The sequence below is a fragment of the Emydura macquarii genome, unplaced genomic scaffold (genome assembly GCF_026122565.2).
Source record: "Emydura macquarii macquarii isolate MOO-44397 ecotype Brisbane River unplaced genomic scaffold, CSIRO-AGI_Emac_v2 contig_1790, whole genome shotgun sequence".
Lineage (NCBI taxonomy): Eukaryota > Metazoa > Chordata > Testudines > Chelidae > Emydura > Emydura macquarii.
Genome location: NW_027131927.1, coordinates 1 through 120,131, shown reverse-complemented (window position 1 = coordinate 120,131; position 120,131 = coordinate 1). Strand labels below are relative to the sequence as shown.

Below are 120,131 nucleotides of genomic sequence, written 5' to 3'. Positions count from 1 at the left end.
GGGACTGGGAGCCAGGACACCTGGGTTCCATCCTGGCTCGTGGGGGAGGGGAGTGGAGTCTAGTGGTTAGAACAGGGGGGCGGCTGGAAACCAGGATTCCTGGGTTCTGTCCCCAGCTCTGGGAGGGACGCGCTGTGATGAGTTGCCATCTACTGACCAAAGCTGGGACTCCCCATGCCTGCAGCAGCTCACTCAGGAGCAGCAGCTTCTTTCTTTTCGCACTTTGCTGTTCCTGGCCCGTCCACACCCTCCATCCCAGTGCAGAGGGGCCTCTTCCCCCAGCACTCGGGAACTGGGCTGCTCCCTAGGGTGACCTGATGGCAAGTGTGAAAAATCAGGACAGGGTGGGGGGGTAACAGGCACCTGTATAAGAGACAAAGCCCGAATATCAGGACGGTCCCTACAGAATCGGGACATTTTGTCACCCTACTGCATCAAGGCCAGTGAGGCCCCGGGCTGGGCGATTCCTGGGCCCACAGGTGCAGGGCTGAGCACTGGGCAAACGCAGGCAGACACAGGGGAGTCGGTCGTCCAGCGGATTCAGCTCTTTATTCACATCTGGGATGTTGTGTGGCATGCAGGGCTTCCCCCCCCGCCAGGGGATTCTGCCTGTCCATGTAGCACCGACACCTCTGGGGGCGCCAGCCATGTATCCCAGCCCCCTCTGGAGGTGGCGCGGCCCCACCCCAGCGATGGCAGTGTTCATTAGGGTCAGCTCCCTTCGCTGGGGTGGGAGTGTCAGCCCTAGAGACACCTGCTCAGAGCGGGGCCTGCCAGGGCAAGCTGCCCCACGGCTAGCGAGACGCCAGCCCCAGTCTGTGCCGGCTTTGGGCTGCAGCCACTGGGAATGGGGCTCAGAGCCCCCAGAGGGTGTCTCACAGCGGGAGGGGAATGCCCTATGTGCCCATGTTCATCCCTGAAATGGGAATCCCCCCCCGGGCGCCCACCAAGCCATGCCCCTGGCACAGCCGACAGCCACCCCCCATCCCGGGGCTGGGCAGGCAGGGCTGGGGAGCCTGGCAGCAGAGAGGAAGGGGTCCAGCCGTAGGGTGCATGCTCAGAAGCAGGGGGGGATGATCAATGGGAGGCTGCAGAGAAGCTGTGGAGGGCTTAGCTGGCCTGCGGGATGAAGAAAGCATGGCAGGTTAGGGAACACTGCCCCCAGGCTGGGGGATGGGCTGCGGGGAGCTCTGGGCACCTCACCCAGCTGGGCGCTTCCCCCCAGCGCCTGCCAGCCCCAGCCGCCCCCCCTTCATTGACACAGTTAGTGTCTAGAGCCACTCCCTCCTTGGACAGAACCCAGGAGTCCTGGCTCCCAGCCCCCACTCTAACCCATCGGACCGCACGCCCCTCCCGCAGCTGGGATAGAACCCAGGAGTCCTGGCTCCCAGCCCCCCCACTCTAACCCACTGGACCCCACGCCCCTCCCGCAGCTGGGATAGAACCCAGGAGTCCTGGCTCCCAGCCCCCCCACTCTAACCCACTGGACCCCACGCCCCTCCCGCAGCTGGGATAGAACCCAGGAGTCCTGGCTCCCAGCCCCCCCACTCTAACCCACTGGACCCCACGCCCCTCCCGCAGCTGGGACAGAACCCAGAAGTTGCGGGGCTCCCTGCAGCTCTCTCCCCAGCCGTGCGCACGCACCTGGCAGACCACGCTGACGTCCTCGCGGTGGGTGCAGTCGTGGTAGCCCCAGACGCGGTGGGCACAGTTCTGCAGGGTCTTCTCGGTGCCTTTGCAGTGGACGTCGTCCAGCCAGATTTGCCCCGTGCCCTGGCCAAAGCGGGGCCGGTCCCGCAGCCGCGGGGGCAGTGGCGCGGCTGGGCCGCAGCCCAGCTCCCGGCACACCACCTGGGCGTTGGATGCCGTCCAGTCGTCGTCGCACACCGTGCCCCACTGCCCATCATACTGCACCTCCAGCCGCCCAGAGCACTTCGTCGGGCCGTCCGCCAGCCGCAGTGCGAAGGGCTCTGCGGGGAGCGGGGCGTGTCAGCCGGGTCAGTGCCCCCCCGGCACTGACCCCCACATCGCAGGGCACCAGCTGGGGCCACGGCGCGTGCTGCCCCGGCGGGCAAGGAGGCCATGTGGGGCTAGGGATGTGTCTGCTCCAAGGGCACCAGCTTGGCACTCAGGGGGCAAAGCCCTGCCTGTCCTGAACCCTCTGGGCTGGGAGTGGGAGAGAGGCTATGGGGGGAAGGCAAGGAGTTAGGGCCTGGCGCCGTTGCTGCTTTCTCACCTTGGCACTTGACTCCGGTATCCCAGTGGTGGGGGCAGCGCCGCCCCTCCCAGGACTGGAATGGGCAGTCGCTCAGCGAGGCCTCTTGCCCGGAGCACTCCAGCAGGCCCCGCAGGACAGGTGCCGAGCTCCGACTGAACTTGCTGCAGCGGTGGGTGACGTGCCGCGGGCTCCCGCAGCCCAGCTCCCGGCAGAGCACTTTGGCGTCGGTCAGGTCCCAGCCCAACCCGCACACGGCACCCCAACGGCCTTCGTGGTAAATCTCCACCTGCCCGCTGCAGGAGGTGGCGTTGCCCACCAGCCGGACAGGCCGCATGGGCTCTAGCTCGAGACAAAAGGAGAGACATGAATGAGGATCAGAGAGAGCTTCGGAGACCAACTTACAGAGCTGGGACAGAACCCAGGAGTCCTGGCTCTCAGCCCCCTGCCCCCTAACCACTAGACACCACTCCCTTCCCAGAGCCAGCAATAGAACCCGGGAGTCCTGGCTCCCAGCCCCCAACCCACTAGAGCCCACTTCTGTCCCAGAGTAGGGGATAGACCCCAGGTGTCCTGGCTTCCAGCCCTGCTGGGGGTGTATCAGTAGTGGATGGCGTGTAGACACTGATCCTGCTTTCCCTTCATAACCCTGCCACATTGCACGTGACAGGGAGCGGAGCCCAGGACCTGTTTGTCCCACCCTCTGGGCCTGTCAGGTCCCCTTCCCGCTGCCCGGGCAGATTGCAGCACTCACCCAGCAAAGCGGCTCAGTCAGAACCGAGCACCCTATCCTGGGACCCCGGGCATCCTCCCGTCCCTCCCCTGGGGCTGGGGCTCTTCAGGCCAGCTCACCGTGGCAGTGGGCCCCTGCATTGTCATCGGGCAGGCATAAATCCTCAGCATCCGTATACGAGCAGTTCCCCAGGGACGCCTCTGTCCCCTGGCACTGCACATCCACCATCAGGACAGGGTATGACTTGGGGCCCGGGCCGTACAGCTTGCTAGTCAGTGCCTTCACAGCCTTCCCGCAGCCCAGCTGCCTGCACAGCACGGTCACGTCATCCAGGTCCCAGCCGTCATGACACACGATGCCCCAGCGCCCGTCCAGACGCACCTCCACCCGCCCGGAGCAGCGGTCGGGGCCATCCACCAGCCTCACCTCTGGCAAAGCAAACACAGCTGCTGGGACGCCTGATCCGGGGCTGACTGGGGGAGCTCAGGTTGATGACCCAGCTGCGGTGTAGCAATGGTGGGGATAGGGGGTCAGGCCCCCAAGCGCCAGCCTGTGGGTGGGGGGTGCTGGGCCAGCCCATCACTACACGCAGGAAGCGGGGGATGCAGGAGGCCCCCCCCACGCATTATGAAGGGCCAGTTGGGTATCCCGCCCTCAGGCGCCAGGCTGCAGAGCTGGACAGCTGCCAGTGGGTAAGTGGGGGGGATGCCGAGCCAGCCCTTCACAACAGGTGAGAGGTGCAGGAGGCTCTGAGGGGTGCACCTCAGCACCTCCCCCCCATGCGTCATGAAGGGCCGGCCCAGCCCCCTCCCCAGGCCAGGGACTGAGGCCACCCTGTCTGAGCTGGCCCTGGGCTGCGGAGCTGGAGTGGGAGAGGCGGGCGCTGCATGTGGGTAAGTGCGGGGAGGGGGGTGGCAGTGGAGCCAAGCCTGTATTTGTGTCCCTCCCTCAAGCCTCACGCCCCTCCCCGCACAGGTACAGACCCATTCTCCCTGGGGCAGCTGGGGGTGGCGCCGGGACCTCTCCTGCCCTGTGTGGAGGGTGTGTGAGGCCTGGGGGCCACAAATGCAGGAGGCCCCCCCCACGCATTGTGAAGGGCCAGCCGGGCATCCCACCCAGGTCACACAGTGAGTCCCGTGCAGAGCAGGGAGTAGAGCATCCTCCTCCTCCTCTTCCTCCAAACCCCCCCCCCACTCTAACCACTAGACCCTACTCCCCTCTTGAGCCAGAGACAGAAGTGAAGTAACTGGCTCACAGGACACTGGGGCCAAACCAAGGGTGGATCCGGACTCCTGGCTCTCCGTTTCCATTCAGCAACACGTGCATTCAATGCCCAGAGCTTCCCGCCGGCTGCGCCGTCACTAGAGCAGCAGAGCACACGGGAGACAGGGCAGTGCCCCCGCTGAGGGGTCAGGGCTGGCAGCTGGAGGGGAGAGACCCTGGCTCCCTCCAGAGGTGGCGCGGGAGCAAGGCAGGCATGTCCCTACCTGTCCCAGCTCATTTGCATAGGCTGCGCTCTGCCCCCCCCCAGGGGATCTGGTTCGACAGCCTGGCTCCCTTCCTACCTCATTTGCAAATGTGCTGGGAGGGCCCCCATGTGACCAGTGCTGGACAGTCCTCATGTGCCGTGCTCACCACACTTGGGCTGTGTGCTGTGTGAGGGCAGGAGTGCAATTGGGGGTCGGGGAGCTGAGCCAGTGTGACAATGTAGAGAGAGGGGGCCACCCTGACCTGGAAGACTGTGGGCTAGATTGGGGGTGTTAACACACATGGGGCTGGGAGGGAGCTTTTTGCTGACATTGGTGGGGGGCTGGCTCCCTTGGATCCAGCAGGGTGTGGCTGGCAGATCCCAGTGAGACTGGTAGCATGAGGGGAAACCAGAACTGCTGGGGCTGGGAGAAAAGGCGATGCCGTCTGCTCAAGGGAACATGCCCCATTGCAATGACTTGCAGTGCCTGGTGCCACTCTCCAATTTGCTCCTGTTGAACTGGGCAGCCTCCCTCCCCTGGCTCCCGTTGCATGCTGAGACCTAACCTGACTCTAAAGGGTGGCTGTGATCAGCTCTGCTTAGGCTCCAGCCGTGGTGGCAGGGGGGATTCTGGCAAAGGGCAGCCGCCTGGGGGCCAGACATACGTACCTGTGGAGGATGAGACTCCCAAGCCAGCAGCTGGAGAAAGACAAGGGGGAAACCATCAGGAACAGAGCAGGGCCCGCGCACCCCAAAACTTTCCAGCCCCAGGAAGACGCCTGTAGGAAGGTGGCGCCGGGCAGGGCAGAGCCCAGAGCAGTTGGAGCCAGACACAGCAGTGCCCACGTCGGCTGGTCTGTCCTGCTTCTCACCCCGTGCACAGACCAGCCCCATCAGGGCATGGCCTGGCCCCGCCAGCACACAGACTGAGACCCTCTCCCCATGGGGGGACTCAGCAGGGCTCAGACATATGCACTGGGGGGGACAGAGGAGTTTGTTGGGCCCCCGCCAGGGATACACCCGGGAGCCAGAGGCAGCCGATCCGGCACCTCCCGCCGATGGGGCGGGCGCCTTACACACCCAGAGGGACCCTCACCGAAGCAGAGCCAGAAGTGCAGCCGCAGGTCCATGGCTCCCCCAGGGCGAGCGGCTCTGTCCTGCCGCAATTCAATGCCAAGGGCGCGTCTCACCCCAGCCCGCCCGGGAAGCCCCTTTTAAGGCCTGGCACAGCTCTCTGCCAGATCAGCAAGGGAGGGACCGGCTTGAGGGGCTGGCCCACGGGCTGGTCACAGGATGGTTTCCTGGCACCAGGGTGACGCTGGGCTCAGCATGTGTCCTGGAGGGAGGGCCGGGGAGAGATGCTGGGCTCAGTGATGTGCAGGGAGCAGGCTAGGGACCTCAGGAGGGGACGCTGTCCCTGTGCAGTCAGTGCTTGCCCCACTGCTGTCCCTGGCTCTGGGAGGGGAGTGGGATCTAGTGGTTAGAGCAGGGGGGCCTGGGAGCCAGGATGACCCCAGAGGCAGCTCCCCATCTTGTGACTCTGCCCCGGGTCCCATGGCGCTGGTCCAGCTTCCTGGATGCTTCCCCTTCTGGCTCTGGCCGGAATCTCTGCAGCTGGCTCCGCTTCCTCCTCTGGCTGAGCTGAGCTGGCATTTTGGGTCTAACGGGGGCTCCCTCTACACACAGCCGGGGATGGGGGAGCGCTGACCCCATAGGGCAGCAGTCCCCAAGCTTTTTGGGTCAGCCTCCTCCCTTACCTGGTCCATTTCCCCCCCAGGAGGTGCAACTGGGAGCCGGGGCTGGGAGCAGGGACAAAGCCGTGGTTGAAGCCTGGGAACCAGGGCTTGAGCTGCGGCTGGGGCTGGGGTGGGGCCTGGAGCTGCAGTCACGGGGCCTTGGGCAGGGGCCATGAATGGGGCCATGAGCCAGGGCCAGGGCCCAGGAATAGAGCCACAGGGCCCAGGCCGCGAATGGGGATAGGGGTCAGGAGTCGGGTCCATGGCCAAGAGCGAGGCCGGCCAGGTATGGGGCCCGGGTGTGGGATGTGGTCAGGAGCAGAGTGTGGGGGCAGCAGCCAGGGGGGTAGCAGTCAGGAGTCATGGCTGCAACCGGGGGGCTGAGGGGCTGGAGTGGAAATGGGGCCAGAGCAGGGCTGGGTGGCACTTCCTCTCCGCCCCCTCTGCCATAGGGGCCCCTGTGCCCGACCACCTCCCACCTCCAGCAGGGAGATCCCGGGGGCAGCACAAGACTCCCTCCTGCTAACAGAGGCGGTGCTGGTCCATTGGCGGCCCTGAGCAGGAATATTTGGGGACCCCACACAACACAAAAGAAGAAGCGAATAGGGGGCCCCTTTGAGCTGCTCAATTGCTTAGTCTGCTTATGCCTAGGGCCAGCTCTGCCCCCAACGAGCAGAGGAACAGGGGCTGGCCGTCTGACTTGTGCTGAATGTCTCAGACGAGCCAGCCGCTCCCCTTTCTGCGCTGCATCCTCAGGAATGAGTTATAACGACTGTCAAGGGTGTGTTTGCCATGGGGCTACCCGGGCCGAGGGCTGGGCTTGGACCCAGAACCTTGTTTAATGAGCTTGAGTGACTGGGGTCCCGTTCACCCCTTGGGCTCTCCCGGCGCCTGATCTGTGCAATGTTCTTGGATTGTCACTTGTGGTGACCAGGCTGCCACAGTCTCCCCGGCACGTGGCTCTCTCCTCACGCAGCTCCCAGCTTTCCTGCCAGGCTCACCAGCCCCCTCCTGCCCACGGTGCCCAGCCTAACTCGCCAGCCCCGCTCTTCCCGTGGTGCCCAGGGGAGCTGGTGTTAACGCCCAGGAGTAACGAGCTTTCGAGCACTCGTGGGGGGCACGGCCCTGCTCCTGGGAACGGTGTGGGGTCCTCTGGGTCCGGCACATTAAAGGGGTCGCTCCCAGGAGACTGGTGACCTAAACCAAACCCTGTGGATCCGTGATGGGAGGACGGGCAAATTCTGGGCACCAGCCAGGCTGGGGGACGGGGGCCGGTTACACAGAGCATGGACCGCAGCGAGGGTGTACCCCGTGCTGCGGCTACCAGAGACTACAGGCCCCTGCCCAGAGCCATCAGGTCTGCTCTCCCAGAACAGACGGCCGAACAGAGACAAAGAGACACCACAGCTCCAGCTCCTTCCTCTTTACTGGGGGCTAGGCTCAGACTGACGCCTGCGGCCCGGAGCTTGGTGCCACCATGGGGGGCAGACGGGTGTGCGGTTCCCAGAGAACTCTGCTCTGGAGGCGGGAGGGCAGGGCAGACTGGGAGGGGGAGGGGGGAGTTTGCCTCTCAGTGGGGGGGGCAGTTGAGGCGGGGGGGGGGGATCTGTCTCAGTGGGGGGTAGTGCAGGCCAGGGGGGCTTTCTCTCAGTGGGGGGGCAGTGCAGGCCAGGGGGGGGGGGGGCCTGTCTCAGTGGGGGGGCAGTGCAGGCCGGGTGGGGGGGGTCTGTCAGTGGCGGTGTGTGCAGCTCTTTGGTGGGCATCAGGCGAGGCTTTCAGTGGGGGGTGCTGGGTCCTGCCCATGCAGCGCTGGAGGGGGGAGCTGGCTCTGCCCCCGAAGCACCGGGTTGGGCATCTCCCTCACCATCTGCTGTACGGCCCCCACCAGCTGAGCCAGGCTGCCAGCGATGGCGCCCAGCTGGAGCCTCTCCTGCCGCTGGATGTGGACAAGGGCGCGCAGGTCCCCGCGCAGCCCCCGCACCACCTGGATCAGCTCCCGCAGCTGGGAGGATTCATGGCCCGGCTCCTGGCAGCCCCCGGCTCCCCTGACTGTCCCCTGCCCTGCGCCCGGCACAGAGGAGGTACCCCAGGACTTCGTGGTACTGGGGCGGCTGGGCTCCCACACCACGGCCAGCGCCTCCTGGACCAGGGGTGGGGTGGGAGGGGTGCTGGCCTGCAGGATGGAGGCGGGGGGAGCAGTGGCCAAGGTTGAGGGGACGGTGGCTGCGGGTGGGAGGGTCCGGGCCGAGGGGGTCGCTGAGGGGAAGCCAGTGGCTGGGAGGGCACGGGTGGCAGGGCGCAGCTTCTCCAGGACATGTCTGTGAGGCTGGTCTGTCATGGGGGCAGCATCTGTGGGAGGGGACACAAGGAAGCCACCTGTAAAGCTCAGTGCAGGAGAGACACCTCTCCCCCCCCCCCAAGCAAACGGGGCCCAAAGGATCTGGGACTGGCCACCAGCCCCTCACCCACTGACAACAGCCTTGTCTGCTACTGCACACACCTGGGCAGCGGGTCTACCCCAGCTCTGGGAAGGGAGTGGGGTCTAGTGGACTAGAGATGTAGGGCTTGGAGCAGGACTCCTGGGTTCTATCCCAGTTTTGGGGGTATAGTGGATTAGGGTGGGAGGGGGGCATGTTGGCCAGGACTCCTGGGTTTTCTCCCCAGCTTAGCCACTGACTCATTCATGAGTCCGTGCCTCAGTTTCCCCACCCATAAAGGTAGATAATGGTATTTTCCCCCGTGTAAAGGCCGGGGGATCCCAGAAGTGGGACGGTATCGGGTGGGTGTCACCACGGAGACGGATGGGTTGTTGTAGAGGCATGGCCAGTCTAGGGAGGATGCTATCACCCTCCTGGTGGAATCCCCCCCCCACACATACACAATGGCATTTCCAGTCAGCCTTGGCATCTAGATGCCATCCACATACCCTCTGGCCAAGGCCTTTGAACCCCACCCCCTTCCCGGGGCCACTGCCCCTGCGCCCCTACCTGTCTGTCCTGCTGGAGTGCCTGGGGGGGCAGGTGTCTCGGCACAACCTGTCCCATTAACCGCTGAGCTGGCACTCTGCATCCTTGTACCAGGGGGCTCGCCATGGGGCTGGGAGAGGGAGGTCGGGCCCGTCCGGGTGCTGTGGGTCTCGTCCTGAGGCTGGGTGGTTGTGAGGTTGGAGGGAGCCAGGCCCATCCGGGTGCTGTGGGTCTGGCTAGGCGTCTGGGTGGCTGTGTAGGAGGAGGAGGTGGGGGCCGGGCCTGGCCAGGTGCTGTGGGTCTTGTCCAGAGGCTGGGTAGTTGTGGGGGTGAGAAAGTTTGGGTCCGTCTGGGCTCTATGGGGCTGGCTGGATGGGTGTGTTGTTAGGAGGATGGGGGTGGGAGTAGGGGAAGCCAGGCCCACGTGGGTGCTGTGGGGCTGCCTGAGAAGGTGGGTGGTTGTGGAGATGGCAGTGGGGATAGGGAAGACCAGGCTAGGCCAGGCGCTGTGGGGCTGGCCAGGAGGGTGGGTGGTTGTGGGGATGGAGGTGGGAGTAGGAGAGGCCGGGCTGCTCCAGGTGCTGTGGGGCTGGCTGGGAGGATGGGTAGTTGTGGGGATGGAGGTGGGGGTAGGGGAGGCCGGGCTGGTCCAGGTGCTGTGGGGCTGGCTGGGAGGGTGGGTGGTTGTGGGGATGGAGGTGGGGGTAGGGGAGGTCGAGTCGGTCCAGGTGCTGTGGGGCTGGCTGGGAGGGTGGGTGTTGTTGGGATGGAGGTGGGGGTAGGAGAGGCCGAGGGTCCAGGTGCTGTGGGGCTGGCTGGGAGGGTGGATGGTTGTGGGGATGGAGGTGGGGGTAGGGGAGGTCGAGTTGGTCCAGGTGCTGTGGGGCTGGCTGGAAGGGTGGGTTGTTGTGCGTGTGGAGATGGGGTAGGGGAAGCCAAGCTGGTCCAGATGCTGTGGGGCTGGCTGGGAGGCTGGGTGGTTGTGGGGATGGGATTAGGGGTGGGGGTAGGGGAGGCCAGGCTGGTCCAGGTATTATGGGGCTGGCCAGGAGGGTGGGTGGTTATAGGGGTGGGGATAAGGGTAGTGTAGGTCAGGTCCATCTGGGCACTGGGGTGGGTGGTTGTGGGGATGGGAGTGGGGGGTGTGGAGGCTGGGCTGGTCCAGGCGCTGTGGGGCTGGCTAGGAGGGTGGGTTGGGGAGGCCACAGTCGTCAGGGTGCTGTCCCGGGACGGATGGGGGGGACGAGGCACGTGGGGGTCAGTCCAGGCCCAAGCACGTATCCCGAGGGCGAGGGTGGCAGGAGGATCTTGGTGTGGGACGGCATCTGTGTGAGGAAGGGAACAGACAGCTGGACGGGGGGCAGAACACGCCGACCCTCCCTGGCATTTTACCAGGACCCCAGGGTTCACGCCCTGCACCGCTGCCTTGTAACCACCAACAGGCCCCCTTCCGCATGGCCCCCGACGACAACTGTCCTGCAACGCCCCCCAGGGCATCGTGGTCAGCCTGACACCCTCTCTCCCAGACCCCAAGGGTGGGCCCTGGCCACAGCACACGGCGCGGTGACACCGGTACCTGTGTGTGTCTCCAGTGGTTCGGGACGGGGCTGCTGGCTCTTCGGGATGGGGCGCAGCGTCCCCGGGGCTCCATGCTGTTCAGGATGGAAGGCATCCCTGGGGCTGCTCACCCCCACAACGGCATGAGTCACGGCCTGCGCTGTGGGGACAAAGCAGCAGAGGTGGAAGGAGGGTGACACTCCCCACGCCAGGCCCCCCCCCCCCCCATCCCGCTACCACTGGCAGCCCCAGGCATGGTGGGTTTCCCCCAGGGATGGCCATAGACACCAGGCCAGCACCGGCACAGTGAGCTGCTCCCTGGACCCTGCCAGCTCCGGGGGGGTGGGAGACAGACCGCAAGGCCCTGCTGTTGCAGCCCACAGAGACTCCCCTCCTCTGTCTGCAGTGCAGGGCCTCTGACACAGAGCCGTGGTGCCAATTCCCTCCTGCTCCCCACACCGCCCAGCCTGGCCCTGTGCTACATCTGTCTGCTTGGCCCCGCCCCACACCACCCATCCCGGCCCTGCCCCAGCGCTGTGTCCAGCTCCGCCCCACACCACCCAGCCTGGCCCTGCCCCAGCTCAGTGTGTCCAGCTCTGCCCCACACCGCCCACCCCGGCCCTGCCCCACACCATGCAGCGCAGCACTCCCCCAGGGCTCCACTGACTGTTCAGAATGGATAGGGTTGACATATTTAGAAGCCATATTAGGTGGTCTGGGGCTGCTCACCCCCACAACAGCATGAGTCCACGGCCTGCGCTGTGGGGACAAAATCCTGCAGCAGAGGTGGAAGGAAATGCTAGCGAGAATAAAAGCAACTATAGCCAACTTATAAAAAATGGGGCACCCCACACACAGGCCCCCTAGTGAAATTCTGTGAAATTCTGTGAAATTACTGTGACCACTTGGCCAGACAGCCATCAGACCCTAGGACCTGGTCTACACTTACTGTGAAATTCGTGGCAGCCGACGGGAGTTACGCGGAGCAGCTTGTGTAACTCCCATCGACTTCGTAACTCCTCTTTTATGTGGCGTCTTCACTGCGCTGTGCCGCTGGGAAATGTGTTCCCGTCCACGCAGCGCCACGCCACTTGAGGGGGTGGTTTTAACGCGTCGACGTCCGGATCAGTTGAGCAGGTCTATACTGACGGCTCAATCGATCCGGATAGATCGATTTGACGGTGGTGAATTTGCCACCATCAGTGAAGACGTACCCCAGGAACATCGCTGAGGGTGTGAGTGTGACTATATCTGTAACTTGCGCATTGGTCTTTATAGGATTTCCACGTGCCTGGGTAACCGGAACCTTAACTGTCACTTCAACAGAACTTGTAAAACCGATTAGACCTTGTGCTTGAATGTCCGTGCGGTCACTGTCCTTGGTCTTTACGTGTTCCTAGAGGCCCTAACGCTGAAGCGAGCAGCAGAGGTGACTTTCACTCTGTCGAACCTGTGGCCACTGGAGCCAAACTCCGGGTGGTGTAGTGCAGGGGTTCTCAAGCCTTTTTTGCTGGGAACCCCTTTGAAAATGTTTCAGGCTGTGACGACCCCCCCCCACCAAAAGTGATGACCCCCCCCCCCATGCCATGCCATCCTTACCGGCATGCGCGGGGGCTGACATCTCACGACCCCCCTCATACTAACCTCGCGACCCCCTGAGGAGTCCCGAACCCCAGTCTGAGAACCCCTGTTGTAACGCAACCTTACTAAAATCCCTTTACATAAAAGAAAAGGCTGCAGGGTGTCCATAGGGCTGGGCGGGTAGAGCGAGGGAGACTGGGAGGCCAGGTTCCCAGACTGACCTGTGGGCCCAGCTGCTGGCAGCTTTGGCTCTCCTGAGGGTGGGGGGCGCCACGTGGTCCCCTCTGGCTGGGCAGCCCCCCGGGAACTCGTGGGCTCCAGCAATGACAGCGGCTTCCACTTCCCTGGAACACAGAGCAGCCGACTCAGCAAGTGGCACCTGCCATCCCCCTGCCAGCCGGACCCTCCCCCAGCAAGACCCCCCTCATCCCCGCCAGCTGGACCCTCCCCCAGCCAGTTGGGCCACCCTCACTCCCGCCTTCTTCCTGCACTGACTGTCTGCAGTGCAGCTTCCCCAAGCTGCCCTAAGCACCCTCCAGGGCTGGCTCCGGGAGACTAACGAATGTGGCTTGTTCCGGAGAGGCCGTGCTGCGTCTCTGCTGGGTGCGGCGCTCCCTGAAAGCTCTCCCAAGGGTCTGAGCAAATCTGGACTCACCGGGGAGCTGCCATGAGGGCCAGGGGGGGCTGCAGTGCAGCCTGGAGGCCCCATCTAGGAGCTGTGGGGCCGCAGGGCTCGGGCTTGTAGAGGCAGATGGGGCACTCCCAACGGGAGCGGGCACGTCCGGAGATCTGTGACCAATGGGGGCCCAGCCGGCAGCCAATGGACATTTCAGACTGCAAAGGGTCCCCACACCCCAGTTCCGCCAGAGCCCCTCCATCCTGACCTGCAGCCGCTGCCATCGCTGGTCTGGCAGGGGTGTGCAGGACTGGCTGGGGAGGGTAGCCTATCCCATCCCCGCTGCTCCTTCCCGTGCTCGCTCACCAGTTAGCCCTGCCCGTGAGGATCCCTGGGCAGGTGCCTGTGTTTCCTCCCGTGCCGCCGAAGGAGGCCGGATCCGTGGCTTCTGCATCCGTGACTTCTGCGTCCGTGGCTTCTGCGTCCGTGGCTTCTGCGTCCGTGGCTTCTGAGTCTGTGGCTGTGGGGCCATGGGCCTGGCAGGATGCTGCCCTATGTGGGCCAATTCGTCTGTGGAGGAGACAGGGGAGATTCTGGTAACCTCAGGGAGGTGGCACAAAAACTCCCAGAGACATACACACCCGGTGCGCACACAAACACACAACGCTGTGCAGATACACACCGCACACACACACACACTGCACGCACACTCGCGCTGCACACACATACACCACTGTGCAAAGGCACGCACACGCACTGTGGGGACACAGTGTACACGCCCACAAACGCTGCTCCCACACACCACTGCACACACACACAGTAGGCACACACCATGCACACCTGCACACTGCAGACACACATAGGCACGTGCGCTCACGTTAGACACAGGCACACACCGTGCACACTGCAAGATGTACAGAGGTCAAGCATGCTAAGGTTAGATGGGTAAGAGCCATAAGCTCTCCTGCCCCTTTAATCAGGCGCTCTCCCTCTGTTCTCCTAGCAAGGGGACAGAAGAAGGTTGCAAGAGGGCCCTGGCTCACCCCATCTCTTGCCCAGAACGGACGCCCAACAATCCGTGGGTAAGCAGGGTCTGAATGAGCTCTGCCCTGCCCTCTAGTGATGAACTAGGCAGGGGAGAAGCTCTCAGGAGCAGACTGTATTTGCATAGAGACACCTTCTCAGCCTAGGGGATCAGCTGCCAGGCCAAAGTGATCTGGTTTTTGGCTGATAAGGGTTAAAAACCACTTAAGTCTTAGCCTGCCCTGACTGAAGGGGTCCCCCTAACCTCATCACTAAGCAGGCCTGCAGTGAAAGCAACGCAGAGGCTGCTGCAATAAGTCCAGAGACATCCCTAGAGGCTGTGACGGAGGCGAGCAGCAGTAGCAAAGGTATTGCCCAACCCCCCGGAGCTGAACCCCGGTGAATGCACCCCAAATTCTGAGCGTTTGCTGATCTCAGACAACCAACCGCGAGCAGGGTGCAGTGGAGGGAAGGGGGGGTGGCATGTTAAAGGGACCCTTGTCCGTCGGACTTTCACACTGCCCGGCGGGAAACTGAGGAAAAGAACATGCCCCGGTGGGTGTGTTACTTATTGTTGGCTGACTTTTGAGACACTGTTGTGGTGTTTTCCTAAATCAATGCTGGTTTCCTTTTGCCTTTTTATTAGACATATTCTCTGCTAAGCACAGACTCACAACCTGTGAGAGGGAAGTGTCGCCTCTGAGAGGCACCTGGGGAGGTGTTAAATTTTCCCAGATTTCTAGGTGCAGGCTCGAGCCAGCTCTGTTTTGTGTTGTTAAGGTGCTAGATATTGCACCTGGCCCCTTTTTACTGCCAGCACTAGCTGGCAGAAGGGTTACACGCCTGGAATTTCCATGACGCCAGGAACAGGAATGGTTAAACCAAATCTACACCCTGCTCATTGACTCAGCAAGTCTCATAGCTATCCACGGGCACAGCTTCTGTCCCTCTGTCCAGCTAGAGAGACTCTACACGGGCTGACACCCAGGGAGAAGCATCTGCCTCGACACACGGTGCACCGGCTGCCAGCGGTAAGTCAAGCTTTAGAGAGGAATGTAAAAAAAAAAAAAGAAGGTTGAAACCCGCTAGGAAGAGCTCACCGTGTGCCCAGGCAGCTGAACGGCCTGGCGAGCAGACGTGCTGAACTCCAACGTACGGACCAATGAGCCCACCCAATGAGCCACGGTGCCTTTGTCTGCCTTAAGAAACCCGTCTTCAGGTCTCCTGGGGCAAATCCTTGGTCGCGTTCCTTCACACGTTCCAAGGCTACCCGGTGCTCTAGTCTGGCCTCCTGCGTATCACTGGCCAGAGACCTGCCTGGGATGGATTCCTCTTTGCACTCCCGGACAGTGTCTCTTCTCCTCTATTCAGTACTGGGATGCCCAGACGGGGCCCTGCACTCAGAGTTTTGTTTCTATCGGGGTGAGCGGCCTAGCCCAGGGAGGGAATGGAATGAGAACTCTCAGCACCTAGCCCGGGGACAACTTTGGAATAGTAAAAGAAATTGTTTAACGGGGGGACCCCAATTAACTGCCAGGGCTAATGCTGAATTCCATGGAGCCCTCCGGCTCAGCCCAGCATCGAAGAATTGGGCCAAATCACCAGCGCCATCTGCTGAGGGAAGCAGCAGAGAAACAGAGAGAGCTGAAATCTGGGTGCCGGCTGGCGAGAGCCCAGTACAAGAGAGGAGAGAGAGGTTTCCTCTCCACACACGTTACCTGTGCACACCACGCCGGCGTCTTCCGCGTGCTGGCAGTCGTGCACGCCCCACGGCGCCGCCAGACACTGGCTCAGCGCCGACTCGTTGCCCCAGCACCGCACGTTGTCCAGCCAGATGGGACCGCTGCCCTCACCAAAAAAGGCGCCCCCGGGAGCGGAGAGTGGGTCCCCGCAGCCGAGCTCCCGGCACACCACCGCTGCGCCGGGCAGCGCCCACCTGTCATCGCACACCGTGCCCCACCGGCCCTGGTGGAAAACCTCCAGCCGCCCGGAGCAGGGACCAGCGCCGCCCACCAGCCGCAAGACAGCACCCCCTAAAGAGAAAGCAGAGAAAGTAGTTGGTCCTAGGCGGGTAGGTAGCTCTGGGGGGTAGTTTGTCTGGGGGTAGGTAGCTCTGGGGAGGGTAGTTGGTTGGGGGGGTAGGTAGCTCGGGGCTGGGGGAAGGTAGCTCCAAAGGGTACCTGTGCAAATGACGCTGGCGTCCTCCTCGTGCTGGCAGTTGCTGCGCCCCCAGGGCCGTGCCCGGCACAGCTGCAGCGACATCTCCTTCCCGCTGCAGCCCACGTCGTCCAGCCAGATGGGGCCGGTGCCAGTCCCAAAATGCGCTCCACCGGGGGCGGCCTGCACCGCGCCGCAGCCCAGCTCCCGGCACACCACGGCGCCCTCCGGCAGCCCCCAGCCGTCGTCGCACACCGAGCCCCACTGGCCCCCGTGCAGCACCTCTAGGCGTCCTGCGCAGCGGTGGGGACCCCCCACGAGCCGCAAGGGGGCGCCCCCTGCAGGACAAATAATAGGTCACCGGGAGTGGGGATCACAGAGGCGCTTCATAGGCCAGACCTAGAGATTGGAGGTTCTCTTCAGGGGAAGGGGCACCAGAGCCCAGGCTGGGGTGTTGGGCAGTCTTTGCAAGAGAAGGAAGTTCCACTGCCCAGGCTGATGGGTGGGGGGAGTGCTGGGGGGAGCATCAGGCGGGACACAAGAGGAAGCGCGTAGATTCCTAGATCCCAAGGCCCTGTGATCATCTGGTCTGACCTCCTGCCTAGCACAGGCCCCCAAAATAATTCCCAGAACAGATCTTTTACACAAACATCCAATCTTGATTGAAAAATGGTCTGTGATGGAGAATCCATCTCAACCCTTGGTGCATTGCTCCAACGGTTCATTGCTCTCGCTGTTAAAAATGCACAGCTTATTTCCAGTCTGAACTTGTCCAGCTTCAACTTCCAGCCATTGGATCCTGTTCGACTTCTGCTAGACCGAAGAGCCCATTATTAAATATTTGTTCCCCATGTAGCTATCTATAGCCTGTGATCAGTTCACCCCTCCACCTTCCTTCTGTTAAGCTAAATAGATTGAGCTCCGTGAATCTATCACTCAGGCAGATTGTCCAACCCTTTAATCATTCTCCTGGCTCTTCTCCGGCCCCTCTCCAATTTATCAACATCCTTCTTGAATTGTGGATACCAGAACTAGACACCGGATCACAGCAGTGGTTGCATCAGTGCCAAATACAGAGGTAAAATCACCTCTCTGCTCCTACTTGAGATTCCCCTCTATCCCAGCACCGCATTAGCTCTTTTGGCCACAGCTTCACACTGGAAGCTCATGTTCAGCTGATTATCCAGCACGATCCATGAATCTTTTTCAGTCACTGCTTCCCAGAATAGAGTTCACCATGTAAGTCTGGCCCGCGTTCTTTGTTCCTAGATTAATATATTTACATACAGCCATATTAAAATGCATACCATTGCTTGTACCCACTTTATCAAGTGATCCAGATCGCTCTGAATCAGTGACCTTTCCCCTTCAGTATTTACCACTGCCCCCCGTTTGTGTGTCATTTGCAAATTTTATCAGCGATGATTTTGTTTTCTTCCAGATCATTGATAAAAATGTTAAAGAACATAGGGCCAAGATATGAACCCTGTGGAATCCCACTAGAAACACACCTGCTCCATGATGATTCTCTGTTTACAGTTATATTTTGAGATCTATCAGCTAGCCAGTTTTTAATCCATTTAATGTGTGCCATGTTAATGTTATATTTTTTTTGTATCATTCTAGTTTGTCGTGCAGTGCCACGTCAAATGCCTCAGAGAAGACAAAGGATATTACATCAATACTATTACCTTTATCAACCAAACTTGTAATACCATAAAAAAGATATCAAGTTAATTAGACAGGAGCTATTTTCCATAAGCCCATGTTGATTTGCATTAATTACTTACCCTCCTTTAATTCCTTATTAATCAAGTCCCATATCAATTGCTACATGATCTGGGCCAGGATCGATGTGAGGCTGACAGGCCTATAATTACCTGGGTCATCCCGTTTACGCTTTTTAAATATTAGCACAATATTAGCTTTCTTCCAGCCTTGTGAAACTACTTCAGTGCTCCAAGACTTAATGAAAATCAACATTAATGATCCAGCAAGCTCCTCAGCCAGGTCTTTTACGACTCTTTGATACAAGTCCTCTGGACCTGCTGATTTTAAAATTTCTAACTTTACTAGCTTCTATTTAATATCCTTGAGATATATTAGGGAAATGGAAAGAATGTTATCATCACCGTATGATGAGACTGCATCATGTTTTCTTCCCAAATACAGAACAGAAATAATTATTGAGCACATCTGCCTTTTCTGCATTATTATTGATAATTCTACCATTTCCATCCAGTAATGGACTAATACCACTGTCAGGTTTTTTTTTGTTCCTACTATACTTTAAAAAAGTCTTCACTTCTCAATTTTCTACAATTCCTAGCATATGATTTATATTCATTATTGTCAACTTTCCCTTTCTTCCATTTGTTATATATCATTGTTTTTATTTTTATAGCTGCTTTCACTTCTCCTTTAAGTCAGGTCGGTTTTTTAACCTTCTTCCTCAGTTATGCGATTGTGGCTTTTGGGGGCATCTAGTAAAGTGCTCTCAAACAATTCCCATTTGCACATGTGCACATTTTTCTGATTAAATTCTTCCTCCCAGATGATTTGGCTCATAATAGTTTTCAGCTTTGTGAAATTATCCCTTCTAAAACACCAAGGATTGGACTGGAGTTTATCCTGTGTGCACATTATAAATGTGATCAAGTCACAATCACTTGTGAAGAAGTGGGAATTTTGGGTAATATTTTTAAGAATTCTACGCATGCCTCAGTTTACCTCTGTAGTTTGCATTGTGACCTAGTGGGTGCCAAAGGGTCAAGACTACTGCTGGAATAGTGCAGGACACACAGGTGTGTGTGTGTGATCTTGCTGTCTGGGTGGAACAAATGGTTCCTTAGGGAGCTGATTGAAACAAACCCAGATCAACAAGGGGTCCAGAGGAACAACGGAAACTAGAATGAAACAAGGACTGAAAAATGGCCACTCCATCAGGGAAAGCCCTAGCAGGTGGGGGTGTGAACTCAGCATGGCCCTGCCTGGAGACAGAGGACTGGGAGGTGACCAGCAGGGGATAAATGGGGCTCTGGCAGAAGCTTGGGGGTTCTCACCTGGGAACTGACTAAGGAAGGCACCAGAGAGAGAGAGAGTCTGAAAATGGGGTTTGCTACAGCTTGGCTGGGCTTGGGGCTATGCTTGAACCACAATGGGCTATGTTTGAACCTTCCTCTCTTGGTGCTACTCTAAGGACTCCTTATGCTGTATGCCACTGACTAATAAACCCGACCGCTTTGCACGCATGGTTTGAGCATCACTGCAAATACTGATAAGGCGTGTGAATCCTTGCAGAGCAGACAAAACTCTCCCAGGAGCCTCTCTCAGTTCACTCACCCGGCCGAGCTCCCAGGGTGAAGCAGGAGGCTGGAGCCCAGAGGCTCGGCCTCAGAGGCAGTGAGGACCTGTGGTCTGCCCTGGAGGGAGAGTGAGTCCCCTTGTCGGGTCTGGCAGATAGCCAGGGTTCCTCCAAGAGACTGTTTACACACTGGGGTGTATCATCAATTCTAGGACTCCATGCCGCTGGTACCTAAGCTCCCATCCATTGTTAGGTCTGTGATCAGGTCCTTTTTATCTGTCAAGACCAGCTCTCATATAAAATTCTCCCGAGTTGGCTGCAGCGCTCGTTGCGTTAGGAAATTGTCGTCTATATTCTGAGATTCTGAGGCCATTTTGATCCTGGCAGCGTGAGACCTGCAGGGTATGTCACTCAGAGTGGAGGCTTTTCTCAAAGCTCTGCTCTAGGAATTACTTCAGAGACGTTCTCTGGCCGGTGTCATACCGGGGAGTCAGACTAGATGACCACAGTTGTCCCTTCTGGGACCTTGGAATCTATGAATCTATGAAAAATAATTGAAGTCCCCCCCAGGATGCAGCTTTTCTTCCCACACGTTGTAGACCAGTGACTTGGAAACAAGCAGTGCCACTTTTGAGGTAGCGTGCCCCTCTCTCTCCCCGTCTGCCCTCTCGATCCTTCCGGCATGGGCGCTAACTACGGATTTTAACATTCCAGTCGTGCGGCTCATCCCACCAGGGTCCAGTAATACCGGCTAGTTCCAATCGCTGCTCATACACGAGCAAGTCCAATTCCTCTGGGATCAAGCCCCAGGCAGTTGGGGGGATGGAGGGAAAGGAGGCATTTGCCAGGGCATGGAAGGGTTCTTGTGGGTGGGGGTCCCCTATAGGGGGATCGGTTCGACTCATACTCACTGTGCTCTGGCGTGCTGGGAGCCGGCATGGCCGTGCTCTGGGCCGGAGGATGGTGGTCCCCAGTGGTCGGCTGCATCGAGGGCTCGGTGGTGATGAGGGGCAGGAAGCGGTGAGCTGTGGGGCACAGCAGGGTCAGACAGGGACACAGAGACATGGCCACATGGAGAGCGTGACCCTTGGGCCCTGGAAGGATCAGTGCCAGCCACAATGGGCACTGTCACGGGACAAGCCATATCACCTGCACATACCCAGAGCTCCAGCGCTGTAGTGGGACAGGGACCCTTTAGGGGCTGCTGACTCTGATCTGGTCCCAGGGCGATGCACTGGCTGACTCAGGGTGGGCAGTGGGACACAGAGCCTGTCCCTCTAGGGGGCACTGGGTCCCATCCAGCCCCAGGGCAGAGAACTGGCTGGCTCAGTGGATGGGAAATGGGGCACGGCTCCAATCCAGCCCCAGGGCCAGGGACTGGCTGGCTCCAGGGGTGTGGAACGGGACACAGGACCTTTCCCCTATAGAGGTGATGGCGCCCACTGGCCCAGGGCAGGGTGCCATCTGGCACAGCGGTGGGGTTTTCCCAGCTGCCACACCGCGCCCTCCGGCTGGCCCCACCTGAGCACACGGCGCTGGCGTCCTCCTCATGGGAGCAGACGTGCAGGCGCCAGCCCCGGTGGCGGCAGTGGCGCAGGTGTGGCTCTGAGCCCTGGCACCGCACCTCGCTGAGCCAGATGGGGCCGGCGCCCTCCCCGAACCAGGCACCAACCGGGGCAGAGAGCACGGAGCCGCAGTCCAGCTGCCGGCACACCACGGCCGCGTCAGCAAGGTCCCACTCGTCGTCGCACACCGAGCCCCAGCGGCCCTTGTAGCTGATCTCCACGCGCCCCGCGCACCCGCTGGGGCCCCCAGCCAGACGCACCTGGAACGGGCCTGCAGGGACGGCACAGCCTGTCAGACCCACAACTCCTCTCTCATGGCCCCTCTGCCCCACGGGGCCCTGCCTCTACCCCCAGGGTCTCACTGCACCACCCCAGCCCCCCACAGACCATTCCCCTCCAGGGCCCCACTACCCCATAGGCCCCTCCCCACAGGAATCCCCTGCCCCATATAGTCCCCCCCTCCCAGGCAACCACCCTCCATGGAGCTGCTCCTCCCTGGGCCCTATCACCCCATGGGCCATGCCGCCCCACTGAGCCCCACCCCCATGATCCTTCACCCCATTGCGACACCTCACACCCCTGCAACTCTTCACCCCACTGCGACACATCACACTCACTGTGACACCGAACACCCCCTGCAACCCTCCACCCCACTACGACACTTCACAACCCCTGTAATCCTTCACCCCACTGTGACCCTTCACACCCCTGCCCCACACGGGGAGGAGCTGTGGTTGCCTGGATCCATCCCCATCACATCAGAAACCCTAAAGCCAGCGAGAGCCGGAGGCAGAGAGGGGTCCCCTAGAGACAGTGCCAGGAACAGAGAGGGAGAGACCCAGACAGGTAGTGCTAGGGTGAGACAGGCAGGGGTGGACAGCTGTGCGGCCAGGGACACACAGGCCAGGCCTACACGGCAGACTTTGCTGGCACAACTGTTGGTCGGGGCGAGAAGAGGTGTCATCCCTGCCCAACACGGCTGTGCCAGCAGAGTCCCAAGCCGTACCCACAAGACAGAGCTTGTGCCCCCAAGGTGGCTCGGATGGGCTGGGCCAAGCACTGCTCCATATGCTGCGTCCACACCAGGAGGGCTGGGCCGGTGAGCTATAGCACATGGCTTCTAGGTAGTCCTGCCCCCTGCCCCACACAGAGATAGGGACACCCACACAAAGGCATACAGAGGGGCACACACACACAGCCAGACAGGGACCCACACACGGGTGTGCGTGCACACACACCTCCAGGGGGGATACACAGGGGCTCTCTCACACTCAGGGATACACACCGGGACTCACATGCGGGGTGCACACACACATGGGAGGGACACACAGGGGCACACACCCGCTGCCAGTGCAGCACGGTTACCTGTGTAGTGAAATCCCAGGAAACCAACTGAAAAACAAGAGCGCAGCAGGTGAGCAGAGCTAAGCTGACAGCCAATCCCCCTGCCCAGTGGGTTGGGGAGTCAGGACGGTCCAGTGTGGGGGACCAGCTGGGTTTGGGGGAGTGGCCAGCCTGGGCCCCCCCCCCGGGAACCACCAGCGTGAGCAGCACTTAGATAAACTTTGCAAATGCCTGTGAATGGAGCGAGCCCTGGAGTGCCAGGCACCCTGATCTCCCTGCCCGAGTTTTTGGAGTTGAGTGTCCTCCGCCCCGCACCCCCTGCTCGGCTCCCCCAGTCCCACGCTTGGCACCCCCTGCCCCCTGTTGCCCTCAGCACCTGGGAATCCTGACTGTGCCTGAGCTGGGATCCTGATGCTGGGAAGGGGCTGGGCTTCCCTGGCGCCAGAGCCCCGCCCCCGAAAGCAGCTGGTACTCACCAAGGAGGAGCAGGGGCAGCCGCATGGTGGCCTGATGGGGCGCAGGCCCTGGGGCCAGGGCTGTACAGTGAGTGCCGGGAAAGGGTGTTTTATGGAGCAGGACTGGCCAGGCCAAGGGATGACTCAGCCCGGCCCGTTTATAATGAGAGAACCATGCAACGCCCACAGCTCAGGGTGGTGACCCTGGAGCCAGGGAAACTGGGGTTGCAGGGGACCCGGTACGCAGGGAGAAGCAAGTGTGGCAGCAGGGGTGCTGGACTGGGACAGCCCGGCCAGCGACGTGTCCCAGCACAGAAAGCAGCATCCTCCAGCCGGGCCCCCAGCAGCCAGAGGGTTAATGAGCAGCGACAGAAACAGCTGCAACAGCTGGAGCTCACGCCTGTGTGCGCGGCGCAAACCAACATCCGGGGCTACGCACATACGTGCCTTAACAAACCCCCAGCCATCCCCACATGCCTGCTCATACATGTGCAAGGACACATGCAAAGGGATGCATGGACACACGCACTGACACACACAAGTGCTTACATGCACGTGCACACACATGCACTGACATGCACTGTCAGTTCGTACAGGTGCCCGATGCACGGACATTCGCACGCTCGTTCTTACACACCCAAGCGCACATTGTCATTCCCACACACACACTGACACACACACACCCGTACTGACATACGTGCCCCTGGGATTCTAGCCGCCAGGCTGGCCTCTCACCCTGGGTGCTGTGCCGTCTTGTCCGGACCAAGGGGTGTGATGGGACAGGGCGAGGGATCCTGTCTTGCTATGGGAATAGTGTGGGGCTATGGCCTGGACGGGGCGGCTGCATCCCCCGCAGCCCTGGGGATGGTCTAGCTGCATGATCCCAGCCGGGGGCGAGTCATAGAAAGACTGAGTCAGTGTGGTGTGAGCCAGGCCGGCCTGGAGCCAGCCGCGTGGCAGGCAGAGAGATGGGCCAGCCCAGGTCTCTGGGATTCTGCCCATAGACACTGGGCAGTCCTGGGGACCCTGCCCAGCTTGCCCTCCGTGCCAGGCACTGCCCCAGTCCAGCTGGCTGCACCGCAGGGCAGAGGGAGCTGGGCAGCCTGGCTGGTCCTCAGCCTCCCAGTTGCCGCTGAGGGGTATGTTGCCGGGATACTGGCAACCATAGCAACCTTTGTTGTGATACAACCAAACATCCACGCTAAACAGCAGCTGCCTGGGATGGGATGCTGCCTGGATGGGAGACTGCCAAGGAACAAGCAGGCAGTTGCAAGGAGCAGGCGGGGGCGCTCTTCCCTCGCAGTCCATGCTGGCCGCCTCAATTCCCAGTGGGGCACATGGGGGCCTGTGCTGCAGAGAGTGGGGGCGCTCAGTAGGGGGCGCTCTGCCCGGGCCCCCTGCATATTAGGAGAGAGATTTGCTGTTGCAGGTTGGCAACAACTGGAGATTGAGACACAGCTCCCACACAGATCCGGCCCGTCAGCCTTTCCCGGCCTTGGCTCTCCTGACAATCCCCCTGGCTGTGGGTTCCCGCTGGCTGGCGCACGCTCTGGGGAGCTGCCCCAGGTGAGATAAACAGAACCGGAGGAGCCGCACAGGCAAGCTTTATTCACACACAAGCTCAAACATACATGTACCCAGCACTGGCTGGCAACCCTAGTGAGTGCAGCAAACCCCCCCGGCCCATGCGCCTGCAGCAAGGTCTGAGTTCTGGGCTCTTGGGAAGGAGCTGCCGGACTGTGGGGGCAATTGACGGATCCAGGGCCCCCATTCTCATGGGAGCTGCACCATGATCCTCACCCAGGACCAGGACCAGTAGTTTGCCTAAGGCAAACCATGGTCAAATGACTCCATCACACAGCCAAGCTGGTGCTGGGGAGAGCCCACTCCAGGGCAGGGAAGAAACGCTCCCCTGCAGCCTGCAGCCCCGCTCTAGTGCTGAGGTACCTCCCCCCCTGCACCTTTTGGGCAGACGCCTGCACCTCCACCCCAGCAGCAGGAGTTCCCCAGTCTCCAAACCCAAGTTTCTTTTTGCTTCGTTCCATGCCTCAAGGTCACCCACCCTATATCCCCTTGCCCAGAGCATACACGATAGGGTCTGTGATTCCCCTCCACCTCCCGCAGTCACAAGCGGGTCCGGCTGGTCTCGTCTAGATCCAGCAAGGGACTCATGCAAAACAGGCCGCTTCCAGTCACTTAAGAAGCAGCACCGCTGTCCTGGGAGCGAAGGCCGGAGCTGCCGCATCCAAAATCCGGCACACACTGAGGTCCATAGCCTGGCCATCGCTGCCCCGTGTCTCTCGGTGGCTTCCATGAAGCAGAGGGAATCCAGGGCATGAGGGAGGATGCGGACCGCCAGCCCCCAGCCAGAATTGCTCCCAACAAGCCATTCCCCCTGGCCCCAGCAGGGCGGCGGTGCTAGAGTTCCTTGCTGAACTCCTGCAGGATGATGTAGCCCAGCCAGCTGCGCCCGCCGGTGGGCCGGTAGCCGCTGCTCTCAAAGAGGCTGACGGCCGCCTTGGCGACCACAGCGGTGTAGAGCACCACGCGCTCGTAGCCCTGCGCCCGGGCCTGGGCCTCCAGGAAGGCCAGCAGGCGCCGCCCCACGCCCGAGCGCCGGTACCAGCGGCTGACGGCCAAGCGCCTCAGCTCAGCGGTGCGGGGCACCCCTTGCAGGCGGGGCTCCAGCGCCACGCAGCCGCACACGTCGTCGCCGTCATACACCGCCACCCAGAGCCCGCGCCGCCCTGAGCGGTAGTACGCCCACAGGCCACCGAGATCCGGGGAGCGCCGCAGCAGCAGCTTGAGGGCCAGGAGACACAGCAGCACCGGCCCCAGCAGCGCCGCCACGAAGGAGTTGAGCAGGAAGCGGAGGCCGCTGCTCACCACGGCCAGGAGCAGCAGCGCCAGGGGCCGTGTCAGGACATAGAGGATCAGCCGGTTCTCCGTGTCCTTGAACCCGTCCTGTGGGGGGAGAGGGTATGTCAGCGGGGCCTAGCACAAGGACTGCACAGCCAGTGTGTGCCCAGGCCGGAAGGAGGAGCACATCATAGGATCAGGCTGCGATGATGGGTTTGCCACGAACTGCAGCTTTCCCTGAGGGATGTGACCCTGCCTGAAAGGGCACCGCAGCCACAGGGGCTGGTATCGAGGGCAGCGCGGGGTGGGACACAGGGTCTCGCTCCCACGCATTTCTCACAGGTACTGCACACAGAGCACAAAGGTCTGGGAGGAGGGGGAAAAGGAGTAGCTAGCAGGACTCCTGGGTTCTAGCCCTGTCCCTTGGAGCAGGGTTGAGTGCTCAGAGCAAGAACATGAAGGGAACCAGCACAGTGCTAATCCCAGCTCTTGCCTGACCCTGCGTGACTTCAGGAGTGGGTTGCGTCAGCTGGCTGTGCCTCAGTTTCCCCCGTGGACAACGGCATTCATACTGACCCGTTATGTCAAGCTAGGGGCAGGGTGAGGGGGGCACACGGGGTCATGAACTAGCTTTGAGATCCCACGGGGGTAGGTGCTAAAGGCAGGCAGGGAGTTAAGAGCTCGGACGGACAGACAGCTCCAGGGCTGTCCCCTCCCCCAACCTTCAGCAGCTCCAGGATCATCTGCTCCTCATCCTCCTGCATCTCACGGATGGCGAGCTGGCCAGGGTCCAGGGTGGGCATGACGGCAGGCGGGAGTGGGAGCACCTGCAAGGCAGGAGATGAGGCGGGTGAGGCTCCGACGGGCTCACTCCCCCAGCACTGAGAGCCGCCCCCCACCCAGTGCCAGCTCAGCCCCCAGATTGGCACTGCCCATCCCTGCCTAGTCATTCAGCCACTGCTGCACAGGGGATGGCTGGGCAGGCCCAGAGGCTGAATCCACAGGGTGGCCCCAGGCAGGAACAGAGACCCCCCCCCACCTCCAGAGGGGACAGGGCCCATCTCCTGAGTCAGCCAGTCCCTGCCCTGGAGCCAGCTGGGAGCCAGCCTCCCCCCCCCCCAAGAACAGACTGGTACAATCCTCCCTTCCTCCCCAGCACAGGCGATGGAACGCCCCGGCCGGCGGCCGGCAGCCCGCAGCGAAGAATGGAACCTCCCACGATGACCCTTCCCCCCCCCGCCATGAGCCATGGACCCACCCGCTACAGGCTCGCGTCTCAGAGCTTCTTACCCCAGCCGGCGTCGGCCTCCTTTAGTTGTTCCTTGCCCAGTACGCATGCGCCGCAGCTCGCGCCTCCGACTTTTCCGTCGTCGTCGTCCATTCCCCCTCCCCCCCCCCCGCACTACTACCTAGCAACCGTTGCTAAGGGAGCGAGTGCGGACTAGCAGGCCGCATGGGGCCTACCTCGCAATGAGGGGCCACGACGAGGCCGAGTCCTGGAGGAGGGCAGTGGGGCATGTGCAGGGAGGGGGGGGCTTCTCCTGGGGCGCTTGCCAAGCCAGCACCAATCCCCAGGAGGGCTGAGCCCCTCCCCCGGCGCTGCTATGAAGGCTCCTGCCATGTTCACCTGCACGTCGGGGAGAGATGCCGGGACCTGCCCTGACCCCTCGCTGGATCCCCTGCTGCCCCCAGCCACTCCCCTGCTCGCCTGGGCGGGGAAGGCCCTGCCCAGCCTGCTCCAGTGGCCTCTGTGTAAACTGCCGCCAGCCAGCCAGGGCTGGATGCACCTCGAGGCAGGCTGGGCCAGACCCAGTAGCTACAGGGGCGAGCTGAGCCGCACACGGACCCAGCCCAGCCCCGCGCCAGCGGGCGGGTTGAGCTGGACCTGGTAACCCATGAGTGAAAGGACCCAGGGATCCAGTGGGCAGCCCAAGTTGGACATGGTGACCGATGAGGGGATGAGGTGAGCTGGATCCAGGGGGCAGGCCAAGCCAGATCTGGTGAGCAATGGGCAAGTGGGTGAGCCAAGCCAGCCCAGGTGATTAAGGAGCAAGGTGGTGAGCTGATCTAGAACTAGGGACCCGGCCAGCAGGGCGGGCCAGACCCAGCAACCAATGAGCAAGGCGAACTGGACCCAGTGGGTGAGCTGAACTGGATCTGGTGACCAGCGAGTGAGGGGATGAGCTGTGCTGGACCCAGTGACCAATGAGCGAGCCGAACTGGGCCCAGTGACCTGAAGGGCAGGCCCCACCCAACACATACTCAGGGGTCAAATGTACAGTGCAGGGTATAAGAGGTGGGCAAAGGGCCCCTGCTGAGCCCCACCCTGCTTTCTGCAGCACAGACCCACTAGTGCCACCCTGGGGCATCTAGCCCCAACTGTTGCTCCCCCAGCCCCCAGCACAAGGATTATCTGATGAACACTCCTCAGGCCTGGCGGGGCCCTAGGCCCCATCCCAGCTGCTCCAGCACAGGGACCCATCTCCACCTCTGAACACATGCTGGTCTGTCTCATGCACACACAGCTGCTGGGCTGAGCCCGCAGGCACTCACTAGCCACAGCCAGGCTCAGCGGGGGGGCTGCTGCTGTGGTGGGAGGAGGGCACCTTTCACCAGCTGGGCCCAGTTTCCATGCAGCCCTGTATGGTGCCTGCTGGCTCAGCCCCCACGAGATGGGAGTGGGTGTGATGCTGCGGTTGCCCCACACACTCAACAAACCAGACAGAGACGCTTTCCAAGCAGTCATTTATTTGCCTTCTAGGTTGAAGGAGCTGCAGCCCCTAGGGCAGTGCCAGGTACCATCATACAGTGAGCTTTGGAAGAGACTGGGGCTGCTCTGCCAAAACAGGAGGCCATCTGGGCATTAGGGGAATAGGCCGGGGCTTTGGGGAGCAGGTGTTGCCTGGTTGCCAGGATAGGGATACAGGAGCTGGCAGTTACTCCCTCATGCCGGTCTTCTGCCTGCCAGAGCCATGGGAACCCCCCACTCCTGTGGAGTGGCAGGTGCCAGCTGCTCCCCCCACCTGGGGATTGCAGAGCTCCCAACTTTCATTCATGCACTCAGCCTCCCAACCCCAAGTGCTGGCCCCAGGCCACAGCAGGGAAACCACCACCAGGGAGGGACTTGCTCAGGATCACTCAGCCCCAACAGAACCCAGGAATCCTAGCTCCCAAACCATCTTCCCCTGACACTTTAACCATTAGACCCCACTCCCCTCTAGACAACACTCCCCTCCTAGAGACGGGGATGGAACTCAGGAGTCCTGACTCCCAGCCCACCCCCCATTGTCCCCTCTAATCACTAGATCCCACTCTTCTCCCAGAGCGGGGATAGAACCCAGGAGTCCTGGCTCCCAGGCCTGTGCTTTAACTGCTAGACAGCAGTATCTGTCACTGTCCTCACACCTGACGTGGAAGTGTTTCAGGAAATGGCAGTGGATGAGGGTCCTGCTCAGCTCCCCATGCTGTCCAGGGGTGAGCAAAAAGCTCCTTTGTGCCAGCCCTGCCCTTGCTGGATCACAGTACTGTTAGGCAATCCGCACAGCTGAGGCCAGCATGGCTGACTGCAGCACAGACACCAGCCCTGCACCCAGGAGGCTGCAGCCAGGATAGCAAGGGTGAAGCAGAGTTAGGCTACCTGCATGAGTCCCACAGCTTGCTGCCCACGCTGCCCATGTGGTGGGTGCCCGTCTCCATGCTGCGCGGACAGGACAATGGAGGCAGGGGGTGCCCACTGGGAGTGAGCGCTCTGGCAGATCCTGTGGTGCCAGGCCAAGCTGCACACCCTCCGGCTGGTGTCTGTGGCCAGCTGCTCAGAAGGTGTGAACCAACTGCACGCTGGGCACTGTCTGCACGATCTGGATGGAGGGCAGTTCCTGCGGGGGTGGCACTGAGCTCGGCAGCAGCTGCACCATCTGGGTGTTGGTGGCAGAGGGCTGCCCACCAGCTGCCCCACCCCGTGCCGCACCACCGCCTGAGCCCACATTCTCCAGCACCTGCAGGGTCTGCTCACCGGGCGCGCTGCGGATGATGAAGAGCTTCTGCCCTGACGGTGCCAGGGGCCCCACCCCACTGTCCGGGGGCAGTTCCTGCAGGTTCTCCACCTCCTGCACGCAGAGTCGGGTCTGCTCGCCGTCGGCGCCACGCAGCACCAGCACGCTCTGCACCCCCTCCTCTGTCTGCAGCGTCTCCAGGTGCACGCCTACCTCGCCACCTGACCCCAGCAGTTCCTCCCCTGGCCCGCTGTGCACCACCAGCAGGTCCTGGCTCTCCTGCAGGCCTGGCACCTCTGGGCCAGGACCAATGCTGCCCGAAAGTGCCGAGGAGCAGGGCAGGGGCTGCTCCTCACCCCCCATTGGGAGAGGCTGTGCCAGGGTTTGCAGCTGCACGCTGCCCACTTCTGGGGGCTGGGACAGAGCCTGCATGCTAGACGCCTCTGCAGGGGGTGGCGGCAGGGCCTGCAGCTGGATGCTGGCCACCTCCTGAGGCTGGGCCTGGATCCGGACACCGGACACCTCTGCAGTGGGCTGCTCAGCCATGTTCTGCAGCACAATGATGTTCTGTCCAGCTGGGAAGACTGGTGCCCGCTGTGTGCCTGGCAGCCCCTGGATCTGCACGCTGGGCAGCGCTGGCCCACCTCCCGGCACCAGGAAGATGTTCTGGGGGTTTCCAGGTGCTGCCAGCTTCCTGGCCTTGCTCTGCTGGGATGGAGCAGGCTTGCTTGGGACCACAGGGCCACTGGGCACCAGCGTGAAATTAGGGGTATTCTGGAGGACAGGCACTTTCTGCTGTGTGGGCACCAGCTGCGGGCTGGGCAGGAGCAGCAGCTTCTGGGGGCTCTGCTGGACACTGGGGATGAGCTGCAGCCCCTGGGCCGTCTGCACCAGCAGGAAGGTCTGTGAGTTCGGGGTGCTGGGGGCGCTGCCCACCTCCAGGTTAAGGGTGGCCTGCAGGTTGGGCACAATGTGCACCTCCTGAGTGGCAGGGGGGGCGGGAAGGCCTGGGGCCGAGCTCTCCCCCTTGGCCTCGGCGGCATGGGTGCGCAGGTGGCGCTGCAGGTAGGAGGCCATGACAAAGCCCTTGGCGCAGACAGGGCACTTGAAAGGGCGCTCGCTGGAGTGGGTGCGCTGGTGGAGCTGCAGGTTGGAGGAGTGGGTGAAGCTCTTGCCACACTCCTGGCAGCTGTAGGGGCGCTCGCCCGTGTGCGTGCGCTGGTGCTGCCGCAGGTTGGAGGTCTGGGTGAAGCTCTTGCCGCACACCAGGCAGGCGAAGGGGCGCTCGCCCGTGTGCAGCTGGCGGTGGCGCCGCAAACACGAGGTGTTCTTGAAGGCCTTGCCACAGTCGGCGCAGCCGTAGGGGCGCTCGCCCGTGTGCAGGCGCAGGTGGTACTGGTAGTGGGACGACCACTTGAAGGTGAGGCCGCACTCGGCGCACTTGAAGGCGCGCAGGCCCGTGTGCACACGTTGGTGGATGGACAGCAGCGACGAGCGCTTGAAGGCCTTGCCGCACTCAGAGCACTTGTAGGGGCGCTCGCCCGTGTGGTCGCGCAGGTGGTAGCGCAGTCCCGATGAGCCTTTGAAGGCTTTGCCGCACTCGGTGCACTTGTAAGGACGCTCCGCCACTTCGGGAGGCACAGGAGGCGGGGCTGGCTCGGCTGCGGTCTGGGGACAGGTGACCTCGGCTTCGGCCTGGATGAGCTGCTGCTCGGCTGGGTGGCTGCGCTGGTGCCCCAGCAGGCTGGAGAGCTGCACAAAGGTCTTCTCGCAGATGGAGCACTTGTAGGGGCGCTCGCCCACATGGCTGTGCTGGTGGCGTGCCAGCCCCGAGCCATTCTTGAAGGTCTTGCCACAGGTGGCACAGGCATAGAGCGGCGGGACAGGCGGCTCAGTGGGGGGCAGGTGGCTCTGTTGGTGGCCGAGCATCAGCTCCTCGCTGGGAAAGGTCAGCTCGCACTCCCCACACTTCCACAGCATCTCCACTGTCTCCACCGGCTCAGCCGGCGCCAGGAAGAGCTCAGCCGGCGTGCAGGCCAGCTCCGCCTCGCTGTAAGATGCCACCGGCTTGGCCACGTGCGTTTGCAGATGCTTCTGCAGGTAGGCGTCCGAGATGAAAGCCTTGCCGCAGGCCTGGCACTTGTGGGCCCGGCCCCCAGCGTGGGTGCGCTGATGCAGCAGCAGATTGGAGGAGTGAGTGAAGGTCTTGGGGCACTCGGTGCACTGGTAGGGGCGCTCGCCCGTGTGGATGCGCTGGTGCTGCCGCAGGTTGGTGGACTGGGTGAAGGCCTTACCGCAGGCGGCACAGACGTAGGGGCGCTCACCTGTGTGGATGTTCCGGTGGCGCCGCAGGCTGGATGAGTTCTTGAAGGCCTTCTCACACAGCGTGCACTTGTAGGGGCGCTCGCCAGTGTGCTGGCGCACATGGTACTGGTAGTGCGATGACCACTTAAAGGCCATCCCACACAGGGCGCACTTGAAGGCGCGCAGGCCCGTGTGCACACTCTGGTGGATCTGCAGCAGCGACGAGCGCTTGAAGGCCTTACCGCAGTCAGCGCACTTGTAGGGGCGCTCGCCCGTGTGGCTGCGCTGGTGGTAGAGCAGTGCCGACGAACCCTTGAAAGCCTTCGGGCACTCGGAACACTTGTAGGGGCGCTCCCCCGTGTGCGTGCGCTGGTGATGGATCAGCCGTGACGACCACTTGAACACCTTGCCGCACTCCAGGCACTCATATTGGTGGTCACTGGCGCCTGGCTGCGGCACCGGCTGCATCTCTGCCATCTCTAGCTGCTGGGCTCCTACCATCTCACAAGCACCTGTGGGAACATAGGGAGCAGGTCAGCACAGCACCAACACCAGACGAGAGCTCACAGCCACCCAGAGCCGGGCCAGAGCTCACAGCCACCCGGAGTCTGTAGCCACCCAGAGCCAGCCAAGGATAGCAGGGTAACTCCAGATCAGTTTTGGGGGAACTGAGATCAGAATCTGCCCCAATCCCACTGCAGTCAGGGGATGATGCTGGATTTACTCTGGGGTAAATTACAAAGGGGGTGTGTGTCTGTGTTCTAATTATGAACATAATGGTTCCCATTAACCCATCAGCTGCTGGGATTCTCTGTGGCATTCTTTCAAAGTAGTTTAGTGAAGGCATCAGCCTTCACCCCAATGACTACCCTGGCTCCCACCTGCTCACCACACAACCGAGTGCACCCTACTGTTACCTGGGAGTACCAGCCAAGATGTGTCTTGCTGTTGCATTGGTGAGAGCCTGGCTCACTGGGAGCACAGCCTGGAAATGCGGCTGCCTCTGGACTGGGATGCGGTGGCTGTTAAAGTCCAGCAGTGATTTCTGAGACCCAAATGGGATTTTGGCTGGAAACTTGCTAGAGGTCACAAAGCCAAACCACATTTCCACTCATCCCTGTCACTGGGCCTGTCAGCCCCACCCTGACTTGTGCTCCAGTGCTCTGACATGGTGTCAATGAGATTCAAAGGCCAAAGGAGATCATTGTACTCATCTAGTGTGACCTCTTGCATAGCACAGGCCAGGCCCCTGTCTCAAAATAACACCCAGAGCAGAACTTTCAAAGAAACATCACATCTAGATTAAAACTTATCAGTGATAGAGAATCCATCATGACTAGGGCCCTACCAAATTCACGGTCCTTTTTGGTCAATATCACAGCCAGAGGGTTTTAAATTGGTCATTTTCATGATTTCAGATGTTTATAGCTGAAATTTCACAGTGGCTTAACCTGGGGACCCCCAACCCAAAAAGGGATCATGAGGGGGAGGTGCAGGATTGCCACCATTACTTCTGTGCTGCCTTCAGAGTGGAGCTCTGCAGCCAGAGGAGACTCACAGAGGTGGAGGTGAGTCTGATCTTCCATGCTGCTGGGAACGCCCCAGCCAGGGCTCCTAGCTCCTAGTCCCAGTCCCCTGAGGAAGGACAAGACTTGCTCTTCCTCTGCACTACCCCTCATGAAGGGAGATCAGACTCGCCTTCAGGTACCTCCTCTGGCTGCAGGAAGCTCTGCAACTGGGGGAGTTTTCTGCAGCTGTAGAGAAGGTTCCCAGAGGTCGAGGGGTCCAATCTCCCCTATGCTGCTGGGAGCAATAAACACATGAGCCCACAGGGCCCATGCCTGGGGGCCCTGGCCAATTTGGGGCCCGCTGAGCCCTGGCTGGAGCCATGGGGGGGCAGGGTAGAATTGTTCTCAGGGTTAATTACTTTCACCATTATAAGTTTACACCTTATTTCCAGTCTGAATTTGTGAAGCTTCAACTTCCAGCCATTGGCTCATGTTCTAACTTTCATATCTAGATTGATGAGTCCATTATTAAATATTTGGTCCCTATGCAGGTACCTATAGACTGTGATCATGTTACTGTTTAACCGTCTCTTCGTTAAACTAAATAGATTTTGCTCCTTGAGTTTCTCACTCTCAGGCAGATTTTTTAGTCCTTTAACCATTCTCATGGCTCTTCTCTGACCCCCCCTTCCAATTCATCAACCACCTTCTTCAATTGTGGGCACCAGAACTGGACCCCGGGAGAATCCCCCCAGTGCTAAATACAGAGGGGAAATCACCTCACTGCTTCCACCTGCGACCCTCTTTCTCTAACCCAGGGTCCTACTGCTGCCCCCCGGGCCACAGCATCATGCTGGAAGCTTGTGTGCAGGGCTATTTGCCCCCCCCCTCCCGTCTCACCCGCTGTTACACAGCACCCCCACCCCAGGTACACCCCCTCACTGCATTGCACTGCATAGCACCCCCACCCCAGGTACACCCCCTCACTGCATTGCATAGCACCCCCACCCCAGGTACACCCCCTCACTGCATTGCACTGCATTGCACTGCACCCCCCACCCCAGGTACACCCCCTCCCGTGTTGCTTTGCTCCCCCCCCCCACCTCTGGTACACCCCCTGCGTGGCCCAGCCCCCCACATTACAAAGCCCCCTGTGTAAAGCCCCTCCCCCATCCCATTGTCTGGCAGACAGTAAATAAGGAGAGCTGCCCCTTGGGAGTAAGGCCTACACCACTTCCCCTTTAAGAAATACCCCCTTGATAAAGCGTGACTTCCCCTTTAAAAGCCACTCGCCCCGCCCCATGACACAGGCCAACAATCACCTGGCGGACACAAATTCGGCGCGCCGCGTGCCTGCCCCTTTAAGCGCGGCCCCGCCCCTTTAAGCCTGGCGCCTGTCGCCCCTCCCCCGTAGATTCCCTACCTGCGCTCTCACCAGTGGGGGGAGGGGCTGTTCGCCTGCTCGCTGTCGCGTGCCCCGGGCCCCTTCCCCGCGGGAGGGGGAAGCCGCCTCGTTGGGGGGGGGCGGGGCCGCTCCTGCCTCCCAACGGTCGCCGGCGCGAGACACCCAACCTTTACCGTGCGCACACTAACTGCCGGGCCGCGCGCCGGCCCCGCCCTCGCCGCCCGCACCCATTGGCCGGCTGCCTCCGCGCGGGGTACCCTGGGAGACGGAGTCCGTTAGACGGCCCGGACGAGGCAGGCGGCCATGTTGGGTGAGGGCAGCGGGGGAGGGGCGGGTCCGGGTTCGGGTCCGAGCCCGGGAATCGGGTGAAACCCCGCCCTGCCTCGCGGCGCGGGGACGTAGGCACGCGGCGATGTAATGCCCGCCCCCTTCACGCCCCCCGCCGCAGGGGGATGGCGTCGAGGTACGTTGCCAGGGCGACGGTCACTAAGGGGCCGGGTGAGGGCCTAACCTCCGCGGAGCGGATCGGGCAGAGCCGGATCGACCCCCCCCCCCGCCAACGGTTCCGGGGTTCGCGGTGTCGCTTCGGGCAGCTGGGCTGGAGCATCCCCGGGCCGGCCCCGCCGTCGGGTCACGTCGTACCCGCTGCTGGGCTCCAGGTGCGGCTCTTAGCCCGCCTGTGCTTCACCCGGCCGGAGAGAACCCAGGCGTCCGGGCTCCCAGCCCCCCCCCCTCCCCAGGAGCTGGGGAGAGAACCCAGGCGTCCGGGCCGCACCCACCTCCCCGGGATTCCTGCCCCTCGGCTGACACCGCCCCTCCCCCCATCAGCGGGGCCTGCGACCCGGAATCCAGGCCAAGCCCTTACGTCTGCACGGCAGAGAAACAGCCCCGGGTCCGAGTCGCCTGGCACGGGCTGGCCCTGGGTGTCTAGCTGCTGTGTAGACAGACCCTCGGGGTCCGAGCAGCACAGAGATACAGGTCCTCCTGCTCCTCCGTGGTAGGGCTTTTTCTCCCCTCCCTCCCCCCCCTTTGGGCTGCAAATTCAGCTGGTGGGAGGCATTCGCTTGCCCGTCTCCCCTTTGCAAGAGGGGGGAGCAAGCAGCAAAGTCCTTGTGTCCTGTCATGTTCCAGGACAGTTTGTCTGGTGTGGCTGGGCCTTCGTGGGGGGCAGGGCTAACACCTCGTGTTGGAAACTAGTTTTTCGAACTCATTAATGCTTTCCTCGGGTCTGCTGATTTATAGTTACTGAGCCAACACTTAAATATAGCCCTGGCGCATGGGATACAGCTGTTATAAATGAGATTAACGTGTGGGGCAAGTCACAAGCATTTCATAAAGTCTGAGCACTAAACACATTCTTACAACCCTAATACGTCTTTTAGCAGTACAAACACACAGAGGAGCGGGACTGGTTCCAGCGAGGGGTTTGTCAGCGTGCAGTCAAGGCCTAGGGGCCTTGGCGTGTGCTGGCACCTGCTCTGCTAGCGTCACACACACACAATGGAGCTATGCACACACACACATACATACAGAGCTCGGCAGGAGAGCGGCCAGGGCCCCCTTCTGATCCCTGGAATGGTGATGAGAGATCTCACCCACGCAGCTAAATTTGTTGCACGCAAAGCAACACCCCCCCCACTGGTGTTACACAACAGACCTCTGGCTGCCATCCAGCCACAGCAGGGGTGCAGCAAGGGCACGGCTAGGCTGTGCGACCAGTGGGGAGGCCTGGGCCGGGGTGCAGGGCTCAGCCCCTTTAGGAGAGCTTAATGACACATCCCAAAGGATCTTGGTTTTGTCTCATCTCATATCCCTGTATGTCATTGCACTAGGGCCAGCAGTGACTTTGAGGGGCAAGCATCCCCTGCAGAACTCCTGCACTGCTTCCTGTAGGCTGGATCACCCCTCCTCATGGTGACCCAGCCCGGTCCTGCTGTGCTAATGAGTCATGCAGCCCAGGAGATTATGACACAATGTGTCTACCCCCAGCTGCACACAGGAGCAGCCTGGGGAATTGCTCCAGCCAGGGTAGCACTGGGGTGTTTCTCCTTGGACATCAGTGCTTTGCCAGCTGCTCCCCAGGCACCACTGGCAGTCAGGAGGGATGTAGTCAGAGCTGGTGGGTGAGTGGCAGGGAGCTGCAGACCTGCTCTGGAGGTAGTGGGATGTAGGACCCTGCCCAGGGAGAGCTGAGACCCGAAGGGCTTTCCTGGAGCAGACCACAGAGGCGGGGAGTCAAAGGTATAGTTACCCAAAACCTGTGCCGGTGGTCCCGAGTTGCCAGGGTCTGTGCTCTGGCTGATGGCCTGTTTCTCTGCCTGGCCCTAAACTGTTTAGAGGCTTGCTCAATCCCAGCAGGGAGCGTGTGCAGCGAGGAAGTGCTGCCCATTCAAGACATGCCACATTTAATAGTCACCTGGACCCAGCAGGGGAGAGTCGTTAGCACAGTCTGAGGAAGCTGCGCTGCAGACAGCCACTATGGGAAGGAGCATTTGCCCCCTGGTTCCTCACCTTGCTAAGATCCCTCTGGCTCCACCTTCCTGGGATTCACCTTGGCTCTGTCTCTCCCTGCGTGTCCGAGCTCCTCACACCCTGGGTCTCTCAGTCTGACACCTCATAAACAGCCACCAACACCTCCTGTCTCTGCCCCCAGTTATGGTCCAGCTGCCTCGACTTCCCAGGCATTGGCTCCGGCTGTCTGACAGGGTCCTCTCTCCTGTATGCTGTTTCCAGCCAGACCTTGTGTCACAGATCCCCAGGATCGGTTCGGCACTATGCCCCAGCTTCTAAGCATCCCCAGAAGGAACCGCTTCAGCGTGCTGGACCTCCAAGGGTCCCACTCGTCCTTCAGGGGAGCCACAGCCTCTGGGACTGAGGCCAGTTCTACAGTCAAGAGTTAGGTCGACCCAGCTCCGTCATTCAGGAGTGTGAGAAATCCACACCCTCTGGGATGCAGTTAAACTGACCTAATCCCCAGTGGAAACAGCACTGGGTCCACGGGAGAAATCGTCCATCCACCTCTCAGAGAGGTAGATTGCCTCCGTCGATGGGAGACCTCCCCCCAGCCACTGTAGTCAGGGGCTACACTGAAGCACTGTAGCTGTTCTAGCGCAGCTCCCGCCCTCCTGGTTCACCCTGTGAGCTCTGCTTGGCGCGTGCTGCTGAGCCAGACTCCTGGGAGAGGCTTGTCCGCTCTGCAGGGATTAATGCATCTCAGCAGATTTACAGTGTTACCGACAGCACTGTCAGAACAGTAGTCAGTGGCACCCAGCCTAGGAAGTCCTTAGCTTAGCACAGAGAGCTGGAGGTTCAAGCATAACCCTTTCTAGTCAGCCCTGAGCCCAGCCGCGCTGTAGTGAACCCCGGGTTTAGGGTCTGTGGCTTTCTCTGACTTCCCCAGTGAAAGCCTCAAGCCTTCTTCCAGACCCAGAAACCCCCATTCATTCTCTCCCCCCATCATGTGTTCTCCAGCTGGGGTCTATACCCTGCTGAGAATGTCAATCCAGGAATCACTGGAGCTCGCATTGTCTCTCTGGTCCCCTTTGCTGATCTGGGTCGGTTTCACCCAATTCCTTAATGGCTCTATTCATTCCACCCAGACAGGGGGGTGACACACACTTGTAGTCTGTCCTGAGAGCCAACTTGGACCTGTTTTCCCCCACTGGGTAGCCCTGCAAATAATAGGGGAAACTGAGGCACACCGCTGACTTACAAAAATATTACAAAAAATTCCAACTTCATCACAACCATGTTAATGTATCTGGTCCCAACCCAGACAGTCTCGGTGTTACTCAGCCAGGCCACCCCCTGCTCCACAAGGAGAAATCAACCCATTCCCTGCCAGTGGGGATCCATGCACCAGGAGTGGGGAAACTGAGTCATGCATCGTGTTATATAGGAGATGAGACTAGATGATCACCATGGTTCTTTCTGGCCTTGGAATCTATGATTTTGTGACTTGTTTTCATAAAAATTATTTTTTAAAATTCCCCCATTCTTCACAGGGGACCAGGAAATAGAGCAGAGGAGTGGGGGGTGAGGCTGGGAGCCAGGACTTCTGGGTTCTGTCCCTGGCTCTGGATGGGAAGTGGGGTCTAGTGGGTGAGAGCAGGGGACTGGGAGCTAGGACCACTGGGTTCTGTTCAACTGATGAACTCTGTGATGGCAGGCAGGGCCTTTCCCCTCTCTGGGCCTCAGTTTCCCTATCATGGCTGGCTGTGCAGCACTGTGGTTCCTGCTGGTTCCCAGGACGGGCAAGAGGCACTGGGTGGCAGTTGCCCCAGGCCCCAGCACCCAAATAGCCCTGCCCCCCTGGACTCACCCGGCCATGTGCAGTGGGATTCCACGACATACATGGCTCTACTGCCGGGCACCAGCAGATCCAGGACGCAGTCAGTGATTTATTGGCAGTGCCAGGGCCAGACCTGCATAGGGAGGCTGGCTTGCTGCCAGGAGCAGAATTAGAAATAGCTTGCACAGAGCTGGGGGGCAGGAGAGGAGGGGGCTGCTGGGGAGTTGCGACTCAGCAAGACTCTGCGCAGCCAGGGAGCACAGAGAGAGAGGTGGGGAGATGTGGGCTGGCCTCTGTGATGCCCCTCAATCCCGACCGGCAGCCCCCTGGCCTCTGCCAGCCCTGGGCTCCCTCCATGCCAGTGCCCTTTATGCCTGACCCACAGCTCCCACCCCAGCCCCAGGTCCCTTGGCTGCTCTCTCACTGTCACGTGTTGAGCCTGCAGAGATCGACGTGTCCCTCGGCGATAGACAGAAGTGGTTTGGGCCGGACTGGCAGGAGAGTCAATCTCTGCCTAGAGCTGAGCAGGTGCGGGGCAGGGGGTGTTGGTTCTGCACTTGGCTTCCCTTAGCCAGTGTTCCCCGAAGGGACAGTAAATCCTGGCCCAATAAAGAGGGCTGGGGGTGGGGTCCATGTGGCAGGCAGTGAGGGAACCCAGTACCCACCCCACCCCCCATGGTACTGGGTGCGAAAGTGCCATGTGTAACCCCTCAGCCTGTGGGCCCCCCAACCCCACTGCCCCAGCAGGGCAGCACTGGGGCCCGCGGGGCAGAGCTATGGTTACATGGGCAGAGCCAGCATCATCACATCTGTGCCACAGGGGAGGGAGGGTACAGGGCCCTGAACTGCGCCCCTGTGTCCAGGGCTCCGTGAGTCCGAGGTGCCCAAACCCCCATAGTTAAAGCCTTCCCATCCGCTCCACGGCGGGCACGGCCTCTCTTGTGGGACCCTGAACGTCCCTGTGACCCAGAGAGATGCATGCTCCTCCTCTGCTGTGTGCTCAGCCCTGGCCCAGCACAATCCGGTGGCAGTGAGTTCCCCAGGCTCAGTGGGTGTTGTTTGAAATCACCTTCCCCAGGAGCAGCCTGAAATACACAGCTCCGTCTCACTGCCTACCCCTGCTCTGTGCTGTCACCCGCCCGTGGAGATGTCCATGGAACAGCCTAGCGGCCTGTCCCTGAGCAGGGACATTTAGTGCAGACGCCGGGAGGGGTCTGATGCCGCACCCCCGGGTGCATGACTTTATATCAGCCTCAGGGACACCCTCCCCCACCGCAGCTGCAGCTCTGGCCCCTGTGTCATTAGGGCACAGGGATGACGACGAGGCCTTCCGCTCTGCCCCTTGTGTGCCCAGCTCATGACCTGACCGGGACAAAGAGAGTTGGCACACGGACAGGTCACGGGGCGGCAGCATCCTGACATGCCCCAGGGAGACGACTCTCAGCTCGGCCGCGGTCTGCCTTTCCCACGCTGGACTTCGCAGCCGCAAGACCGTTCTGGGAAGTCCGTTTCGTGTGTCGTTCCCAGGGGGGCTTAGAGAACAAAGGTAACACGGCCCTATTTAAATGTGGCCAGAGGACTTCCCACCAGGCATCCTCAACAGCGCCTGGGCCTTGGCCCTTCAGTGCCGACTGCGGGACTGACTCCGCTAGCTGGCAGCAGCAGGAGACTGTTATCCAGGATGGGTGGGAATGGGCCTGGGGGGCGTGAGTACAGGGAGAGCTCAGGGCTCTCTCCCTCATTAGGGGCCCTCCTGGCCCATCCCACTGCAGTGTCGGCGTGAGCCCGGCTCATCACGCCGTCCATGGCCAGCAATTATTTTGGCGGCTGCCCCCTTTTTCCCAAGCAAGACTTGCACAAGAAGGGAAAAGGTGGACTTTTAACACGTATTTTGGCCAAGCCCGGTGGATTCCCACGGGGACCAGAAAGGCATGGCTGTAGCCAAGGCCTGCAGCAAACAGTGGGGGAGTGGAGGGGAGGGGAGGGGGTAGAAAGGAAGGTGTGAGGCAGCCTAAATGCAGGGGTGCTTCCCGTGGTCCCCTGGCACCTGCTGTTCGCCTGCCCTATAACTGTCCAGCTCTGAGCTCTCTCTTTCCGGAGAACACGCGCGGCAGTTTATTCCCAGAGTCCCGAGTCAGTGAGGAAGGACAGTGGCCACAGCAGGTAGCCAAAGTAGCACACGCTGTCTAGATCCTAAAGTGACCTGCCCAGGTGAACCTGGCTGAAGAAGGCACCTCTCACCCCTTGGCTTTCGTAGTCAGAGAGCCCGGTGCCCGCATGTACTCACCCTGGCCGCTTACTTCCCAGGTGCAGGATAATGGGAGGGTCTTTTTGCCTTCTACTTTTATCCCCAAAGTTCATTCTCTGGCCTCCGCGTCCGGATAACCCCCGTGCTTATTTTCAGGTGTGTTGCTGCCCTGTTGATTTCAAACCCCCCTCCTGGGTTCCCTCTGCACACAGATTGGGTGCTGGGTCCCCCTGAGCAGAGACTGGGTGCTGGGTTCCACCCTCCCCCGCCCACAGATTGGGTGCCCCTCAATCCCAACCCGCTTGCTGTCCCAGCCCTGCACCCCCCATATCTTGGCTTGGTTTGCACTACGGAAAGTGTGGGGGGAGCTCCCCCGGTTATATTTAGCGGCTGTGGGCGGCCGCATGCCTTGGCCACTTGTTGACAGTTTCCAATTACAGCTGCGCCCGGAGGTCCGTGTCTCGCAGCCTTGGCATCTGGGGTCAGACATGGGCAAGTGCCGGAAACACCACCACGGCACGGGTGCAATGCCGGCTCCTTTCCCTGTACAGGCTGTGCATAGCGGGCTGAGCCCCCACCCAGGGGATCTGCAGTGCCCCGTACACCCCCCTGGCAGGGGGCTTGTCCCCTGCTCTCCCAGCTCAGAGAGTCCATGGCAATAACAGCTGCATCAACCTGGGGTCTGGGGGGAGAAAAGCAGAGACTGAGGAGAGGGGCTGGGCCATGGGCCTGATCTGGGGCCGTGGGAAGTTATCAGGCAGGTGGCCCAGTTGCTCTGGTTCCCGTATGGTGAAGGAAGCTCTGAGTCGTTAGCAGTAGGAACATGGTTTTATTACCCACCCCACCCACCCACCCATCCCACCAGCCTTTGGCCATGGTCCCTGCTAGGCAATGTCCTTGGTCCCTGCGTCCCCTTGGCCACGGCTAGTGCCTGTGCCTGGCGGCAGCACCTGTGGGTTCGGGGCTCAGCGGCAATGGCTGTTGCCCATCAGGACCCTGTCCGTGCGGGCAGCGCCCGGCTCTTCGGGCTCCAGCCAGGGGCGCTTGACGTGGGCCATGGCAGCCCCGGGTGGGCTGCGCTGGGTGGGGTCGGGGGCCAGCAGCCCCCGCAGCATGTCCCGGGCCTCGTAGGTGAAGCGCCCCCAGTGGGGCGGGCGCGGGCGGACGCGGGGGCTGCGGTGCCAGCGCTCGAAGTCCCGGTAGTGCCGGTCGGCGGCCGTGTGCCAGGGGAAGTAGCCGGTCAGCAGACAGAAGAGCAGCACGCCCAGCGCCCAGGCGTCCAGGCTGGGCTCGGCTGGCAGGCGGGCCGAGGGGCCCAAGCGGCACAGCTCGGGCGCCGTGTAGGGCAGGTTCTCCGGCAGGGCCTCGATGGCCGTGCCCCGCGGGCAGCTCAGCCCAAAGTCTGTCAGCTTGACTCGCCGGCACTCGGGGTCGAGCAGCAGCACGTTGTCTGGCTTGACGTCGCGGTGAACCAGCCCCTTGGCCCCCATGAACTCCAGGGCGCTGGCGATCTGCAGAGCACAGCGCTTGACGGGCAGCTCCGCCATCCCGACCCCCACCTAGGGAGAGGGGTTAGACACGGTGCCCAGGAGGGGAAGGGCCCCGGGTCCCATTGCCTGCCTCCCTGAACCAGCCAGCCCCACACCCTGGGGCCAGATCAGAGCCGGTACCCCTTAGAGGGGAAAGGCCCAACGCCCCATTTCCTGCCCCTCTGAGCCAGCCAGTCCCCCACCCTGGGGCCAGATGAGAGCCGGGGCCCCGCAGAGGGGACAGGCTCCGTGTCCCATGCCCGTCCCCGGCGTGCGTCCGGCTCGGGTACCTGTGGCTGCAGCAGGGAGAACAGGTCCTTGGCGGGGGCGAGCTCCTGCGCGAAGACGTAGTGGCGCTCGGTCTGGAAGGCGATCCCAAGGGCGCCCGCGATGCAGGGGTGGGCGGCCAGGCTCAGCGAGATGCAGTACTCGCTCAGGAAGCCCTGCAGCTCAGTGTCCCGCTTCTCGATGAACTTCAGCGCCATCGGCCTGCCTAGGGGACGGGAGGTGGAGAGGTCAGGGCTGCAGCCCCCCCACACCAGATCGCACCCCTCCCCCCACATGCTGGGTCAGACCCCGCTACCCCTCCTGCCCCATGCTCTGTGGGGCCAAGGGCTGCCAGGTTGTAGGATGCCAGAGTCAGTCGGGGTGTGGAGTCTGGGGGCAGAGCAGCTGGCTCGGGGTGTCGGCAGAGCTAGCACCTCTAAAGCAATGGGGGGCTGTGGGAGGTGGGGCCCCGGGGGCACAGATTAGCTGCCCCCACCCTGGCGGCCCAGGCCTTACCTTGCCGCTGGTGCACGGCCAACAGCACGTGGCCGTAGGAGCCGCTGCCCAGCTCCCTCAGGATGGTGTACGACTCCGTCACCTCCAGCCAGGGCAGGTTCTGCGCCGTCAGCTCCACCATCTCCTCCAGCTGCTGCCCCGTGCCCCACGGGGAGGGCAGGGTCATGGCTGCGGGACGGAGGGGACGGGGGGATGTTACTGCCGGGAGCAGTATCCAGACGCCCCCCGCCCCGGGAACATGCCGTGCCCAGCTGGCTAAGGCACCCTGCTCTGTTTGGGGATGGCTGCGGGTGTCCCTGGGAATCCCAGCTGGGTGCCTGGGTCCCTGCGCAGTAGACAAGTCTCCCACAAGGCTCTGGCTCAGTTGAACTCACTGGGCAGAGCTCACGGGATGGAGCAGGAGACTGGAGGCTTGCAGGTGCTGAGACCCCATAGCCTGCCCTGGAGGGCGAGTGAGACCCATTGCGGGTCTGGCACACTGCAGGGTTCCTCCAAGAGACTGTTTAAAGGTTGGACTGGAGCACCGCTCCTGTGGATCTGTGCCAGCTGTTTATACAGGGACCCCCTCACCCGGCACTGAGATGTAGCCCCTCTGGGATGGAATGCAGGGGTTGTTTATACAGGAACCCCTTGCCCAGCACTGAGATGCAGCTACCTCTGGGGTGGGGCGTAGGAGCTGTTTCACACAAGGTTATGTCCCATTGAGTAATCTCTTTGGACCTGACAGCTGCTTCTCCCTTCCTCTCTGGATGGGCCCTGGAGCACCACCTCATGGCTTCCTGTAGCTGCCCAGTTGTGGACCAAGGCGACATGGCCCCTGCACTGGACTCGCCTTCCAGCCTGTGGAGGCTGGGCAGACTCGAGGCCCCCACGGATGCTCTGCCTCTGGGGAAGAGCGGCTCTGTTGCTTTTGTGACACCTTAGTGACACCTCTTCCCGCCCCACTGAGCTGGAACCGCCCCAGGCACCTCTACAACCCTGGGTTCCCGGGCCAAATTCACACCAGCAGGAGACCCCATGCAACTTCCTAGTGTAAACCAGGCCCTAGTCAGAAGCCGAACCAGGGATGTAACCCAGGAGTCCTGGCTCCCAGCCCCCTGCTCTAACCACTAGACCCCACTCCCCTCCCAGAGAGGGGTATCAAATCCAGGCGTCCTGGCTCCCAGCCCCCACTACTGTAGCCACTAAACCCCGCTCCTCCCCAGAGCTGGGAATAGAACCCAGCAGTCCTGGCTTCTGCCTGGATTTGCCTAGATGAGGAGGTGGCACCGCGGTCCTGCCCTCCAGTGCCATGTGCAGCGAAGGTGGGACTGGCAGCCCTGGATGTGCCCCGGCACCTTCGCGGCTGGGAGCTGCCAGCATCAAGGGAGGAGCAGCACCGAGAGGCAAAGCCACCAAGATGAATCAATGGAGCCCTGTGGGCTTGGGGGGCACCAGGCTGCAAGGGGGCCAGATGAAGAGGGACCCCACTTACCTGCCTCTTGAGAGCTGGAGCCCCACAGTGCTCTGCACAGGGGAGCTGCTGGTTCCAGCCTTCTACCTGCCTGCCTGCCTGTCTGTGCGTCTGTCCGGTGGCCTGGGCTGAGCTTTTATGCGGTCCACCCCGTGCTGGAGAGGGTCCCGTGGTGGCTGGCAGGTCCCAGCTGGCAGTGCGGGCCGGGGACTGGGGCGGTCAGTGCCGAGGGCTGGCACTCGCTGGGCCAGGATTAGCACGCACTTATCTAGGTTATTTTTACCAGCTGGCACTGGATGCTCCAGTCCCCCAGTCCCCGCTCTCGGTTACTGTTCCCCTCCCACTGGCCCCCCAGCACCATCTGTCAAGGATTAGCTTGACCCAGATGTTCCTGGAAAGTCCGCTCCTGAAGGCAGAGGAATCCCCCACCCTGGAACCCCACTGGGGATCTAGGGGGGCAGGGCAGAGACCCAGGAACACCTTCCCCCCAACAGATCTCAGAGCACTTTCTGTCACTGTAGACAGGGACCCCTCACCTGGTGCTGAGAGGCAGCCAGCTCTGGGGTGGATGTGGGAGCAGTGGACTAGCACCTGGACCGGCTGTGCAGGGGGAGGCAGATTGAGATGGGGGCCTTTCTCAGAAGGAAGGTAGCTGGGATTTCCAGGACAGGAGGTTCATGCTGAGACATCGGGGGAAACCCCCCTGCGATGTGGGGACCCCAGAAACAGTCTGGGCCTTTGGTGTTACTTTCGGTAAGCCGGATCTGAGACCCCCTTCACCACACAGGGGCATTGGGGTCAGCACTGACTGTGGGAAATTGCCCCTGGGTTGCCCTGGGTAGGATATACTGGGGAGGGGGAACCAGGACTCCTGGGTTCTATCCCCAGCACTGCTGGTATAAGGCTGTTACCCCTTTGCCTTCCCCATGTCCCCTGCAGATCCTGCTCTGCCTGCCAGGCTTCTCGCTGGGGTTCTGGCATGTGGGGGGCAGTGTTGGGGGGGGGCAGACCCTGCTAGTCCAGGGACCCATTGACAATGGGGTTGGCAGGGAAAGCTCTGGGGCTCTCATGAACAATTGACCTCCTCACCACCCCCAGTAGGGCCAAATCTTTGGGGCTGCTCCCTCTGTTGTATGCCTGGGTCTCTGGGTGGGGGAGAGGACCAGGGAGGGCTGGGGGCAGGGCAGGGACAGTTTGGGGGGGTGACGAAGACTTGTCCCGTTCCTGTTCCGAGAACCACGGCAACTTGGCCACAACAAAGGCCTATTCTGGGATCCCCTTGGGGACTGGGGTCTGCTAGTGCCATGGCAACGCCCTCAGATACAGCACAGGGCATCTGCTCTGGGCCAGGGGTGGGAGGGCAGGGACAGCTTGTGACTCCCTCATCCTCAGCCCCCTTCCCCCCCGGCCCGAGGCAGCCGCCTCAGCAACTGGGCTGTTCCCCCTGGGGGCAGGTTGGCCTGGGGGCACCACGCCCGGCGGTAACGAGGCCAGGCTGAGCCACACGTCGCAGACACCAGATGTCAACGAACAGCTCCCTAGCTCCCAGGCAGGATGTACAACTGACACCCAGAGCCATGCTCCTGCACCCTGCCAAGAGCCAGACCCCATGGACATCAAACTGCCTTGGGGTAGCGGGGAGGCTGTTTATACAGGGACCCCTCGCCTGGCACTGAGATGCAGCCACCTCTGGGGCGAGGCGGCTGCTTATATGGGAACCCCTCGCCCAGCACTGAGATGCAGCCACCTCTGGGGTGAGGCGGCTGCTTATACGGGAACCCCTCGCCCAGCACTGAGATGCAGCTACCTCTGGGGCGAGGCAGTTGTTTATACAGGGATCCCTTGCCTGGCACTGAGATGCAGCTACCTCTGGGGCGAGGCAGTTGTTTATACAGGGATCCCTTGCCTGGTGCTGAGATGCAGTTCCATGTGGGCTGTGGAGGTTTGTCCCGGCCACAAGTTTTACTCCCAGACTCCAGGGGAAAACCTCCTGGGTTATGTAACTGTCCGGAATAGTCAGGGTCCTTATTGTTAGTTTTTCTACACCAGAGATCAGGTCAAGAGGAACAGCCAGGCACCGGGGCCAGCGGTCATGGAGAGGGGAGAGCGCCCTGCGACAAATGTGGGAGTTGTCTGTAGCATTTTATGAACTGTCTGTGTGACTCTGTACAGATCCCCTTGGACATGACAGGTCAGGCTGGTACTCAAGACAGAGAGCTGCCAGGAGGACTGGCTGGGCTGACATGGACCTGGGAAGGCAGACCCAAATGGCTGGGCTGGTGTGGCACCGGGAAGGCACCCCTAGACTGGCTGGGCTGGTGTGGGCCCTGAGAAGCAGACCCAGATGGCTGGGCTGGCATGGCACCAGGGAAGGCAGACCCAGCCCAGACAACGGGTATCTTGATGACCAAAGATTCACATCTAGCGGCAGAGGCAGCTAAGCACGTGAGCAGAGCACAGCTGGGTCGGGAGAACAGAGACAAGGGAGGTGTCTGGTGTCTGTGTTAAGAGGAGCAGGGAACCTGGGCACAGGGCGATCAGGGAGTGGGGATGGAGAGAAGGCGGGGTGGGCTCAGGGGAGGAGGGCACGGAGAGGCCCTGGCTACCCCCCACAGGAGCCTGTCCTCAGCCTGCCTCTCTTGCACAGCACAAAGGCTTCCAGATTCTGTAGCCAGGGGCCTGATCACTGGTTCCCTTGTTTTGGTGTCACTGGGGAGGCTCCCTGGGCATTGTGCCCTGGAGGGGACCGGTGCAAGCCTCCTGCAGGCGTCTGGCTGGGCTGGACTCACTGCAGGGAGCCACGGGGAGAGACAGGGGTTGCGGGTGCCCAAGTCCCAGTCTGGGGGTTGTGGAGGCCCCGGGTTTACTCCTGTAGAAAGGTGTGGGTCCATGGGGCCCGGCCCTCTAACGGGATCACTCCCAGAAGGTTGGTTACAGGACAGGCCATAGACCAGACCCAGGGACTCTGTGCTAGGTTCCCCCAGTGCACACAGACAGGCTGCTCGGTCCCTGTCCCCCCACAGACTGGGTGCTGGGGGTGTTCCGCCCCACCCCAGCAGTGCTGTGCAAAGGGGCAGAGATGGGGCGCTGTCTGTGCGCAGCGACACCTGGTGGCAGCTGGAGGAAGCACAGAATCAGTGATGTGGTAAACAAGGGCGGGTGGCTTTCAAGTTATGAAAGTCTAAAACAAACAACAAGGAGCAATGCAGAGAATGGTCCCTGCCCCCTCCTCGCTGCCCCCTCTCCCCAGGCCACCAGGGAGGCATGACAGGGACAGCAGGCCACGTGTCTGGGCTTCACGGCTGTAGCCGTGTAATAATAACATGGGGCATTTATATAGCACACACACGCGCGCTGGTTGCAGTGTGCACCAGGCAGAGCTGGGCAGACGCACACGCCAGGCACAGCATGCACTGAACACGGGCAGGGCTGGGCACACACACGCCAGGCACCGCGTGCACAGGGCACGGGCAGGGCTGGGCAGACACACACACACATTGTACAAGGCTACCCGTGGGATGCAAACACCCGACTGGTTTGCAGGTGGAGCTTGGTAAGTTTAGAGCCAGCTGATGTGATGGGGTTGGCTGCAACAGCAGGGACTGGACTCCACCACACAGGTCCAGTCCAGACCTGTGTCCCGTGTTCCTGGGCAGTGACTGCCGCACTGCACATCAGCCAGGGAACCCAGACAAGGGAACAGTGTTTTGTGACCAGAGCTCCAAGGGGCTGCCCCACATTGCAATGGGAGTGTGTCAAAACCAACCCCCAGGTGTTACCTTGGCCCTAGCTGAATGCCCGAGGCCTTTTGGCTTTCCTATATCACCCCTCGATGCAGAGTCTAATCCACTGGGCTGTGCCACACAGTGACAGCCCAGCCTCTGTGTTTACCCACACACTGGGGCCAGACGAGGAGCTTGCCTATAACTGTGCTTGGGGAAAAATCAGATGAAAGAGTCTTGTCATTTCCATCCCACTAGTATCTCTGGAGGATGTGAAACAGAAGCACCTAAAGCTAGACCTGGAAATCAGTATGTCCAGATGAGTTCCACCCAAGAGTTTTAAAAGAGCTGGCTGAGGAGATCTCTGGACCCTTAATGTTGATTTTCAATAAGTTCTGGAGCACTGGGAAGCTCAAGCCAACTGGAAGAAAGCTAATGTTATGCCAGTTTTTAAAAAATGGTAAAGGGGATAATCTGGGTAATTATAGGCCTGTCAGCCTGACATTGATCCCAGCCAAGATAATGGAGCAGATGATATGGGACTTTATTAATAAAGAATTAAAGGGGGGTACAATGATTAATACAAGTCAACATGGGTTTATGGAAAATAGATCCTGTCAAACTAGTTTTGATGAGATTACAAGTCTGGTTGATAAATGTAATAGTGTTGACGTAATATACTGAGATTTCTGTAAGGTGTTTCACTTGGTATTGCACAGATCTGAGGAACTGTCCCAGATTGAGGTGTCATTAAAGGAGGTTTTGGAACAAATTGATAAATTAAACAGTAATAAGTCACCAGGACCAGATGGTATCCACCCAAGAGTTCTGAAGGAATTCAAATGTGAAATTGCAGAACTACTAACTGTGGTATGTAATCTATCATTTAAATCAGTTTCTGTACCAGATGATTAGAGGATAGCTAATGTGATGCCATTTTCAAAAAGGTTCCAGAGATGATCCCAGCAACTATAAGCTGGTGAGCTTAACTTCAGTACCAGAAAAATTGATTGAAACTATAGTAAAGAACAGAATTATCAGACACATAGATGAACATGATTTGTTGGGGAAGAGTCAATGTAGTTTTGTAAAAGGAAATCATGCCTCACCAATCCACTAGAATTCTCTGAGGGGCTCAACAAGCATGTGGACCAGTGTGAATATAGTGTACTATGATTTTCAGAAAGACTCTTAAGCAAAGTAAGTTGTCATGGGATAAGAGGCAAGGTCCTCTCCTGGATCAGTAACTGGTTAAAAGACAGGAAACAAAGGGTAGGAATAAATGATCAGTTTTCTGAATGGAGAGAAGTAAATAGTGGTGTCCCCCAGGCTCTGTATCAGGACCAGTACTGATCAACATATTAATAAATTATCTGGAAAAGGGGGTAAACAGTGAGGTAGCAAAATTTGCAGATAATGCAAAACTACTCAAGACAGTTAAGTCCAAATCGGACTGCGAAGAGTTACAAAGGGATCTCACAAAACTGGATGACTGGACAACAGAATGGCAGATGAAATTCAGTGTTGACAAATGGAAAGTAATGCACATTGGAAAACATAATCCCAAATATACATATAAAATGATGGGGTCTAAATTAGCTGTTACCACTCAAGAAAGAGATTTTGGAGTCACTGTAGATAGTTCTCTGAAAACATCCACTCGATATGCAATGCCAGTCTAAAAAACTAACAGAGAGTTGGGAATCATTAGGAAAGGGATAGATAATAAGAGGGAAAATATTGTAAGGCCTGTGTATAAATCCATGGGATGCCCACATCTTGAATACTGAGTGCAGATCTGGTCGCCCCATCTCAAAAAAGATATATCGGAATTGGAAAAGGTTTAGAAAAAGGCGAAAAATGATTAGTGGTATGGAGTAACTGCCATATGAGCTGAGATTAATAGGACTGGAACTTTTCAGCTTGGAAAAGAGACAAGTAAGGGGGGGATATGATAGAGGTCTATAAAATCATGACTGGTGTAGACAAGGAATGTAGATAAGGAAGTGTTATTTACTCCTTATAACACAAGAACTAGGGGTCACCAAACGAAATTAATAGGCAGCAGGATTAAAAGGAACAACAGGAAGTATTTCAGGCAACCTGTGGAACTCTTTGCCAGAGGGTGTTGTGCAGGCCAAGACTATAACAGGGTTCAAAAAAGACCTAGGTAAGTTGATGGAGGATAGATCCATCAAGGGCAATTAGCCAGATGGGCAGGGATGCTCTGAAAATCATGCTCTGAAATGTCCCTGGGAATGGCTCACTCGATAATTGCCCTGTTCTCTTCGGTCCCTCTGCAGCCCCTGGCACTGGCCTCTGGCAGGACACGGTGGGACCATCGGACCGACCCCATCTGGCACGTCTTCATGTGACAGGTCCCAAACCTGCTCTGAACTAGATGTGGGTTGAAACAACCAGATTCAGCTCCCCTGGGCTGACAGCACCTCCACGTGCGCACACTCGCTCTCACCTCCACCGGGCCGGGCACACCCACTAGCACGTGCACAAACACGCGCACACACAAGCTCATCCGGGGCCAGGCAGCCGGGGGCTGCCCTGCCCGCTCCCAGACTCAGCTCGGATGCTGCGGCGGCGGCCGCCTCCACCCGTTCGAGTCTTGCACCAACACCCCGGCCCCGCCCGCCCGCCAGCCGGGCTGCACCCGCGGTGCACGCGGCGTCCGGGCCCGGCTCGGCGGCGGCGCGCGCGCGCGCGGGGCCGGGCGTGGCGCGGTGCATTGTGGGCAAGGAGCCCCGCCGGCGGTGCCCGGGCCTCCGGGAGGGAGATCGCAGGTACCGGGCCCCGGGCCCATTGCACGGGAGGCAGCACCGGGCCCATTGCACGGGGACCGGACCGGGCCGGACTTTGCACGGGGAGAGTGGGAGCACCGGGCCCATTGCACGGGGAGCGTACCGGACTCCTTGCACGGGGAGGTGCGTGGGAAGGCGGCACCGGACCCATTGCACGGGGGGCGGACCAGACCGGAACGGACTCCTTGCACGGGGTTAGTGTGTGGGGGCACCGGGCCCATTGCACGGGGAGCGTACCGGGCTCCTTGCACGGGGGGTGCGTGGGAAGGCGGCACCGGACCCATTGCACGGGGGGCGGACCGGACCGGACCGGACCGGACTCCTTGCACGGGGGTAGTGTGTGGGGGCACCGGGCCCATTGCACGGGGAGCGGACCGGGCCCATTGCACGGGGAGCGGACCGGACTCCTTGCACTGGGCAGCCCAAACCCGTTGCCTGGGGAGGGTGCATTGCATTGCATTGCATTGCATTGCATTGCTTGGAGGCTGGGATCTGGTAGCAGGGAGGGGCCGGGCCGGGCAGGGCAGGGCAGGTTGGTTCGGGGTCAGCGGGCAGCTGCTGCCTGTCCCCTGTGCTGAGCTGACGCTGTCTCTGTGTCCCCTGCAGCAGCGGCGGTGGCTCCCCGGGCCCACCCGCCGCCCCTGGGGCCATGGGGGACCTGGGCCTGGGCCAGGAGTTCCACACCTGGCATCAGTTCAGCAGCTTCTTTGACGACTGGTGCGAGAAGCACAAGGTGCTGTTCATCATCGCCAGCCTCAAGCCGCTGATCTCCCTGCGCCAGAACCCGCTGCACTACCAGCCCAGCCTGGCCGCCACCCTGCGCTTCCGCTTCGTCCGCCTCATCTGCAAGCACAGCGGCACCTACGTGGGCCAGAGCACCGTGCAGCGCAACCGGCTGTGAGTGGGGCACCCCCGGGCTCTGGGCGGCGCCGCGCCCCCACCGCCGAGTCCACACTCTGCAGCGTTTCGGTTCTGCCGGCAGCTTCCCCCCCCTGACTCTGCCACTGCATGGCGCTCCGCTCTCCCGCTGCTGCGGCTGGGGGCCTGCCGGGTTCCCCTGGCTCTGGTGGCAGAGGGGGGGCCCTGGCTGGGCGTGGGGAAGCTGCTGTTAGCCTTGCCCGGGGATTACTGGGCGTTATGCACTCCGGGCTGCTTCCTGGCCAGGGATTTTCCAGGCTGGGCCTTGCCCAGTGTTAAATGCCCTAGTGATGGGGCTCCCTGTCCTGTCCTGTCCTGTCCTGTCCTGGGGGCGGCAGTGCTGCAGCCTGAGCCCCTCTCCCCAGTTCTGTGCTCTGTGGCATTGCCCCATGGGGCCCCAGCCCCTCTCCATTTAGTCTCTCCAGGTCGAGGGATGGGTTGGGCACAGAGAGCTGCTTCCACTGCCCACGTCACTGGCAGCGCTGGGTGATGCCTTTATCTGCTTCCGCCAGATCCCAGAGGCTGCTCCCTGTCTCCCTCTGGCTGCCCCATGCTGACCCCTCCGTTTCCCCTCCCCAGCAGCGAGAAGATCGACTGCCCGGCCTCCATCACGCTGCGGCTGGGCCCCAAGAAGGACCGGCTGGTGGTGATCGAGGCCAGCCTGGAGCACAACCACAAGCTGTCGGAGGTGGAGTTCACTCACTACTTCAAGCGTCACCAGCTGGAGGCCAGCATGGGGCTGCCCATCCGCATCACCAACAGCGTGTCCAAGCGGTTCCTGGCGCCCGACCTGATCTGGAACCTGGAGGACTACAGCAAGGCCAAGGACAAGGGCATGTGCGAGCTGCTGAGCCAGCTGGACGGCCTCTTCAAGAGCGACCCGGGCGCCAAGGTCAAGCTGGTCTTCCAGGAGGACGTGGCCGTGCTCAACAGCATCTTCCTGGCCACCTCGCACATGCGGGGGTTGGTGCAGCGCTTCCCCCGCTGCCTCTACATGGACAAGGCTGCCTGCATCGACAGCGAGTTCGAGCTCTACTCGGTGCTCTGCCAGGACGGCAACGGGCGGGGCCGGGAGTGCGCCTACTGCGTGGCCCGCCGGGGCGTGCCCGACCTGGTCATCTTCATCGTGGCTTCCCTGGTGCAGAGCGCGCCGGACATCAAGCTGAAGGTGAAGTGCCTGACCGTGGGGGCGGGCATCACGGACGTGGACGCGGTGGAGGAGGTGCTGCCTTGCGCCCGGGTGCAGATCTGCCGGCTGCAGGTGCTGGAGGCGCTGTACCGTGAGGCCCGCGAGCTGGCCGTGCCCAAGGAGGACAAGGTGCGCAACCTGCTGCACAACATGGCCAACGCCAGCTCGCCCCGGGTCTACAGCCAGTACCTGAGCGACCTGGAGGACGTGGCGCCGCTGCCCTTCCTGCAGTACTACCTGGAGCACTGGCACCACAACAAGGGCATGTGGGCCGAGTGCTGGGCCTTCGAGCGGAACCGCGACTGCCCCTTCCTGGAGCACATGAGCTTCCACCAGCAGAAGCTCTGCTCGGCGCTGAGCCCGCCCCTGGGGCTGGCGGCCTGCGTGCGGGGGCTGCTGGAGCTGCAGGCCCTGCGGGTGGAGATGGCGGCGCTCAACGAGGAGCGGGTGGCGGAGCTGTACCGGGCTGTCTGCCCGCCCGACAGCGCCGCGCTCATCGCCGAGGAGCTGGGCCTGGCGAAGCACGCCAACTACCACGTCAAGGAGGTGCCCGAGGGCTTCCTGCTGGACGGCGGCATCTGCTCCTTCCTGGTGAGCCGCGACCTGGCCGCCTGCTCCTGCTCCATCTACGTCTCCAGCCGCCGGCCCTGCCGCCACCTCTTCGCCACCCGCCTCTGGACTGGGCAGCCCCTCTTCGACCCCGGCCTGCTGCACTCCCCTTCGGATGGCGAGGGTCAGGACACCTAGCAGCGGGGTGCTGCACGGACCTACGCAGCTGCCCCCTAAAGATGGGGCACTGCCAGGCACTAGGGGGCAAGCCACCTCCTAGCCCCTGAATGCCATGTGGACCAACACAGCCTTCGGGCTGCTTCCACAGCGCTGCTCCGGGGACAGAGAGGAGGAGATGCCTGGGGGCGGAGGGGAATGAACTGTCTGCCAACGGGCCCAGGGCACGGGACTGGGGGGGATGGGACGTGGGATGGGCAAGTCCTTACGGCGCAAAGTTAGGCCTGCATGGTCTCTGGACAGTGAGGAGGGGCGTGGGTTGCCCATTGTGGGGGTCAGAGTATGGGGGGGGGGTGGGCCTGATTGTGGAGGTGGCTCTTTATAAACTTCCCATCAATAAAATGCCTTTTGGAAAGCGCGGTCTGTGACACAGCCCAGCTGGGGGGTGCAGGGGCCTCTCCGCTCAGCCCTCAGAGCCCAGCGAGTCCACCAGAGAGAGACTTGGGAGAAACTGGTACCCTCTGCAGCTAGACAGAGGAGGTCCTCGCTGCAAACCCCACAGGGACAAGCCGGGAGGGGTCAGAGAAGAGCTGCAGGAAGGATTTGGGGACTGGAAACCTGCTGGACAGGGAGAGGCTGAAGAATCCATGGACTCCGTGTCTCCACTCAGAAGAGGATCAGAAGAGCCGTGATCACGGCCTCTGGGTACTTGGCTGGGGAGGAGAATTTGGAGAGCGGAGAGGGCTCTGTATGCCACCGGCAGAGCCAGAGCCACTGACTGGAGCGGAAGCTGGGTAACCCCAGACTAGAAGTAAGAGGCCAGTGTTTACCAGGGAGGGGAACTGACCGGTAGAACAACCGGCATGGAGCATGATGGGGTGTGCATCGCCGGCTGTCAGTGCATCAGGACCACGTGTGTCCCTGATAGATCTTCCATAGCCCCATCAGGTTATTAGGCAGGGCTCCTTGGTTGGGTTTGCCCTACCTGGGTGATGCAGGGGCCAGACAGGGCCCCTTCTGGTCTTGTGGTCTATTTCGGCAGTTCCCAACCTGTGGTCCGCGGACCCCTGGTGGTCCGTGAGGTTGCTACGGGGGGGTCCGCAGAGAAGAAAAATAACAACATCCTCCCCAAGGAAATGTACAATTTCAAATAAAACTAGTAGCATGCGGTGGTCCGTGAAATGTTTGGAGGTTGGAAAGGGGGCCGCACACTCAAAAAGGTTGGGAACCACTGATCTGTTAACTAAAGACACACGCAGGCTGTGTCTGACACCGCAGACTTTGGTCCACCCATGTTACACGGGCATACAGCTGCCAAAGTTTGTATATCGCTCGGGTGTGTGCCTGCTTGGATGCTTGTGCTGGTGCTGCACGTACTCCCCAGGAGCGCTTGTGTCACCGCATGAGGGGTGCACCGTGGGCAGGTATCCCAGTCTGCCATGCGCCACCGTCCGGCGCAATGCCTTTTGGGAAATGTTCGCAATGTATTATGGGACAGATATGACTTGCCCAGGGATCTGGGAAGTAGGGGGGTCAAGTTCCCAGCTTGCAACTTTCTCCATCCCATAATGCCATCCATTTTGGTGTCTTAATAATCCCACAGACCTTTTGGCACTCTGCTGACAGGAGCACAGAGCCTGCAGCGCTCTGCACTCCCATGAACGTTGCAAACACAGGACGCGCAGTTCTCCTGTATTCGCAGACCTGCAGGAAGAACCACCACAATGGGGAATGTGAAATTTCTTCATGGACAGTTTGCCGAGGGACACAGCGAAAACCAATTCAAGATCGTCTGTGTCATTCACAGCAGCTGCAGACAGCGGAGCACTGCCTCCGGGCCTGAGAAATGAGCACTGATGGGGGGGATCTCAGTGTAAGGCAGATCGGGACGACGAGCAGTGGTTGCTGAGCTTTCAGATGCGAAAGGCCGCGTTCTGGGATCTATGTGCTGAGCTCGCCCCAGCCCTGCAGCGCAGGGACACCGGAATGAGGGCTGCGACTCCCAGCAAGGTGGACACAGAGGATGGATTAGCAGCAATGGGGTTCCCGAACTGCAGTGCGGCAATAGACGGCACGCACAACCCTGTTTTGGCCTTGCCACGGAGTACAGAAAGGGCTACTTTTCCATGGTTATGCAAGTGTTGCTGGATCACCAGGGACACTTCACTGACATCAGTGTGGGCTGGTCCGGGAATATGCATGACGGGCCTGTCTTTAAGAGCACAGGAGTGTGCAGAAAGCTGCATACAGAGACTTTCTTTTCTGACTGGCAGATGACTGTGGGTAATGTTGAAACGCCATTACAGACCCTGGGGGTTAGCCCAGCCTGCAGGACGACTGGCCATACACCAGCCATCTCAGTAGCACCAAGGAAGGGTTCAGCTTCCGGCTCAGTGGGTGCCGAGTGACGGCTGACTGTGCTTTTGGTAGATAGAAGGGGCACTGGCGTTGGTTACGTGGTAGGTTGGGTCTCCAGTGAGAAAAACATCCCCATGGTTACAGCTGCCTGCTATGTCCTGTGTAAGAGTGGTGAGGTAAAGTTGGGGGGAAAGCCGCCAGCAGGGTGGAGGGCAGAGGTGGGGTGGCTGTCTGCTGGACTTGGACAGCTAGACACAAGGGCCAATACAAGAACCCAGTGAGCAGCTATGCGGTTGAGGGAGGCTTTGAAAGTGCACTTAGCGGTCGGCCACAGTAGCGTTCTGCACGGTGTGTTCTAGGACCTCGAGCTTTGGGAGCTGCTGGGACCTGAGTGGCATTTGCCAGACATGTGGAGATGTGACTGGGTGTTTTCCTGAAGCTGTGGATTCCGGGGGGCTTGTGGCACATTTACAAGCCGTTTGCTTTGAGGACCGCTCCGCATTCTGCAATACACGTTGTGAACTAATAAAAATGACGCGAGTCTCCAAAATTAGAACTTTATTGAGTGGGTAAAAAAGTGCAGAAAATTCATGTGCAAAGAAACCCACAGGCCATGTTATCTGCATTTTTAACATAGCTTAGTGGGGTGAAAATGTAAAATTATAAAGGAAGGAAACATTTCTGTCCAGCTGTCTGTTGTGGGTAAACAGACAGCAGTCGTGGCTCTGGTGGTTGTCCTTGGTGTCCCCTCGCTTAGAGCGGTAGGGATAAAGTTGTGCCCTGTGGTGCCACGTGGTACGTTGCAGGGAGCAGTGACCATGGAGGTCTCCCAGGCCTGCAAAGGGAGGAGAGTCTGGGATTGTTGGACCCGTAGGTCAGCCAGGGTCTGCAGCGTTTGGTTTGCTACCTCAGAAGCCCCATTATGTCCAGGTGCATCTCCCTCGCCTTGTCCTGCTGGGACTCCCGGGTCGTTCTGTCCCCTCTTCTCCAGGCTGTCTGCCCTGTGGGCCCTCCAGGCCCTTTGTTCATGAACAAGACAGCAGTGGCTGCAGAATCTCATTGCCCATGTCCTCGCTCGTCCTTTTCTCTCTTTGCTTCTTGAGGTTCAGGCACCCCTCAGGGATGCGGTGGCAGCAGACGCGATGAAAACAGCTGCACTGCTGGATGTACAGTCACAAGGGAAAGAGACGCGTCCAGTCTCCCTTCTCTGACTCCCATAAACCCTTTAAATAAGACATGCTTATTGACACTTCAGCTTTGGAACGCCTCGGCACCTCACCACTCTCCAGCCCCAGCCAGGGACGGTGAGTGTAGTGGGGGAGGAAGGATTTTCTGTGGCATGAAGATGTAAAATTTTGGTCCCTGTTCCCTGGGGTCGAGTACAGGGCAATGGCACTGAATGCTGGCACGGTTTACTACAGGCAGTGGTGGTTTTAGCTGATCTCTCACTCCTGAGGGTCACAAAGCACAGAGCTCAGCTGCTGCTGGCATCCTAGGGCCCACAGGCCCGTATGCCGCTATCCTGTGTACTGCGATCGTGCCAGCCGAATGCAGTGCAGAGTGGCATGGGATAGGGTCCTGCTGTGAGGGAAGAAATAAGGCAGCCCTCTCTAGGAGCCTTTGGGAGAGGATTGCACAGTATCTGCATGAACGTTCAGCGAGATCTCTCCGGAGGGTGCAAGGGACACTCTGGTGGACATAAACAAAGGGTTCCCCATGCCCTCATGTCTCCCCCTCACCTCCAACCCAACAAGGGAATGAAAATCAGATGCCAACCCTACCTCTCTGTTGCAGCACTACCTCATCTTGTACGAGTCAAACAAGGAAACGTGGATACCTGTGTCTGGTTAACTGGGGGATGGGCCAGGCACCATCTTTAAACATTGTAAGGAAAAATGCATGCACTTGCTTCCCTGCATTCCCTTCTCCCCATCCGTGATCGCCTGGTGGGACTGGCTACACCGTGGTCCTGGCTGGAGTCCTCTGCCGCGCCTCCCCCTCCTCCTTGCTCTTCTTTGTAGGGGTCTCTGTCTTGGGCTCCTCCAACGTATCCACAGCGCACCGGTGGGATCTGCAGGGAGTCATGTTGCCATGGCGAAGTGGCAGGTCGGCGGCACAGCACCAGATTGACTGTTGGCCTCCCTGCTCTTGTGGTAGCCCTGGCGAAATGCTTTTACTTTCATGTGGCTCTGCGGCTGCTCCCTGTCATACCCCAGTGCCTGCACCCCCTGTGCAATCGTGTGTAAATGTCCACGTTTCCATGGCTGGCCCGTAGCTGCATTTCCACTGCCTCTTCTCCCCACAGCCCCAGGAGATCCCATATCTCCACGCAGGCGTGTGGAGCTGGTATAATTCACCCCTGGCATGGCTCATTGTGCGGACCGATGGAGAGCTGAGAAGTGTGCTTGCAGTACTGGGCAAACAGGCAGAAGCATTTCAGCACCATGGGGAGGGGCTTTAAGGGGCTGGGGGGTGGCTTCTGCTCTCTGAGCCTTGTCCCTGGGCTGTGGAGTTCACAGTTGTGATTATGGTGGTGGCTGTCATAGGGAAGGGGACAGGGTGGGACAGCTGCTGGAGGGTTACTGGGGTGTCCTGTAGTCACACTGTATCAACCTCAGCAGGTCGACCATGGCTCTCCGCCGTTGGGGGATGTGGTTTGGCTGGTCGCTGTAATGGGGCGCACACAAATTCGGGTGGGGGGGAAGCCATTGGCGTGTAGACACAGGCCCAATGAGGGTGATGCGAAGTGGCTTCCGTCAGCCTGATTTCATAGGGCAGACCAGGCCTCAGAGGGCAGGTGCATTTCCTCGCTCCACACTAGTGTTCCGTAGCTATGGGTCGCCTTCCCTCAAGCCTCAGGGCCCTTATTCCCCAGACAAGGGCAGCTCAGCTGTTTTATGCCAGTCTTGGTTTTTTTTGGATGGGCATTGTCTGTAAATAACAACTCTGCCTTTGAGCCTTTCCTCTGGGTCCCTGGCACTGCACACTGGGCTCCCAGTACATTTGCTGTGCCACCACATCCTATGGCAATGCTTGGAGCTCCTGGCATGGGCCACCACGGCCGGACTGGGGGGAACCAGCTTTTCTTCTGCAAGGCCTGCTGTCCCCGCGGCACTGGGCCAGTGTCCTGACTCATCCCAACGGGACTAGCTCCGAGCTGTGCGAGCAGGGACGTGGCCAGCCTGCTGCGGAGATGCCTGCTCTGTGCAGGGTTGGCAATACCAGGCCACGCACTGTTACCCCTGTGCTGTGCCACGTCCACCCTAGGGCTGGCACCTCTTTCTTAGCCAGGGAGGGGGAAAGCTCTGCAGGCTATGGGCAGGGGCTTCCAGCTGCCTAGACGCCACCTGCAGCCTTCCATGCCCTTGCCCTGCATTGACCCTTACAGTGTGTGTGGGGGGTTAAAAAGGGGGGGGCTGCAATGCATAGGGAATGAGGGCTGCGGTGCATTGTGGGGGCGGGGGGGGAACTTGGTGAGGACTGCAGTGCATTGTGGGAGCTGAGGGGGCTGGATGACGGCTGCAGTGCATTGTGGGGAGGGTTAGGGGGATGCAATGCATGGTGGGAGCTGGATGACGGCTGCAGTGCATTGTGGGGAGGGTTAGGGGGATGCAATGCATGGTGGGAGCTGGATGACGGCCGCAGTGCATTATGGGGCCTGGCAGGGGGTGAGGGCTGCATATACTTGCATAGAATTGGGGGAGGGTTAGGGGGTGCAATGCATGCTGGGAGCTGGTGACGGCTGCAGTGCATTGTGGGGGCTGGCTGCTCTTGCTGGTGCTGCTTGTGGAGCATCCTGGTGCTGCCCGGTTGGTGAGCTGGGAGGGACTCGCAGGGGGCTGGTGCTGGAGGATGGACCCCCACAGGGGTGGGGGAGGCTGCTGCTGCTCGGGGCTGGGCCCTCATGGGGGTTGGGGCTGCTGCTGCTTGGGGCAGGACCCCCACAGGGGCAGGGAGCTGGTGCTTGGGGCTGGCTGGGGTGGGGCTGAGGTTGACCTGCATGGGAGGCTGGTGCTCAGGGCTGGACCCACACAGGACAGAAGCTGATGCTCGGGGCTGTTGGTGGGTCCCTCCTGGGCAGATAGCAAGTGTGAAAAATCAGGATGGGGTGGGGGGCAATAGGTGCCTATATAAGAAAAAGCCTTGAATATGGTGAGTGTCTCTATAAAATCGGGATAACAGATTACCCTAGATCCCAGCTCCGTGCAAGGCTCTGCGCTGCAGGGCCGGGCAGAAGTACTGGGGTCAGACTGGGCTGAGGGGTCAGGAATCAGTGGGGCTGGATAAGCAGCTTGGGGCACAGTGCTGCATCAGGCTGTGGGCAAGAACTGTCTGAGAAACTCGCTGGACCATTGATGTTGATTTCTAGTAAGTCTAGTAAGCACTGGGGACATTGCAGAAGACATTGCAGAAAGCTAATATTGTGCCAGTATTTAAAAAGCATAAAGGGGGTAAGTCGGGTAATTAAAAGCCTGTCAGCATGACATAAATCCCAGGCAAGATAATGGAACAGCTGATACAGGATGCAATTAATAAAGACTGGTACTACAATTAATGCCAATCAACATGAAAAATAGATCCTGCCAAATTAACTTGGTATCTTTGTTTGATGAGATTATAAATTTGGTTGATAAAGGTAACAGAGTTGATGTAATATGCTTAGACTTCTGCAGGGGGTTTGACTTAGTACGACATTACAAAGCTAAAACAATATAAAATGAACATGGCACACACTGAATGGATTAAAAACTGACTGATCTGTCTCAAAATGTAAATAGGGAATCGTCATTGGCAGATGTGTTTCCAGTGGGTCCCGCAGGGGTCAGTTCTGGGTCCTACGCTGTTTAACATTTTCATCAATGACCTAGAAGAAAACATAAAATATCCCTCAATGTTTGCCAATGATACAAAAATTGGGATAGTGGTAAATAATAAAGAGGACAAGTCACTGTTACAGAGCAATCTAGATTGCTCAGTAAACTGGGCACAAACAAACTATGCATTTTAATACAGCTTAAGGTAAATATATACATTGAGGGACAAAAAATGTAGGCCATACTTCTGTGGTGACATATCTCCTGGGAAGCAGTGCCTCTGAAAAAGATTTGGGGTCATGGTGGATAATCAACTGAACATGAGCTTCCAGTCTGACACTGTGGCTATAAGAGCTGATGGGATCCTGGGATGCATAAATGGGAGTCTTGAGTAGGAGTAGAGAGGTTATTTTACCTCTGTATTTGGCACTGGTCCAGTTCTGCTGTCCATCATTCGTGAAGGATGTTGGTCAATTGGAGAGGGTTCAGAGAACAGCTACAAGAATGATGAAAAGATTAGAAAACCTGCCTTAAAGTGAGAGACTCCAGGAGCTCAATCTGTTTAGTTTAACAAAGAGAAGGTTAAGGGGTGACTTGATCAGTCTATAAATACCTACATGGCGAACCAATATTTGATAATGGGCCCTTCAGTCTAGCAGGAAAAGGTCTAACACGATCCGATGGGTGGAAGTTGAAGCTAGGCAAATTTAGACTGGAAATACGGCGTAAATGTTAACAGTAAAGAGTAATTAACTATTGGAAAAATGTACAAAGGGTCGTGATGGATTCTCCATCACTGGCAATTTTTAAATCAAGATTGGATGTTTTTATAAAAGATTTGCACTAGGAATTACTTTGGGAAGTTCTCTGGCCTGTGTTATATAGGAGGTCAGACTAGATGAACACAAGGGTCCCTTCTGGATTTGGAATCTATGGTGGGTGAGTGACACGCCACAGGGGGCCGTGTGTGTGACATGGAGGCGTATGACAAAGGAGGATGTGAGACTTGGTGTATGACACGGTGACACACAGTGAAGGCTGTATGTGTGATACAGGGTGTATGTGGCACGGGGGTGACACTAAAAGGGGGCTGAATGTATGTGACATGGAGCACACAGTTGGGGCTGGTGTATATGACTTGGGGTGAATGTCACAGTATGACACAGTGTGTGTGTGTGTGAGTGAGACATGGGGGGTGTATGACACAGAGGAGTGTGATACAGTGGGGACCGTGTGTGTGAGACGTGGGGAATGTATGATGAGGAGTGACACACAGTGGGGCAGTGTGGTTGTGACATGGGCGGAATGGGAAGTTCACTATGATGTGCAGGATCTGTAGGGTACCTGAGAGCACGAGAAACTTCACACGAGTGGGGAAATGGTGGCCCCTGGCCGGCACGTCCTGTGAAATTGCCAAGAGGTTCTAGTCTCTGTGGCATCTCATGGTTATTTCCAGAAAACCTGTGAGGCTGTTAGCACAGAGCGCCGCCTATGAAAACAATGACAAGTGCAACCCTCCAGTCTCACCTGCTCTCCTATATAACACAGTCTGAGAATTCACCCAGCCACCCTCTACTGTTGGGCTCAATAACTTGTGTCTGACCACAGCATCTGCTGGAACAGCATCCAGCCTGGACCTGAATCCATCAAGCGATGGAATATCCACCGCATCCCTGGGAAATTTGTTCCAGCAGTTAATCACCCGCCCTGCTAAACATCAGCCTTATTTCGGGCTGGAATTGGTCTGGCTTCAGCTTCCCGGCATTGGTTCTTGTTCTGCCTTTTCTCTGCTAGAGTAAAAAGCCCTTCAGCCCCCAAGCCATCCAGCTCGCTTAGTCTGGTCTGCATGTTCTCAGCAGGGAGTTTATATTTCCTGCCTGATCACTGATAAAAATGCTGACTAGCGTCAGGCCTAGAACTGGTCTCTGCAGAGCCCATTCCATGGGGGCCCACTGCCGACTACGCTTGGAGAGTTGTCACGTGGCCAGCTGTCAGTCCGCTGAACGTGTGAGTTTGTGTGTGTGCGCGTGAGAGACAGATTATGGGCGGGTGTGAGAACAGGCTGCTGTTTGGGATGCCCCACAGGGGCTGAGGGGTTCATGAAGCTGCATGGGATCATGATCTGTACATAGTGGGGTTTTGATATATGCCCCAGATCTGCCCCTGCCCCTCCACTCCTCAGGGTCACACCAGAGCTGCCTTGAGGCAGAGGGATATGGATACTGGGGGTCACAGCAATTAAGGGGGGGCAGCGCTGGTTGGGCTGAACAGCAGGGCACGTCCCTAGGGGACGAGGGCTGGGGGTCTGAGTCTGTGAAGCAGTGAGCCCCTTCTTGGCGTCCCTCTGCTCTGTCCCTGGTCAGGAGGCTGGCTGAGGGGCGCCTGTCGCCTTGTGGGTCTCCAGCACTGAGCTCTGTCCCCTGCCCATCCTGGTGCTGATCCCGGCTGTCCCCAGCAGGCCCAGCCGCCCCGCGGGATGGAGGAGGACGAGCTGCAGGAGAAGGAGTTCTTCTCGTGGGAGGAGTTCAGCATCTTCTTCGACGCCTGGTGCGAGCGCAGGAAGGTCCTGTTCTTCGTCAAGAACTCGGTGCCGCTCAGCAAGTGCAAGTGGGCGACGGCGCCCCCGCAGCCCGACGTGGTGGAGGCTCTCAAGTACAGCTCCGTGCGCCTGGTCTGCAAGGATTTTCGCAGCTCCAGCAAGCCCGACCAGGGGTGAGGACCCACTGCAGGCGGGGTACTGGGGGGACGGACGGACAGCTGTGCAGGGGACAGCACAGGCAGAAGGCACAGGGATGCAGCTATGCAGGAGGTTCAGTGCCAAACTGGGCACATACCATCTCCCCCGTAGGACTCCTGTGCATTGTGCTGTCCCCACAAGCACGCACCGGCAAAGGGGGGAGGTCCAAGTGGGCCAGGGCTTGGAGCCCCACATCTTTGCTGGGTGAGACTCAGTGAGGGGCACTCTCCTCTGGTAGTTAGTGCTGGCCCCAACGCCCAGGGTAGTGCTAGGGGGCCTGTGCTGCAGGGGCTGGAGTGGCTGAGGAAGATGTAAAATTGTAGTCTTCCTCATCTGCGGTTCAAATGATCCCATGGAGAATTCTCTTAACAGTTGGGGTGAGAGCCCAGGTGTCCGGCTGAAACCATAAGCTGGCTAGTCTGTCTCCCTACAACCCCCAGCTGCAGTTTCTGTTCTCTATGCTTCCCCTTCCTGATCTTACCTGTTGTGCATTGGTGTCTGTGTGTCTTTTAAAGAGCCCCATGTCCCACCCCCGAGGCAGCTGCATCTCAGATCCAGGCCAGGGGTGCCTGTATAAACAACCCCTGTGTCCCACCCCAAAGGTGGCTGCATCTCAGCACTATTCGAGGGGTCCCTGTATAAACAGCTCCCACGCCCCACCCCAGAGGTAGCTGCATCTCTGCGCTGGACAAGGAATTCCTGTTTAAACAGTCTCCATACCCCAGGCATGGGATCCTTCTTTAGCCTTTTCCTGTGTCTTATTGGGGCTGAGAAGCATATGTCTGAAGGGGCAGATGAGTGGCTGGCATCACATAGTGCGCGCTACCCTAGGCAGGAGTGTGGTCTGATGTGTGTGAGGTTCTCTGAGGCTGTGATGGGGCAAAACCTATGTCCCTTGGCACTGCCAGCCTGGCTTGGCCCCGGGCTGCCTAGATCCACCTCTGAGGATGGCAGCACCTGCTGCTGCTGAGGGAGCTGCCCGAATCCCCACAGTGAGGAGTGCTAGCATAACCTGCCCCAGAGGAGCTCCCCGCCACCCCCCTCAACTCCCGTCAATTTCCGGCTAGCTGGGAAGAGAGTTATCTCCCTGCCCCATTCCAGGATGCTTTAATCCGTACTCTAATAATTAATAACAGTCCCCAGCTCTTATCTAGTCCTTTCCCTCAAAGATCTCACAGTGCTTTACCCAAGAGGGCAGTATCGTTATCCCCACTGTGCAGAGGGGAAACTGAGGCACAGAGAAAGGAAGAGACTTGCCAAAGGGCACACACCAGGCGGTGCTGGAGCAGAGCCAAGCTCTCTTGAGTCCCAGTGCAGAGCTCTGTCCACTAGGCCACACTGCCTCAGTAGTGCTGGTGTTCTCCTTGTCCAGACAAAGGCTCAGCCTCTCTCTGAGCCCTGCTCAACTCTTGTGGCAGTGAGTTCCCCAGGCCTGTCGTGCTGTGTGAGAGGGATTTCCTGTCTCATTACCCGTGCCCTGGTTCCTGCTTCATGAGCGAGGGGGGCAGAGGTACCCATCTCTTGTCTCTGTCCCAGTCGATGCTGTGGGACCCTCTGTCCTATTCCCTCCCTGCAGTAAGCCGCCTGGCCTCTCTAACCCCCCATCCAGGAGCCCCCCTGGCACAATAGCTGAGCTCCAGCTAGCATGGCTCTGGGCTGTCCCCAGGAGTGCTGCAGTGGGATGCCCTCACCCCAGGGCAGTGAGCCAAGTCCCTGCTTCGAGAGCTAGCGGAGGCATCACGCACACAAGTGTATATTGGCCCCCCTGCAGCCCTAGCACTGGTGTCCACCAGGCATGGGGTGAGTAACAGGCCCCACTCTGCTGGTCCCGCAGCTGCATCCTGGGCCATGGGTGCTTGATGAGCAGGGGTCCCAGCGTGCTCAGCCTCTCTCTCTGCCCGCAGGGGGCAGCAGAAGGGCTGCAGCGCCAGCATCGTGCTGAAGCTGAGCCCCAAGAAGGACCGGCTGATCGTCACCGAGTGCCAGCTGGCCCACAACCACGCCCTGTGCCCCATCGAGTTCGCTTACTATTTCAAGAAGGGCTACCTGATGGCCAACTCTTGCCTGCCGGTGCGCACCACCAACAAGATCTCCAAGCAGTTTGTCGGGGCGCCGGATGTGCGGCGCCTGCTTTCCTACTGCAAGAGCCGTGATCATGGTGTGTTAGACGTGCTGACTGTACTGGATGGGCTCTTTGCCAGCGACCCTGGCGCCAAGGTCAAGCTGGTCTTCATGGAGGACAAGGTCATCGTCCAGACCATCTTCTTCCTCAGCTCGCGCATGATGGCCCTGAGCCGGCGCTTCCCGCTCATGCTGTTCTTTGACCGCATGGTGGGGCTGAACGAAGAGTTTGACCTGTACTCGGTGCTGTGCGTGGATGGGGCGGGGCGTGGCCGCGAGGTGGCCTACTGCCTCACGCAGCGGGAGACGCCCGACCTGCTGCGCTTCACGCTGGCCTCGCTGGTGCAGAGCGTGCCTGAGGTCAAGCTGCAGGTGCGGTGCGTCACGCTGGGGGTGGAGATCGCCCACCTGGAGGCGGTGAAGGAGCTGCTGCCCAATGCTCGGGTGCAGATCTGCCGCTCCCAGGTGCTGGAGATGCTCTTCAGCAAGGCACAGGAGCTGGGTGCCGCTGAAGATGAACGCATCTGGCCCCTGCTCTGCCGGCTGGCTGCGGCCAAGTCGCCGGCGGCCTACCAGCAGGCAGTGCAGGAGATGAAGGCCATTCTCCCCCAGCGCTTTGTTCGCTACTTCCTGCGCCATTGGCAGCCACGCAGCGAGATGTGGGTGCAGTTCTGGGCCTTCGAGACAGCCCGCAACGTCAACGCCTGCGAGCTGCTCAAGCAGCATCAGCGTCGGCTTCTGGCGGCCCTCAGCCCCTCACCCACTGTGGCCCAGTGCATGCTGGACCTGCTGGCCATGCAGGTGGGCAGCGAGGCCCACGAGCTGGACGAGGGGGAGCTGGCCACGCACTACCGTGCCATCTGCAAGCCGGAGCCGGCTGGCCTGATCGAGGAGGAGCTAGGCTTTGCGCGGCACGGCCGCTACCGCTTCCAGGAGACGGCTGAGGGCTATCTGCTCCATGACGGCGTGTCCGAGTTCGCCATGGACCGGGCCTTGACACGCTGCTCCTGCTCCATCTACACCTCCAGCCTGCTGCCCTGCCGCCACCTCTTCGCCACACGCCTGCGCACCGGCGTGGCCCTCTTTGACCCTGGTCTGCTGCACAAGAACCAGGCAGCACTGCTGAGTGCGTGTTAGGACCATAGGTCCAGGAGAGGGAACCCAGCTGCTCCGGGTGCTTACTGTGTAAGTCAGGGGCCAGCTTCCCACCTGCGGCTCACAAACCAGGGGAGAAGCCAACCTGTTGCCACGGTGGCGGTGCCCCACGCTCACGTCAGGATGGATGGGCTGCCTCGGCACTGGTCCTTGTTTGACTTTGTTTTCACAGAGAAGAAGGGAAAGTGGCGGGCAGCGCTGTCCCGCATCTGAGAGCATGCACAGCTTGTGCCAGGCAGGGACCTCAGTGGGCCATGTGCCATCATGGGCTGGGTGCTGCTGGTCCATAGCTAAGAGCACCCACAGCCTGAGCTGGGCAGGGACCCCGGGGCATTGTGTCCCCATCGTGGGCTGGGCACTGCTGGTCTATATCTGAGAGTGCCCACAGCCTGCTGGCAGGGGTGGGCGGGTGGATTATGCCACATGGGCCCTGATGCTCTGAGATGTCTGCAATGGCAGGGGCAGGTGGACGGCTGGTGTCACATGGGCTGTGACGCTCTGGGATGCCTTCACTGGCAGAGTTGGGCAGGCAGATGGTGCCTCGTGAGGTGTAGCACTTTGGGATATCTGTGCTGGCAGAGGTGGGTGGGCAGATGGTGCCACCTGGAGTGTGACACTCTGGATGTTTACACTGGCAGAGGTGGGCAGGTGGATGGTGCCATGTGGAGTGTGACACTCTGGGGTGTCTGTGCTGGCAGAGTTGGGTGGGCAGATGGTGCCATGTGGGGTGTGACATTCCCTGGTGTCTGCACTGGCAGAGGTGGGTGGGCAATGATGCCACCTGGGGTGTGACGCTCTAGGGTGTTTGTGCTGGCAGAGGCAAGTGCTGCTAGGTGACGCTGTCTTTGTGCAGAGAAAATACTTTAACCCCAATAAACATTTATTTTCCTTTTTGACCCTTCCTTGCTCACAGATTCTTCCTTCGTGCTCTGATGGCTCTGCGGTTTCCTTCAGGGCCAAACCTGGGGCTGTCCAAGCTGGTGCCCGTTGCTGCAGTGCCAGGGCTCTGAAGCGGCTGGTGCCATGCCCCCTCCCCTCTCCAGGTGTTGGCTCATCTCACAGTTTCAGCTTTCATTTCTTTACGAAGTCAGTCTCTAGCCAGCTGGGGTGTGTGTGGAAAACATCCCAAAGTCCCTGTGTCAATGTAGGAACATCTTCCTGAGCATGTGGAGAGCTTGGTTCCCCTCAGCTGCTGGGTGTGTGACCAGCCCCGCTTGGCGCAGGGAGGTGCTAACTCCGCTGCCTGGCGCTGATGCTGATTTCAACGTCAGCCCTGGCAAATGGTTCACGCCACGTGGCAGGAGTGGGAGGGTCCCGGCTGCGCCTTGTCCTGGCAGTGACGGCGGGGCACCGCGCCATCACATCCAGGAAGGAGGAGCCAGCACTGCCCCTGGCATCTTCAGTGCCCACGGAGAGGCTGAGCCGGGGGAGCCGCGCAGTCCTGTGCTGGGCCTGTGCGGCAGGCAGCTCGCCTGGTGCTGGGCCGAATGCGGAGGGGGCATCCCTGGAATCCCTGCTCAGCACCAGGGCCAGATAACAATGTGGGGATGCCAGGAGCTGGGCAGACGGGTCATGCCTGGGGGAGGGGATGCTATAGGGTGCCATGGGGAGTGCCCTAATGGGGCAGGGATAGGCTGTAGAGGGGGTGGGGGACATTGGCAGGAGTGGGTCTATATTTCCCAGCATGCTCCTGGGTGGGGGGGGAGGCCATTAGCGGGAGTGAAGGAAGCTAAGCTACATTTCCCAGCATGCCCCGGGGGGAGGGTTGAGGGGGGACGGGATGACACTGGTAGGAGTTAGACTACATTTCCCAGCATGCCCCTTGGGTGTGTCTGGACGGCCCGGGCGTTCTGCTGCTACCAAGACTACATTTCCCAGCGGGCGTAGCGTGCCGCTGTTTGGGCTGGGCGCGCGCAGCGCCCGCCAGCGCCTGTTGTGACGTCAGGAGCTCAGTGCCTGTCGGTCGGAAGGCGGCGGGTTGGATTTTCCCCGCGAAAGAGCCGCGGTGGTGGCAGTTGTGGTGGTGGCAGGGAGACGGCGCGCGAGCCCCGCAGGTAGCCGCGTGCGCGCCACCGCCGGAGTCGGGGACTGTTGGGGATAGAACGTTGGGGGCCAACGGCCACTCGCAGCCCGTGGGGCAGAAATGGCGGGAAAAGCGGTTGCTCACCTGCCCTTCCTCCTGTATTCACCTGGCCCTCCCCCGCTTATCCACCCGACCTGGCCCTCCCCCAGCCGTCCGCCCGCCCCTGCCAGCTCCTCCCCCTCTCCCATCCCCCAGCCAGTTGCCCCCCTCAACCGCCCCGCCACCTCAGCGGCCCTCCCCCCACTCCCCTGGCTCTCCCCTCACATCCCCTCCCTGGCTACCAGGCCTCTGGTCCAGTCATTCCAGTCTCCAGCAGTGGCCAGTCCCTGGTGCTTCAGAGGGGGCTGGCTGCTTCCCCCCTCCCAGCCCTGCTTGGCCCTGCCCTGCCCGGCCCAGGGGCTGTTCTGAAGCAGTTCAGGGCGTCTCTCACTTCTGTCTCCTCTGCCCGCAGCTGGAGCCACCGCGATGGAGGGGCGCTGAGGCATCCCTGGCGCTCGGCTCCCGGGTCCCAGCGCAGCTGACGTGCCAGGAGAACTTTGCATCTGCCTGGCCTGCGGCAGGTCCCTGCCTTCACGATGCAGCGCCCCATCACGTAAGAAAGGCCACGCCGGCTGGAGCCTGGCTGCCCAGCTGGTGACGGGAGAGGCGGAGGAGCAGGGGATGAGGAGACGCTGGCTGCTCCTTGCTGGTCCCCTGCCTGCGCGCCTCCATCCCTGTGTCAGCAGAGCCTGCCCATGCTGGGCGCCATCGCACTGGTGCCTGTGCTGTGGCTGCATTTCCCTGGTCCCTGGCGGCATGTCTCAGCCCACAGGGGATGGGGAAAGGTACAGGCCCTGTCTGCACTGTCTGGTGCCTCGCCTTTCAGAGCTGAAGCCAGTCCCTGTGTCTTCTGGCCTGTCTTTCTTGCTGTTAACCTGTGCTCAGTGCTGAGCGGTGCGTGTGCCAGAGGGTGTGCCCTTCAGGACTGCCCTGCAGAGACTTCCAGCCCCACAAGGCTCTGGCCACAAGTGCCCCCTGCAAGGTTATAACACAGCTTGCAGCTATGTGAAGAGTAGACCAGAGCTACTTCTCTGCATGTGCGGGGCGGCGCAGTGAGCCCGTGGGTGGGGCGACGCAGCAGTTCTGGGTATTGCTGGAACACTCCAGGCTTCTCTGTTGGACCCTCCTGCAGTCAGAGAGCCTGGGGCTGTGGCTGCCAGTTCAGGGCTCTCTCATGTTGTACTGCAGCTTGCTGCCTGGATGACTAAATATATTAAGTGGCTGGAGGGAACTTTGATAAGCCACCTGTGCTGGGCCAAAGAGATCTCCCTTCCTCAAGCAACTGTCCAGTCTGCCCGTGCAGAGGTGTTAGTCAGGCATTTCTGTCTGCTCTGGCCAGGTCATTTTTCCAGCCCATGAAGGGGGCAAAGGCTGTGAAGGAGGAAGTGGAGGAGATCAGACAGCCATCAGATGAGGGCTCAACCAGCCAGTGAGTTACTGCCAGGCTTTGGGGCCCTGCTGTGCATTGTGTGTGTGTGGTGGGGAGGGGCAGCTGGGGTGAGGTCTCCCAATTTCTGGGCCTGATGCCTCGTTACATACCATGGGATGGGGTCAGGTCAAGGTCTTCCTGTTGCTGGGCTTGGGGCCCCATTACAATCTGAGGGGCGAGGGGGGGTCAGGGAGAGGTCTCCCTGGAGCAGGACCTGGGGCCTTGTTGTGCTCCGTTGATGGAGGTTGGGTCAAGCTCTCCTTGGCACTGGGTCTGTGGGATGGGATTGGTTGGGGTGCTCTCTCCATGGTGCTGCGCCAGGGCTTCTTTATGCACTGTGGGAGGAAACCGGGGCAAGGTCTCCTTGGCAGTCGGCCCAGGGCAGTCTTCTCTGACCCACAGCTTCATTACAGGGTGTCAGAGGCAGCCGTGATGCAGAGAAATGGCCTGAGCCCCTGCGTGGACTCCCCTGTGAAATCTGCTGCCAAGAAGTCGGTGTGCCGGGTCTTGGAGAGTGACAGTGATGAGGAGGAGGCCACGCTGGCAGTCCGAGCGGAAGTTGAGCCCATGCAAGACGAAAGCCCTGAGAAAGCCCGCAGCAAGCAGGTATCCTCTGTGCCCCCGCCCCAACCTCCTGAGGCCAGCCTGGGATCCTGCCTCTCCCCAGCACCAACGAGTGCAGGCTGCCCCATTGTGCCCTTTACTTGGCCTGCACCAGCCCAGTGCCACCTCCATGCCTCGCCTTAGTGCCCTTCTCTCCTGCAATACTCTTGGCTCTCTCTTGTGCTCCAAATGCCAGTCCTGCAATGTGTCCTGGCAGAGCGCCTTTGGCTGGTGGGAAAGGACACTGTGCTCCAGGTACATACAATGTCATTTGGGCTGCTACAGAGACCTCCCCTCGGAGCTCTCCTGAAGGTGGTTGCTCTGTCTCCTATACCTCCCACAGGTCTCCTCAGAACCTCGGTCCCACTATTACTGCAGGAGCCTGTTGGAGGGGCCCATGCTGACCCTTCTCTCAGGGCTGAGAGTTGCTCCCACCCCACCTAGCACAGTACTAGCAATGCAGCCAGGTGGGCTTTGGTTTGTGCTCTGTGAATCTGTTCTGCCTGTAGCACTCTCAGGGGGTTGTCTTTCAGGAGACTGTGCATACTCCTCAGTCTGATCTCTCTGTGGATAGCCCCTCAACAAGCAGCAGCCACTCCGCTGGAGACAGCCCGTCCCTTTCTGACTCCCCTGCCATTGGCCGTGCCAGCATCCCCAGGCGCAGGACTGGTAAGGACCCTGTCTGGATGTGATCATGCCCCCACTCTATCCTTGGGCACTCTTTCCAAGTGGCAGGCCTCTAGCTGCACTCTCCCACGGTGGATCACCAGGCTACTGTGCCCTTTTTCCACTGTCAGGGTTCTTGAGTGAGTGGTGCCTTAGGCCCCATGAAATCAAGCAGAATAATAGCATACTAATTTTAGATGTCTCCATGGTTCTTCTCCCCGGGGCTCTGGGTAGGACAGCCACTGGCTGGGCCCTGCAGGTCACTGCTCCCATGGGATGGGGAAGTGCTTGTGCTGGGGTTGGGGCTGCGGCTCTGTCTCAGCCCTCGGCCTGATTCCACATCAGCAGGGAGTCTCACCAGCATGCACCCTAAATGGCACATAGGGCTCCCCAAGTTATTGCCCTGAGCACCCGTCTTCTGCCTCTCCTATCACAGTTCAGGGCAGCTGTGCCCATATTCCACCTTGTGGTCCAGCAAGAGCACCCACTCTAGGCTCCCTCTCCCAAGCTGTTGCTTCTTCTGTGCAGAAACATGTATCTCTTTCCCTCCTGACCAGGGTGTTTCTAGGCTGCACATGATCTTTGCCTACCCTATGTTAGTCCCAGCAAACCAAACAGTCTAACCAGTGTCTGTGATTTACCTGCTCTTCAAAGGCTATGAACATTGTAATTGCCAGCAGTTAAGTTACCATGCAGTCTTTCTAAGCAAGCACACTTATTCTTAAGGAATAGTATACAGAGAAAATATTAAAAACAATAAAAGAATCTGCATGCATGCTAATAAGCTTACCAGAGATCACCCTCAACTCCAACAAGGGCTCTGACAGGATTTAGTCCTTCAAACTCCACCAACAGATTTTTTGTTGGTCACAAGTTTGTAACCGCTTTTATTCAGAACAAGAACCCCTGTGCATAGGTTAGCCTTTCTTTCATACAGCATTGGTCTCTGATCTGCAGAGACCATGAACAGATAATCAGTCTGATAGCAAGTCTCTCCTCAGCATGTAGCTTCAAAAGGTTGGGTCCAGAGATGGGAATTTGCATTCCCCTTCCCCTAGAGATTTCCTGGGAAACCCACTTAACTGTGCTTGTTCCAAAAGTTCCTTCTTGTTTCACTCATTGTTTAAAATAGTTCTTTGAAGCTCATAACACTTTTCAGGGTTTACATTAGCCACATTTTCCCCTAGAAAAGTTGCATACAATTCCACAATAACACACAAACTCTTAGTTTAAAACAATGGATTGCAAAGCTACTTCAGCTTAATTCAGTAAGGTCTCCCAAAGATACTGAAGGAAATTGCCATATATGTCCCAGGTGTGTTGCCCACTCCCTGGGACATACTCTCTTGATCTCTCCTCATTGTTAAGCTCCATCCATGCTGCCTGTTTGCCTTTTCTCCCTTGGGCCCCAACAGAGACCTGCCCGTGTGTATGTTTCACTGTTGGGCTCCCGGGCTTCAGGAGATAGTTCTCTGGTTCCTCCTCTGCTTTCCTTTTGGCTTCCTGTTGGCTTGGGCGTCTGTCTTTCTGAACTGTAAACCTTGCGGCTAGTCTGAGCTGGTAGAGCAATGTAGAATGAGAGACAGTATCGGTGCCTCTCTCCAGCACATCTGCATTATAGCTGCCACATTCTCTCTGCCCGCTGAGTAACTCAGGCCACAAGGTTCACGAGGGGCCTAAACTTGGCTGCCTAGTTGGGCCCCATTCCTAGAGGGGCTGAGCACCCAAACTTCAGTGAAATCAGCTGGAGATGTGGGTACTCAGCCACTCTGGGAATTGAAGTTGGGCACGGCACCTACAGCCAGAGGGGCCTCTGAATGAGTTTGGCATCACTGGGTGCTGTGGGTGACTCTGCCAGCCTGGCCTTTCTAATCCAGTGCTGTTCCTGCTTCTGTACCCTGGCACCTGTACACCTCTGGACTCTGCACCCCCCTTTTTCCCACAGCTTGTCCCAGTCCAGAGGCTCGGGGCTGGCTCTAGAGACCCCTCTCAGTAGTTTTCAGGGGGCTGACTCTAACCTCTGCACCTCAGCTCGGAAGCAGATCACCAAACGCAAAATGGAGCTGCCAACCAGCAGGGAGAACAACAGCCCTGAGGAGCCAGGTGCCAAGAGATGTCGGGAAGAGCAAGGTAAGAGCGTGCCAGCGGCTGCTCTGGGAATGCAGGGCCTCGGGCCTCCCTTTCCTGGGTTCCTCCTGCTGTTTACAGGGGAGTCCCGCTGCCAGTGACACTCCCAAGGGGATCTAGGTCTCTGGGCTGTGGGCTCATTTACCTGCCCTTTCCCTGGGGTGCCCAAGACCTGAGTACTCCCCTGACACAGGGGCCTGTATTGCACTACCATACCTGCAGCCAGGAGGTGGCAGCAGTGAGTCTGTTGTGGGCATCCTGTGGAGTCCATTCTCTGGAACTGGCTCTCACCCCTCATCCCCAGCTTTATGGGACAAGCTGGGCGCCTAAGCATGGGATCCCTCCCTGCACCCATGTGCCTGATCTGCTGTGGGCTTCTGCTCTGCTGCAGGCCCAGGAGATGAGGCGAGCACGGGAGCAAAGGAACAGGAAGCCATGGAGATGGAAGAGGTGAAAGGTCAGCATTCAGAGATCGACACCTTGGAGGTGGTGGCTGTGAACAAGGGAGAAGAGGACAGAGCTGAGGGGGGAGCCCAGGAGAAGCCTGAGCCACCCAAGGCCAGCAGAGCCATCACCAGCTTCTTTGGTGAGTATGGGGGGAGTGTAATCCCACTGCCTGGTCCAGTGACCCTCTGGGGTGGGGACTAGGCTTGACGAGCCAGGTTTCAGCATGGGGCACAATCCATTGCTCCCTTGCTTGCCACGCTCCACTCTGTGCCCATGCATGGTACACAGCATGGCTACACCACAGCCTCCTTCACTTTGTGTCAACTCAGTCGCAAGTGTGTGGGGGTCAGACCGTTCCCAACTGAGCTCTCTGATCTGGAGCTGCCACATAGCAAACCACCTCATAAATGTTACAAATGTAGCTGGCAAGGTCCAGCGCCCCTGTTCTCGGCACTCTCCAGAGCAGAGCCACGCTCAGGTGGAGGGACACCTCCCAATAGGGAGAAGAGAGCAGTCCTAGCCCAGGAAGGGCAGACCTAGGGGATGGGTAGAGGCAGGGGACGGGTGCAGGTGGGTGGATCCAGGAGAGGGGGGTCTTAGCGTTAAAGGCAATGGGGTTCCCCTGTGAGTATCTATCCTGCAGGCAGGTGAGCCTAATCTCCCCGAATGAATAAAATACTTTGTTGGCCCTTTAAATCCCACATAGCTCCAAGCAAGGTGCCAGTGGCAAAGGCTGGGAAGGCAGATGAACGTGCAGCCACAGCAGCGGAGACACCACCTGCCCCAACAGGCTCAGCCACAGCAAGCAGCGATAGGAGCAACACCAGAGCTGGCAGGTAGGAAGCTGTGGGCATGGAGCATCTCCTGTGCCTGGTGCTGTGCCCCACCCACACAGAGGTGGTTAAGACCCGCTGTTGGGCAGTCCCTGTGTGGGATGACACTTCCTAGCAGGAACGGCAGCCTTCCCCTGGGTCCCCACCTCTTTCCCCTGGCAAGCATGGCCCTTTTGGGGGTGGCATGAGCAGCATCAGCTTAAGTCTTCTTCCCTTCCCCCCCTCAGTGGTGCAATTCCTGCAAGGGCAGTATGTCCCAAACAGCATACACCCTGGGCTGCACCCAGGCCTGTGTGAATTTCCTGTGACACTGCAGCTTCCACTGTGGGGGCATTGGTGCAGGTGGGTTTTTGTCTGATTGGTGTCGTAATAGTGCCTGTTGCTACCTGTGCTGGGTTCCCGGGTGGGGGTGGGCGGGCGGGCGGGGGCTGTAGTGCAAGCTAATTGTTGGGAGACTCCCAGTAACACCAGTGCAGTGGGGCCTATATACTGAGCTTGGTGGCTTCATGTCTCTCTTTCTGGCTTTGTGTTCTCCCCAGTTTCTCCAAGCCAGATGTGCAACTGGACCCTGCGGAGTACAATCCTTCGAAGAGCAGCTACCACCCTATCCAGGATGCTTGCTGGGGACACAGTCAGAGGTGAGGGGGCCATGAAGAAGAGGGCGGTACACCCTTATGGAGCCTGCAAGCGCTGTCCTGCATGGGGTGGGTGTGTGTGTAAAGGGAGGTGCACACTGGGGTGCTTCCCCCACTAGCAGGGCTCTCCCCAAATCACAGAGCTGTCCCCATTTTCCTTCATGCTGCCTCTGGTCCCCCAGGAGCAGCAGTCTGTACTGCCAATAGGGGAAGCACCTGCCTGGGCCCCCAGAGCTGCATATGGGAGTGGGGGGGCAGGGAAACAGGGAAGCATCGTCTGCATGAGGGCTCAGGCCACCATGGGATTCATGTGTGAGATTTCCTAGGAAAGACAGAGCAGCAGTGTGAGCCTCTGGTGTGGAGCCTCAAGTCTGCTGCTGGCCTGGCCTGGCCTGGCCCAAGGACCTGAGTTTTAATGTTTATGATCACAACTGAAGGCACTTGAGAGCTCCCTACAGGGAGAGGAGTTGCTGTACAGCAAACTCCCTGGGAGGTGGGGGGACTGCAGGGTTAGGTGATGGGCTAGGGACATGCAGGAGAGCAGGCAATAGAATAGAACCCAGTAGTCCTGGCTCCCAGCCGTCCCTGCTCCAACCACTAGACCCCATTCCCGTGCCAGGGTCAGGAATAGAACCGAGGAGTCATGGCTCCCACTGTGCTTTTCTCCCCGCCAGTCCGTGGATGCAGGGAGAGCGCGTGTGCTAGAGTGGTGTTTCTGAGCAGGCCTGTGTCTATCTCTGCAGGGTCCCCTACCTGGCCGTGGCTCGGACCTTTGAGCGGATTGAGGAGGTGTCTGCCCGGTAAGGTCCCATTGTGCTGCTTGTGCCTGGACTGCTAGATTGCATTAGCAGTGGGTGACGCCCTTCCCCCATTCTCTTGTATGTATGTGTGTGTTCCAGACTGAAGAACATCGAGACCCTGAGCAACCTCTTCCGCTCGGTGATCGCCCTGTCGCCGTCCGACATCTTGCCCTGCATCTACCTCTGTCTGAACCGCCTAGGCCCTGCCTACAAGGGGCTGGAGCTGGGCATCGGCGAGACCATCCTCATGAAGGCCATCGCACAGGCAACAGGTGCAGACCTAGGTGGCAGGCCCCTGGCTGTGTTATGGCCTTTGTCGCTGGTAATTGTGGGCATGGGGTGGCAGCGGGACCCTGGCCATGCTGCAGCTTTCCACCCACTGACTGGTGACTGACAGGGCCCCAGGAGGCTGCCCCTACCTCCCAGCATTGCCTGCCTGGCCTGGGTCTGGCCATTGCCTGCTTTGGACTCACTCAGAGGGGAATAGCCTTCAGCCCTGCACAACAGCTGACATGCCCCTCCCTGGGACCTGAGCACCCCAACTTGCACTGAACAGGAGGCCTGCACATTTGGGGAATAGTAAAATGGTGGGGGAAGCCAGGCAGGCCAACTGTGTTCTGGAGATGTTGTGGTGTGCTGGGTAAGGAGCCAGCTTGGAAACCTCCTCCCTGTTGCCTACAGGCCGCCAGCTGGATCAGATCAAAGCTGAGGCCCAGGAAAAGGGGGATCTGGGCTTGGTGGCAGAGAGCAGCCGAAGTAACCAGCGCACCATGTTTACACCGCCCAAGCTGAGCGCTGCTGGGGTCTTCAACAAGCTTCAGGAGATCGCCAGGATGACAGGCAGTGCCGTGAGTGGGATGGGGCTGCTGTTATAGGTGGAGCTGGTGGGTTGGTCCAGTCTGACCTGGCTCCACATCTCTTTGGCAGGGGCTGTAGCCAGCTTGGCCCTGGGCATGCAGAGCACTCGTACTTCTCGCAGCTGTGGACTGCCTAGAGAGGCTGGCTCCCAAGAGGGTGGAGAGGTGCCCAGATACGCCTGGCCCTGTCAGGGCCTCTGGCCCTGGGGTTGGTGTGGCTCCCTTCCGATTGGCTCCTTAGGATAACAGGATTTTCTGCACCACTGCCCCCATGCTAGGGTGTTGGCCTGCAGCCCCATGTAATAACTGTGGAAGGGGGGGAAGGGTGTCTCCATTTGTGATGTGGCCCTTCCCCAAGGGCCAAGGCAATAGCATGGGGTCATGTTGGCTTAGGGAGGAGGGCCTGGGGGCACAGGCAATGGGAATAGGGACCATGTAGGATCAGAAGGCCGGGCAGAGAGTGCAGCAATCAGCCAGGCTGGTGGATGCTGCAGCCCCCTCCTGGCCTCCTGTGTGCTTGACCAAGGCTTGGCTCAATTGGGCTATCTGTCCCTCTCCAGTCCACGAACAAGAAGATCAACATAATCAAAGGACTGTTTGTGGCCTGCCGGCACTCGGAAGCTCGCTACATCACTCGGTGAGTGACGCTCTCCCTTCTGCATCCCAGAGCGTGGTGAGGCTCTGTCAGCATCGCTGTGACTCTGCCCTGGCCAAAGCTGCTCTCCTGCTCCACCATGGTTCTGTCAAAACCTTCCAACCCAATCCTGAGCTCCCCACAGCTCTGCTGCTACCTCTTGATCCCAACCTCTGCAGCACACTGCTATCCCAGCACTGGGCTCATCTCTCCCCCGTCTTCCCAAATCTGCCTGTGACCCTCAGTTGCGACCTGCAGCCCCTGCTGTCCCACCCCTGGGCTTCGCTCCTCCTCACTGCCCAGCCCAGTTTTGCCATGCCCCTCAATCCCCACAGCCCCTGCTATCCCAGCCTTCCCAGCTCAGCCAGTGCCCCTCAATCCTGACCCACAGCCCTGTGATGTCTCTGTCTTCCTTTATGTATTCCAGGTCCCTGGGCGGGAAGCTTCGGATTGGGCTGGCGGAGCAGTCAGTGCTGTCAGCCATTGCCCATGCTGTCTCTCTCACTCCCCCGGGACAAGGTGAGTCCATAGGGCAGGGCACTGTGGGGCCAGGTGCCCTGGTGGGAGTTGTATTTGAATGGAAGGTGACATGTGCTTCCCCTGCAGGGTTTCCCCCAGAGGTGCTGGATGCTGGCCAGGGCAAGTCTGCAGAGGCACGCAAAGCCTGGCTGGAGGAGCGGACCCAGATCCTCAAGCAGACCTTCTGGTGAGTGCTGCCTCTGCCTGTACCAAGGTGGGAGCAGAGCCAGAGCAATGCTGAGTTCCTCATGCCAGGGCAGCTGCCAGAGCATGATCAGCAGGACCTCCAGCCTTTCAAGCTAGGGACCTGGGGCCTGGGCCTGCAGGACTTCCTGGAGGTGGGGATAGGGGCTGGGCATCATGTCCTGGGGATGGGCATGCAGGATGGACTGGGGGCCTGGCTGCTTGGGGGCTCTGCTGCTCTTTGGGTATTGAGTAGGTCAGCATGGCCTTGCTTGGGGAACTAATCTGTGTCTCCAGCACTGTTGGTGTGGACTGGGCAGGCTGTGGCAGGACAACATCCTCCTACCTTCGCAGCATTATGGTCTGTGTCCTCTCGGGGCTCACGCTGAGGATCAGTCCCCCCTCCTCCCTCAAGATCAGCAGTACATGCTGCTACCCCACTCTGATCCCTGCCAGCTGGTTCCCCAGGGTGGAGGCAGTGCCCAAGGGGCAATGTTCTTCCATCTCTGTATTGCCTTGGACTGACAAATCATTTTGAATCCTCCTGAAAGCTGGGCTTTTCCTGGGTAGAGCTGGTGAGTGCCGGGCATGGGATCCACACACATTCTTGGCTGGCAGGTCTGATCCAAGGAGTGCCAGCTGGTACCTGGATTCCCTCCAGAAGCACTAAGTGCACTGTCCCTCTGGCTCTTGATACTGAGGGGTGTGTGGCAGCACATGGGGTCCCTCTGGGGATGGGTAATATGCCTGCTGCATTGCGCTCCCAGCTCCTTTTAGACTACCTTTGGCTCCTGTGTAATTGGCAGCTCATGCACCACTTTGATCATGTGTGTGTGCAGACTACTCTGTACGGTGGTTTTTTCACCATCTCCCTGTGGGTCTGTGCTGGTGCAGGGAGACCTCTGCAGCTTTGCCAAAGGGGCTCAATGTGAGCCTGCTATACGAAACGCCCCCTGTTGTGGACCTGAACCCAGGTGCTGAATCCACTCATTGTCGAGAGATTATGCTCTGCTCCAGTGCCACTGTGGGTTCATTGTCTCTCTTGTTACCAACTGGAAACTCACTTCATCCATTCAGAGAAACCTCACAGAGAGCCCTGCTCAATAGCCTCCTGCCTTGGGAGCATCTCTCCTGCACCTGCCTGGCAGTGTAGTTTGTATTTGCATTGCCTGGCTGGTTTGAGTGGCATGCCGTATTTCTGCAAAGTGCTTCCTTGATGTGCAGACCGACCTCCCTGGGGCTGTGGACGCCTTTACATTGGGCATTGTTGCCTCTGCAAACAAACCTGGTCTCTGCTATTTGCTTTCCCTTGTTTTCTCTTTCTACAAGCAGAATTACCCGCACTCAAGCTTGCTACCTGGCTGTTAGTGGGAACACAGATAAATTGGTCCCCAGCTAGCCCAGTTCCCAGGAGTTAGCTTTCTCACCTTGCTCTACACCACACAGCCTGTTAGCTGGATCCTTTTGGGGAAAACAGGCCTCTCCCGAGTGACAGTCTTGCCTGGATCCTAGTGTGGTGGTGACAAGTGAATGGCTGTGTGGTGGTTTCCATCCCCCTTCTGGAAGGCAGTGTCGATGCCCTGCTGATTGGGGAGAATGCTCCTTGCCCCAGGGAGAGGACTGCACCGCGTCTGTAATCCCAAGGAAATAACTGAACAGCTCTGGCTGATTCTGACTGTTGAGCACATTCTCTGTAATGCTCTAGGAGAGACAACTATAAAGTGGGAGTCTTCAGAGATGTGTGGGCCTGGTGGCCTATTCTGGAAGGGCTGCTCCAGGCTGTCTCAGTTCAGGGCTATCTTCCAGTGGTGCCCAAAGGTGGCCGAGATAAGGGAAGCTGTCTTAGAAGCACCAAGCCATCCAGAGAACTCTGTTGACCACAGCTGCTGTGTGCTGGGGCTGGGCTAGGTCCTGGTGCTGCCCCATAGGACAGGGTGTAGGAAGCAAGTCCTCTGGAGACTGGCAGCAGGCCTCGTGTGTTTGTGTTTCAGTGAGCTGCCCAGCTATGACATCATAGTGCCTGTTCTGCTAGAGCATGGAGTGGAGAGCCTGCCACAGCATTGCAAGATCACCCCAGGTACTGTCCACTGTGTGGCACCAGAGCCTGCACCTAGCACCTCCTGCAGCTGCATGGGCTGGGCTGGGGCTGGGCCACCCTTTCTTGTGTGTAACAGGCCTTTGTACTCTGGGGCAGAGCCAGGTGCTATGATAGTGTGTAGTGTCCATCTGGATTGGGGAGGAGCTGGGTCAGATACAAACTGTGCTGTTGGGCAGCACATACTTGGCATGAGTGTGGGGGGCCGAGTCAAGACAGATTGTGCTGTGGGGCAGTGCCTGGCACTGTGTTGTCTCTATGCCGGGCCCATCTGGCCTGGGAGGGGGGTTGGGTCAGACACCCTATGGTGTGTGTTCAGTACCTGGCACAGGGGGTCAGGCTCCAGGCCACAGCCCCTGGATTTTGCTGTTGTCCACGTGCTGATGATCCTGATATCCCAGTTCTTGGCCTTCCCAGGGATCCCACTGAAGCCCATGCTGGCCCAGCCTACCAAGGGCATTGGGGAGGTGCTAAAGCGCTTTGAGGAGGCTGCCTTTACCTGCGAATACAAGTATGATGGGGAGCGAGCCCAGGTAAGGATGGTGCATCTGGGAGCCATAGGGAAACCCCCAATGCCCCCTGTCCCCTCCACTGCCTCTCATTGTGTTCCTTCCCTTGCCCAGATCCACATCCTGGAGAATGGGGACGTGCACATTTACAGCCGCAACCAGGAGGACAACACCTCCAAATACCCTGACATCATCAGCCGCATCCCCAAGGTACAGGGGGTTAGAGGATGGGACATACGGTGCTGGGGGGTGCTGATGGGCGGGAACACTTTGTGGGGAGGGTGTCCTGCCAAGCAGAGGAAACAGAAGGAGGTGGGCCAGGATACAGGCTGGTGGGCTGCAGTGCTATTAGCTCTGTGAGCCAAGCTCCTTGTCCTACGCATTGCCACTCCCTTGTGCAGGTGAAGAAGGGCAGTGTGCGGTCATGTATCCTGGATGCTGAAGCCGTAGCCTGGGACCCTGAGAAGAGACAGATTCAACCCTTCCAGGTCCTGACCACGCGGAAGCGCAAGGTGAGTGGGTGATCCTTGTGGGGAGGGGTGCGGGGCTGGTCCCTGGGAGGGAAGGTGGGGTGGGGCTGGTGACAGAGTGGGTGGGGCGAGAAGAAGAGCAGGGCATATGGGATAGGCAGAGTGGGGCAGTAACCCCTGCTGCTGGCTGTCTCCTCAGGACGTGGAAGCTGCTGAGATCAAAGTGCAGGTGTGTCTGTACGCCTTCGACATGCTGTATATCAATGGGGAGGTGAGTGTCCTGCCTGCCTGTGCTCTCTAACCCTCTGCTGTCTGCACCTCACGGCAACCACCCACATGCTATCTCCCCATACCACACCGTTTGCATTTCCACTCCCCATCATCTGCCCCCTCCCTTCTGTCCCCTCACGTGCCTGTGACCAGGCACGGTGCCCCTCTGTCCCTGCAGTCCCTGGTGAAGGAGCCATTCTCCAGGCGCCGTCAGCTGCTGCATGAGTCTTTTGTGGAGACGGAGGGGGAGTTCCTGTTTGCCACCTCCATGGACACATGCAACACGGATGAGATCTCTGAATTTCTTGACCAGTCCATCAAAGGTGAGCTGGGGTTGCAGGTGGGCATATGCACTGCCCTGCTTGCTGAGGGGGGAGGATGGGTTGAGCACTGGCAATGGGTGAGGAGAGATGGGGCACTCCAGCCTGCCTGCCTGGCCCTGATAACCAACCTCTTTCTCTCAGACTCATGTGAGGGCCTCATGGTCAAGACCCTGCAGATTGATGCCACATATGAGATCGCCAAGAGATCCCACAAGTGGCTGAAGGTGAGAAAGCCCTTGCTTGTGGAGTGGGGACCACATGTCCCACTTTGCTGGGGGTGAAGTCACTGGAATGCAGCACCAGGGACTCCTTTAGTGTAGCACAGAGGGGAAGGTTCAAGCATAGCCCATTCTGGTCTGTCCCAAACCCAGACAAGCTGTAAGGAAACACCCTTTTCAGGTCTCTGTCTCTTCCTTAGTCAGTTCCTAGGAGAGAGAGTGAGACAAGTTTTTTCCAGAGCCTCAACACTTATCTGTGCTGGTCACCTTCCAGTCTCCGGCTGTGGTCTGTGCCCAGCTTCCTTGCTGGGTGTGTCAATCCAGGAGTCACTGGAACCGAGCCCCCCTTACCCTCCATTGACAATCCCTATGCAGGTGAAGAGGGGCTTATCAAGCATATGCGGGTAAGGCACATTAGTTTCACAGCCAGTGGTACACAAGGAAAGGATGTGGCCAGCATCATGGCCGACCACCACTGACCACCCTAACCTGCTGGATCAGGTACCCATTTTGCAGCTGGGTGAACTGGAGAGGGCCTTTCAGTGTGAGATCAAGCAAGACTCAAACCCACAACCTTCAAGATTGTAGTCAAGCATTATAACCACTCAGCTGCCACACCACTGGAGTGTCTGGCACTGGGGAGAAAACATACTGTTGCAGCTGGAGAGAGGGGGCTCCATGGAGCTCGGGCAGTGGGGAGGGGACAGGCCATCCCACAATGGTGTGGGGAGGGGAGCATGTGGCTCTAACATGGCAGTGGGGAAAGGCATCAGGGAGTGAGTTGGAGGGCAACTGACTGCTCTGGGCCCTGGGTGCTGCCTAGTCCCAAGGCACATCCATCTAGGACAATGGCGACAGGGAGGGGAGTCCCAGCTCTGGGAGCACAGGCTGGCATCAACTGAGAGCCATGTCCTGCCTCCTTCAATTGCACTTGCTGTGGGACATCTACTGACTGGAGCTCCCTCTCACATGACGTGGGGACAGCAAAACATCATTGCATAGCAGTGGCTTTGCATCATGTTGCTGCCCTGAGGCTGTATGGGAGCTGCTGCTCCCTAGAGGAGAGAGGACCCATGTCCCCCCTGATCTGTGGTTGAATTGGAGCTGGTGTCTTGTAGAGGAGAGAAGCCCCATGTCCCACACATGGTTGCTGAGGGCAGCTCTCCTGTTGCAGTTGAAGAAGGATTACTTGGAAGGTGTTGGTGACACTCTGGACTTAGTGGTGATTGGTGCCTACCTGGGCAAGGGCAAGCGAGCGGGCATGTATGGTGGCTTCCTGCTGGCCTGCTACGATGAGGAGAGTGAGGAGTACCAGAGCATCTGTAAGGTAGGGAGCAGGAGCTCGCTGCACAGGGCTGGGGCCTAAACTGATGCAGGGAGCCTTCAGGCTGGGATTGCCACAGGGGCCCATGGGAATCAGGCTCCCAGGCAATCCCAGGCTGTTCTGTGCCCCATGGATGAGGCTGTGATTTGGGATTACACTAAGAGCAGCACTGCCTTCTAGCATCCTCTGCTGGGCTGATGCCTGTGGCCAGGATGAGCATGAACATGCCGGGGGTGGTGGTGTGCTTGGAGGTAAGTGGCTGGGGGAGTCAGTGGGGAGGTAAGCAGGCCAGGGAAATGTGCTGGGATCTGGTGGCAGAGGTGAGCAGGCTGGGAGGTTGTGTGCAGGGGGGGCAATGGCAGGGATGAGCAGGCTCGGGGAGGAGTCATGTGCGGTGGCAGAAGTGAGCAGACCCAGGGGCGTGTGCATGCATTTGCGTGGGGGCAGAGTTGAACTGGCCAGGGTGTCAGGGAGAGCTGCTGTAACAGTAATGCCCTGCTCTCTCCACCAGATTGGGACTGGCTTCACAGAGGAGAATCTGGAGAAGCATTACAGCTTCCTGAAGGTAGGCGGCTTTGCCCACAGCCAGCTTGCAAGGCCATTCAAAGTTTGCTCAGCCAGCTCCTGGGTACTCCTGAGGGGCATGAACACTACCTTCTTGGGCCCTGGCTCCTGAGTTTCCCTCAGAGGCTGCTGGAGCTCTTACCTTTCCCCAGAAGCTCTCTTACCTCTCTGTATGTAGTGAGAGCCTTGTCTAAGGGCACTCAACTAAGCGGGGCAGAGCTGTGGATGGAATCCAGGAGTCCTAGCTCCAAGCCTCCCTGCTCTAACCATCAGACCCCATTCCTCTTCCAGATGTGGGGCTAGAACCCAGGGGTCTTAGCTCCCAGCATGCACAGGCTGGAGCGTACCTGCAGTTAGATGCACAGCTGCAGAGAGCAGCTGGGCCTGTAACCCTTCTCTTCTAATTGCCCCAGGACCACGTGCTGGAGAAGCCACGACCCTATTACCGCTGGGACAGCAGCACTGAGCCCGACCACTGGCTGGCCACTGTGCAAGTGTGGGAAGTGAAGTGTGCGGATCTGTCTGTCTCACCTGTGCACAAGGCAGCCATAGGCCTGGTGAGTCCAGGGCAGGGCCTGCAGTGGGGGGGAGGGCTAGAGCAGGACCTGTAATCAGCCTGTAGTATGAGACCAGCCTGGGGCCTTTCCTAATGAGCCATGTGGGGCTCCCTGTTCCTGCATCATGAGGTCTGTGCTATGCTGGAGTGCAGGAGGCTGCTTGTCCACTTAATGCCCAGCACCCCTGTGCACCTGGGCTCTACCCTTCACATCACAGCTTGGCTGCAGCATGCCCACCTGCCCCCAAGTGCCTGGCTGACCCCATCCATGTCTCACAGGCCTTTTCTGGCCCCCAGGTGGATGAGGAGAAGGGCATCTCCTTGCGCTTTCCCCGGTTCCTCCGCGTGCGTGATGACAAGAAGCCTGAAGAAGCCACTACCAGCTCCCAGGTAGTGCATGGGGCAGGGATGGGACAGGCAGCCTAGTTCTGCCAGAGTGACTTCCTTTCTCCTCAGCTGAACTCAAGGCTCCTGCCCTGCTGGAAACAGGGGTTAGAGGCCTGTGCCCAGAGCAACCCTGGAACAAAGGCTGGGCACAGCAGAAATTGCTCTATGCACTGTTGAGTGGTGCTGTGCTGCAGGGAGCAGGGTGGGGGCGTGAGCCCCTCACAGGGACTGTTTGCCCTAACATGGTACTAAGGGGCTCTTTCCAAGATGTTAAGCTGATGCCCTCACAGCACTTTAGCCCAGTCATGGTGCAAATCCCTCCTATGGCCAGGTTCCTGAGTTCACTACAGTGAGGGCATGGCAAATCCCTCAGCCCCCTGGGGACAGTGGTGCTGAGGGTTGTTACTGGCCTCATGTTTGGGGCCAGGGGGCACCAGGGCCTCCCTGAGCTGCTGTGGTGAGTTGGTGGGTACAGGTCTAGATAAGCATCTCCCCATATGCAGGGGCAGCAACAAATGAAGCCTCACTAGGCTAGGCCCACCCCTTTCCCCAGCACACTTCCAAGCCTCTGCAACGGGTGGTATGGGATGGGGCAGGGTTGGCTTTGCTGGGCCAGGAGCTTCCATCCCTCTTTCTTGGCTGCAGGTAGCTGAGCTCTACAAGCAGCAGCAGCAGATTCAGAACCAGCAGCCGGCAGAGAAGGCAGAAGATGAGGACTTCTACTAGTGCCTCCTAGGTTGTAGGTAGCCCCGGAGGGCGTGGGAGACAGGCTAGCTTACACTCCTGTGGCTGCCAGGCCCTGCGCCCAGGGCATGGATGAGTTGGTGTGCACTAGGCTGCCTGCCTACTCCTTTGCACCTGGTGCTCAATGGCAAGGCCCAGGGGTGCACATGCCCTGAGCAGGCATACAGAGGGAGATGCTGGCCTAAGGCAACTCCTGGGGAGGGCAGGGGTGTCTGTTCAGGTGTAATGAGCATTATTGTGTACAATAAACATTCATCTCATTCCTACCACCCAGCCTTTGCGTGCAGGGCAAGCCAGGTGTGGACACAGCCAGCCCTGGGGGGGTGGGCTTTGCAAACAGTACTGGTAGACGTCTGCCCGATTGAGGAGTCTGAATGCAGTGGGAGCCCCATACATGCAGTGCCCAGCCTGAGTGCAAGAACAGCCTTTATTGGCTTTTATGCTTTAGAAAGGAAGCTACAGAAAAAGTCTAATAAAAATGTTTATACACAAGTTTGCCTCTCCCCTACATGCACCCTCCCTCTACCCTTCCAGCACCCCTCCACCTTTCTTATGCATCTTCTCTGCAACAGCAGCACCCTTCTCCTGTCTTTGTTCCACTCCAGCCCCCTCCACTCTCCCTCCCTCGAGGCAGGGCAGGCTGGCACAGGCACTGCTGGTGCTCAGAACCAGTAGACATGGCAGCTGGTTCCCCTCACAGCTCAGTGTTGTCCAGCCTTCCCCACATGCCCAGACACTGCTTCTCTGACCCAGCCAGAGCATTGTCTAGCTCACTATCCCTTGTACCCCCCACCTACTGCATTAGGGTGTGCTGTGCTCCCTCCCTGGAGACCAAGCCCAAAGCTCTGCATCTGTCAGGGCCCCTCCCCTCTGACCCACAGATCCTTCTCTGGGCCTGAGGTGGAACCTGGGCTGGGTCACCCCCTTCCTGCTCACTCTAGCTGGCACGGAGTCTCTGGCTCCGGGCCTTATAGACCTCAATGAGCAGGTCCTTGACATACTGGATCTCTCGCTCAATCGAGTCTGCCTTCTCTTTGAGCTCACGGTTCCTGGCCTCCAGCCCCTGGCACTCATCATCCAGTGCCTCATACTCAGCCCGCTTCCGCTGCCGGTATCGCAGTGCTGCTGTCTTGTTCTGGTCCCGCTTTTTTTGCTTACGGTCCCCCTTTTGCTGCGGGAAGGTTGGCCCACAGGAGGCTGCTGGCTGCTCCAAGGGGCTGGGCCTGCTGCGCTTGGCAGCTGGTGGGCTACTGCCACACTCCTGTAGCAGGCCCTGGCCAGGGCACTCCTCCGGCACCCCTGCCCCATACAGATTGAGGAGCTCCAAGCAGCCCGAGTCAAGGGTTTGCAGTGGCGGGGGGCTGTCTGAGCCAAAGGGGGGGAAGGCCCCTGCTGGCCCACTCCCATCTCCAAAGGGGAAGTGGAAGGTAGACTGGTGTGAGGGAGGTGTGCTGGGGGCCACCTGATCTGGGCCAGGGGACAGCGACTCCTCCAGGAAGTAGTCCTCCATCTGCTCCAGCTCCTTCTTCAGGAGGGAGGCCATGGCCTCCAGGTCAGGCAGCGGGGGTGAGGGCAGCGATGGGTCCCCTGACTCCATCAGGAGAGAGGAGAAGTCCACCCTCTCCGTCATCCAGTCTGAGAAGCCATCGCCTGTTTGGAGAGAACAGACTCAGAGGCTGCATGGGGAGCCCTGGCAGGGAGAGAAAGGGACCTGGCTGGGGCTGGGTAGACAGAGGGCAGGGACCAGGACTGGCCGAGCCCCCTAGGGCCAAGTGAAGCTAACAGCTCGTAAATCCCCCATCACATCACAACCTCGAGGGGTCACACACCCCCAGTTTGAGAACACCTGACAGACAGTTTGCCTCTTGCTGACCTGGCTTCAGCCTTGTCTGGGTGCCATGGGCGCTGAGACACCTGGGCCAGATTCCTAGCCCCTCAGCAAACCCCCCACCCACCCCCGTGGGGAAGGGCTGGGGTCTCCCAGCCTGGCATAGGGCTCCAATGCCCTAACAAGGCATCAAAGAAGCAATCTGTCACTGGAGGCAGCCAGAACTTAGGGGGGAGCAGCAAAGCCAGGTGTATCTCTCCCCCTCCCTCCTCCCCACTCCTGCCAACACTGTACCTGCCAGTGCCATTGCCTCTGTGCCATGGGTGTAGCACCCGTTCGCGGCCCCTGGCATGGGCTCATAGTGGCCAGGGATCTTGAGGAACTCTGCCCTCCAGGAGAGGGCGCTAGCTGGGAGCGGCATCTTCTCCAGGTCCAGGGTCAGCGCCGCCAGCAGAGACATGGTGGGGCAGGTGCGGGCTCAGGCGGGCCACGGCACACGAGGGCAAAGGGCCAGAGCGCGGCAGGTGGGGGACACGCTTCCTGCTGGCACGGATGGTGGCAGGCGAGAAGACGGGGGCAGAACGCGGAGACCTGTGGCGGAGAGAAGAGCGGGTGAGCAGGGCCCCTGGCCGGGGGAGGGCACCCCGACACCCACGGCAGGGCTCGAGCCCCCCATCTTCTGCAGCGGCAGCACGCCAGGAAAGCCCCGCTGCCATCCAGCCCCACTCAGCGAGCTCCATCGCCTCCCCGGGTTTGGGGGGCTCAGCTCCAGCCCCTCATTTCACCCGGCTCCAAGGCCCCGGCAGGGCTGGGATGATACGACGGGGGGGGGGAGGGGAAGGAGCGCCCCCCATAGCCAGCCAGCCCGCCCGCCCGCCCCGTGATCCCGGCAGCGCCCGCTCCCTGGGGAGCCAGCCCCGAGCGGGACCCCCGGGGCCAGGGGAGAGCCACCCAGGGGTGCGCGATTGCGAGGGCGCGTGTGAACTGGCCGTGCAACGGGGCACGCGGCCCCCGGGGAGGTCCCCCCCTTGCCCCGGTCCCCCCCGCTTAGCTGGGGTCACACTCACTCCATGTTGGCGGCGCGGGGTGGCGGCGCAGCGCGGCGCAGACGGGTCCGGGGTCGGGCGCAGCTAGAGAGCCATGGTGCGCGGCGGCCGGCGGGGCTGTGTGTGTCTGTGTGTCTAGTGGCTGTACTGGGAGATGCGGACTGGATGGGGGGGCGGGGAGGGGCCGCTATCTATACTCCTTCCCCCCGCCCCCCCCGGTACGCATCACTGCCCGTGTTCCTCCGCCCTGCCCGCGGTGCCCTGCGCTCACGCCAGCCACCGCCCCCCCCTCACCCGGCCCGCCCCCTCGGCTGAGCCTCAGGGCTGCGGGACTCCTGCCCCCCCCCCCCCGCCCATCCCGTGCGGCGCCCCCGGGGCGAGAGCCAGGGGCCTATTTCGCGGGGGGGGGGAGGGGGACCCAGAGGACGGTGATGGGGCCGATTGCAGCGGGGTTGCATCAGCTGTAGGGAGAAAGGGGGTAGGGGGAAATGCAGGGCTGACTGCTGATTGGCTGCAGAGCGGCCGGGAGAGGGGTAGCGATTGGCTGCAGGGAAAGCCGGGCTGCCCCCCCCCCCCCCCCCCCCCCGCGGTCGGAAACAAAGGGCTGGGCTTGGTGCAAGCGCTAGGTGACTTCGGAGTCAGTTGTTGGGTGCAGAGTGTCTGCGCTTCCCCCGGGGGGCCCAGCGCCCCCTGTGCCCCCCAAACCTCCCCCCCAGCATCCAGATTTCCCAGCCCCCCTTCCCAAGCACCCAGCTGGGTGCCAGGATCCCCTAGGCTCAGCACCCTGCACCCCCCCTCCCAAACTCCAGCACCTTTCCCCCAAGGCCTCAGCTGGTAGGAGTCACCCTGCCTAGGCTGGGTGCAAGGGGCTGCACCAGACCCTCATCCCCACCCTGAGCCCAGCATCCCAGCTGGTCCCATCTCTGTAACTTGCAGCCTTGCACCCAGCTCCCCTGAGGGGCTGCCCTAGCCCCACGGCACCTGTCCCCTCTCAGCCAGTGCTGGCCCCAGTGCGGTGCTAAGGGGCCTGAGCTGCAGGGAGCAGGGCAGGGGCTCGGTACAGGACGCTCTCCCCTTGCAGTCACCAACCCACTGCCTGCAGCCCCCCTCCCACCCTCATGGGCAGCGCCAGCTGGAGGGGGCTGGGTGGGAAAAGGTAGTCATGGGGGGAGGGGAGGTGCACAAGGGGTTGATCCAGGAACCATTCTTGTGCCATCTGTGGAATACAGGCTCTAGGGATGTTGCTGTGCAGGCAGCCATGGGTAACGGCGAGGCCAGAGCTCATTGATCCCACCTGGGGCTGCGACCCTCCTTGTCTCTGTGTGACTCTGCTGATAAAGTGTCCCCACCTCAGGAGCGTCCCTAAGAAAGGTTAGAACCACCCAGGTTGTAAAGCAGAGGCACCCAGGGGCTGGGAAATTTTAGGGAGGATACAGAAAGACTCAATGAATGGTAAAATAAGCTCTGGCCGGTGAATTTATGCTGACTCTCTGCACAGACAGAGGAGGTCACAAATCATTTGCAATTTGAGCATGAAATATAAAATGTACAAAACATGGGCGGGCAAGCGGCGTGGGAGAGTCAGCACCGAGACGCTGCGTTGGCTTCTCCCTCCCCTGGGTGGGTTTGTCTTGTTTTATCTTCTAGGAAATGGGATTGGACTTTTAGCAGCACCGGCGACACCAGCTGCAGCCCGGCCCAGCTCGCTGCGTCTCTTCTCCCTGTAAGGACCGTTAGTGCCGTTTTTGCTATGGTCCTCGGGGCGGGAGGGAGGTGTCCCTATAAGAACTCCCCACGGCTAACGGGAAGGGGAACGGGGCTGTGGGCACGTTGACAGCCTGACTTGCACTGTTCATCCCCAGCGTGCCAGCCACTTTCCCTTCTGCTCTGTATCCCCATGAACAGGTTAAGCAGGTTGCTGACAGGGCATCAGGTGGGCCGAGATCTCTGTCCTCTGACTCCATTTATTCCAGTGAAATTAATCCACCTTCTCCTTGTGTCCTTGCAAAGACCCATGGGGAGGCCAGAGCAGCCCTGGCCATGCAGCCACCTGCTCAGTCTGTCTCAGAACAGCTCCCCTGGCCCAGGCTGATGCCATGGTCTTTGTCCCTTGGCTCTTTCTACCATGGATCAATAGCCCAGAGGTCGCTGTGTGGCGCCAGCACAGGAGGGAGCAGGGACACGCACCCCTCCCCCCCCCGGCTCTTCCCCTCCCCCTGCTCCTACCTAATCATCCTGCTCTGCATCCTGCCCTGCATCCTGTCCCTGCTTGACTAAACCTGGTGCCCAGCCCAGAGCCCGCTGGAGTAGGGGACAGCCTTGTCAGTGACGGCGAAAGGGAGGCAGCTGTCACTGCAGGTATGGAGGGGGCTGTGGGGGGTTGGGTTAGGGGTGTGGGCACTGCCCCCCCCCATGAGCTGCAGGGTTGGGCTGTGCCCCTTAAGTTGTGGGGCAGGTATGGGGAGATCTCTCTGGCTCTGCATCCAGGGCCAGCTCTGGGTTGGGTGCCCCTTGCCGGGCCTGACCTGGTCTTGGTGGGAGGTGACAGACTGGTATCCTGTGGGGCGATGGGGGGGGGCTGAACTGGAGGCACAGGGTCAGTCTCGTCCCCCTCCCCCTGCCCCAGCCAGCCCTGCTCCCCTCACATCAGAGCACGTGGGAGACCCATGGGTGCTCACTGGCCATGGCGTAGACCCCGGCCATTCTAACCATGTTCCCTGACATGCTTCAGCTCTGGCAGGAGGAGCCAGTGATGTGTCCCCTGTGCCTGGGTCAGGGGTTGGGGGGAGGTGAGCAAGGTCCCACATATGGGGGCATGAAGCCTGGGGAGCCCTGCCAACCGCACTCCACTGCCCCGGGGAACACCACACGGTGGGGGGGGGAAGCATCTGCCGACATGGCTGAGGTCAGGGCACAGGGAGAGACGCCCCTGCCTGGCGTGGGCCTGTTTAGTGCTGAGACAGGGCCAAGGTGGGGTCAGGACAGGTCCAGTCATTGCTGCGGGCTGGGGCAGGCCTGGTGTCTGGTATCCAACGGATCTGTGTTAGGCCCCTTCTTTGGAACAGTCTCTGGGAAGACTCCCCTCGAGGTGCCAGCCCTCCAAGGGGGTCTCGCTCGTCTCCAAGGCAGGCCACGAGGCCTCATCGCCTCCTAGACTGAGCTCCCTCTGGGCTCCAGCCCCCCTGCTCCAACCCCTGATCTCTGCCCAGCCCGTCCAACTGGGAGAGCCTTGTCCGCTCTCTCAGGATTCATGCGCCTCAGCAAGTCTTTCCAGGGACACCCGGCGGCGTTGGCAAACCAGTCGGGTTTCTTAGTCAGTGGCACGCAGCACAGGGGGTCCTTAGTGCAGCGCAGAGTGAAGGAGGTTCAAGCATAGCCCGTTCCGGGCAGCCCCGAGTCCAGCCACGCTGTGGGGAACCCCATTTTCAGGCTCTGTCTCCTCCTTAGTTAGTTCCCAGGTGAGAGAGAGACAAACTTCTTCCAGAGCCCACACTTATCCCTGCTGGCCACCTCCCAGTCTCCCTCCCGGGGTCTGTGCCCAGCTTCCCCGCTGAGAGATCCAGGAGTCACTGGACCTGACGTCGTCTCCTTGGCCCGTGCTGATCTGGGTCAGTTACAGTCAGTTCCTTAGCGCCTCTTTGTTCCACCCAGACAGGGAGGTGGACACACACGGACGCACAGACACTCCTCCCCCCGACCTTTTCCCCCACTGGGTAGCGATGCAAAATATAGGGGAAACTGAGGCACACACAGGACTCATAAAAAATCCTACCAAAAATTCCCACTTCATCACAGCTGGGTCATTGCTGGGTGTTGGGGCTGGGGCTGACTGCCAGCCAGGGAACAGAGCTCGTGGGGGTAGCTGTGTGAGATCCTGCCCTTCCGGACACAACCCCTACCCCGGCCAGGCACTGCAGGCCCCCCACCTCCTAGGCAGCGCCGGCCCGGCTAGCAGCAGGGCTGGGGGTTCAGCCAGGCCCCGGTGGAGGACATGGCCCTGGCTCTAACTCCCCGCCTGGTCCCTGCTGAGCAGGACACATGTCCCTAGGGTGTATTGTGTTGCCGAACAGCAGCACCGTATCCACAGCAACCTCCTGGTATCCAAGTGTGAGCTGTGGGTGGGGCAGGTTGCCATGGAGACCTCCCTGGGTGGTTAGGGAGCTAACAGGAGCCTGCGCTGCACCCCTTCCCACCAGGTGCCATAGGGCCAGCACACGAGGGGCCTGGAGACACCACAAACAAGGCCCCAATGACTGCCCCAGCATGCACAGGCTCACAGCATCCCCGCCATGGGGAAATGGGGGCTAGTGGGTTAGAGCAGGGAGAGGCTGGGACCCCGGATGCCTGGGTTCTCTCCCTGGCTGAGTTATCCGGTGTCACTGTGAGCTCTGCTGTGTGTCCATCCTGCCTGGCCCAACAGCAGCGCGGAGGAGACCTTCCTTGTGTGAATGAGCCCCCCCTGGCTTGCCTCCTCCCCCCTCCCCAGATCTAGGGGGATAACTGCCCCCACAGCCCCTTCAATGGGGGGCCATCCCCACACCTCCGTCGTGGGCTCTGTTGAGAAGAAACACCGTGACGCCGAGACAGCCCCCCCGGCTTTGTTGGCTAGGAGCCATGCTGGCCGAGCATTCGGGGCGGGTGACAGTGCTGGGGGGGATGCGGGTCACACGGCAGGCACCAGCGATGGCTCGGGGGAGGCCAGTGCCATGGGGAGGGGGTGTTTATGGCCCTTCCCCCAAAGGCCCGTCTCGCTCGTTACATCAGGCGGGCTCACCGCAGACCCCTGGTGCTGAGTGGCCATTCCTATCACTCCTGGGGCTCCGGCTGCATCGCATCCCAGTCCCCCTGGTTAAACTGGGGCTGGCAATGGAGCCGCCCTGTCCCCACCGATCCCCACCCCTCTGCTAAGCTGTGCCATGTCCCCTTGGTATTGTATCCATAGCAACTGCCCCCGTCTCCACAGCAACCCCCCCTGGTTTCCATGCAGGCAGCATCTCCTGGGAAAGGATAGGGACAATAGAGGAGTTGGCAGAGGAGCCCGGGGAGGGAGCAGCAGAGACCAGCTCTGTCCCCACAAGAGACCAGCCCCCAAGCGAGATTGCCCCTGCAAAGACAGCAGATATCCCCTCTCCCCCACTGGCTCCACAGTGACTGCCCTCTGGCCTGCTGGGCGTGAGGGGTGCTTGGTGACAGCGTCACATCTGCTCCTGGCGCAGTCTGGGCCCAGGGTAGCCGTTTGTGATGGTTAGGGGTCCTGTCGCCCTCTGCTGCCCCTGTGAAATCTCTGTTTGAAGTCTGGACACCAATAAAATAAGATTTCTCCCACTTAGAACATTTATTACTGTAACAAGGTGCTGCCCTGCATCCACCGGGGCTGGTCTCTACCCAGCCCGTAACCAGCCCCTGGGGGATGAGCCCTGTCGTGTGCCAGGCTGTGCCATGGGGCAGGCCTGCGGCCTCCATGACCCCCAGACTGGGCCTTCGGGTGATCTCCCTCTGGGTGCAGCCCAGCCAGCTGCCTCCTGGACCCCTCCAGGGTGCAATGTCCAGGGAGGAAACATCAGGCAGCCTTTGCAAAACAAGGTAATTACTGATCAGTGCCTGGGAGCACAGAATCTGACCGTCCTTGGGGTAGTGTGCGAGAGGCCGACTGAGGTTAGGGTTGCTGTTGGTGGAAGCCAGGGCGTTGCCGTGCCTTGCTTCCCAGGCGCCACCTCCTCACCCCCTCTGTCCCAACAGAGCCGCGCGTGTGTGTCTGTGACTCCTGCTCTTATCACGGGCTCCTGTCCCCTCCAGGTCATGGCCCCTGCTGCCAGCCATGCGGCATTCACATGCTCAGAGCCAGTCCTTGGCTCAGCGGCAGGAGAATGGTTCAGGCACTGAGGTGGGAAACGCTGGGTTCAGCCCCCTGCTCCAATCACCCCTTCGTTATATAGCAGAAGTGGGACGGGGGAATTGCACCTGGCTCTCACACCTCCGGGCTAAGAGTTATCAGGCCTCCTGCTGCTGTGGTCAGAGCTTGAACCAGGCCCAGTCCAGCAGGCCTGCTCAGAGGCTGCCTGCTGGATCGGGTCCTGCAGGCGAGATGTGGGGCAGATTTCCTATCCAACCCTGGTGATCTTCAGAGCTCCCTGCCCTAGCAGGCCCCGTAGTCCAGCAATCAGGGCACTCGCCTGGAAGAGGTGGATTCAAGGCCCTGCTGTATGTCAGGCAGAGGGGACATTTGAACCTAGGTCCTCCACATTCTGGGTGCGAGCACTGGGCTACTGGTGTGAGGGAGGCACCTCCTCTGCTTGCTCTGAGATAGGGATGAGCTGGCTAAGGTGCCCCCCTCCAGGAGCGAGTTCACACCTGTGAATCTTGAGTAGCTACAGGTGCCTCCCAGCCCTCCGACCTGGCTTTAGGCCCCTAACTCTCTTTGAGGGGCAGGGCTTAGGCCGTACCCAGCCTCGGCATCTCCCCCCAGCTAGATTTTGTGGCTCTCTGATTCTTGGGCGCCTAACTCTCCCCCTGCATCATACAAGGAGCCTGGGTGCCAAACCTGGGTCTGTGGGAGTCCACTAAGTGGCGGGGTGTTGCAGCACCTAAGTCACCTTCGTGAATCCCACCTAGCATGTCCTCCCGACACTGAACAGTTGCTCGCACACTAAGGACCAGAACGTGGATGGCTGTGTGTAACAGCGCCCCCTGGGGATGCCTGCCCTAGCAGTCTGTTTGCATTCAGAGCTCCTTGTCTGACGGCTAGGTGGTGCTTCGTGCAAGGGTTTCCACGTTGACTGATTTCAGCCCATAAATATTGTCGTGAAACTGCTCACAGCGACACCTGTTACCATCCCATCTGGCCGTGTGCTGGAGTCAGTGTGTTCCAAGCACGTGCCGCTGGGTGATCATCTGACAGGAGCATAGACAGACCACAGCTTATGGGAGCCTGTCTCAGCCGACAGCTAATGCTCCGGTCTCCGGCGTGACTTTATCCAGCCGTCAGCTCTCGTTCTGTGTCTGGCTGTGAAATCAAAGAGCCCTCTGCTGTCAGAAAGTGTGTACAGACCGGGATCTCAGCTGCCCTTGAGCTGTCTCTTTATTAAGCTAATTAGACTGAACCTGGGCGGAGGGGAGGGAGGGGGGATCTTTCTTGTAGCTCTTCTCAGAAGCCTTTCCAGTCAGTCACTGTCCTGGTTGCACGGTGGATACCAGGGCTGGGCCCATCACTGCTGCAATTCCCCTGCTGGTCCTCCCCAAACGCAGGGCGTGATTTTTGCAAGCGCTGGTTGATGCGCGGAAGGGCTCTGAGCTGCATGTGCAGGCGCCCACCGCCTGCCAGTGGGGTGGCGTGTAGGAAACGGGGCGGTACTGCTCTGCAGAGCTAGCTGGCTAGACTCTGCCCCAGACACCAGGGAAAAATAAATCCCACCCTGGGAGACCTTAGCAGGCAAAAACCCCCTCTTGCCAACTCCGAGACAAGGAGAATCACATGGAGGGGGAGGGGAAGGCAGCATTAATCTGGGAAGGCGACAATAAATCAACTGCACGCTCATACGGACAGTGAGTGAAGCACCCACCCCACACTATCATGGGCAGTGTCCTTTGCCTCAGTTTCCCCACCTGCCACTGTAAGCATCCAATGTCCCTGTGACCCCCTCACTTTCCCCCTTTCTCATCCGGTCCCCCCTGTTCATGATTCATTGTCTGCAGCTGGTGAAGGCCGAGCCCAGGAGTGCCCTCGGGCAGGTCTGTCTCCAGCCGTGGGGCAGGGGGAGGCAGGACATGGGGCGGGGGAGGCAGGGAGTGCATCGTCGCCTGTCACTGCCCCACTGCCTGTAGCCACCTCTGTGCCGTCTCTGCCCCATTTCACCATGGTGTACGCGATCTCTGCACCATCACCCCCCCATCTGCCTGGGCACCTGTCTCTCGCCCCACCGCTGGATCTGCACCTCCACTGGCTGCCCTGTCCCCCCTCGCCCCCACGCCGGTCCAGGCTCTCGCCCGCTAACGCAGTGACAGCTCTCGGCCGCTGTGCAGCTGCCAGGCCCCGTCCCTACGGGAGCTGACGGAGCCCTGCCGCAGCATTGCAGGGAAGGTTGAACAGCACGCAGGGCTCCTGGGCACCTCCCCACCAGGAAGTCACCCTGTCCTCGTCTGTCCCAGGCCCATTAGCCAGACAGAGGTTGTGGCTGCTGGGGAAGGGACACGTCACTCTGGGGTTGTTAAGTCCTGTCCTGTTGGCCTTTAGCCCCCACCCAGGAGCACGACATTTCACTGCCCTGCCACTCCCTGTCTCCTTCTTCTTCCAGTAACTCATCGGGCGGCTTCGTCTGTCCGAGGTGCTCTTGCCTCCCGCCTTCCTTGGTGCAACCCAGCTGTCGCTCCCTTGGCTTTCCTTCCTCCGAGTCTCCCTTCACCAGCTCCCCTTTCCCCTGCCTGGGTGCGTGGGCGGCCCAGCGACGTCGCCCTGCCTGCAGCGTCTCAGCCGCCCCGTGGGTTCTGCCGGCCGCCCCGCTCCTTTCACGTCACAATCCCTCGCTTTGTGGAGCTCCGCTGATGGCGCAGAGACATCTCCGCTCAAACCCTGCAGGCCTCGAACCTGGGTACCGCCCGGGCTGCTGTCAGCGTCGGGAGCAGATGCTTGTACACAGCACCCAAAATATCATCCTCCCCTTCCCCCCAGTGTCCCCCACGGACTGTATCTCACACTCCAGCTTGTCTTCCATGCCCCAGCTGTCAAAGGAATTGAACAGCTCAGTCTGGTTTAACCTCACTCCATTAATCTCTGTCCGTTTCCCTTCCCTGGCCCCCACGACCTCAGTCTTGGCCATGCTCGTTTTTCTCCCAGCTTAGCCGCTCATCCCACTGCTCCCCTGCTTCAGGGACTGCCCTTAGCGTCGTGTTGCCTGTGCCCCGACACCCACAGCCATAGGGAGGCTCTGACTGGCAGCTCAGAGAACCACATGCAAAGCGCTGACCCCCAGGTGGGCGGTAAGAGAGTTCCTCCCCGACACAGGCTCACAGTTTCACTGGCGTGGGGGGCGGTCCCAGTCTGAATCACGACAGCATCCAAAGGCTGCAGGAGTCAGGGCTCACTGTGCAGGGTGCTGTCCCTGCCCATCCATCAGACTCCCGCTGGGCTGAAATTGGACGCGCCGGGGCTCAGCCTAGAGTTCAGTTTTGCAAGCCAAGGAGGTTCGGCTATTTCACGTGTGGGATGGAGTCACCAGGGGCCGGGCTCTGGAGCCACTCAGGGCACAGCCAGGCAGGACTCTGGTGCATCGGAGTCTGCCACCTCTGGGTCCCACACGCCAGTACAGCCGCCTCCTGAATCTGGCCTCGCAGCGTTCAGCCCCCCTGCGAAACCTCCCTGGAGCGCTCTCCCACGCCCGAAGGGCCAGGCACCCCTGACTTGCAGTCAGCAGCGATTCACAGCCGGTGAGGAAGTCAAAAGGGTTTATACGTTCTCAGGATCACAGCGGAGAAGAACTTTGTTAGCAGATTGACTCGTAGTGACAGCAGCGACCGACTGGGGGGTCTCGGAGCCCTGCTCTCAGCCCCACTCCCCTCGACCTCTCACAGACAATTGCTCTTCCTCCCAGACACCGGACAGACAGCCAGACAGCCCCCCTGCTCCTCCGGTCCCTGCCCAGTCCTTTGTCTCTTTCCCGGGCAAAACGTTACAAGCTGTGGTAGCTGGATTGACCCAGGAGGGCAGAGGGGGGGTTTGCCCATTGTCCGCACGTGGGGCTGGGAAAGGCCCATCCGCCCTCTACGGGTCTGCAATGATCACACATCAGGTGCCGTCACCAAAATACCTGAGTAACATATGGGGGGAACTCAGCGCACACACAGAGCATCTCCACTTCCTCACAACGTGCAAACCGACACATTTCCCCCTCTGTAACCCAGCACCCCAGCGGGGTTAGCAGCAGCCAGCACTGACCCGGGGACCTCAGGCACAGTACAGCAGAACCTGCCACGCTCAGAGCCCCGCATCCCTGAGGGCCACTCTGTGGGGTGACCGTAGGTGGGGGCGGGGCAGGGGAGCAGAGGGATGCTTATGGCCAGCCTTGGTCTCACTCACACACAAACATCTGTCTCAGAGTGAAGCTAAGTTTGCAGATCTGGGCTGTAGCTTTTAAGTGATGAATGCTTAAGTGCAACAACCTCCCCCGACCCCAGCATTTCCTCTGGCTTTGTGTGTGTAACGCTGAGTGTGTGAGCCATGTCTACTGTTATGGTCACGGCTCATGCAGAGGCGTTAGATCAAACATAACTACTCTGGCTGGAAGGTGGCAGTGTAACACGACTTTCTTTCTTAGAGTCCAGGACAGAGGAACAGAGGGCGACAAAGCAGGCTGCTCCCTAGGCAGAGAGGCACCAGGTCACCCCACCTTGTCGAGGCTGCTCTCTGCAGACTGGGTGTGCCAGGGCCAGATCCACACTTCCCTGCAGAGCCCCCTGCCTGCAAGAAGGACCGGGAAAAAACCCTCAAATATACAGTGACAGCCACAATTTTAATGCAGTTTTCAATGCACCCCATGCCCGTGAGTGTGGCTATGTGAGTGTGTCTGTATGCATGGTGCTGCATGTGGGGGGACAGGAGTGTCTCTGGGACAGGGGAGCTCGGAGCCATCTGCATGGGCTCCGTGCAGGGTGTGTGGATCCTGTTTTTGCTGTGGGTCCGTCTCTCGTGCTCAGGGTGCAGATTGTGCCAAGGTCATCATGCCCCATCATTTATACAGCATGCAGCTGGGCACTACAGGAAGTGACCACACCCTCCCCCTCATCCTCTCCCTGAACCAGATCAGGGGCTGGAGTCCTGCTTCCCTGTCTGACCCTATCCAGGGTGGGCGTACACCAGCCATGGCCGAGAGTTTCCCAGCCTGGATTCACGGGATCTTGCTGTAGGGATTCCTCCCGAAGCCTCTTTCCATTCAGCGTTCCAAGGGCTGAGTTCGAATCCAGTTTTCATCCCTCAGGGATCTTTATTTGGCAGGCAGCAGTGCCATGCTGAGTGGATCGGACTCAAAAGCAGGTGGGTGGACGCAGGGCACGTCCCAGCACCAAAGTGACGCAGGACCCTGTCGACCTGGGCTGGGAGGGGCTCAGTGGTGCGGGCGACCACATTCTGTGGGGGACTGGGTGCTCTGGGGTTCACTGGCTTAGGCTGCGTGTGCACGGAGGGGGCTGTAGCTAGGGTGGGGGGCATCTCAGACAATGGGGGGCACTGGCTGGGGTCTGGAGGCTCCAGGGTCACTGGCTCAGTCCATGGGGGGCTTTGCAGGGAGTGGAGCAGGGGGGATGTTGGCTGCCTGACTTCCTATGGAGGGAGAATCTTCCAGGTGAGGTGCGGGGGCAGCTTCCCCTCCCTTTGCTGGGGTCATAGGAGTAGGTGGCCTTACAAGGGTCACACCAAGGGCTCCCCACCCCCCAGGCCAGAGGGGACCGTCCACACTCAGCTGCTTCTACAGGGATTGCAACTCCGGTGCAGTGATGCAGCTGCCTCTGGGCTGAAGCACAGGGGTTGTTTGCCCCCCCAATTTTCAGTGACCTTTGATCTGCCTTTGCAGGGGCCTGGCTGGCTCCAGTCTCTGGCTGCACCGCGGCCCGGAGGAGCTCAGAGTCATAGATACCGAGGCCAGGGGGGATCATTGGGCCTGTCCAGTCTGACCCCCTGCAGCACCCTGGCCCGAGAACCCCCCCCCCCTCAGCGCTGCCTGCCTCAGCCCATCTCTCCTGGCCTAGCTAGACCAGAGACGTCCATGGTGCTGTGCAGGCTCCCCGGGAAGGAGAATCTCCCCACCCCTAGGGCAGCTGTTCCACCAGTTATGTCCCCTCCCCAGTAAACATCTGAACCTTATTCCCAGCCGGCGTCCGTCTAACATCAGCTGCAGCCAGTGGGTCTGGCTCTGCCTATGCTGGGGACAGTAGGGAGCCCCCTGCTCTCTGAAATCGTCTCCCTGGGCAGTACCCAGAGGCCAGGATCATGGCTCCTCTGACCCTCTCCTGGACGGAGACACTGAATCCACTGGGCTTCTTCAGCCTCTCCCTGTCCAGCAGGTTTCCAGTCCCCAAATCCTTCCTGCAGCTCTTCTCTGACCCCTCCCTGCTCGTCCCTGTGCTCTTTGCAGGGAAGACCCCTGAGCTGGGCCCTGGGTCCAGTAATGGTTCCCCTCCTCCCTGAGCTCTGTAGCGCAGGGGTTAGCGCAGTGGTTTCAGAAACCAGCGGGTTCATACCTGGCTAGGGCCTGGGTAGCAGTGTCTGCCTCAGATCTTGTGTCCTTGCACACCCGTTGGTTGCTCCTCAGCTCCTCCCTGGGCTGAGGGGACCTGGGGCCTGCTGGGTACCTGCTGCTGATCCAGCCCAGCTGTGTGCTCGCCCTCTCAGCCCTGCTCTGGGAGACCCCAGCCAGTGGGTCCCCCTGGTCTCTCAGGCTCTGGCGGCTCCCAGCCTCACAGCCCGGCCTGTTTCGGAAGCAGCAAAGCAGGTGGGGCAGGAGCACAGCACAGGAGGGACCCCTCCGCCACATCCAGCTGAGGTTTTCACACCCTCCGCTATTGCCCTGGCTGTCACGTCAGAGCGCGGTGGGAGGACAGGACCTGATGCTCCCACCCCAGGGCGTGGAAAGGAGAAGAGGTTCCAGCCACGCACAGACACTGCAGCTTCACTTCTGCCGCAGACACCGCGCAGGGTCGCCCTGCCACACGGCTCCCCGATGGCGCTCGGACGCTGGCTCTGGCTGTGTCTGCTCGGTGAGTGTGCAGGAAGCGTGCCCTTCTTCCGGGGCGGGGGGGCGTGTCTGTGTGTCCCCCCCGAGTGTGTTTGTGTACGTGTGTGCATGTCCTTGTGGGTCTGTGTGCGCAGGAGTTTGTGTGTCCTGCCTATGAGTGTGTGTGCAAGTCCCTCAGTGTGCGTGTGAGCAAATGTGAGTCCCCGCACGTGGCCCTGCGTGTGTGCGTGCTCTAGTTGTGTGTGTGTGGAAGAACCTGGCCGAGTTGGAGTGATGGGAAAGATCCATACGGCATGACTGTGGCCTCCTCTGCCCGGGTAGAGAGAGAAAGCAAAGGGGGGAGTGTATGGGATAGATAGATAGATATTTGCAGTGTGGTTGTAGCCATGTTGGGCCCAGGATATTAGTGAGACAAGGTGGGTGAGGTTATGTCTTTTATTGAACTCACTTCTGTTAGCGAGAGAGAAGCTTTCGTGCTTACACAGAGGTGTGTAAGAGCCATGGAGGGGTGAATGGCGCGGCTGGAGTCTGCACGCGTCTCCAGTGCCCACGGCTTCAGCACACAGCGATTGTTTCACTCTCTCTCTATCTACCCGAGAGACAAGGTGGGTGAGTTTGTATCTTTCATTGGACCCACGTCTGCTGGTGAGAGAGACCAGCTTTCGAGCGGACCCAGATCGTCTTCAGGGCTGGGAAAGGTACTCCCAGCGTCACAGCTAAAGACAGGGTGGGGCAGATTGTTTAACACACAGAGTTCACACAGACTGTAAGGGACCATGCTAGGTTACTGGGCCCGTTAACACCCCTCCACTTATAGGACAAGAAGTTATGAAGCCAGCTTTGCCAGACAGCAGAAATCATGGTCTTAATAAAGACACTGGATTTACGGCGTATTCCAACGATCAGCAATCCTCTCCCCTTTAGTCCTATGACTCGAGGGGTGTTAACAGGCCACTTCGCCTCGAATGGTCCCCTACAATCTGTGTTCACTCCTTCTGCGATACCGGCTGTTGCATTTAGCTGGGACCCTGCATCAGTTTCCCGGCCCTGAAGAAGAGCTTGGCGTAAGCTCCATCGCTTGTCTCGCTCCCCAGCGGAAGTGGGTGCAATAAAAGCTACGCCCTCACCCCCCTTGTCTCTCAGCTAGAGAGCGAGCGAGGGATTACTGGCTGCTGAAGCCGTGGTCGCTGGAGATGCGTGCAGTCTCTGGATGCACCGCTCCCCCCCTCCTTGGCTTTTGCACAGTGTGTGGTGAAAACCTTGACACTACGTTTGGGAAGGTGTGAGGAACCGAGACGGTGCAGACGCCCGTGGCTGCATCGCGTGTATAAATACCTAGTTGTGCTGCAGGGACGCGAAGCACCCAACGAGGAAGCAGCTACAGAGTTGTGGTTACCTCCCCAAGAAACCTGCTAAAAACTCAAGCAGCTAAAACCAGCCTCCGTGCAGCTAGAAACCCAGACAGAGTGACCTGAGGTCCCCAGGGCTGGGTGGGGAGCTCAGGGCTGCTGGGTGGATGGGGAGAATATGGCCCATGGCAGCTGGGCCTAGCAGAACTGTGCAGAGCACAGGCCTGGCTCTGGGGGAATCGCACCGGGACTCAGCAACGATCCCCACTTGACAAGCGGCTCCAATTAACTACCACGATTCTGGGCCTGATCCTGCAGCCCTTTGGGGTGGAGACTGTTTATACAGAGACACCTCGCCCAGTGCTGAGAGGAGGCCATCTCTGGGGTCGGGTGTGGGGGATGGTTATACAGGGACCCCTCAACTGGTATCAAGAAGCGACTGCCTCTGGGGTGGGGCCCGGGGCTGTTTATACAGGGCCCCTTCGCCCGGCACACAGATACATGCAGCCCATTCTGGGATGAGTCCCGCTGGCTGCGTGGTAGCTGTCACTGCCTCCCTCTGCCCTGTCGCCGTCACTGCCATCTGCTTTCTCTTCCAGCCCCGGCTCTGTGGGTCGCCAGCCAGGAATCCTGCCAGCCGAACGGTGAGTGCCCCTGGCAGCTGCCCGGAAAGGGCAATCTGTCTCGGCAGGGCGCCAAGTGCTAGGGCTGCAGCAACCCCCAGCCCTGAGGCCCCACGGCCGAGGCAGGGCCCCAGATGCCAGTGAGAACCAGGGTGGGATTCCTCTCGATTCCGGAGCCTCCTGCGGCCCCATTTCCAGCTTCTCTGCCCAAACCTCAGGGCTGGGACCTGCCATTTTTTTTTTAAACCAAAAGCAGGGACGCCCCAGATCACAGAGCTCCGGGAGCTGGGGCTGCAAGGGAACCCCAAACGTAGCCAGACTTGGGGTGGACCCTGCCAGGCCAGGCAGAGGGGGACCCCCGTATACCTCCCCAGTGATCCGGAGAACCATCCCCCCAGCCCATCTGGGAATCTGTGCCCGGCTCAGACCTTCTGCCCTGCTGGGAAATCCCCTGGGCCCCATGCTGTGTGGGGGTCCCCCATCCAACCCCATCCCACCCCTGCCCCAGGGGATCTACTAGCTGTCCCTCAGCACACGCCACGTCACCAGCCCCACACATTCAAAGGCAGGAGATCCTGTGAGTGGCTTCAAAATTAGCCAGACCCTGCCTGGTCTTGTGACATGGAGGCTGAGATTCTCCCCTCCCTCCAGATACAGGGTCGCCCCCCCGCCTCCCCATGTGGTCTCTGCCCCTCCCCCACATTCTGCATCTCCCTACCTGCCCCCCACGTGGTTTATGCCCCTCCGCCTGAGGCTCTGCTCCCTTCCTGACAGCCTGCTCTGGGTCTGCCTATGCTGCAATGGTGGGCGGTGATTACGGCTCATGTAGACACACCTGCTCCAGCTCTGCTCCAGCGAGCTCGGGTCCCCAGTAAGAGCTCCCCAGACTCTCCCGCCTGGACGCGCTCTCTGCGGTACAGGAGCCACCTGGGCAGGGTCCGTCTACATCAGCTGCCGTCGCCCCCTGTGACAGCGCTGCAGACACACCCTTGATACCAGGCTGACTCCGGTTTCTCTGCAGCTCCCCGGGCTGGGATCTCACTCCCGCTTCTCCCCCCAGGGTCGCTGCCGGCCCCCGAGCTCGCTCTGAATGTGTCCCTGGCGCACATTGGGGACACGGTTCGTGCGAGGTGCCAGGTCCATAATGTGACTGAGGCAACCCGCGTGATCTTCTGCAAGGACGGGCAGGAAGCTGCGAGCCAACAGTTCACCGTTGGCAAATTCTCCTACGACTTCACCTATTTCCTCTCCGGCCTGGGGGATGCCGGGTATTTCTCCTGCCGGTACCAGCACAAGGCTGACAACAACGAGGTGGTTAATTCCAACCTGAGCACCCCCAGGATCCTGAACCTGACAGGTGAGGCCCTGAACCCCCCCCTCTGGCCCACCCAGACAGCTGGGCAGAGACAGCCCTGACCCCTTGCTGGGACAGGAACCAGTTGCCGTTCCACGCTAAGACGGCTCCGGAGCAGCTGGGGTGTCTGGGCAGGATCCTGCATTCTGTCCCTCCTGTGGGGCAGGGTCTCTCTGCCACCCCCCACCGCCGTGTCTAGGGGAGCTGGCTCCGGCCCCCGGCTCCCCAGAGTGCCCTGTGGTGCCAGCTGAGCAGTGACCGCCTGGGCTCTGGGCCAGCTGCTGCTGAGCCCCACGGATCCTGCACCCCCAGGCCCGCCCGATGCGACGGCCGCCCTCTTGGCCAGCACAGGGGGCTGAGCCTGGATCCGGCACAGCCACATGCACAGCTGGGCACAGCTCGTCCCTGGCGGGGTGGCTCTAGAGGGGCGGCTCTAGGAGGCTCTGGGACCAGAAGCCCTGATTGGCAGAGAAGCACCCCCTTTCCTTTCAGTCCCGGTACCAGCTCGGGCACGATTCAGGCACGGTGCATTGTCCCTGACATCAGCCTAGGCTGGCCTGGGGCTCTCTGCCTGGCCCTTCCTCCTGCCAGCCCAGGGTCACTGCCCAGGTGCTGCAGGGGCCGCTCTGTGTGCAGGTGTGTCCCCCTTGCATCTGGGATCTGAGCTGCCCCCGTTCTACCAGCATTCACTGGGACAGGCTCAGGCCACACGCTCAGGGCGGACATGCACGTGCTGCTGGATGGGCAGAAAAGCTGAGCTGTGTGTGGTGGGGCCTGAGCCGCTGTGGGGCGGGGGCAGGAGAGGACGGGGGAGGAAGGCGCAGGCTGGTATGAAGCCAGGTGCCCACAAACCAGGATCAGCTGCTGCCACAGACCTGGAGGGCGGCTGATGCCATCTTCCCTCGGAGGCAATTGGCTCGTTCTGTGCCGGTGGGGGCAGAGGCGGCTCCTCTGGGGGCAGCCTGGGCCCTGCTTACCCAGCCTGGCTTTCAACACGGCCCTGGGGGTCACTGTGAGCTCCCAGGCTGGGGCCCATTGGTGAGCAGGGACGGAGCTGAGGGGCAGGGAGGGCCGTGGGCAGACAGAGGGTCAAACCTGCAGGACCCAGGAGGAATTGGATATCGGGACACAAGGGCCTGATGAACCTGGGGGACCCAGTGAGGATCAGGAACCCCGCTGCTCCCCATGCCCCACAGCGCTCAGCACCCATCCTGAGAGCAGCACTGAGCTACAGGAGCCTCTAAGCAAGCTGGGCCTTTCCCAAACTCTGCCCAGAGCTGGTGCTGCCAATGGCCTGGGCACAGGGTGGGGGACCTGGCATTAGGGGAGGGGCTTGGGCTGGTATTCGGGCAGCCGTGCTCCCCCGTGGCAAGGTTCCATGCTGGTCCGTGTGTTTGCCAAGGTCCCTGCCTGGCTGCCAAGGGACCGGATGTTGGGGGATTCCCTTCACTCCCTCTGGTGGGGTCTGGCTCCATCCCCAGTGGTGGGAGCTGGGGGCATGTGCCGGCGTCACGGCCCTGGCCCCTCTGGGGCCCTCCTTACTTTACTGCGAATGTTCCTAGGTGCTGGACGTGTCCAGGACAGAAATGACCCTGCCAGCCCAGGAACCCACGCCTCGCCGAGCACTGGTGAGGTTCTCAGCCCCCAAAGCCCCTCACGCTCACTGAGAGTCTGCCGCTGGCCCACAGGGGGAAGGGGGGTTACTTAATTCCCAGCCGATGGCCCATGTTTAGGGAGGAAACTGAGGTGCAAAGGCATTCAGTAACACAGCCAATGTCAGAGCTAGGGACAGAACCTAGGAGTCCTGTCTCCCAGCCCCCTTCCCCCGCTCTAACCACTAGACATCACTCCCCTCCCAGAGTCAAGAACAGAACCCAGGAGTCCTGGCTCCCAGCCTGCCCTCTCGACACCTCACTCCTGCTGGAGCCAGTGATTGAACCGAGGAGTTCTACCTCCCAACCCTCCCCAACCACTAGACCCTACTCCCTTCCCAGAGCCAGCGATAGAACCCAGGAGTCCTGGCTCCTAGCCCCCCCCCCCCGCTCTAACCACTAGACACCACTCCCTTCCCAGAGTCAGGGATAGAACCCAGGAGTCCTGGCTCCCAGCCCTCCTGTGCTAACTGCTTGGCCCCACTTCCCTCATCCCATTGTATGTGCTGGTGTTGCCCTCTAGTGGTGAGCCCAGCTGAGGCGGGCTAGCGGCCTGGGGACAGCTCAGGCCAACCCCCTGAGGGCTGCGAGCCCCTGTGCTAGCAGCCAAGCCGGCCCCTGTATCAGGCTCTGTGCATGGTGCTGGCCACGGGCCGGTCCCAGCTCGGGCACTCATGGCCTGTCTCCTGTGCGCTCTCTTCCAGCCAGGAACCTGTACCTCATCCTGGGCATCTCGGTGGCCTGCACCCTGCTCCTGGGCCTAGTGGGGCTGCTATACAGGGGTAAGTGGCACTGGTGGGGTCCCGGGGGCACAGACGGGCGCTCAGTACCGCCGTGTGGCTCTGGGTGGCGCGCTGAGCCCGCCCTCTGGAGCCACGGCGTGACTCACGGTGTCCAGGAACAACGGGGATGCTCGGGACAGACAGACAGACGGGCGAGGGTGGCACATACGGGCCGTGGAGCCCTCCGGCTCTGGGTGCCAGCCATCCCCTAGACGGCTCCACAGGGCGGGAGCGGGGCGGGCTGGGAGCTGATCACGGGTTCGAGCACAGCCACAGCTCGGCGGGGGAAGGGACGCGGCGGGATGTGGGTCGAAGTGACATTCTCCCTCTGCTTTCCAGTGTCATCGTCCTGGCGAAGAACCAGGTAGGTGGGCGCTCGTAGGGCATTGCCCTGGGACCGGGCCCTGGGGCTTCCCTCGCAGGCAGCATCGGGGGCTGGGAGGGAGGGTGTTTCTGCGTCAGGGCCAAACTGCCCGTGATGAGACCGTTCCCCACGACAGCCAAGCGGGGACGGCGCTGCCAGGGTGCGGGTCCCGTCTGTAGCCAGCCCGGGAGGTGCGGGGCTCCCTCGTCCCCCGGCTGCGGTCTGCCCTCGGCCCATTGAGCCGGCACGTGGGGTCTGCCGGCAGCACCCTGGGGTGGGCAGGTCGACGGAGGGTGTCGGGAGGGGCGTCAGGGGCCGGCACTTGCTGACCCCAGCCGTGCTCATCCTCTGCAGGGAGCCGGGCCCCAGCAGCGGTGGCGTTGGCCGTGGTGGTGATGGGCACATCGAGGAGCAGCTGCACTGTGAGGATTTGTCGGGCTCCCCCAGCCCGGTGTCGGGGGGCTGGGCACCCAGAGCCGGGTCCTTCCCGTCTGGCAGATCTCACCCTCCCTGCCTGACGGAGACGGGCCCCGCTTCCCCCACAGCGACCATCTGCCCCCTGCCCCGTCTCGGGGGTCCCTGCTGTGCATGTCCACAGGCTGACGGGGTGGGATGAGAGGGGCCCCGGGGCCATGTGCGGAGCCAGGGTTTGATGCTGCAAGGGAAAGGGCTAGGGGAGCTGCTGGGGGAAGGACCCCAGTGTGGAGCAAGCGGTGGGAGTGTCTGGGGGCTCCCCGCCCTGGGGATGGAGGCCTGGGGGGGTCATTGGGCTCCCCGCCCTGGGGATGGAGGCCTGGGGGGTTATCGGGCTCCCCGCACTGGGGAAGGAGGAGTGGGGGGGGTCATCGGGCTCCCCGCCCTGAAGATGGAGGCGTGGGGGGTGGTCTCCGGGATCTCCACATTGGGGCTGTAGGGTAGGGGGAGTCTCAGGGTTCCCCACACTGAGGGATGGGGGGTGTCTGGGGTGGGAAACTGTGGGACCTACCCAATCATGTGTTTCTATCTCACCTTCCCCCTCCCCCCCCCCAGATGCTGCCGTCGGCCCGCTGTACAGACCCAAGGTAAGCGCTGCCCCCGCCCCGGCTCCAGCTGTGGGGCTCTGGGCTGGGTGACCTCTGCCTGGGGACGGGTAGAATGAGGCTAGGGGCCACCGGTTTGTTCCACTGCAGCTGGAGCTGACCTTGTCCCAGCAGCCCCAGGGGTGTGTGTGTGGGACCCCATTGCTGTGGGGCTGAGCACCTGGAGGGGGACCCCGCCGCTGTGGGGCTGAGCCATGGGCCACAGGGGCAGAGCAGTCTGAACTGACCCCCGCCTGCCTCTCTTCCAGACACTGCCCCCCAAGAATGACGATGCGGTGACCTACGCGACGCTGAGGTGAGCTGGCGCTGCCACCCCGCCCAGCCAAGGAGTCTGGTGAGTGGGGCCTGGCGCTAGGATAAAGGGGGTGTTTGGGGGGAGAAGGGGGGGGCAGCTGGCACAGCCATGGCTGTGGGGGACAGGCGGCCAGCAGGGGGAGCTGGAGTGGATTGGTTGTGTCCTGTGAAACTCCCTGCTACTGGAGCACAGGCTCTGTGGGGAGGGGGTTACAGGAGCAGGTCGATCCCAGTGGCACCTGCAGCCTGGGAACGTGGCCTTCTGCCCCAGCTCAGCACCTGCGGGGGCGGGGGGGAGGGTTCAGGGAGACGCCTCTCCCCCCCCCCACATTGCTGGGTGTGTTCTGGCCTCCAGAGGATGGCTGGGGCCAGACACCAACCAGACAGAGCCTTGCTGTGATCTGGGTGAGGCGAGGGGGACACAGGCTGGGGCAGTGGGATCGGGGTGGTGGGTCTGGTTGTTGGGTGCCCCAGGGCGGGTGTTGGGGCAGGGGGATCTGGAAGGGCAGGGCTGGGTGCTGGGTGCCCCAGGGTGGGTGCTGGGGCTGTAGGATCAGGGGTGGCGGGCCTGGGTGCCCCGGATCAGGGGCAGTAGGGATGGGTGCTGCTGTGTTGTGGCTGAGCCAGCTCCCGTTTTCTCCCCCCAGGGCGTGGAGGGGACGCCCCATTCCCAGTCGGCTGAGGGGCCCCAGGACTCGCGGGCGCGGTGGCAGGTGCCAGGAGGCGGAGAAGGCGCTGGCTGGGAGCAGGGGCCATGCTGGAGCTTGCAGCCCCAGAGCCCTGGGAGTGGGGTGGAGGCGTCCGGAGCTGCTGAACGCTGCTCGGCCCATCTGGGAGCGGGGGGTGCCCCTGCTCTGCTGCCCCGGGGAGCTGGGGAGAGCTGGTAGGGTGTGACCCACTCCCAGGTTCACCCGGCCTGCAGCCTCTCCCCCATCGGCGCTCTCCCACGGCCCTGGCACCAGGCCCCTCAGCGGCCTCAGAGCCGGGCGCTTCTGCTCCACCCAAGGCAGAAATGGCTGGGGTCGCTTCCTGCTGCAATGACTGAACCAACCGGCCCCCGGCAGTCGCGTCCCTGCGTCCCTCTGTCTGTCTGTCCATGTCTGGGGGGCTGAGCCAACCCCGCAGACGGCAGCTGTTTTCTCTCCATAGCTCCACTGGCGTGTGGCTCTGCCCCAGAGAGGGCCCTCTCTGGCAGGGCTGCGGCTCTGGGGGGAGCCGGGGCCCAGCCACGCGCTGCATCCCGGGACCCTTCCTCGCAGTGGCCAGGAGTCGGCGGGGCTGGGTGTGGAGCAGGCAGGGTGAACTGGGCTGGGGGGGTTGAGTGTGAAAGGGCTGCTCGACTCCTGGCTGGGCACTGATGGGGGGGCACTGCCGTGGAGGTGAGCCCTCCCGCCCCGCTCCCTACAGCGCAGCGATCCATTGGGGCGTCGGGGCCAGCACTGACTGCTATGGGGAAAGTGCCCCCTACTGAGCCCCGCTCCCTGCAGCACCAGCGCCCCCCAGTGTCACCCACCCGCCGGGCAGCTGGCCCACGAGTCCTGCGTCGCTTTGTCTTATCCTCCATTTTCAGGAACATGAGACCAGCTTTGAAAAAATGAATGACCCTGACTCTGTCTCTGTGAGGGATTCAAGTGATGCCCGATGCTGGTCCTAGGGGGTGTCTGGGGCTGGCCACGTGAGGGGGGGGAGGGGGTGCTTGAGACCAGCCCCATGGTGGGGGCTGGGGCTAGCCCCACGGGATGCTTGGCGCTGGCTGCACCGTACAAGGCTGATCCCACCCAGAGGGCAGAACAGGTCCCTGCGTTTTCCCAAGGGGCTGGTGCTGGGGTGCTTGCACTGACTCCCCCAGCGGGTGGTTCTCCTGAGGCGGGGGCTCAGCACTTCCCGGCATCAGGCCCTTGCTGTGGGCGTTTCTTTTCATGTTGGAAAAGGGAGGAAAGTGTCATTTTCCGGAAACTGGCTGATGGTCAGAATCCCTTTCCTAATCCAGTCTGGTGGATGGCCCCGGTGTCCTTGGGGAGGGAGGCTCTGGGGGAGAGGTCCCCGAGCCCGGGCGTGTTACCCTGTCCCCACGTGGCAGACCACGTGCACCGGGCGGAGCTGGCGAGCAGCTGAGCCAGAGCCCTCCGACGAGCCCCGCAAGGAGACGCCCCGGCTAGCGGAGCAGCTGACGTCCTCTGGGGTATCTGGGCCCAGCCTGCAGCGGGAGACGGGCCGGCTGGAGCTGCCCTCAGAGATCATCCTCTGGGACTGCTGCCTTCCCAGACTGCTGGGCAAGGAACCCTTTGGGGCCTGGCATGCCAAAGAGTTTCTCCAAGGGATTGTTCCAAAGCTGGGGGTGTAGCACCGATCCTGGAGCTCTGGGACAGTTCTCCAATCCCCCGGGCCAAGGTACCAGATCACTGGCAGGAACGTGGGCCATCGCCTGGGAAGGAGGAGCAGGGCAGAGTGACCAATGAGACCAGCCAACAAGAGAAGAGGAGAAGAGCCCTTGCCACTGCTAGCTAGTGACCCCAGTGTGAGGGCAGGGAGCCAGGACCTGTTTCCCCTTCTCCTTCCGGCAAGAGTCTCCACAGCTGTTTTCACTTCCTCCTGCGCTGGCACTTTGGGTCAGAGAGTGATTTTCCAGAGGGTGGGAATCTAGTTGTAACCCTTCTGCCAGACCGAGTCGGCAGCAGCAAGGGCCGGGTTCTATATCGAGGGGTCCCTCTCAATGATATAACACCAAACTGGCTCGAGCCCCCACCCAGTCACCTGGGAAATTACACACTCTTCCCTGGGCGCCCCCCAAAGAGCAATACTTCCCCTCTCGCAAGCACAGAGTCTGAGTGTAGAAAGAAACCTTTTAATAGCAAAAGAGAGATAACACCGCACTGGTTTGGGAAATGGTGCAAACAGAGTTCATGAACTCAATGAGCCAAACCCATCCCAGAATACAGGGAGTGTCCTTCGCCTCGCCCTTCCTTCTTCCCCCTGTACTGACCGCTGTAGTTGCAATGTCCACCTCTGGGGTGTGGCTCCACCCCCTATGCCGCTCCTGTCCGACACAGGCTTGACCAGGCCCCCTCTGCTGCTGTCTCCTACCACCTTCGGGCCTCACTGAGTCCCCGACCGCTGGCAGCGACCACGCCTGTTTCCCACCGACCGCTGGTACTACTCCCTGCTCTGCACAGGGCTCACTGGGGTGCCCATCCATGGCTATTGGCCAAAACAGTTCAGGATGCAGCCCCGTGCTCTGGGTGTCCCTAAACCTCTGTCTGCCAGGAACTGGGACTGGATGACAGGGGATGGATCACCCGATACATTGCCCTGTTCTGTTCATTCGCTCTGCAGCACCTGGCATTGGCCACTGCCAGAAAACAGGACTCTGGGCTAGCTGGCCCATTGGTCTGACCCAGTCTGGCCATTCTGATGTTCCTACAGATATTGCAGGGAATTGCCTTATCTGTCACATTGGGTTTAGCTCCTAAGTGAGCGTTTGACTGTGGGAAGTAGGTGAATGTTCCTAAAATGGTACAATGCCCTGCACCAATGAAAGGTGGTCGAAGGGGTAGGAAAAGGCGACAAAGACTGGATTAGTTCAAACAAAAAGAGCTACTGATGCTAGCAAAGGTCTGTGTTCGGGTCGGAACTGATAAATAAGGAGTGGATAGGGACCGGAAATCAATGGACTGAAGCTGGCGTGTCAGAAATTAGGCCGAATTGGTGAACAAAATAATGATTGGATGGGTTTGTGACAAAGGACAATATCCTGGATAAACCTGACTGAAGTAAGCTAAACCGTATTGAAGATGTTTTAATACCTCTGGGGTTCACTCTATGGGGTCAGTGTGGGTTTCCTATTCTCTGTCTCATTGCTCGTCCCCCTGGTTCCTGCCCCATGAGGAGTGACCCATCTCCCATCTCTGTCCCAGTCAATGCTCTGGGTCCCCCTGTCCCGTCCCCTGCGCCCATCTGCTTCCCACAGTAACTGGCCCCAGCTGTTCAGTCCCACCACAGAGGAGCCCCCGACCCTAACCACCCTCACCGCCTGGCCATCACCCCTCAGCTCTGCTGCAGACTTTTGCAATTAGGCACTCGTTACTTGGGGGGGGAAGGGGGCACCCAGTACACTGTCTCCAGAGGGCGCCCCAGGGCGCTAACCAAAGGCAGGGCACATCCTTACGGGGGCCCAGCCCGGCCCTCGTGCACCCAGCACTGGGAGTGCCCTGAGCCCTGGTTGCCATGGCGCTGCCCAGGGGCCTGTCCCTGCACTGTGACAGTTCAAGGGAGGAGGGTGAGGGGTTCACATGGCTCCCCCCGGCCCCAGGGTGCCTGATCTTTTACCAGCCTCCTAGACCCCCCCGCCACTGGGCTGCCCATTCCCCACCAACTCGCTCTGTGTCGTCTGCACTGGTCCCCCCCTCCCTGACTCACCCTGCTCCCAGAGGGGGGATAAACATATGAAACACCCACCCTAGGGCGAGCCAAGGCCCCATATCTCCCTGCTGCCAGCGGGAGAGTCACCACTGGGTGCTCCTCTTTGGCCCTGTCCACACTAGGCCATTAACCGTGGTTGGAGACTGGCCAGCTGAGATGTTAACTAGCCCAGCTGTAAACCCTCGTGCAGGCCGAGCGTAGCCCCTTGAACCGTGTGTGAGCAGGGCACGGCCAAGCCCGGGGCAAAGCACATGTGGCACAGGGTGAGTTGTCAGAGCGCTGTCTGCACCAGACTTTGGGGTGGGCTCGGTGGGGTGTGAGCGCGAATACCTCCGAACACCACATGTCCTGGCAGCAGCGCGCCAGGGCTACGCACAGATGGGCACCGGCTCACTTCAGATTGGGGGGTAAAGCTAATATTAGGCCTTGTCTACATGGGGAAGTTCTCACTTCGTCACCTTTGTCAGCCGCTCCGTGTTCAGTGGCAAGACAGTATCAGCAGTGAGGACCTTGGTAGCTGAGCCCGGCAAACACCTCTATCAGCACTTGGGTCAGTTTCGGCAACTCTCTTGGGCCAGGAGACCAATGAATTACGAAGCGCGTTTACCAACCAAAGCTGCTACGCAGCTGGCGATCACGTAGGCGCCAAATGCTTTTATGTTATGCTGAGATCGCCCAGGAGGGGCACACCTCAAACCTCCACCCAGAGCGCCTTCAGGAGCTAGGCAGGGACTGAGCCATGGGACGCCCAGTCTGCAAGGACGCGACATCTTTTGAGATTTGCCAGGAGGACGATATGGGAACGTTTCCTGGGTATAAGCTAAACCCCGGAGCGATGTAGCTGGGCCGCCCTACGTTTTAGGTGTAGACCAGGCCAAGGCCTCGGCCTGCTTCAACTGAAGAAAGGGCGTCCACATGGCCTTCAGCATCGCTTTAACAGTGTGGGCTGATCCTCGCACCCTCAGTCAAACCCATGCGCCTGTCCTGTGTCCACCAGGCCTCCATGGATCAGTTTTGCTGCCTCCCTGTGAACCAGTGCCAGGAACAGCCCGTCCTGCCCCATGTGTCCCCAAACCAGCTGTCCCAAGAGGGGTTTGTTTGCTCAGCATGTTCCAGGAACGCTGTGTGTCACAATCCAGTGATATAAATAAAGCCACTGTGCATGGCACAAGGGTCGCTTCTCCTCTGTGGTCTCAGTTGGACACACCCACTGGGTCACTGCAGGGAGGCATGGAGGGAGGGGTCTCAGTAGTGAGAGGCCTGTCACACACCCTGCCCCCTTGAGTCCCTGCCTCCTGGGGTGTTGTGACATCTCCCCAGCCTGCCAACGTCACACCGAGCTCAACCTGCCCCACACAAGGACTATCGCCTGCGGCAGCCCCACAAAGTCTGTGCTACAAAAATGGGGTTTCCCAGGAGCCTCCTGCTCCCAGCGGGTCGTCCCCATGGCAGGAGCTCTGCTGCCTGCGCTGGAGTCGGGAACACCAGAGTCCCCATCCTCCTGGCCTGGCTTTGGGGTGAGTGGCCTTTTCCCCTTTGCTCCAGCTTTGAATAGCCCTGTAGGCAACCTGCACGCCTCCAGCCCTGCCCATCAGACATGGCACAGCTGTGTCCCGGGAGCCAGAACTCCTGGGGTCTGTTGCTGTCTTGGGAAGGGCGCAGGGTGGCCAACCTTGCATTTTAGTTTTTGCTGACATGAAGATCTGAAGTTGCTATTTTTTTACTGACAAGTAAACTTTTACTGACATCACGAAAAATACCAGAAACAATACAATAATGCCACAAAAGTGTGTACTGACGTTACGAACATTTTCACGAACAAATTACCTACGGTATTATTACAAATATAAACGCTACGCTCATGATATTCTGTACACAGGAATTCGGAATTACGCAATTGTTTTAGCTGCAGTTAATTGATCAGTCGGGTTCTTTGGGCACGTGCCATAATAGAAAACAGGAAATTGATACAGTCATGTTCAGTGTAGTTTTATGATACAAGAAGTGGTTCTGAATGATGATAATCAGTGTTAAAATGCAATATGTTTTATTTCTACCCAATTTCACAGACATTTTCATTTATTTATGGGTTTACGGACAGTGTTAAAATTGCACATTTTTTTACTGATTGTTGTAAATTTATGGACGGTTGGCAACCCTGGGAAGGAGAGTGATGTCTAGTGGTTAGAGCGGGGCTGGGAGCCAGGATTCCTGGGTTCTATCCCTGGCTCTGGGAAGGGAGTGGTTAGAGTGGTGGTGGGAGGGTGATACCAGGATGGAACTATCTGCGTGTCAGATTTTACAATACAATTAGTTCAACTTTTATTACGTGTTACCAGAAACTGGCATGTCTCTGAATCCTGGAGGTGTTTCCCAGCTGCCCTTGGCTGGTCTCTTTAGGAGCACGGGCCGTAGGGCTGGAAGGACACATCATATAATCCTGGTAAAAAACAAACCAAGCGCTATCTTCAAGCGAGTTAGGGTGTTCTCCCCTCACCCATCCAGCGGCTGTTCCCAAAACTTCTTCTCATTCCCAGCCTAACGTTACTGCTGGCCAGTTTCTCTCCGTTTGTTCTTGTGCCAACACTCTCCTTTGGCTTCAGTCGCTCTTCTCCCTCCCCGGGGCTCCTCCAATGGATTCATGCAGAGCAATCAGATCCCCGCTCAGCCTGCGCTGTGCCAGCTAAACCAGCCAAGCTCTTCCAGGCTTGTCTTGTACAACCGGCCTCCATCCCCCGACCATCCCTGCAGCCCTTCTCTGCATCTGGTCCTGTCTGAATCCATCTGCTGTGCACACGGGTGACCAGAGCTGCAGACAGGATTCCAGATGATTGCCCAAAATGACCCGAACTTTTGTCCTGCTCTTCCCGTGTTTGTTCAGCATTTGAGACGCTATTTACTATTTATTATTCAAACACAAGAATTCATGTTACGGCAGCACCTCGCGTCGCTGGCCGAGTTCATGGCCCTGTTGTGCTGGGCTCTGCACTGGCATGGTGGGGGGCAGTCTCTGCCCCCAGGAGCTCGGTCTAAATGGAGAGGATGGAGAAGGGAAATAGGGGCACAGAGAGGGGATGAGGTAGCAGCTGTTGGGAATGGAGGTCTGGTCTCCTCACTCCCAGCCCGTTGCCTTTCTACACTGCCACTGTGCTTGGTGCTGTACAGCACTCAGCTGGAGACAGCCATTGCCCCGCTGGCTAGTTCAACTAGATCATGTGCTAGGTCATGTGCTGTCAGCTAGGTCATGTGCTAGGTCATGTGCTGTCTGCAGACACAGCTCTTCTCAGAATCAGGCAGTCACTGCCGGAGCCCGGAGAGCAAGGACAAATGAACATTACAAAGCTCAGCTCCTTCTCAGCATTTCTAGCAGGCCAGCAATGCACTTTCTTAGCCCAAATATAGCCACGATGGATTTATTGCTAGATATTAAAAGAAGGGCCCATCCCTGAGGAAGTTTGCAGATGGCACACTTGGGGAAATGGTAAATAATGAAGGGGACAGGTCACTGGGTGCAAGCAAATAATATGCATTTTAATAAAGCTACATGCAAATGTATACACCTAGGGACAAAGAACATCAGCCATACTTATATGGTGAACTCTATCCTGGGAAGCAGCGACTCTGAAAAAGATTTGAACACGAGCTCCCATTGTGGCCAAAAGAGCTGCTGTGATCCTGGGTTGCATAAACAAGAGAATCTCTAGTAGGAGTAGAGAGATTTTTTTATCTCTGCATTTGGCACTGGTGCGACCGATACGGGAATCCCTGTGTCCAGTTCTGGTGTCCACAAGTCAGGAAAGACGTTGATGAATTGGAGAGGGTTCAGAAAAGAGCCATGAGAATCATTAAAGGATTAAAAACCCTGCTTAATCTATTTAGTTTAACAAAGGGAAGGTTAAGAGGTGACTTGATCATGGTCTGTAAGTATCTACACAGGGAACAAGTATTTCATAATGGGCTGTTCAATCTAGCAGAAAAAAGGTAGACAATAGCTGGAATAGCCAGGATCCAATAGCTAAAAGTTGAAGTTAGACAAATTCAGGCTGGAAATGTGGCATTTCCCAAGGGCCATGATGGATTCTCCAGTACTGATAATTTTTAACTCAAGATTGGATGTTTTGCTAAACAATCTAGGAATTATTTTGGGGCAGTTCTGTAAATCCCCTAGAATCTGACTGAAACTTTCTATCAGATTGTGCTGGGTGTGCGGGGGTGGGACAGGTTTTGTGGAGCCCCTAGAATCTCAGAAAGCTGCAGAAACACTTTGCATTTAAAGTTTTTCCCTTGATCTTAGGGCAGTGCTCCTGGGACCCCACGTCTGGTGAAGAATTCATTCACTAGAATGAACGTATTATGTTAACTCATTACATACTTAGTGAAATCCAAACTCATTATCAGCTCACCCACGAGCACGGCTTCTTGCTCGAATTCCTATTTTCAAACCCAATTCCCCCCATTTTTGGAAGGATGCACACTGTGAGGATGAGCAGCTGTGAGGTCCCACAAGAGGGAGGATAATTGGGATGCAGCCTGAAACCCAATCCCAGGGTGTTCTGGGAACCCAATAGGTAAGTCCTTGCTGTTAAATTGAGGGAAGGAAGTCCCCTGGAGTTACTAGTGTCCCACCCCTTCTCACAGACAGGGAACCACACCCAGCCCGTTCCTCTGGGTAACGCTGAAGGTGGTGAGAGATGGGTTCCTTCTTATCCCACGGAGATAACTTAGCGTGCGGTAAGGTCCCATTTTACAATAGCCCTGCCCTTAATGACGTTACAATAAAATCAGTTTAGCCTTTTAATTCAGTCTGGCTACTCTCTTCATGTCTGGCCCCTTTGGAGATAGGTACTTATCCAGTCGTTCTGAGTTGTCTTCCCATCAGGCGTCGTGCTGGACTATATCCACTACCTGCTATCGGTGTTGATCTGTAACTCAGAAGAGCCAGGAATGGATCTTCCTGCTATAGGATTTGATTGGCTGTCTGTACAGCTCTTTCAGCCTCTTCATTCGCTTGGGGTAATGTGCGTGGCTTAGAATAAGATCAAAATCGTATTTTGTTTGGAATGACACATTCTGCTGCGGTGAATTGTGGTCCATTGTCCATGACTAGTTGCTCTGGAATACCCAAGTGAGCAGAAGTGCACTTCGGTTTCTCAATAATGTTGTGACATGTTATGTCTTTGAAGTACGTTATTTCTATACACCTAGAAAAATAGTCCACAACAACCAGGGAATGACGTCCTCTGAATTCATGGAAATCTGCAGCTAGTTTCTTCTAGGGTCTCTCTGGCAGGGGTGTTTGTACACTGTTTGGTGCAGCATTGTCTCTTAAGTTGACTTACAAAGATCTCCTTTCAAAAGTCCAGTATCATCCAATCCTCGGTGGAGTTCCTCCTCTGTTCTCACAAGGCCCCTCCACACTGCAGCTGAGAAGGTTGCTGGTCAGTGGTTCTTTGATCACGTGCACTCGGTGCAAAGCTTTTGTCTTAGTAAGTTGTTTCTGTGGCGAACTGGCCCCGTTCAGAACACGTGCAGGGCTGGTCACAGCTGTGTCGGGTGACTTCCTGATTGAAAGGGATTTTAAATCCCTTCTGAGATGCCTGAGCCATCAGCTGCCGAGTCAATGTTACAGTCAGGCGTCTTGACAGGAATATTCAGTTTCACT

The 120,131-nt window shown here is 59.6% G+C and overlaps 8 protein-coding genes across 13 annotated transcripts; 3 read left to right on the top strand and 5 right to left on the bottom strand.

The window, feature by feature from the left end:
• Positions 1-621: 621 nt before the first annotated feature.
• SSC5D (scavenger receptor cysteine rich family member with 5 domains) lies at positions 622-22,766 on the bottom strand. The gene is made up of 12 exons (XM_067557234.1): positions 22,742-22,766; positions 20,869-21,210; positions 16,076-16,390; positions 15,614-15,928; positions 10,695-10,835; positions 8,017-8,501; positions 5,513-5,627; positions 5,086-5,115; positions 3,068-3,376; positions 2,237-2,557; positions 1,645-1,970; positions 622-1,119 (listed from the first exon to the last, which is right to left on the bottom strand). Exons 1-12 carry the CDS (start codon positions 22,764-22,766, stop codon positions 1,111-1,113), a joined length of 2,733 nt encoding a protein of 910 aa, XP_067413335.1. The 3' UTR covers positions 622-1,110.
• Positions 22,767-23,038: 272 nt separating this feature from the next.
• On the bottom strand, positions 23,039-26,923 carry NAT14 (N-acetyltransferase 14 (putative)). 3 transcript variants are annotated; one of them, XM_067556547.1, is made up of 3 exons: positions 26,870-26,923; positions 26,302-26,406; positions 23,039-25,684 (listed from the first exon to the last, which is right to left on the bottom strand). In XM_067556547.1, exons 2-3 carry the CDS (start codon positions 26,380-26,382, stop codon positions 25,139-25,141), a joined length of 627 nt encoding a protein of 208 aa, XP_067412648.1. In that variant the 5' UTR covers positions 26,383-26,406; positions 26,870-26,923; the 3' UTR covers positions 23,039-25,138. The 3 variants fall into 3 exon arrangements, with proteins under 3 accessions (XP_067412648.1, XP_067412650.1, XP_067412647.1); XM_067556549.1 differs by lacking the exon at positions 26,870-26,923 and adding an exon at positions 26,619-26,692; XM_067556546.1 differs by lacking the exon at positions 26,870-26,923 and having other exon boundaries at positions 26,302-26,610.
• Positions 26,924-28,032: 1,109 nt separating this feature from the next.
• On the bottom strand, positions 28,033-35,767 carry ZNF628 (zinc finger protein 628). Of its 3 annotated transcripts, none has more exons than XM_067556485.1 (2): positions 35,654-35,767; positions 28,033-32,387 (listed from the first exon to the last, which is right to left on the bottom strand). In XM_067556485.1, exon 2 carries the CDS (start codon positions 32,374-32,376, stop codon positions 29,392-29,394), a length of 2,985 nt encoding a protein of 994 aa, XP_067412586.1. In that variant the 5' UTR covers positions 32,377-32,387; positions 35,654-35,767; the 3' UTR covers positions 28,033-29,391. The 3 variants fall into 3 exon arrangements, with proteins under 3 accessions (XP_067412586.1, XP_067412584.1, XP_067412585.1); XM_067556483.1 differs by lacking the exon at positions 35,654-35,767 and adding an exon at positions 34,807-35,092; XM_067556484.1 differs by lacking the exon at positions 35,654-35,767 and adding an exon at positions 34,819-35,092.
• A 6,435-nt stretch (positions 35,768-42,202) lies between these two features.
• Positions 42,203-43,800, bottom strand: LOC137159087 (serine/threonine-protein kinase SBK2-like). The gene is made up of 3 exons (XM_067557270.1): positions 43,640-43,800; positions 43,147-43,349; positions 42,203-42,886 (listed from the first exon to the last, which is right to left on the bottom strand). Exons 1-3 carry the CDS (start codon positions 43,758-43,760, stop codon positions 42,293-42,295), a joined length of 918 nt encoding a protein of 305 aa, XP_067413371.1. The 5' UTR covers positions 43,761-43,800; the 3' UTR covers positions 42,203-42,292.
• Positions 43,801-49,588: 5,788 nt separating this feature from the next.
• ZSWIM9 (zinc finger SWIM-type containing 9) lies at positions 49,589-68,241 on the top strand. The gene is made up of 7 exons (XM_067557233.1): positions 49,589-51,192; positions 52,234-52,524; positions 53,125-54,480; positions 55,503-55,598; positions 63,522-63,639; positions 64,091-64,344; positions 66,274-68,241. Exons 2-7 carry the CDS (start codon positions 52,277-52,279, stop codon positions 67,625-67,627), a joined length of 3,426 nt encoding a protein of 1,141 aa, XP_067413334.1. The 5' UTR covers positions 49,589-51,192; positions 52,234-52,276; the 3' UTR covers positions 67,628-68,241.
• A 1,273-nt stretch (positions 68,242-69,514) lies between these two features.
• On the top strand, positions 69,515-87,172 carry LIG1 (DNA ligase 1). The gene is made up of 27 exons (XM_067556479.1): positions 69,515-69,699; positions 70,180-70,320; positions 71,107-71,196; positions 71,610-71,802; positions 72,333-72,468; positions 74,497-74,595; positions 74,984-75,178; positions 75,746-75,875; positions 76,412-76,510; positions 77,251-77,307; positions 77,407-77,579; positions 77,989-78,155; positions 78,725-78,801; positions 79,226-79,317; positions 79,405-79,504; positions 81,492-81,577; positions 82,013-82,128; positions 82,219-82,314; positions 82,506-82,616; positions 82,774-82,845; positions 83,023-83,167; positions 83,309-83,391; positions 84,560-84,712; positions 85,221-85,274; positions 85,687-85,830; positions 86,127-86,219; positions 86,862-87,172. Exons 2-27 carry the CDS (start codon positions 70,304-70,306, stop codon positions 86,940-86,942), a joined length of 2,859 nt encoding a protein of 952 aa, XP_067412580.1. The 5' UTR covers positions 69,515-69,699; positions 70,180-70,303; the 3' UTR covers positions 86,943-87,172.
• A 549-nt stretch (positions 87,173-87,721) lies between these two features.
• On the bottom strand, positions 87,722-89,250 carry ATF5 (activating transcription factor 5). The gene is made up of 2 exons (XM_067556480.1): positions 89,083-89,250; positions 87,722-88,610 (listed from the first exon to the last, which is right to left on the bottom strand). The coding sequence occupies exons 1-2, from the start codon at positions 89,246-89,248 to the stop codon at positions 87,898-87,900; spliced, it is 879 nt and encodes a 292-aa protein (XP_067412581.1). The 5' UTR covers positions 89,249-89,250; the 3' UTR covers positions 87,722-87,897.
• Positions 89,251-89,293: 43 nt separating this feature from the next.
• On the top strand, positions 89,294-111,676 carry LOC137158672 (uncharacterized). Of its 2 annotated transcripts, XM_067556482.1 has the most exons (12): positions 95,190-95,417; positions 100,142-100,857; positions 102,503-102,575; positions 104,502-104,546; positions 105,586-105,882; positions 107,442-107,507; positions 108,236-108,313; positions 108,653-108,677; positions 109,032-109,099; positions 109,707-109,738; positions 110,005-110,090; positions 110,698-111,676. In XM_067556482.1, exons 3-11 carry the CDS (start codon positions 102,539-102,541, stop codon positions 110,053-110,055), a joined length of 699 nt encoding a protein of 232 aa, XP_067412583.1. In that variant the 5' UTR covers positions 95,190-95,417; positions 100,142-100,857; positions 102,503-102,538; the 3' UTR covers positions 110,056-110,090; positions 110,698-111,676. The 2 variants fall into 2 exon arrangements, with proteins under 2 accessions (XP_067412582.1, XP_067412583.1); XM_067556481.1 differs by lacking the exons at positions 95,190-95,417; positions 109,707-109,738; positions 110,005-110,090; positions 110,698-111,676 and adding an exon at positions 89,294-89,400 and having other exon boundaries at positions 109,032-109,342.
• Positions 111,677-120,131: the final 8,455 nt, after the last annotated feature.

Coding starts and splice junctions, on each gene's coding strand:
- SSC5D (XM_067557234.1), bottom strand. CDS start 22,766: ATGCGGCTGCCCCTGCTCCTCCTTG. Junction 16,391..20,868: donor CGTGTGCTCAGGTGGGGCCA/GCCGGAGGGCGC, acceptor TTTGTCCTGCAG/GGGGCGCCCCCTTGCGGCTC. Junction 5,628..8,016: donor TGGGGGCCGTACAGCAGATG/GTGAGGGAGATG, acceptor AGGCCTTAAAAG/GGGCTTCCCGGGCGGGCTGG.
- ATF5 (XM_067556480.1), bottom strand. CDS start 89,248: ATGTCTCTGCTGGCGGCGCTGACCCTGGACCTGGAGAAGATGCCGCTC. Junction 88,611..89,082: donor AGAGGCAATGGCACTGGCAG/GTACAGTGTTGG, acceptor CTCTCCAAACAG/GCGATGGCTTCTCAGACTGG.
- LOC137159087 (XM_067557270.1), bottom strand. CDS start 43,760: ATGGTGGAGCTGACGGCGCAGAACCTGCCCTGGCTGGAGGTGACGGAG. Junction 43,350..43,639: donor GGCCGTGCACCAGCGGCAAG/GTAAGGCCTGGG, acceptor CCCGTCCCCTAG/GCAGGCCGATGGCGCTGAAG. Junction 42,887..43,146: donor TCTCCCTGCTGCAGCCACAG/GTACCCGAGCCG, acceptor CCCTCTCCCTAG/GTGGGGGTCGGGATGGCGGA.
- ZNF628 (XM_067556485.1), bottom strand. CDS start 32,376: ATGGTAGGAGCCCAGCAGCTAGAGATGGCAGAGATGCAGCCGGTGCCG.
- LIG1 (XM_067556479.1), top strand. Junction 77,580..77,988: donor GGCCATCGCACAGGCAACAG/GTGCAGACCTAG, acceptor TGTTGCCTACAG/GCCGCCAGCTGGATCAGATC. Junction 79,318..79,404: donor TCTCACTCCCCCGGGACAAG/GTGAGTCCATAG, acceptor CTTCCCCTGCAG/GGTTTCCCCCAGAGGTGCTG.
- NAT14 (XM_067556546.1), bottom strand. CDS start 26,529: ATGACTAGGCAGGGATGGGCAGTGCCAATCTGGGGGCTGAGCTGGCAC. Junction 25,685..26,301: donor TGATCCTGGAGCTGCTGAAG/GTTGGGGGAGGG, acceptor CTCCCCCCACAG/GACGGGTTCAAGGACACGGA.
- LOC137158672 (XM_067556481.1), top strand. CDS start 102,539: ATGGCGCTCGGACGCTGGCTCTGGCTGTGTCTGCTCG. Junction 104,547..105,585: donor GGAATCCTGCCAGCCGAACG/GTGAGTGCCCCT, acceptor TTCTCCCCCCAG/GGTCGCTGCCGGCCCCCGAG. Junction 108,678..109,031: donor TCGTCCTGGCGAAGAACCAG/GTAGGTGGGCGC, acceptor CATCCTCTGCAG/GGAGCCGGGCCCCAGCAGCG.
- ZSWIM9 (XM_067557233.1), top strand. CDS start 52,277: ATGGGGGACCTGGGCCTGGGCCAGGAGTTCCACACCTGGCATCAGTTC. Junction 52,525..53,124: donor ACCGTGCAGCGCAACCGGCT/GTGAGTGGGGCA, acceptor TCCCCTCCCCAG/CAGCGAGAAGATCGACTGCC. Junction 64,345..66,273: donor TCCAGCAAGCCCGACCAGGG/GTGAGGACCCAC, acceptor CTCTGCCCGCAG/GGGGCAGCAGAAGGGCTGCA.